The 129968-nt window shown below is 46.8% G+C and overlaps 3 protein-coding genes across 5 annotated transcripts; 1 reads left to right on the top strand and 2 right to left on the bottom strand.

The window, feature by feature from the left end:
* Positions 1-37825: 37825 nt before the first annotated feature.
* On the bottom strand, positions 37826-77101 carry NUP160 (nucleoporin 160). Its single transcript, XM_077286676.1, has 36 exons — positions 76913-77101; positions 65778-65886; positions 63458-63668; positions 62427-62649; positions 62275-62350; positions 55627-55741; positions 55390-55548; positions 55202-55279; positions 54842-54945; positions 54419-54503; positions 53629-53697; positions 52284-52370; positions 51582-51752; positions 51062-51161; positions 50464-50629; positions 50142-50269; positions 49548-49708; positions 48791-48924; positions 48045-48118; positions 47809-47965; positions 47177-47246; positions 46944-47042; positions 46569-46688; positions 46149-46244; positions 45969-46063; positions 45295-45391; positions 45116-45221; positions 44516-44676; positions 43134-43194; positions 42945-43055; positions 41837-41960; positions 41658-41759; positions 39662-39803; positions 39439-39564; positions 38692-38793; positions 37826-38000 (listed from the first exon to the last, which is right to left on the bottom strand). Exons 1-36 carry the CDS (start codon positions 77007-77009, stop codon positions 37911-37913), a joined length of 4206 nt encoding a protein of 1401 aa, XP_077142791.1. The 5' UTR covers positions 77010-77101; the 3' UTR covers positions 37826-37910.
* A 3524-nt stretch (positions 77102-80625) lies between these two features.
* Positions 80626-105476, bottom strand: LOC143806358 (uncharacterized). Of its 3 annotated transcripts, none has more exons than XM_077286672.1 (13): positions 105228-105476; positions 100372-100571; positions 94960-95097; positions 94694-94823; positions 91789-93229; positions 90630-90771; positions 89931-90089; positions 89499-89551; positions 88710-88885; positions 83111-83505; positions 82463-82559; positions 81250-81436; positions 80626-80955 (listed from the first exon to the last, which is right to left on the bottom strand). In XM_077286672.1, exons 1-13 carry the CDS (start codon positions 105459-105461, stop codon positions 80804-80806), a joined length of 3504 nt encoding a protein of 1167 aa, XP_077142787.1. In that variant the 5' UTR covers positions 105462-105476; the 3' UTR covers positions 80626-80803. The 3 variants fall into 3 exon arrangements, with proteins under 3 accessions (XP_077142787.1, XP_077142788.1, XP_077142786.1); XM_077286673.1 differs by having other exon boundaries at positions 105311-105376; XM_077286671.1 differs by lacking the exon at positions 105228-105476 and adding an exon at positions 104236-104476.
* A 244-nt stretch (positions 105477-105720) lies between these two features.
* Positions 105721-128129, top strand: LOC143806359 (uncharacterized). The gene is made up of 5 exons (XM_077286675.1): positions 105721-105865; positions 119852-119953; positions 122826-122863; positions 126488-126597; positions 127848-128129. The coding sequence occupies exons 1-5, from the start codon at positions 105751-105753 to the stop codon at positions 127966-127968; spliced, it is 486 nt and encodes a 161-aa protein (XP_077142790.1). The 5' UTR covers positions 105721-105750; the 3' UTR covers positions 127969-128129.
* Positions 128130-129968: the final 1839 nt, after the last annotated feature.

Below are 129968 nucleotides of genomic sequence, written 5' to 3'. Positions count from 1 at the left end.
GTGTATTTTGTGGACCCCGATTCCCCACCTATGCTGCTGAAATACCTTACCAAAGTCGCCGTTTTCGCCTGTCAATCAGGCTGGTCTGGTCAGATGGGCGTGGTGACATTGCTGTTTCTTCCCCCAGATCTTGCTTATTTTTCCGTTGGTGGCGTAGTGGTTTGCGCATGCCCAACTGCCGAATCCACTGCGCAGCTGAAGAAAAAGAGCGCGATCTGCGCTATTCCCCTGGTGATCGGTGGGGGCGGCCATCTTCCTGAGGCCGCGCGTGCGCAGATGGAGCGCCCTGCTGCCCGGGGCTTCAGGAAAATGGCCGCCACGATCTCCATCTGCGCACGCGCGGCATCCCGCGGCCATTTTCCTGAAGCCCCGGGCAGCAGAGCGCTCCATCTGTGCACGCGTGGCCTCAGGAAGATGGCCGCCCCCACCGATCACCAGGGGAATAGCGCAGATCGCGCTCTTTTCCCTCCCCTGTGCAGTGGATTCTGGACTTGGGCATGCGCAAACCACTACGCCACCAACTGAAAAATAAGCAAGATCTGGGGGAAGACACCACGCCCATCTGACCAGACCAGCCTGATTGACAGGCGAAAACAGCGACTTTGGTAAGGTATTTCGGCAGCATAGGTGGGGAATCAGGGTACACAAAATACACTATTGTAATGCACAGCTCAGGCCCTATTTAACAGTATTTTTATCTCATACGGAAAAAACGGGGTGATAGGTTCCCTTTAAATAGAGATACATTTTCCACAGCCATGGCTCCAGGTGTTTCCCTGTACAGTGAGATCCTCATGATACCCCTGTATACGGATCTAGTGCGCAGCACACACTGGTTTCCGCATTGCTGTCTCCCCAGATTGTTTGCTCTTGTGCACAGCGCCCTCTGCTGCTCGGTGGTAGTAACATGTTATTTTCTAGTATGTGGCGGTTTTTCTACATTGCTGCAGTCATTCCCTCTTGGAGGAGATTTATCTGCAGCCGTATATTTTCTGCAAACAGATGGAACTGGCTCCTGATCGGGATTTGGTTGGAAATGTGAAATTCTGACTTCTGGGAGAGAGGAGAGATTAGTGTGGAGAGACTGGAGAAAGTGGAAGGAAATAACTGGTTCTCCGCTCCTGCGCAGTGCGACATCCACATACAGATTGGACGCAGCAGCCTGATTCGGGGGCGTCTACATGGACAATCATGTTTTTTGGACGCGCTGTCACGTAGCAGGATGTCTGCAGATTTTTTTTTACACCCAAAATTCGCAACAAGCTGCGTTTTGGGAGCACATGAAAAATCCTGATGCAAACGCAGCTCCATGCGTCCCTATGTTAAGTGTAGGGATGTAATCTGGATCGGGATGCATCAGGATTGCTACACATCACAACGCACCGTACCAAAGCGCTAGTGTGAAGGCAGCCCCTAACCAGGAGCCCCCATGTTATATACAGGCTCCCAATACATTTCATTAGCACGCTATAACATAGGGCACAGCCCTTCACTGTATGACGGCACAGCACGCAGAGACTACATTATGTCTGCATCCTGTTCCCATACACTTTCATCACTTTCAGCACATCCCTTACTTCTGAGCATGCTCAGTTCCGCATAACAGATCCCTGCACACGGATCCGTGTTGTCCTGGATCCGTGCTCCATGGTAATTCCAGACGTGTAGCCCCGGATCCGTGTGTGCCCCTGTGCCTGCGTGTTTTTCAGATGACACAAAACGGCAACAGGCTGCGTTTTTGTGTGTCTGGTAAAATATGCAAACACACGGATCAGAGGGAAAATGGTGACAACTGGATGCACATCTGTCACTACTGAATGTCAATGGAGACGAAAACGGATCTGTGTGCAGCCATTGTCACACAGATTGCAAAATATGCAAGTGTGAAACCAGCGTAACTATATAATGATTGGAGCTGTACTAGAGCTCTCCACAGGTTCTGCCTAAAATCACTTTATATTACTTATTACCCTCAGCAGGAACAACTGATCCATCCTCCTCCATGTGTGTTCCTTTCCTGAATCCTCCTCAGTCCTGACTAATGCTATGATACCAAACACTCTGCTGAGTCCCTCCTCCTATACACACCATATATGTGTATGTGAGTCGCCCGCCAGGGCCGTGGGGTACTCGGTACCGGGTCCTTCGTTCACAGGGGATGTCACGGTGGCGACCCGGTCCATGGCCCTGGGCGCCCATGTAAATGGGGAAAGGTCTTTAAAGGGAATAAAGTTTATGTTCGTGACGCCACCTGTGGTATTCGGTCAGTGGGGACCGATGCTGCTTTAAGGGGTCTGCTGGGGTGATGTTATGGCAGCTAGATGGTATACCTTCCCACAGGTGAAGTATATCCCCATGACTTCCCAGTGTGTAGATGGAAGATGGTGGAAGGTGCAGTAAAGAACGAGGACACAGGTTTGCAGTCTCTTTACCTTTACTGAAGACTTCAGCATCCACAGTCCAGAGCACCAGATCACGGGGCAGGCAGGGTCCGGCTGGTTTGGAAGCAAGTTAGGAGTCCCCTTATCCAGGTGGAAATCAAAGCCTTCCTCTAGCGCCATGGTGTTATAGTCCTTTACTGCCTAAGGCTTCACATAAGGTCCTCACAGATGTTCTCTCTCTCTGTCCCCCGTACAGGATAGGACACGACCCGTATGACTGGTGACTTGAGGCACATGTTTTCAGTTCATTTCAGGCAACCAGGCTAGTGGGCGGAGTTCCCAAATGTCCCAATTCATCAGGGTTCTGGAGTAAGATCAGGCTCACACAGACTCCAGCAGACAGACAGACTCCCAGCTGGGGTGAGGGTAGAAACTTATAAAGTGTAGCTCGGTGACATCACAAAAAGGGTTGGTTTTCCCAGACCCTCCTATCTCTTCAGTTTAACTAAATTCAACCTAAATTTGTCTAATGCCTATAACTCCGCTACTAAACATGTCATAGTCCTAACAAACCCAGCATTCATCTCGTATTAACATTGGCATTCTAATGAGATCAAATATGTCCTATTTGTGATGCATAAATAAGGAGAAACCCCTATTTATTTATTTTTTGATGGAGTTAGAAGCACTTGTTTAGAGTGGCTGATAGGTCCGCCGAAAGACATTAACAATATGTATTTATTATTTTCTTAGCCTAAATGGTTGGCCCAATATCTTACTAAAACAGAACAAAGAGCCTCATGTTGTAAAAGCGAGATCAGACCAGTTTCTGCTAGCACAACTTTCGACTGCAGTATGCCAGTCGTAAATACCTTTCTTCAATAAAACTCCCCCACATACATTGACAAGGCAAGCTCTTGCCTGAGTGAAAGGGAAGGGGGGGGGGGGTTTAGCCCACAGCCTGGGCTAACAAGAGAAACTAAACTTATATGATATTTCATATGATATCGTGACATCCCTCTTTCCCATATTCAAAAGTTGGGAGGTATGTTAAAAGTAGTAGGGGCGCAACAAAATAGTTTCGCCTAGGGCGCCGTAATCTCTCGGGCCGGCCCTGAGCGACAGAAGATGAGTTTCGGCTATCTGAAAGACACGACCCGACACTTCCATTAAAGATCTGGATCGGGTTCCCCCCCTGATGATTAATATAAGCTACGGTTACCTGGTTGTCTGAAAATAGCCTGACGTGTCGGCCCTGTAAGGACATAAGGAAATAACATAGGGCTCGTTCTACTGCCAATATCTCTTTAAGGTTGGAGGATAAGATTTGTTCGGAATGTGACCAAACTCCCTGGACCCAAAATCACCCATATGTGCACCCCATCCACTGGGGCTAGCATCTGTGGTCACCACACGAGATACATGGTTTATCCAGGGAACACTAGTACGCAGGTTTGGTGTGTGTAACCACCAACGTAAGGATTGTATAGAAGCATCAGTCAAGGAAAAAGTACTATCAAGGTGGACTTCTAACTGACGAGTATTGCACAGTATATCCCACTGTAGGACTCTGGTGTGGTACTGGGCCCAAAGAACCGCCGGGATACAAGACGTGAGTGAGCCTAATAGTGACATTGCCCCTCTTAATGTGACTGATGGATTGTTAACGACCTTGAGAGTTTGCTGTCAAATTTTGTCTACCTTTGAGTCTGGTAGGCGGCATTCTTGCAACCAGGAGTACCAAGATGAGACCCAGGAATTCTTGTACTCTTAAGGGCTGTAAATGTGATTTTTTAAAATTAATAATCCATCCCAACCTCTGTAAGGCTGAAATTACTTTTGCTAGTTGGGCCGAGCAGTGTGATTCTGAGTGTCCTATGATCAACAGGTCATCCAGATATGGAACCACTAGAATATCCTGTTCATGAAGATGTGCAATGACCTCCACCATTATCTTTGTGAAAACACGAGGGGCAACTGCATCTCCAAAGGGGAATGCCCTGTATTGGAAGTGTTTTACTGTCCCGCCTAGTGAGACTGCCACTCTTAAAAACTGTTGGTGGTCTGCGTGTATAGGGACATGATAATAGGCGTCTTTAAGATCTAAGACGACCATGAAACACTTGTCAAACAATAGCTTTATTGCTGTTTTTACAGACTCCATTTTAAACGATTGGACCCATAAGAATTTATTCAGGCCTTTAAGATTGATGATAGTACGAAAATAATTGTCTGGCTTTTTAATCAAGAAGAGGGGAATAAAACCCTTTACCTCTTTGTGCTTCAGGAACTTCCACCAATACACCCTTTTGTTGAAGTTCCTGGACCTCAGACTCTAATGCCAGCTGTTCTGCAGGTGAAGAACAAATGGGTGTTAACAGAAATTTATCCTGAGGAATTTTTTGAAAATCAAACTTTAGTCCTGATTAAATAATGTTTAGGACCCATGGGCTATTGGAAATATTTAACCAAGCCGGATAGAAGGCCGAAAGGCTGCCTCCCACCCGGTCTGGCAGTCATTGTGGTTTTCTGTTGTCCCGAAAGGAGTTGAACATGTAACCTCTACCTTTCTTCCTATTGGTGTCATATCTGGATCTTTTTCTATTAGTTCTTGTACGGTCAAACCATTTTCTATTAGTACCCCGTCTGTAGGAGGGTCTTCCTAAGTAAGGGAAACGTTTTTTACCATCTCCTGCTTTCTCCAATAGTTCATCTAGAACTGACCCGAACAAATGCGCCCCCTCACACGGAATACTGCACAGCTTTGATTTGGCCTGCATGTCCCCTGGCCAACATTTTAGCCAAATGCCTCTACGGGCAGCATTAGAAAGGGCCGCTGATCTGGCTGCCAGCTTCACAGAATCTGCAGATGCATCCGAAAGGTAAGCTGCTGCTCCTTGAATCATAGGAAGAGAGGATAAAATCTCATTTCTCTGAGTCTTGTTTTTAAGTTGATCCTCTAAGCTGTCTAGTCATACCATCATAGAACGTGCTGTACAGGTGGCTGCAATTGATGGCCTGAGAGCTCCTGCAGATGTTTCCCAAGCTCCTTTAAGGAACACATCAGCTCTCCTTTCCAGTGGGTCCTTTAAAGTCCCCAAGTCCTCAAATGGTAGAGAGGATTTTTTGGAAGCTTTGGCTATGGCAGCATCGAGTTTTGGGGCTTTATCCCATGCTGAAGATGCCACCTCCTCAAAAGGATATTTTCTTTTAAACGACGGTGGAAGATAACCTTTCCTCTCAGGTTTCTTCCACTCTCATAAAATAAGGGATTTCACTTTGTCAACCACAGGAAAACATCTACGAGATTTCCGGTCTAGTCCTTTAAACATGACATCTTGCATAGATTTCTCTGACGGGTTTCTTCAATTCCCATAGTATTATTTACCGACTTGACCAGCCGGCCTATCCGGTCAAAAGAAAAACATGAATGACCGGACTCGGTCTCTGAAGAAGGTGATGAAGAATGAGGAGAATCTGATCTTAGCTCCCCTGAGTCACTGTCTTCAATTGAAACTGGGGATCTGGGCTCTCTTCCTCTAATCTCTCTATCCTGAGAAACGGATTTGACCAAACCTCTGACCTCCTGCCTGACCATCTGTCTCAGGCTGGTAACAGTCTGGTGTCTCCTCCGCTATCAAACGCTGAATACAAGGTCCACATAGCTTCTTTATGTGGCTGTCTGGTAAAGGAACTCCACATTCAGCACATTCTCTATGTTTAGTTTTAGTGGACCGTTTCTTTCCCTGATAAACAAGGAGAGAGGGAACATAAGGGGAGACACACATCTCCAAGTGAACTTTCTCGGAGATCACTTACCCCTACATAGTAACTGAGTGGTACCGTAGGTTGCGGGGGGTCCTTCACAGCCGGTGCATCATCTTTACGGCTTGAGGATCTACCAGGCTTAAGTTTCTGACCGGTCCTTTCTCTTTCAGGGTGACTACTGTCACTGGACTGTCGCTTGATAGTTGATACTTGGGGCTCCTCCAAGGGCTGACACTGCTGCTCTGGAGAGTGCTGCAGTGCTCTTTGCTCCTGAGACTCCATTTTCCAATATGGACAAGAAGCATGTAGTAGCCCATAAGGATCTCTTAAATAGCCGGGTCCCCCTCAGGTACCTCCCCCGGATGGGGTCAGCAGGCCAATCCGAGTGAACTGCCTGGTACGTAGTATATGGGAGGCCCCTCCCCCACGAGACCGCACCCCCATTGGTACTATCTCCCGCTTGCTGTGCCGCGTGTCGCTCCCTTAATCTATCCATTAGCTCCATCTGCCCCAAGGGCCGCCAAGCGCCCGCGTTCCCCCGTGGTACTCTACAGGGCGCCACCATATTTACCGCCGCAGCCTCAACTGCACATGCGCCACGCGTCATCGATCCGCGCCAGCAGACGCTTACTAGGGCCCGCCCCATCCTGTGCGTCAATGACGTCGCGCCCCGCCGAGCCCGGAACGCCGACCGCGCCACTACACCCGCGATACACACCCGGTTCCGGCCAGAACGGAACGCTAGCCTCATCGCATAGTCCTGGAGAACAGGGCCTCTCATGTTATACGCACTTGTACCTGCGCCGATGGGACACCTTAAGTCAGCACTCCCCCTGAAGGCTGCTTTTTCCTGCCATTGCCTACCCCCACAGCCCTCTGTGGTGTGGCACTTCCAGGACTCCGATCAACACCGAGGAAGGGGAGCTCCCGCCTCCTGAACCGGTTTGCTGGGTCCGGGCACAGTCTTCTATCTTCACCTCCTACAGGGTCCCCTGTCAGGGACAGGAAACCAACTGATGCGGGAGAGAGGTACCGCCCTTTTATGTCTGCAGGTTTCCTGTCCCTGAAGGGTGGATCCCCTCTCTCGTTGGTGCTGTCATGGCTACTGAATAAAACTCCAATTTCCCATTCATTTCTCTCTCCTCAGATATGATCCAGCAAACCAGAGAGAAATGGGTTAATAAACCTCTTGAGCACCTTGAGGGGGGCAGTGTTTAGAATGGGGTCACTTTTAGATATTTTCTGTTATATTGACCCCCCCAAAACTCACTTAAAATGTGAGGTGGTCCCTAAAAAAATAGTTTTGTAAATTTTGTTGAAAAATGAGAAATCGCTGGTCAACATTTAACCCTTCTAACAAAAAAAAAGAGCTGATGTAACGTAGACATGTGGGAAATGTTATTTACTATTTTGTGTGACATTTCTCCCCGATTTAACCCCTTCCCGACCTGTGACAGCGTATGCGTCATGAAAGTCGGTGCCAATCCGACCTGTGACGCATATGCTGTGTCACAGAATGATCGCGTCCCTGCAGATCGGGTGAAAGGGTTAACTCCAATTTCACCCGACCTACAGGGACAGGGGAGTGGTACTTCAGCCCGGGGGGGTGGCTTCGCCCCCCCCCCCTTGGCTACGATCGCTCTGATTGGCTGTTGAAAGTGAAACAGCCAATCAGAGCAATTTGTAATATTTCACCTATGAAAAGTGGTGAAATATTACTATCCAGCCATGGCCGATGCTGCAATATCATTGGCCATGGCTGGAAACCCTGATGTGCCCCCCGCAACCGATCTCCTCCCCAGTCCTCCGTTCTGTCCCGTACTCCCCTCCGTCCTCTTGTCCGCTCCTGTGCTCCGATCCACCCCCCGTGCTCCGATCCCACTCCCTCATACATACCGAGCCTCCCGGTGTCCGTCCGTCTTCTCCATGGGCGCCGCCATCTTCCAAAGAGGCGGGCGCATGCGCAGTGCGCCCGCCGAATCTGCCTGCCGGCAGATTCGTTCCAGGTACATTTTGATCACTGTGATAAAACCTATCACAGTGATCAAAATGAAAATAGTAAATGAACCCCCCCCCTTTATCACCCCCATAGGTAGGGACAATAATAAAATAAAGAAAATATATATAGATTTTTTTCCCACTAGGGTGAGGGTTAGGTGTCATGATCTCTGCAGGCAGAGATCATAGCAAGCCTATAGAGGGACAAGCTCTCGGAAGATGGAACTATACTGACCATGAACTAAGCCTGCCGCGCAACTAGAAATAGCCAGGTAGCATTTCCTATTTATCGCTAGATGCCCAGCTCTGGCCTAAGACCTAAATAGCTAGCAGAGGGAAATATAAGACCTGGCTCACCTCTAGAGAAATATTCCAAAGAAGACAGTAGCCCCCCACATATAATGACGGTGAGTTCAGATGAAACAACAAACGCAGCAGGAAAATAGTCTTAGCAAATTTGAGGTCCGCTTACTAGATAGCAGAAGACAGATAGTATACTTTCATGGTCAGCAGAAAAACACTAACAAAACACCATCCAGAGATTACCTTAAACTCTGGCATTAACTCATAACGCCAGAGTAGCAATCCCTGATCAACGAGAGCTTTCCAGACACAGTAACAAAACTTCAGCTGTGAACTGGAACAAATAGGCAAAACAAAACATGGACAAAAGTCCAACTTATCTAGTAGTAGTCTAGAAGCAGGAACAAGCACTGAGAGGCATCAGATAACATTGTTGACCGGCAAGAAACCACCAGAGAAATGAGCTTAAATAGCGACACCCACTACTGATGGAATCAGGTGAAACAGGAAAGAGGATGACAAGTCCAATTCCACAAGCGGCCACCGGGGGAGCCCAGAATCCAAATTCACAACAGTACCCCCCCCTCAAGGAGGGGGCACCGAACCCTCACCAGATCCACCAGGGCGACCAGGATGAGCCCTATGGAAGGCACGAACAAGATCAGAAGCATGAACATCAGATGCATTGACCCAAGAATTATCCTCCTGGCCGTAACCCTTCCAGTTGACCAGATACTGGAGTTTCCGTCTGGAAACACGAGAGTCCAAAATTTTCTCCACAACGTACTCCAACTCACCCTCAACCAACACCGGAGCAGGAGGCTCAACTGAAGGCACAACAGGTACCTCATACCTGCGCAATAACGACCGATGAAAAACGTTATGAATGGAAAAGGACGCAGGGAGGTCCAAACGGAAAGAAACAGGATTAAGAATCTCCAATATTCTATAAGGGCCGATGAACCGAGGTTTAAACTTAGGAGAAGAGACCCTCATAGGGACAAAACGAGAAGACAACCACACCAAATCTCCAACACAAAGCCGAGAACCAACACGACGATGACGGTTGGCAAAACGCTGAGTCTTCTCCTGGGACAACTTCAAATTGTCCATAACCTGCCCCCAAATGTGATGCAATCTCTCTACCACCGCATCCACTCCAGGACAATCCGAGGATTCCACCTGACCGGAGGAAAATCGAGGGTGAAACCCCGAATTACAGAAAAACGGGGACACCAAGGTGGAAGAACTGGCCCGATTATTGAGGGCGAACTCTGCCAATGGCAAAAAAGCAACCCAATCATCCTGGTCAGCAGAGACAAAACACCTCAGATATGTCTCAAGGGTCTGATTAGTCCGCTCGGTCTGGCCATTAGTCTGAGGGTGAAAAGCAGACGAAAAAGACAAATCTATGCCCATCCTAGCACAGAATGCCCGCCAAAATCTAGACACAAATTGGGTACCTCTGTCAGAAACAATATTCTCAGGAATACCGTGCAATCGGACAACATTCTGAAAAAACAGAGGAACCAACTCAGAAGAAGAAGGCAACTTGGGCAGAGGAACCAAATGGACCATTTTAGAGAAACGGTCACAGACCACCCAGATGACAGACATCTTCTGGGAAACAGGCAGATCTGAAATAAAATCCATCGAGATGTGTGTCCAAGGCCTCTTAGGAATAGGCAAGGGCAACAGCAGTCCGCTAGCCCGAGAACTACAAGACTTGGCCCGAGCACAAACGTCACATGACTGCACAAAGACTCGCACATCTCGTGACAGAGAAGGCCACCAGAAGGATCTTGCCACCAAATCCCTGGTACCAAAAATTCCGGGATGACCTGCCAATGCAGAAGAATGTACCTCAGAGATGACTCTGCTGGTCCAATCATCCGGAACAAACAGTCTATCAGGCGGACAACGATCCGGTCTATCCGCCTGAAACTCTTGCAAGGACCGCCGCAGATCAGGAGAAACGGCCGACAAAATTACTCCCTCCCTAAGGATACCTGTGGGTTCAGAATTACCAGGAGAGTCCGGGTCAAAACTCCTAGAAAGGGCATCTGCCTTAACATTCTTAGAACCCGGTAGGTATGACACCACAAAATTAAAGCGAGAAAAAAATAAAGACCAGCGCGCCTGTCTAGGATTCAGGCGTCTGGCAGTCTCAAGATAAATCAAATTTTTGTGGTCAGTCAATACCACCACCTGATGTCTAGCCCCCTCGAGCCAATGGCGCCACTCCTCAAACGCCCACTTCATGGCCAAAAGCTCCCGATTCCCAACATCATAATTCCGCTCTGCGGGCGAAAATTTGCGAGAAAAGAAGGCACAAGGCCTAATGACGGAGCAGTCGGAACCTTTCTGCGACAACACTGCCCCAGCTCCGATCTCCGAAGCGTCAACCTCAACCTGAAAAGGCAGATTCACATCAGGCTGACGCAACACAGGGGCAGAGGCAAAACGGCGCTTAAGCTCCTGAAAGGCCTCTACAGCATGAGGGGACCAATTAGCAACATCAGCGCCTTGTCTGGTCAAATCAGTCAGTGGTTTAACGACATCCGAAAAACCAGCAATAAATCGGCGGTAAAAGTTGGCAAAGCCCAAAAATCTCTGAAGACCCTTAAGAGAGGAGGGCTGAGTCCAGTCACAAATAGCTTGCACCTTGACGGGATCCATCTCAATGGAAGAGGGAGAAAAAATATACCCCAAAAAGGAAATTTTCTGGACCCCAAAAACGCACTTAGACCCCTTCACACATAAAGAATTAGACCGCAGAACCTGAAAAACTCTCCTGACCTGCTGGACATGAGAGTCCCAGTCATCAGAAAAAATCAGAATATCATCCAGATATATTATCATAAATTTATCCAGAAAATCGCGGAAAATATCATGCATAAAAGACTGGAAAACTGAAGGGGCATTAGAAAGACCAAAAGGCATGACCAAATACTCAAAGTGGCCCTCGGGCGTATTAAATGCGGTCTTCCACTCATCCCCCTGCCTGATCCGCACCAAATTATACGCCCCACGAAGATCAATTTTAGAGAACCACTTAGCACCCTCTATACGAGCAAACAAATCAGTAAGCAATGGCAATGGGTATTGATACTTAACAGTGATCTTATTCAGAAGCCGATAATCAATACATGGTCTCAAAGAGCCGTCTTTTTTTTGAGACAAAGAAAAACCCAGCTCCCAAGGGAGAAGAAGATGGACGAATATGTCCCTTTTCCAAAGACTCCTTTATATATTCCCGCATAGCAGCATGTTCCGGCACAGACAAATTAAACAAACGACCCTTTGGATATTTACAACCCGGTATCAAATCTATGGCACAATCGCACTCACGGTGCGGAGGTAACGACCCAAGCTTGGGTTCGTCAAAGACGTCTTGATAATCAGAGAGGAACTCAGGGACTTCAGAGGGAATGGACGACGAAATAGAAACCAAAGGTACGTCCCCATGAATACCCTTACATCCCCAGCTCAACACAGACATTGCTCTCCAGTCCAAGACTGGGTTGTGAGACTGCAACCATGGCAATCCCAGTACCAAATCGTCATGTAAATTATACAGCACCAGGAAACGAATAATCTCCTGGTGATCCGGATTGATACGCATGGTTACTTGTGTCCAGTATTGTGGTTTATTATTAGCCAATGGGGTGGAGTCAATCCCCTTCAGAGGAATAAGAGTCTCCAAAGGCTCTAAATCAAAACCACAACGATTGGCAAAGGACCAATCCATAAGACTCAGAGCGGCGCCAGAGTCAACATAGGCGTCCGTGGCAATGGATGACAAAGAGCAAATCAGGGTTACAGACAAAATAAACTTAGACTGAATGGTGCTAATGGAAACAGACTTATCAAGCTTCTTTGTACGCCTAGAGCATGCTGATATAACATGAGTAGAATCCCCACAATAGAAACACAATCCATTCTTCCGTCTAAAATTCTGTCGCTCGCTCCTGGACAGAATTCTATCACACTGCATACTTTCTGGCGTCTTTTCCATAGACACCGCCAGATGGTGCACCGGTTTGCGCTCCCGCAGACGCCTATCAATCTGAATAGCCATTGTCATGGACTCATTCAGACCTGCAGGCAAAGGGAACCCCACCATAACATCCTTAACGGCATCAGAGAGACCTTCTCTGAAAGTTGCCGCCAAGGCGCACTCATTCCACTGAGTAAGCACAGACCATTTACGGAATTTTTGGCAGAAAACTTCAGCTTCGTCTTGCCCCTGAGATAGTGCCATCAAAGTTTTTTCTGCCTGAAGTTCCAAATGAGGTTCCTCATAAAGCAAGCCCAAGGCCAGAAAAAACGCATCCACATCGCGTAACGCAGGATCCCCTGCTGGCAATGAGAAGGCCCAATCTTGAGGGTCACCCCTGAGCAAGGAAATCACAATCCTAACCTGCTGAGCAGGGTCTCCAGCTGAACGAGACTTCAGGGACAAATAAAGCTTACAATTATTTCGGAAATTCTGGAAGCTAGCTCTATTCCCTGTGAAGAACTCCGGCAAAGGAATTCTCGGCTCAGATACCGGAGCATGTACCACAAAATCTTGTAAATTTTGTACTTTCGTGATGAGATTATTCAAACCCGCAGTTACACTCTGGAGATCCATTATTGTCAGGTGCACACAGAGCATACAGAGATTAGGAGGAGAGAGAGAGAAAAGACTGCAGCAAGGCAGACTGGAGGAAAAAAAAAAAAAAAAAAAAATATTTCAGCAGACTTCTTATAACTCTCCTTTCTCAACCTGGGTCTTTAACACTTTATGGGCCGGTCAAACTGTCATGATCTCTGCAGGCAGAGATCATAGCAAGCCTATAGAGGGACAAGCTCTCGGAAGATGGAACTATACTGACCATGAACTAAGCCTGCCGCGCAACTAGAAATAGCCAGGTAGCATTTCCTATTTATCGCTAGATGCCCAGCTCTGGCCTAAGACCTAAATAGCTAGCAGAGGGAAATATAAGACCTGGCTCACCTCTAGAGAAATATTCCAAAGAAGACAGTAGCCCCCCACATATAATGACGGTGAGTTCAGATGAAACAACAAACGCAGCAGGAAAATAGTCTTAGCAAATTTGAGGTCCGCTTACTAGATAGCAGAAGACAGATAGTATACTTTCATGGTCAGCAGAAAAACACTAACAAAACACCATCCAGAGATTACCTTAAACTCTGGCATTAACTCATAACGCCAGAGTAGCAATCCCTGATCAACGAGAGCTTTCCAGACACAGTAACAAAACTTCAGCTGTGAACTGGAACAAATAGGCAAAACAAAACATGGACAAAAGTCCAACTTATCTAGTAGTAGTCTAGAAGCAGGAACAAGCACTGAGAGGCATCAGATAACATTGTTGACCGGCAAGAAACCACCAGAGAAATGAGCTTAAATAGCGACACCCACTACTGATGGAATCAGGTGAAACAGGAAAGAGGATGACAAGTCCAATTCCACAAGCGGCCACCGGGGGAGCCCAGAATCCAAATTCACAACAGTTAGGGCTAGGGTTAGAATTAGGGTTAGAACTAGGGTTAGAATTAGGCTATGTACACACGGTGCGGATTTGGCTGCGGATCTGCAGCGGATTGGCCGCTGCGGATTCGTAGTGTGAAGGGACAAATTAAGAAAGATTCTCCATTTTGTGCTTTTCGACTCCATTTTGTTGTTTTGATATAAATTTTGTTAGTAGTCTAAAGTTTACAGCTGTTATGAGACCTTGATGAGACCTTGATTGTTGCAACCTGGGCAGAACATGAGACTGAGGGTGCATTGTTCTACGAGACTTTGACGTCCAGACCGTTCCTGTATTCTTATAGGTTAAGAACTGTGAACGTGTTCTTATGCTGATTGGTTGAAGTATAATTTCTATGACTATGAAAAGTCATACACAATAAACGGGGGCCAGAGAGATCAGCTTGATCCCCCCCAAACAGAGACACACGTCTCCGTCTGGTCATTTTCAGTTGCCGGCAACGCCTTGTAGATTAATTTGAAAATCACTGAGTTAACCGTGAAGGATCACTTTAGATCCTCCCTCAACAGTTGGCGCCCGAAACGTGGGGCCCCAAGCAGGAATGCCTCTGCCCCCCGGAGGACAACAAGACAAAGGACCCTCGGACCGGATACAGGCACTGGAAAATTGGGACTGATCATCCCCCACAACAACCACGGTAAGTTGGCAGTTATACTGTCCAGACTGACCATTTGGTGTGGTTTTCCTGTGTTTGTTGCTGCAAAGAGGATCTGAGGTTTGTCCCCGATGGTGGGGTGATTCTTGGGTGGAATCATATAGAGGTGTAGTTCCGTTGGGAGCCCAGTGCTCGAACCGTACCTCATAAGGGACGGACACCCCGGATTGACCTGTGATGTAATTCTCTTTATAGTCAAAATATCCTGAATTCCTGATCACTGTTAGAATCAGGCGCGGTGAGGTGATCGAAGATGGGTAGGATGCGTAACTCAGGAATATATAGATATATATGTATACTTCCAGAGGTGTCCGGAGGGAAAGTCTGAGACGCCCTCCTCCTTTCGCTGAGTACCGCGATTTTGAGTTGTCCCAGCCGGGGACAGGTAAACCTAGTGGAATAGACTATACGGCCGTTCTAGTACTATGCACGACTAAGTAAGGATATTTAGCTCTAAAGGAGAATCAGTTTCCGTGGAAGAAGAAGAAGACTTTGAATTTGTGTGATGAATCTGATATTGTTAGCCCAAAGACGGGGAAAGAAATCTGTCAGGAATGCAGGGAAAATATTCTCAATCTGGCATGTGAATTGTGTGATGAAGGTTTTGTAGAAATTAATTAAGTCTGAGAACTGCTGTATTCCGTTTCTGTGTGAAATTTCTAAGATACTAGATGGGAGGGGTCAAACAGCTGCGCTATTGCTTTCTTCTTTCTGTGCTGAGGAATGCTGCGATTTTCTTATCTCTGTGTCTCTGGTAAGGAGGGGGCACATAGCTGCGTTCTAAGTTTCTCTGTATTTTCTTGGTGTAGTACGTGCTGGAAGATCTGTGTTTTGTTTAAAGCACCTGCTTCAAGTTGAGTGGTTGATATATAGCAAATTGAGGATCAACAGAGGATGTGAATTCTGATTGTTTTGCTACGTTGAAAAAGGAAAGTTGTCTATTACTATGACAAAAAACTGGATGTTTTGTGGTACTAGAAGGAACTGAGAAAGTGACTGAGATTAATGTGTCAGGAAAGCAAACAATCAAAAATTTTGGACAGGGGTCTCCCTGCTTGATAATATGGTCCCTCCCCAGGAAATTAAGCCTCTACTACCGACTGTAAGCCTTATGCCCCTTAACCCCAAGGCACCAATATATCCTGGACTGCCGAGAAGTTCTATGGGCGTCTTATTGTAGTATTTAAAGATCTGGGATTCTCATTGTAAAATAAAGCCCATTCACACATTTTTGTGGCAGCTTTAATGTCCGGCCTTAAATCTGAATTGAAAGAGGCAATAATGTCAGTCAGACCCGATATCGAGACTTCCATTCCAGATGATGCATTAAAAGTAGTAAAAAAGGTTTTAAGAACTTACCCCGCTCTGCATCAGCAGGGAAATTAAAGGTTAAATCAGTAGCCGCAGCGAATCCTGCTCTAATTCCAGCCCCCACCGCAGCTACAAGCTGCAAGGAAGCAGCTCTGTTCCTTATCAGTGGCCCACACAACAGACTTCAGCTCCAGCCCTCCCACCCTACACAAATTCAGTTCTCCATTATCCCTTTTAACCCTGTCTGGGAATCTCACTCCCAAGCCCCGCCATGTCAATTTTCAGACCAAGAGTTTGTTTTAATTAGAGTAGATGGCAGACCTAATAAATATACTCTCACAAAACCCATCCCTGTGGGACCTTTCCCAGAAGTTACTGCTCAGTTCGTAATCTTTCCCACATGTCCGGTTCATTTACTGGGGGCAGATTTATTATCACAGCCGCTCCAGAATACAATTCCAAGATGATGGTCAGATGGTCCTTACGTTATATAACCCCTATGCAGATGAATATAATGTGGATGATCTTTTGTTATGTGCACGAACAGAGCAGGAAGCCATTGCTGCCACTGTTAGCCTCCTCAAGTATCTGGCAGATCTGAACTGTCGGGTTTCGGCCTCGAAACTTCCGTTCTGCCTTGGTCAAGTGATATTTTTGGGTCACTGTCTCCTTCAGGGTGTCAGACACCTCACAAAAGAAAGAAAAATAGCCGTCAGCTCCCTTCCTTTTCCGAAAGATGAGACTGAACTCCAGCATTTTCTTGGACTATGTACTTATTGTCGTCAGTGGATACCGGACGCATCCCGCATAATGCAACCTCTCTACAATGCCCTCAAAGACGGTTCAAGATATGCTGATGATTTTGGCAGATTCCACACCGGGTACGCTGTTACTACGGAAGACACTGTAGTGCACGCAGCTGCACTCCCTCCCTCCCTCACTGTCAGCACAAGAAGCAGAACTTCAGGCTCTGTCTACTGCATGTATTCTGGCCAAAGACAGGAGGGCTAATATATACACGGACTCACAGTATGCATTTGGTATTGCTCATGATTTCGGAGCCCTATGGGCCAATCGAGGGTTTATTATCACCGCCAGGACTCCAGTGAAGAATGCTGAAGCTGTTAAAACCCTTATGGACTCAATCAAATTACCTACCCAGGTGGCCATTATCAAGGTCAAGGAGCACGGTTCTAGGAACAGTCCACAGACTGTTGGTAACGCCTTTGCAGATATGCAAGCAAAAGCTGCTGCTCTCCTACCCATTGAAATGATCATACCAGCTATGGTGACCTCATGCTCTCAGCGTAAACAGTTACAAGAAACACTGACTCTACAGGAACCTGATGATCCACGTCAGACTGAGGTTTTCTCTGTCGGACCCCACGAGACCGCTTAATGACGATGCAGAGAATGCCCACAAAGGAAGAGGTGAAGCAGTGGAAGGCTGATGGAGCATGTATGGACAATGGTCTCTGGAAAAAGGTACAACTTGTGTGTCTCCCTAAGCGGATGTACCCTGCTATTGCCATGTGGGCACATGGGCCCATACATCGAGGTAAAAAAAAAACAAAAAACCAGGCCCTAGCCCTGGTACAAAAATTCTACTGGGCTCCAGGTATTTCTACAGTCCTGACAGCACTCAACCGTGCATGTAATATGTGTCAGACCTGCAATCCCAGTCTACTTCAATGTGTACCCCCGAAGCACCTTGCTAAGCCCGACTATCTGTTCCAAAGGCTCCAAGTGGACCATATCACGTTGCCTAAGTCTGGAAGGTATGAATGTTGTCTGGTGGTTGTCGACATGTTCTCCAGTTGCCCAGAAGCATTTTCCGTTACCAACATGACTGCAAAGACTACAGCGAAGAAACTGGTGATGGAAGTCATATGCAGATATGGTGTTCCAGAAGTCGTTGAAAGTGACCAAGGCCCGGCCTTTTCTTCTTATGTGTATCAGGAGGTTCTGACAATGCTTGGATCCACTGTAGCCCTCCATACTCTGTACTATCCACAATCCAGTGGGAAAGTGGAGAGGCTGAATGGCACACTGAAGGGACAATTGACCAAAATGATGCAGGAGACTACGGCTCCATGGCCAGAGCTCCTACCCATTGTACTGTACCATATTTTCACTACCCCTAAGGCAAAACATGGCCTGTCCCCATATGAGATACTGTTTGGTGCTAGGCCCCCAGTTGCAAATTTCCAGTCTCAGTAGTTGTCAGAAGAAACTGACCGTGCTGTTCAATATGTTATTCAGCTTAGTAAAAATCTTACTAACACCCATGTTTTAGTTTTTTCTTCCCTTCCAGATTCAGCAGAAACCGACACTTGTCACAACTTAAAGTCTGGTGGTTTTGTGGTCGTGAAAAGCCATGTTGGAAAACACGGACTAGAACCCTTGTATGACGGTCCCTACCAAGTCCTCATCACTCTTATGTCAGTAAAGCTGGAAGGAAGGTCGACATGGATCCACGCATCGCACTGCCAGCTGGTCAAACAGACTAGTAGCAAATAAGGGGACATGTTTTGGTTTTTCGTATTTTTATATAATAATATTGGTAACTGTATGGGATAGCCTAAATTCCCCAATTTTCTTGAATAATAAGTTTGTATAATATCATGAAAGATTAGTAGTACAGATGGGTGTAGCCAATAAAATTGTCAGTTCTATTTTTATTTATTCTATGATTACACATATGTGGGATAAATTGCTTAGGGCCACAGATTATTTAGATGATCAAATTTGGGATATATTGGATATACTTAATACTACTGTTGCTGTCCAAAACCAACTTATCATAGTCACTCAGAGATTAATATAATAAAGACACTGACCATAATAAGGACAGTTGGTGGGCAGACACCTTCTCCTTTTTTTAATCCAGCCAATTGGTTTGAGGGACTTGGGGGCTGGATAGCTGGAATCTTGCAAAGTTTGTTACACATCGCTGCCTTTATCCTTGTCATGTATGTAATACTAAAACTTGTTCTTTGGTGTATTTCTGTATGTATTAGGAAATTCTGCACTAAGACAACTAATGATGAAACCAAAAGCGTTGCCACCCCTGCTCTTCTCTACATCGATTTCACAAAGTTATCTGAGGAAGATGTTGAAGCCAAGCGCATGGCTATCTTCAAAAGATCCCCACCACTGTTATCAATAATTGTTATTCGTAAATTCCAGTATACAGGGGGGACGGGTATGCCGCAACAGCCATGGCTGGTAACATGGCACCAGCCATGTGAAGACCAGTACCCCTCAAGCTTATAGCTTGGGATAGTACCTCTGATGCTGGACATTAGTTAACAAAATTTATCTAGGGGGGAATGTGAAGGGACAAATTAAGAAAGATTCTCCATTTTGTGCTTTTCGACTCCATTTTGTTGTTTCGATATAAATTTTGTTAGTAGGCTAAAGTTTACAGCTGTTATGAGACCTTGATGAGACCTTGTTTGTTGCAACCTGGGCAGAACATGAGACTGAGGGTGCATTGTTCTACGAGACTTTGACGTCCTGACCGTTCCTGTATTCTTATAGGTTAAGAACTGTGAACGTGTTCTTATGCTGATTGGTTGAAGTATAATTTCTATGACTATGAAAAGTCATACACAATAATCGGGGGCCAGAGAGATCAGCTTGATCCCCCCCAAACAGAGACACACGTCTCCGTCTGGTCATTTTCAGTTGCCGGCAACGTCTTGTAGATTAATTTGGAAATCACCGAGTTAACCGTGAAGGATCACTTTAGATCCTCCCTCAACAGTAGCAGTTTTCCATCAGGTTTTCAGTACCATGTAAACCTATGGAAAACCAAATCTGCTGTGCCCATGGTGCGGAAAATACCACTCGGAAATGCTGTGTGTGTTGTATTTTCCGCAGCATGTCAATTCTTTGTGCGGATTCCGCAACGTTTCACACCTGTTCCTCAATAGGAATCCGCAGGTGAAATCCACACAAAAAACACTGGAAATCCGTGGTTATTCCGCAGGTAAAACAGTGCCTTTTACTTGTGGATTTTTCAAAAATGGTGCGGAAAAATCTCAACGAATCTGCAACGTGGGCACATAGCCTTAAGGTTGGAATTAGAATTAGGGTTGGAATTAGGGCTAGAGTTGGAAATAGGGTTAAGATTAGGCTTGTGGTTAGGGTTATGGTTAGGGGTGTGTTGTGGTTGGGATTAGGGTTAGGGGTGTGTTGGGGTTAGGGTTGTGGTTAGGGGTGTGTTGGGGTTAGGGTTGTAATTAGGGTTATGGCTAGAGTTGAGATTAGGGTTAGGGGTGTGTTGGGGTTAGTGTTGGAGTTAGAATTGAGGGGTTTCCACTTTTTAGGCACATCAGGGGTCTCCAAACGCAACATGGCACCACCATTGATTCCAGCCAATCTTGCATTCAAAAAGTCAAATGGTGCTCCCCTCCCTTCCGAGCCCTGACGTGCGCCCAAACAGTGGTTTACCCCCACATATGGGGTACCAGCATACTCAGGACAAACTGGGCAACAATTATTGGGGTCCAATTTTTCCTGTTACCCTTACGAAAATAAAAAAATTGCTTGCTAAAACAATTTTTCATTCCTCAAAAATTATTTATTTTCATGGCTCTGCGTTATAAACTTCTGTGAAGCACTTGGGGGTTCAAAGTGCTCACCACACATCTAGAGGAGTTCCATGGGGGGTCTAGTTTCCAAAATGGGGTCACTTGTGGGGGGTTTCTAATGTTTAGGCACATCAGGGGCTCTGCAAACGCAACATGACGCCAGCAGACCATTCCATCAAAGTCTGCATTTCAAAAGTCACTACTTCCCTTCCGAGCCCCGACGTGGTTTACCCCCCACATATGGGGTATCAGTGTACTCAGGACAAACTGGACAACAACTTTGGGGGTCCAATTTCTCCTGTTACTCTTGTGAAAATAAATTGCGGGCTAAAAAATAATTTTTGAGGAAAGAAAAAAATATAGTTCTTACCGATAACGGTATTTCTCTGAGCCCATGACGGCACCACGGAGAGAGGGGATCCGCCCACCAAGGACAGGAAACCTACAGATAAAAAGGGCGGTACCACTCTCCCGCATCAGTTGTTTACTAGAGAACAATGGGAGACTATGGAACAGCTTATTAGTTTCAATATTACTTAACTTAATTGAGATACCGCGTGACCTATCATAAAATAAACTATGGCACTATATTAACGTGCACACCCATGAGTGAAGGGAGGGAATGTACGGGTGCCGTCATGGGCTCAGAGAAATACCGTTATCGGTAAGAACTATATTTTTCTCTGTCGCCCATGACAGCACCACGGAGAGATTTCATAGATTTGTACATTCAGGGAGGGACCACCGCTTCCAGAACCCTTTACCAAAAGTAAGGTAAGAAGAGGCAATAAGGTCCAATCTATAGTGCCTATAGAATGTGGAAGGTGATGACCAAGTAGCAGCTCTACATATCTGGTCAATCGAATCTCCGGCCTTCTCGCCCAAGAAGCTGCCACTGCTCTCGTTGAGTGAGCCTTGACCTCCCCGGAAATAGACATTTCACTTGATGAGTATGATAGGCTGATAGCATCTGTGATCCATCTCGCCAGAGTAGCTTTGGAGGCTTTTTTCCCCTTCCAGGGATCCTGAAAGCACACAAAAAGAGAGGCATCCTCCCTACTCTCTCTGGTGGCTTCTAAGTACTACGAGAAGCATCTCCTGACATCTAGTGTATGCAATGATTCCTCCTCCCTATTTTTAGGGTTAAGACAAAAGGAGGGAAGAGATATCTCTTGAGTTCGGTGGAACCGGGATGCCACCTTCGGGAGGTATGCAGGATCTATTTTGAGAGTAACACTATCCTCTAAAAACAGTGTATGAGGAGGGTTAGAAGATAGTGCCTGTATGTCGCTTATTCTACGAGCAGATGAGAGGGCGACGAGCAGGGATGTTTTGAGGGATAGGAGTTTTAATGGGATATCCTCTAAGGGTTTGAAGGGCGGTTTAGACAGGGTTTTAAAGGACCAAAAATAAATCCCATTGAAGGGAACTTTTACTGGAAATGGCCTCGAACTACCTGCTGCCCTGATGAACCTGGGAACCCACCGATTCATAAAGTGATGTTTTAAGGGACAGATTCCCAGAGAAGCCTCTGACCGGGATTCAAAAGGAGGTTTGGATAGGGATATAAGATCCAAGTTTAAATTCCAAGGAGGAGTAAACCGAGAGGGGATGGGTCTAGACCTGGCCAACGCTTTGATGAACCTGGATATCCCTGATACCCAGCCGGGTCGTAATTGTACAGGGCCCTTAAAGCCAAGACTTGAACTTTTAAAGTATTTGTGGCTAGCCCCTGTTCCAATTCCTTGCAGAAACTCTAAGACAGCTGTTATTGGAAACTCCCTCTTCTAACTTGGATCCTGAAAGGAAGTTCCTCCAGGTTCCCCCCCCCCCCCCCCAGCAGTTTGGTGGTTCCTATATGGTCTACTCCACTCCTGGAAACATTCACAATCAATATTATGGCTAATATTCTGAGGAGATGCACCAGAGAAGTCTGGGTGACCAGCCTTTTGACCATTTCCACATATTAGGGCTCAGAGTACCGGCCCCCGACCACCTGCTCTATATTTCCACGAGGAGGGGACTTGGAGAAACAACATGTGCCTGTTCAGACTGGATTACCCAGTCATGCACCGCGGCGTCTGCTTGCGTCATAAGGGCGCGCTCTCACCCCACGCGTGCCACTAGCCTCCGGTCCTGGACTGCGGGAAGATCAAACCAATAACCGTTAATACATGGATAATGGCAGAGCATTAGGATGTACACACATTACTCATCCAGGAGATCACGTCTACTCCGAATCCTTAGGTGTCTAAACCCCAAACAAGGGTTGGATATTATTGCAACTAAGGAATACACAATCCGGCAGGTAATATTTCCTAACATTACCAGAGTTGGCCTCTCATTAGAAACGCTGAAAGGGAAACGTGGATCATCACTCCTATTTTACTGACATTACACACATATACATATCCTAAAAGGCAAGCTTGTCAGTGTTATCAGCCATGGAGGGAGTAGCCATACTCTGTGGCTAGAGAAAAACAGGATTCTTCCCACCAGAGAGGTGCTGATTCGCCACAAGGTGCCAAAGGCAGACATGCCGTCCCTGGTAACCATAGTACAACAGACTTATGGGACGAGAATCTGTCTACTGGATGTTAATCAAGGAAACCAGCCTGATTGTCACATGTGGAATTGGTAAGGATTTTTTCCTTCCACCTCTTGGTATTTTCTGCTCCCAGGATAGTAGTATGTCCCTTTATAGGTTGAGAAAAACTGTTCCATACGGAAGAACTGCTAATTTACTCAGCCAATTCAAGCAAAGCTCAGCTAAGCCCTGTTGTAAAGAATGAATCAACAGAAGTTGGAACTGGGTACAAAACCACTAGGACTTATAAGCCAGAGTTGGGGCCCAAGACAAAAATGTGAAATGGTAGACCCACGATATACCTTGTGCGTGGCTGCATAACCTAAATCAGAAGGTCTAACCCAGACCCAAAAAAGAAAACACCAAGCCCGAAGTACTAGGAAGCACAGAGGTACTATGATACTAATGATACCCCCTGAGGCACAGGAGCACTGAAGCAATAAGATGCCCGTAAGCACACATTTTGATGCATGGAGGGGCTATTGATGCAATGTGAAGCAAAAAAGCACAATGAAGCACCACGATGCAATATAATGCAATACAATGCATAAAGGCAATATGAAGCACTGAGATGCGACATGATGCAATACGATGCAACATTATGCACAGAGGCACTGTGAACTATGATGCACAGAGGCAATATGAAACACTATAATACAACATGAAGCACAGAGGCACTATGATGCAATATGATACACAGAGGCACTCGATATGATGCATAGAGGCACTAAGATGCAACATGATGCAGAGGCACTCAATATGATGCATGAAAGCACAATGATGCAATATGAAGCAGAGGTACTCAATATGATGCATAAAGGCACTATAATGAAACATTCTGCACAGCGGCACTCAATATGATGCATAGAGGCACTGATGCAATATGAAGCACAGATGCACTCAATATGATGCATAAAGGCACTATGATGCAACATGATGCACAGAGGCTCTCAATATGATATGTAGAGGCACAATAATGCAATATGAAGCACAGAGGCACTCAGTATGATGCATAGATGCACTATGATACAATATGACACCCAGAGGCACTCAGTAAGATGCATAGAGGCACCATGATGCAATACAACGCGCAGAGGCACTCAATACGATGCCTAGAGGTACTATGATGCAACATGATACATAGAGGCATGCAATATAATGCATAAAAGCACTATGATGCAATATGATACACAGAGACATGCCATATAATGCATAGAGGCACCATTATGCAATATGATGCACAGAGGCACTTAGTATGATGCATAGAGGCACCATGATGCCATATGACGCACAGAGGCACTCAGTAAGATGCATAGAGGCACCATGCCGCAATATGATGCACAGAGGCACGCAATATAAGGCATAGAGGCACCATGATGTAATATGATACGTAGAGGCATGTAATATAATGCATAGAAGCACTATGATGCGACATGATACAGGGACACACGACATAATGCATAGAAGCAATATGATACACAGACACGCAATATAATGCAAAGAGGCACCATGACACGCAGGGGCACTCGGTAAGATGCATAGAGGCTCTAAGATGTAATATGACACACGGAGGCACTCAATACGATGTATAGAGGAAACATGATGCAACGTGTTGCACTCAATATAATGCATAAAAGTATCATGATGCCGTATGATATGGGGCAGCACGGTGGCTTAGTGGCCAGCACTGCAGCCCTGCAGCACTGGAGTCCCGGGTTCAAATCCCACCCAGGACAACATCTGCAAAGAGCCCGCATGCTCTCTCCGTGTTTGCGTGGGTCTCCTCCGGGCACTCCGGCCTCCTCCCACACCCCAAAGACACACCGATAGGGAATTCAGACTGTGAGCCCCACTGGGGACAGCGATGACAATGTCTGCAAAGCTCTGCGTAATATGTTAGCGCTATACAAAAATAAAGACCATTATTATTATTATTATATGATGTTCAGCCACACACAATATAAAGCATAGAGCTACAGTCATGCTTGAAAACCGGCCCATAGTTACAAGCAAAAGAGCAATCTCTCAGAGATACGGATAAGCCTCCACTTTGAATAGTGTATCTCGTTTGTCAGACTGACCCCACCCGAAGGAGCTAACTAATGAGCCGCAGCTGAAGGGCAGTCTTCATGGAGACAAAGTGCTCCATTAACACTATATGTCCTCCCAAGGCAGAGAGTAGTTAAGTTGCAAAGAAAAATGAGACACCTGTTTATCAGACCCCAAAAAAACCCAAACAAAAAAAAAACCATGCTTCCAAAGGTCACTTTGAAGTCTAATCATAAGGCTCTGCGCAGACAAGACATGCAACTAACTTAAGGCAAATCATGAGATGTAGCCTGGACATATGGCCTTATTATAGCCTAGAGGTCCAAGGTCTGGCTGTGTATATGTGAAAACATACCTCGCATATGAAGCTCTAGCACAGCTTTGCACAAAGGCATGAGCTATCAACAGGACATTCCACCATGCACTTACTTGTGCTGGCTCCATACCTGCTAAAAAAACAGGGGGAGCTGGTGACGCCGAGAGCCCATCATGAGGGGAAGCGGCGTCCCATCAGGAGTGCTGCATTGCTGTCAATGATTTTCTCTCCCCCATGAGGTCCAGGCCTGGCAACCGAAGTAGGCTCAGCTCCGGTGTTTCCCTGGAGAAGATTCTGGGAGAGGCAGCATGCGGCTTTTTTCTTTTTTTTTTTCCCCCTTGCACACCGGGGGCCCCGGCTTTTGCAGATTGCAGGCTTACGCTTCAGGGGGGAGAGCGCCACTCTCCACGTAACCACAGAGGGACCCCCCTGTATGTTTATCGCTGCTGCGGCATTTTTTTTTTTTTTTTTTGTGGCTAGTGCTGCAATTTGCGCTGCTGCCTGTGCCGTGGCTCGTGCTGCGGTTCCTTTACCGACGGATTACTGAAGCAGCCTCTTTTTATGCGGCGGCGATTCCCGCCGCTTGATTCAATTATGCGCCTGCGCAGAAGCGCCTCTTCCGGCGCCTGCGTAGGAACGCTGTCTGCCGGCGCCTGCGGAGTGTGCCATTATCACTCTTTCCAACGTGCAGTTTCAAGATGGTGCCGCACATGACCCGCTGCCCACCGGAGCTCCCGGTCTCTTTGCAGCCTGCCCCAACGCGCGGTCCCTGCACGCCGGTCGGCTATGCAGTGTGCAGGCTGACGCTTCCAAAGGGAGAGCCGCGCCGCTCCTCCCGCAACCACAGAGGGACCCCCCTGGATGTTGCCGCTGCTGCATCTTACCTAGGGAGGTGACCGCGTCTCCATGTCACCTCCCCCGCACACCCTAGAGGCCCACTAGCCCCAGCGGTGGCGCTTCGGGTGACCACACCAGCCGAGGCAGAGGGACCCCAGCTGCCTGAGTCGGACTGATTGGCCCCGGAATCCCACGACGATCTTCCTTCTGGTAAGTCTGTAGGTCTCCCATCAAGGACAGGAAACCAACTGATGCGGGAGAGTGGTACCGCCCTTTTTATCTGTAGGTTTCCTGTCCTTGGTGGGCGGATCCCCTCTCTCCGTGGTGCCGTCATGGGCGACAGAGAAAATTTTTATTTTCACGGCTCTGCGTTATAAACTTCTGTGAAGCACTTGGGGGTTTAAAGTGGTCACCGCATATCTAGATTAGTTCCATGGGAGGTCTAGTTTCCAAAATGGGGTCACATGTGGGGGAGCTCCAATGTTTAGGCACACAGGGGCTCTCCAAACGCGACATGTGTCCGCTAACGATTAGAGCTAATTTTTCATTCAAAAGGTCAAATGGCGCTCCTTCCCTTCCGAGCCCTGCCATGTTCCCAAACAGTGGTTTACCCCCACATATGAGATATCCGTGTACTCAGGAGAAATTTCCCAATAAATTTTAGGATCCATTTTATCTTGTTGCCCATGTGAAAATGAAAAAATTGAGGATAAAAATTTTTGTGTGAAAAAAAAGTACTTTTTCATTTTTACGGATCAATTTGTGAAGCACCTGGGGGTTCAAAGTGCTCACTATGCATCTAGATAAGCTCCTTTGGGGGTCCAGTTTCCAAAATGGGGTCACTTGTGGGGGAGGTCCAATGTTTAGGCACACAGGGGCTCCCTAAACGCGCATGGTGTCCGCTAAAGATTGGAGCCAATTTTTAATTGAAAAAGTCAAATGGCGCTCCTTCCCTTCCGAGCCCTGTCGTGCGCCCAAACAGTGGTCCCCCCCCCACATATGGGGTATCGGCGTACTCAAGACAAATTGTACAATAACTTTTGGGGTCGAGTTTCTCTTTTTACCCTTAGGAAAATAAATAAATTGTTGCTAAAGGATCATTTTTGTGACTAAAAAGTTAAATGTTCATTTTTTCCTTCCATGTTGCTTCTGCTGCTGTGAAGCACCTGAAGGGTTAATAATCTTCTTGAATGTGGTTTTGAGTACCTTGAGGGGTGCAGTTTTTAGAATGGTGTCACTTTTGGGTATTTTCAGCCATATAGAACCCTCAAACTGACTTCAAATGTGAGGTGGTCCCTAAAAAAATGGTTTTGTAAATTTTGTTGTAAAAATGAGAAATCGCTAGTCAAATTTTAACCCGTATAACTTCCTAGCAAAAAAAAATTTTGTTTCAAAAATTGTGCTGATGTAAAGTAAACATGTGGGTAATGTTATTTATTAACTATTGTTGAGGGAGGATTTAAAGTGATCCTTCACGGTTAACCCAGTGATTTCCAAATTAATATATAAGGTGTTGCCGGCAACTGAAAATGACCAGACGGAGACGTGTGTCTCTGTATGGGGGATCGAGCTGATCTCTGGCCCCCGTTTATTCTGCATGACTTTATTATAGTCATAGAAATTACACTTCAACCAATCAGCATAAGAACACGCTCACGGTTCTTAGCCTATAAGAATGCAGAACTTCAACCAATCAGCATAAGAACATGCTCACAGTTCTTAGCCTATAACAATGCAGGAACAATCTGTGCGTCAAAGTTTTGTAGAACAATACACCCTCAGTCTCATGTTCTACCGAGGTTGCAACAATCAAGGTCTCATCAAAATCTCATAACAGCTGTAACCTTTAGCCTACTAACAAAATTTATCAAAACAACAAAATGGAGTCGAAAAGCACAAAATGGAGATTCTTTCTTAATTTCTTCCTTCACATTCCCCCCTAGATAAATTTTGTTAATTAATGTCCAGCATCAGAGGTACTATCCCAAGCTATAAGCTCGAGGGGTACTGGTCTTCACATGACTGGTGCCATGTTACCAGCCATGTCTGTTGCGGCGTACCCGTCCCCCCTGTATACTAGAATTTACGAATAACAATTATTGATAACAGTAGTGGGGATCTTTTGAAGACAGCCATGCTCTTGGCTTCAACATCTTCATCAGGTAACTTTGTGAAATCAGTGTAGAGAAGAGCAGGGGTGGCAACGCTTTTGGTTTCATCACTAGTTATCCTAGTGCAGAATTTCCTAATACACACAAATACACCAAAAAACAAGTTTTAGTATTACATACATGACAAGGATAAAGGTGAATACTGGCAGCCATTTTAAATACAGTTATATCTGCAAACATAGGAAAAAGTTATTGTTTCACAGTATGAGTATAGCAGTACAAAAAAGGTATAAAGATATATATTTTCACCTTGACAATCCCCCCTAAACACTAAGTTTTTCCCCTAAAGAAAGATCCTTCGAGACTGTCCATGTGATGGGAAAAGGGGAGGTGGATTTCTTCATCCAGACACCTCAGAAACTCTCCCCTAGCGAGAGGCCTCCAGGCAGCTGAACCCTTCACTAACCTCACATGGAGTTCTCCCACTGTCCCTAAACTAAATCTCTTAGTATCATCTGAGAATGGGGGGTTTTGTCTACTCTCTTGAGGGGGATATACTTAGGGATCTCCCCTGGATCAGTACCATCGTACTCTGGTGGGTCTACTTCTTGATTGAGGAAGGTGCCAGTCGGAGTTGCTTTCACTAACTACCTAGGCCTGCCTAGGTGCACTTATACGTCCATCATATTATCATTATTTGTTTGTAAAATGAGAAAGGTTGGTTCTCAGGGTCAGCCAATTGTTTTTGCATAGCTAGTCAGAGGGCCTCCAGGGATAATACTCCTGTATCTGTCTTACCCTACCTGATGTGGTTGGTTCTCTGGTGGTGGGGGCATCATGACATGCTGGTCTACAGCTCCTTCCCAAAAGGATTACTGTCAGCCTACTCCCAAAAGTTAATGTCTCCAGTATCCACCAACCACAATCCTGTGTCAGCTTCTTATGTCACTGCATGTGATCTTGTCTGGACAGGATTCAGTGTAATTCTCTTAGGTCGGGTTGCAGCACGAGTCATACAAGTGTTAGGGCCCAAATCCTCAACTATACCCTAAAAGGCATCACAGCTATAATTAACAAATCTTTGTTCACTGTAATATATATATTTGATCCATTCAACATTTTTATTAATCTGCATCTGTGGGATTATAGAAGCAAAGCCAGCATAGATCTGGTTCTGGGCTTTAAACTGGTCAGGCACCCCCCTTGGCACTCCAATGGCATCAATATATACTAGTGGATCTTCTTCATAACTCATGTGGAGCTGATCGAGACTTCTCCTCTTTCTGGTAGGTTCATCAGGTATCTTTGGATCCCAAAAATAAAATCTTGAACTGCATGGCTAGTTTAACAGGGGTGCATTGACCTATCCAGGCATTAGGCAACCTAGGACGGGGCTTACCATCTCCACATAACCAATAAATGTCGTACATATATTGTGTATGTTTGATTAGCAAATCAGTATCTAGAGAACTGTTCCCTTTGCAGAAACCTGTCTCAAAGATCCCTACTAGTGTACCTGTGGTGTCGTGGGAATTATAGCAGGTGTAATTGTCAGCTAATACGGTTACTTCTCCTGGAACCTTTAGTTTAGGTTCCTCATGAATTAGTGGGACATAATCTGGGCAATCAGTGGACTTCAAACCTTTCAACAGATTCATGACACAGGCAGTGGTGTTGTCATCAGGAAAAAACAATACATGTGTGTATAGATGCGAATTTGCAGCAGCATAAGCAATACATCCTACAGAGATATTTTGGACTCTTACATTGTATCTCACCCATTCTAACCATAGGTTTTTCCTTGGGGTTGTTTGTGTTTCTATGGAGAAAACTTCTTGCCAACTGAGACCTGGAATGGGGATCACTTCATTGACTACATTTTGCAAACGCTCACCTGGGCTTGTTTTAGGTGTACTGGTAACAGGGGCTTTGGTTGGTCTGAAACTAATATCCTGGAGCTGTATATGGCCTAAATTCCCATAGTATCCACTACTAAATACATAATTATAATGCCTTCCCAGTACAAATGTCTGCAGGTCAGCAGATTGGGGACTTTCGAGATTTAGGAGGAGGGGGTGACAACTTTTACCCCATTTACAGCCCCTAAGTGGTTGCAGAAGGGCTGTTAGATGCATTCTTTCACGAAGACTCCTACCCGTCCCATCCTTAGGGAACATGGCTTCGCTAGGTTTATATCCCCAATCATCTCCCGTATTCCAGGCAGCATCTGTCCAATAATAACAATTATCGTTGTCATTTCTGGTAATACATATATAAAACTGGATGATCCCCTCTACAACCCGTTCAGTCTCGGGGCACTTGACTACATCACAAAAATCAAATCGCCAGATATTCGCCGGGGCTGTCAGGTTTACCCAGAGAATAGTGGGACCAGAATTCTTATTTTTACAATAGGGACCAAAGAGGTAGGGGCGAGGATAGCCCTCAGTTCCAGGATCAAAAACAACAGTCTCTTTTACTGTGTGAGGCATGGATCCAGGTGCTCTTTCCTTCGAGTTTTACTGCAGTGGGGGTAACCAGGATCACCGTATGGGGTCTTTCAAATCTTGTCTGGAGACAATCTCTGCCCACAAACTTTTTCACATACACCAGGTCTCCTGGCACAAAGGGATGGTGTCCAGGAACCTTGTCTGAGTCTGGAAGAGAACTGAAGACAGTTAAATGCACTTTGGCAAGGTGTCCATGTAAGGCCTGCACATAGCTAGTCAAGTCCTGGTACTTGAGCTGCAACTGTTGTGGAAAGAAACATTCAAGATTGGGGCTCCTGCCAAACAGAATCTCATACGGTGACAGTCCTGTCTTCCTGTTTGGGGTATAGCTTACTGAAAACAAAGCTAGAGGGAGACATTCTGTCCACGGTTTACCAGTCTCTGCCATTGCCTTCTGGATTTTAAGCTTAAGAGTTCCATTTAGTCTCCACTTTTCCACTACTCTGTGGATGGAGTATGCAATGCTTGACTTACCCCCAGTGCTGCCATTACCTCTGACATGATCTCTCCAGTAAAATGGGAGTCCCGATCGCTTTCAATGACTTCAAGAACTCCATACCTGCATATGATCTCAGCCATCAGTTTCTTCACCGTTGTCTTAGCCGTAGCTTTGGCAACTGGGTAGGCTTCTGGCCAACCTGAAAATAAATCAATGCAGACCAACACATACTCATACGTCCCTACCCTGGGTAACTGAATATAATCATTCTGCAGTCTCTGGAATTGGTTAAAGGGCCGGGGAGTGTGTTTGGATGGGGTTTTCACTGTCCTACTCTGATTATGTGTGGCACATATCATGCAGCTCTGTACCTGCCTTTCTGCGCAGGTGGAAAACCCGGGGGCAATCCATTGTTTCTGTAGGGTGTCACACATGGCCGTCTTCGAGTGTTGCACATTCCCGTGCAGAACCTGTGCCATCATTGGGTACAGTACCTGTGGTAGGCAGACCTTTTCACCCCTCCCCCATAGTCCAGTGACGGTATCAGAGCAAGCCCCTATCTTTTGCCACCTATTTTTCTCCTCCTTACTTGCCTGTTCTTGTAACCGGGCTAAGATGTCTTTCAACACAAATGGAGATGGTGGGGTGTCTAGGTGATGTACTTGAGAGGCTACAGGAGTGCTTGCTGCTTTTTGGCAGCCTGGTCTGCCAGTGCGTTACCCTTTGTCCGTCCATCAGTGCCTTTGGTACGTGCCTTTACCTTTATGATGCCTGCTTGGGTGGGAAGCTGTAGTGCATTCATAAGTTGCTGGACTGCCTCAGCATGTTTAAAGGGGTGGCCATTTGCTGTCAGGAAAGCCTTGGCTCTCCAGATAGGCCCATAACCGTGTGTAATGCCAAAAGCATACCTGGAATCAGTGTAGATATTTACAGTCTTACCTTCTGCTAGTTTGCACGCTCTGCTTCTTGTGCAGACATATGAGCTGGCATTGACTCTGCCTTGATTACCTCATGTTCTGAGACCACAGCATATCTGGTACAGAAGCGTCCTTGGTCATCTTGGTGACGGGATCCATCTACAAAAAGCTCAAAATCAGCATTAGAATAGGCACACTAGAGACCAGCCGTTTCCTGAGACATCAATTCTAGACAATCATGTGGTTTGGAAACCTAATCTTGTTCCTCTGGATCCATTCTAGAAAGAAAGAGTGTCCTTTTTCATGTCACCTACTCCCCCCCCCCACTTTGGATCCATAGGAACTAGGAGAAGAGCAGCGGGGTTTAGGACAGTGCACCTTTTTTTAAAATCACATTAGTAGGCATAAGAATAGCACACTGAAGTCGCAGCTGTCCAGCCATGGACATGTGGCTAGGTTGTAACTGGAAAGGGGAACTTGAGGGTAGCATCTGTCAGCAGGGGTATGACAATTTCTCTGAAAGTGACCGGGCCGGCCACAGCGCCAACACTGCAAATGAGAACTGGTGCGGCGGGGCTGGGGAGCGATATCTCCAGACATAGGGTTAAAAGAAATATTTGAGTAGGGGACTGAATTCGTATAAGGTGGGAGGGCTGGAGTTAGAGTTTGCTGCTGGGCAGGCGCCAGCTGCATTCTTGTATCTGGGGTGGGGGCTGGAATTGGAGCAGAGACTGCTGCAGCTACGGTTTTTAACCCTTGATCTTCCTGTTGATGCAGAACGTGCTAAATTCTTTAAAAAAAAAACAAACTTCTGATATTACTGACTCGGGGGCGGTAGGAGGTGGCATACAGAATTGCGCTCTGGACAGCCTCAGTAAGTAACTGTTTGGACCTGGGAATGTTGGTAGGATTATACCGTGGCCCCACTGCATATATTACATATTGACACGGCAGCGGTCCTGCTCTGGTTGCTGCGACCTGTCCTGTTTCTACCTGGCCATAAGTTTGTATATATGAATTAGATTCTTCCTGTATCATGGGTCCACCTTTCTGTGAAATCACTGCAGCCAGTCCTCCAGCATGGGGGAGCTGGTTATCTGCGGCATTTACTATGGCCCCAACATATTGTTTTGTGAGATCCCCTGTCCTTATCCTAAAAAGCACATCATTACGGTGGGGTCCAGGAATAACATTAGAATACATTTCCTGAAAATCTATCTCCTCTGTATATCCCGTCTCTGACCGAGTGACTAAGATAAGTGGGGGCAGATACTCATAATCACTAGCAATACTAGGCATAACAGGCGCTTGTGCTGGCGGTGGCTGATAATAGATGCCGTCAGCGTTTAGCAAGGGAAAGGTGGGGGCTACAACTCCGGGTCTTCTTGCTTCACAATTGTAACAGACCTCTCTACACTGAGAATTAGTAACTCCGCATACATCACAGATCCACGCAGCCGGATCATAGGGTGGAAGCACACTAAGTTTTGGCAACCCAGTATATATTGGTGCTTTGGGATTGAGGGGCACGGAGCTTACAGTCGGGAGTAGAGGCTTAATTTCCTGGGGAGGGACCATATCATCTAACAAGGACTTTCTCAATTCCTTCCGGTACCACAAAACATCCAGACTTTATCATAGGAGTAGACAGCTTTCATTTTTCAACGTAGCAAAAAAACAATCAGAATTCATTTTCTCTGTTGATCCTCAATTTGCTATATATCAACCGCTCAACTTACTTTTACCAATCTTTCAATCACTTACAAATTTCCTTCTAAAACTAGACACTAGATTTCACTTTCAATTTTCCAGATTATATTTCTTTGTACTTCAAAACAATATTGTCGCTTTAAACAAAACACAGATCTATCAGCGTGTACTACACTGAGAAAATAGAGACTCAAGAGCGCAGACACATGCTGCTGCCCCTCCCTACCAGAACAGAGATAGGAAGAATCACAACATTCCTCAGCACAGAAGAAAGCCATAACGCAGCTGTTCAACCCCTCCCATCGGATATTCCAAAGACACAAAAAATACAGCAGTTCTTAGACTTAATTAATTTCTACAAAATCTTCATCGCACAATTCAAAGTCGTCTTCTTCCACGGACTGATTCTCCTTTAAAGGGAAATACCCCTACTTAGTCGTGTATAGTTACCAGAGCGGCCGCTTAGTCTATTCCACTGGGGTTTTTACCTGTCCCCCGCTGAGACAACCCAAAATCGCGGTACTCAGTGAAAGGAGGGCGTCTTAGACTTAACCCTCCGGACACCCCTGTACATACACATATATATCTATGTATTCCTGAGTTACGCATCCTACCCAATCTTCGATCACCTCACCGCTCCTGATTCTAACAGTGATCAGGAATTCAGGGTATTTTGACTGTAAAGAGAATTACATCACTGGTTAATCCGGGGTGTCCGTCCCTTATGAGGTACGGTTCGAGCACTGGGCTTCCAACGGAACTACACCTCTATATGATTCCACCCAAGAATCATCCCACTCCGGGGACAAACCTCAGATCCTCTTTGCAGCAACAAACACAGGAAAACCACACCAAACGGTCAGTCTGGACAGTATAACTGCCAACTTACCGTGGTTGTTGTGGGGGATGATCAGTCCCAATTTTCCAGTGCCTGCGTCCGGTCCGAGGGTCCTTTGTCTTGTTGTCCTCCGGGCGGCAGAAGCGTTCCTGCTTGGAGCCCCACGTTGAAGGGCGCCAACTGTTGAGGGAGGATTTAAAGTGATCCTTCACGGTTAACCCAGTGATTTCCAAATTAATATATAAGGTGTTGCCGGCAACTGAAAATGACCAGACGGAGACGTGTGTCTCTGTATGGGGGATCGAGCTGATCTCTGGCCCCCGTTTATTCTGCATGACTTTATTATAGTCATAGAAATTACACTTCAACCAATCAGCATAAGAACACGCTCACGGTTCTTAGCCTATAAGAATGCAGAACTTCAACCAATCAGCATAAGAACATGCTCACAGTTCTTAGCCTATAAGAATGCAGGAACAATCTGTGCGTCAAGGTTTTGTAGAACAATACACCCTCAGTCTCATGTTCTACCGAGGTTGCAACAATCAAGGTCTCATCAAAATCTCATAACAGCTGTAACCTTTAGCCTACTAACAAAATTTATCAAAACAACAAAATGGAGTCGAAAAGCACAAAATGGAGATTCTTTCATATGATGGACGTATAAGTGCACCTAGGCAGGCCTAGGTAGTTAGTGAAAGCAACTCCGACTGGCACCTTCCTCAATCAAGAAGTAGACCCACCAGAGTACGATGGTACTGATCCAGGGGAGATCCCTAAGTATATCCCCCTCAAGAGAGTAGACAAAACCCCCCATTCTCAGATGATACTAAGAGATTTAGTTTAGGGACAGTGGGAGAACTCCATGTGAGGTTAGTGAAGGGTTCAGCTGCCTGGAGGCCTCTCGCTAGGGGAGAGTTTCTGAGGTGTCTGGATGAAGAAATCCACCTCCCCTTTTCCCATCACATGGACAGTCTCGAAGGATCTTTCTTTAGGGGAAAAACTTAGTGTTTAGGGGGGATTGTCAAGGTGAAAATATATATCTTTATACCTTTTTTGTACTGCTATACTCATACTGTGAAACAATAACTTTTTCCTATGTTTGCAGATATAACTGTATTTAAAATGGCTGCCAGTATTCACCATTATCCTTGTCATGTATGTAATACTAAAACTTGTTTTTTGGTGTATTTGTGTGTATTAGGAAATTCTGCACTAGGATAACTAGTGATGAAACCAAAAGCGTTGCCACCCCTGCTCTTCTCTACACTGATTTCACAAAGTTACCTGATGAAGATGTTGAAGCCAAGCGCATGGCTGTCTTCAAAAGATCCCCACTACTGTTATCAATAATTGTTATTCGTAAATTCTAGTATACAGGGGGGACGGGTACGCCGCAACAGACATGGCTGGTAACATGGCACCAGTCATGTGAAGACCAGTACCCCTCGAGCTTATAGCTTGGGATAGTACCTCTGATGCTGGATATTAATTAACAAAATTTATCTAGGGGGGAATGTGAAGGAAGAAATTAAGAAAGAATCTCCATTTTGTGCTTTTCGACTCCATTTTGTTGTTTTGATAAATTTTGTTAGTAGGCTAAAGGTTACAGCTGTTATGAGATTTTGATGAGACCTTGATTGTTGCAACCTCGGTAGAACATGAGACTGAGGGTGTATTGTTCTACAAAACTTTGACGCACAGATTGTTCCTGCATTCTTATAGGCTAAGAACTGTGAGCATGTTCTTATGCTGATTGGTTGAAGTTCTGCATTCTTATAGGCTAAGAACCGTGAGCATGTTCTTATGCTGATTGGTTGAAGTTCTGCATTCTTATAGGCTAAGAACCGTGAGCGTGTTCTTATGCTGATTGGTTGAAGTGTAATTTCTATGACTATAATAAAGTCATGCAGAATAAACGGGGGCCAGAGATCAGCTCGATCCCCCATACAGAGACACACGTCTCCGTCTGGTCATTTTCAGTTGCCGGCAACACCTTATATATTAATTTGGAAATCACTGGGTTAACCGTGAAGGATCACTTTAAATCCTCCCTCAACACTATTTTGTGTCACATAACTCTCTCGTTTAACAGAAAAATTAAAAATTTGAAAATTGCAAAATTTTCACCAAATTTCCATTTTTTTCACAAATAAACGCAAAACTTATCGACCTAAATTTACCACTTACATGAAGCCCAATATGTCACGAAAAAACAGTCTCAGAACCGCTACGATCCGTTGAAGCGTTCCTGAGTTATTACCTCATAAAGGGACACTGGTCAGAATTGCAAAAACCGGCCAGGTCATTACGGTCAAAATAGGCTGGGTCATGAAGGGGTTAAGGGCACATAAATTAAAAGTTTGAAAATTGCAAACATTTTTGCCAAATTTGTTTTTTTTTTTCATAAATAAACGCAAGTCAAAACGAAGAAATGTTACCACTAACATGACGTACAATACGTCACGAGAAAATGTCAGAATCACCGGAATCCGATGAAGCGTTCCAGAGTTATAACCTCATAAAGGGATAGTGGTCAGAATTGTAAGAATTGGCCCGGTCACTAAGGGGTCAACATTCGTAGCCGGTCTTTAGCACTGGTTACACCCATCTTGGCTGATCATTCACAAGGACCACGAGTCGCTCCTGTTTATATCGTCCCAGTTCTGTTCATGCAAAAATGAGGATGTTTCCATTCACTGCCTGCAATCAGCTACAAGGAGCCGCTATTCCTGATGCTGCGACGGTTGGACCCATCTGTATAACACAATTATATAAAGTGGGCGGGGCTTAGTGGGAGGGGTGGAGTCTGCAGCAGTTTAATTAATGTAATATAATTGACGCCAGGAACTTGACAAATTATCCGACGCTGAGGCGCAGCGCCGAACAGTCCGGCTGACCACACAGCACATCTACAGAGAAATCGGCCACTCCGATTGTGAGAACATAGAAAATATTACACTTTATTTTACAAAAATGACTAAATACAGATATAAAGAGGAAGCGTGGAGCAGAGCGGCGCTAGCTTCTCCGGAGGCCGAGCAGATGCGATGTGGAGTCTCCCAGCTTCTGAAAGTAGAAGTCGAGTTTGTCACGGAGCTTGTCCCGTAGCTGTGGTGGAAACGGAGGAAGACATTATTGGTGCACACATAGAGCCATGGTGGCTGGGCTCAGACTAATCCCTCACAGTCCATATCATATCCCCCTTCCATCCCTCGGGCCCCGGCAGCTCCAGGGTTTATACCCCCATATGACCACGGTGTGAAGCCCGGATTACATCACCATGAATGGCACCACTATTGGTCACCACGGTCATCTGATGTGAAACCTCACCATAAAGGAGTCCAGGAGCGTGTGGAGGACAAGCTGTCGTATTACCGGTTCTCGTCCTTACATGTCAATCATCCCAGTATCACCAGGCGGCACAGACTTAGAATGGGGCCTATCGGGGCATCCGCCAACAACGGGGCCTATCGGGGCATCCGCCAACAACGGGGCCTATCGGGGCATCCGCCAACAACGGGGCCTATCGGGGCATCCGCCAACAACGGGGCCTATCGGGGCATCCGCCAACAACGGGGCCTATCGGGTCATCCGCCAACAACGGGGCCTATCGGGGCATCCGCCAACAACGGGGCCTATCGGGGCATCCGCCAACAACGGGGCCTATCGGGGCATCCGGTAAGAATGGAGGCAGAATGTGCAGGGACTAATGGGGACAAGTCGTATACTCTGAGGATATACTGCCCCCCCCCCCCCCCCGAGCACCACACTCCCGTGTGACGGTGACTGCGGCTCTTACCTCGCTGTTTAGCCGACTGTTATTCTCTTCCAGTGCTTGCAGTAGGTGATCGATGGAGGAATACGGAAGCCAAACCAAAGGAGACAAGGCGGACAGAGGAGACTATTGAGAAGTATACGAGATGGAAAACATTAAAAATCATGGCAGCTTTCCTCCGAAAACAGCGCCATCTTAGTCTACAGGTTGTGTCAGGTATTACAGCTCATCTACAAGGGAATGTTTTCCTAATTCTGGACGATCCCTTTAACAAATTGTGCCTCATGTAGATAATGTACGGGTTACATGGGATTATCTACCACAAGAGTTTTTCCGCTGTGTGATACGATTCAACAATCTGAAGTCTCCGTCCTGAGTCTGACGCCGGCTCCAGAGCTCGGGCCTTCATCCTCCAAGTACGGCCCACGAGGTTTTTACCAGCTACGGGTGACCCGAACACCACACCCTCGTATGTACTGTATATACTAGACTGTGGAGTTTGGACCTAAGTGACTATTGGGGCAGCAAAGTGGCTCAGTGGTTAGCATGCAGCGGTCAGTGGTTAGCATTGTAGCTTTGCAGAACTGGGTTCCTGGATTTAAATCCCACCAAGGACAACATGTACAAGCAGTTTGTATGCTCTCCCCATGTTCTGTTTTCTCTCGCACTCCACAGACATAGGGAATGTAGCTTGTGAGCCCCGATGGGGACTGTGATGTCGTCTGTACAGCGGTGGAATTCATGGTGCCATATAGATGAATCCACACGCACCTCTATTCCAAAATCCTTGTGTCCTTTCCCTAGGATGGCATCTACGTATTCCAGCACGAGCTCGGCCGCCTCTTCCAGGAGATCGTACTTCAGGTAAAGTCGCAGTAATTCTGCCGCGTCCACCTCCTGTAATAGAGAAACCCCCGAATAGTGCCATGGTGTCTGGGGGAGCGGGGCCCACACACCGTTCCTGGGGCCACAGTCACGTCCCACCAGTACAAACCTTATAACTGATTGTTAACCAGCTGGGCAGCGGGATCCTGTGAGAAAGCAGCTTGTCAATCACGCAGCGATGGTAGCGGCGGTTCTGCGACGGGTGTTTCTCCAGGTAGGAGATCAGTAACCTCCATGCTTCATCTGTGGCGCTGGAAGAAAGGGAGAAACAAGAAGATCAGTATCCGAGATCTAAACTATGGCTTAAAGGGAATGTGTCAGCAGATTTCACCCCCAAACGCTATGTCCATGAAGCTTTAAAAAAACAAATCCAGCGAAACCTTCACATGCAACCATCCGTTACCGAGAAAACAGCATTGAACTGACATGCAAATGAGTCTGAAGTGCTTCCGATGCATGGAAGCACTTAAGCTTCATTCCCCGCCCGGCTCCGCCTCCTGCTGCCTGACTGACAGCTCCATTACTGTGTGACCTCAAAGGATGTCAGATGCAACGGCGCTGGGAAGTGCTCCTGTGCACCAAAAGCACCTCGGCCTCATTTGCATATTTATTCACCTGTTGACAGACCGTCTTGGGAAAGATGTGGCTGGATTTTTCTATGAAAGAGCTACATGTGGATAGAAGTTGTCCGTGGGGTAAAATTATGCCAATAGATTCCCTGTAAATGGATAAAGGTCTGTCCACACGGGGAATATTCTGCCGATTTTCCAGGGTATTAAGGAACAGTGACAATTTTATTAAAGGGAACCTGTCACCCCCCCCCCCCCCAGGCGTTTGAAACTAAAAGAGCCACCTTGTGCAGCAGTAATGCTGCATTCTGACAAGGTGGCTCTTTTAGTTCTGGGTGCTGTAACTGCCGAAATAATCAGTTTTGTAATTTGTCCTAAATACCTTTTTCAGGCCTGGAGGCAGGTCTTTCCCCCCTGCTACAGACGCCACATAGCCGTCACTCAAATCTTCTTGGCACCGGGCACCGCCTCCTCAGCGCGGTTTTGAAATGAGCCGGCGCCTGCGCTCTTTTCCCCTGCCTGGTGCAGGCACAGTGAGCGCTGCCCGTCTGTCCTCATATGCAGTCTAGCTGACTGAGCCTGTGCGGCCGCCCTGCCTGTGAATAAATCAGAAGACACTGTGGGGCTGGGATTCACAGGCAGGGCGGCCGCACAGGCGCAGTCAGCTAGACTGCATATTAGGAAAGACTGGCAGCGCTCACTGTGCCTGCACCAGGCATGACAAAAGAGCGCAGGCACCGGCTCATTTCAAAACAGCGCTGAGGAGGCGGTGCCCGGTGCCAAGAAGATGTGAGTGACGGCTGTGTGGCGTCTGCAGCAGGGGGGAAAGGCCTGCCTCCAGGACTGAAGAAAGGTATTTAGGACAAATTACAAATGGATTATTTCTGCAGTTACAGCACCCAGAACTAAAAGAGCCACCTTGTCAGAATGCAGCATTACTGCTGCACAAGGTGGCTCTTTTAGTTTCAAACGCCTGGGGGGGGGGGGGGGTGGTGGTGACAGGTTCCCTTTAAACTTGTTCCCGTTGCTGAGTAATAAAAATAAAAAAAAGTCAGTAGATGTGCGGCGTGACATTTTATCCGCAGATTTCGCTCATTGCACAGGACGCACTCGGCACAGGAATCCGGGGTATTTCTTGACACTACAGGTTTTCTTTGGAAAGTTTGCGGCCTTTCAGTCCTGTGTGGACGTCCCCTTCAGTCCATGAACTGGGGGCTTTCATCTGTAATAAGAAGGTCCCTGAAGTTCTGTTTTCAGGAGTTTCTACCTTCCAGGGATCGTTCACAATATAATGTGCCGATTCTGCAGATTTGCCGCAGACTTCGCTCTGTGCACCGTGGGAATATTTCACAGGACGGGGTGTAAAATCCGCTCAGTTTACGCAGCAAGTGGATAAGATCTCATAATATCACCGCAGTGGAAACATTACATGTGACCGTACCCTACAAGTATTGAGCAATGGCTCTGCCAAGACAAATTACGGAGATTCATTTTCCCTTTTGCGACTAGGACAGACCCCTAGGACAGACCCTTTACCTCGATTCTTTGGTGGTCACCAATGACAAGATCTGATTTTCTGCCAACCATTGCCAAGCTTCCGCCTGCGCAGCCTGTCCGCCATTCTGTAACCTGATGCATCTGACAGTAAGAGACAAACGTCACCAACACACTGCGTGCCTGACACACTGAAACACATCAACAGCTCTCTGTCTTACTTGTAGGTCAGTCCATCAAATACGGGTATGAGCGGGAGTCCGAAGGTTTGGCAGAGTGAGATCGCAGTATCAAACAAGCCGACTTGCACCAGCAGAGACACCATCTCTTCAGCAGACGCGCTTCCTGCAATCAAGACAAAGGAAATCACGTTTCTGCCAAAATCTTACACTGGAGACATTACGGACGGCGAGAAATGGGACGTAACACATGGAAGGGGTCAGGGTCATAGAGCGGAGGCTGCTGGAGGAAATGTGCAGCGTAATGGACGGACGGGGTCGGTCCTATATAGTGGAGGCTGCTGGAGGAAATGTGCCGCGTAATGGACGGACGGGGTCATAGAGCGGAGGCTACTGGAGGAAATGTGCCGTGTAATGGACGGATGGGGTCGGTCCTATATAGCGGAGACTGCTGGAAGAAATGTGCTGCGTAATGGACGGACGGGGTCGGTCCTATATAGCGGAGGCTGCTGGAGGAAATGTGCCGTGTAATGGACGAACGGGTCGGTCCTATATAGCGGAGGCTGCTGGAGGAAATGTGATGCGTAATGGACGGACGGGGTCGGGGTCATAGAGCGCAGTCTGCTGGAAGAAATATGCCGCATAATGGACGGACGGGGTCGGTCCTATATAGCGGAGGCTGCTGGAAAAAATTTGACGTGTAATGGACAGACAGGGTCGGGGTCATAGAGCGGAGGCTGATGGAGGAAATGTGCCGTGTAATGGAGGGACGAGGTCGGGGTCATAGAGCGGAGGCTGCTGGAGGAAATGTGCCGTGTAATGGACGGACGGGGTCGGTCCTGTATAGCGGAGGCTGCTGGAAGAAATGTGCCGCGTAATGGACGGACGGGGTCGGACCTATATAGCGGAGGCTGCTGGAGGAAATGTGACGTGTAATGGAGGGTCGGGGTCATAGAGCGGAGGACTCTGTTGTAGCTAATACAGGACGGATCTCTATAATATAACCCTATGAAATGATGGGGACTGTAGTCCAGGAGCCGATGTTAGTCCTCCCGAATCTGCACTTTTATTCCTGCCCTTCAGTTTCACAAAGGCCGATTATGTCTCCGAGTCCTCGGCCTTCCTCTGCACATTTATTATGGAGACTTACCGGCTACTGCGGCCACATTATTATCTTGCCGAGCCAAGGTTAGCCGTGCCCGGGACAGGACGTATTCCTTCTCCAAATCCCGCAGCTCCAGAATCTCCACCCGACTTCCAGCTGGTGAATGCAGGACGGCCATGAGCGATGTTCCAGGGAACGACCAGAGCATTTGTGATAACTGGAGAACACACTTACCGGGAACGGACAAGGACTCGCCTTCGTGGTTGCGTTTCGGAGACGCTCCCGGACGCTCATACTAGAAATAAAGGAAAATGCATCATGTCGTCAAGAGTGAAATCACGGGAAGAGTCGGCCATTTACAAAGACATACTGATAGGGAATTTAGATTGTGAGCCCCAACGGGGACAGCGACGATAATGTGTGCAACCTGTAAAGCGCTGCGGAATATGTTAGCGCTATATAAAAATAAAGATTATTATTATTATTTACTGCAGCAGTGATGCTGAAAGATCCTTGAAGGCGTCTATAGAAAACACTGGTAGAAGAAATCCAGGACTTAAAGGGATTTTCTGCAATTAAACCTTTTTTTTGTTAATTAACCCCAAGTGATACGTGAGTCCCATTTTTTCTCTCCTTGAAGTGACCAGTTACATCTGGATGCATGGCTGCTTCTTACTACATTGCGGCTTCACTCACACAACGACCCCCCGAGACCATAGGTTGTGTCTTGTACTGCAATACCACAGACAGACAACGGACAAGGGTGGAGCTATTTCTGAACACAGCAGCCATATTTTCTAATCCTGGACGTAAATTACTTTTATTTTCTCTTTTCTTCTTTATTTATCGGTGGCTAGAAGTTGCGCTTGTTACGCCCCCTTGTGTTCTGTTCCTATGCCTATCAGAACGTCCACCTTTTTGCAGTGTCCCTGTCTGTAGGAATCGCTCCTACAGCCATGTGCACACTATGATCGATTACTGGGCACGTGCGACCACCGGCGCAGAGCGCTCGGCATATAGACCCACACAACACCAGGGGGCGCCAGTGCAAGTTTATAAAAGATGTTTCTAGATGTAGAAGTTTATCAATCTGGATCATGCAAAATAAATTTCTCTGGTTATGCGGGGTCTCAATGTAAATTAAAGGGGCTTTCTTATCTCAGTCACCGATGGGAATATGTCAAGTGTTCAGAGTTACAGACACATCGGCTGGAGCCCATCTACTTACAGAAATAGCATTGCACGACCAGCTCAGCCATTTCTACAGCTCTGACCCCTGCGGCAGCTGCATCCAGACAGATCGTTCATGGCTTGGACCCCTAATATCTGTCTAAGGGTTGAGGCTGCAGACACGGCTGAGCCGGCTATGCTGCGCTGGATCTGTGACTCTTAATGAAGAGTATGGTAAATGGCATATTATAGCATCCTGCAATAAACGGTGTTCTAATTAATGGCACTATAATAAATGGCAAAATAATAAATGGCGCTATAATAAATGGTGTTATAATAAATGGCGATATAATAATAAATGGCATACACTTGTGCTTACTGATATTCCTGTGAGACAAGAACCCACCCACAGACAGGAAAACCCCTGTAAGTACAAGTTTCTTTACCACTGCCCCCGACGCCGGCTGCACAATCCAGGCGTACTCGGGCCGTATAAGCTGCAGACAGTTCAGACACGCCAGGTACGCATTCACTTGCTTCTGAAGACCTTTAAGGGTCCGGACCTCTCTGCCAAGACGCATGCCGTACTCGAACATCACGGTGCCGGCTGAGGAAGGAGACAACGACATTCAGCAGAGAAGGAAATCATCACAGGAGGAACGGAGATCACTAGAGGGGACAATCCCAAATACGAGTGTGCCTCCCCCGTGTGCAAAGACAAACTAAATACTGCTCTACTAAATGGCGACAGTGTGGAGCCAATCATTAGTACAGAGGCTCAGAGTGGCTCATGCCGGCAACTTAGCACCTGGATAGTCTGCAGCGGTGGCAACATGTCAGTGCAGCAGACAATACACCGGGGGCAGCAGTGGAGATTCAGCGCTGGACCAGGGGAGAGGGAGTATAGCGGAGGGGCTTCACGACACGCACACATTTCCAGGAGGAATAACAGGAGTTGCACACTGTACGGTCCTAAAATCAGCAGCTCCAGAGTTTCTAATACAATCTTACTAAAACTAAGATCAGAAGGGTAAGACCCCAGATACCTTTCCGGTAGTTGTGCCGATGAATATGGAAAGCATACAGGAGCTCGTAGTAATTATGGGTCAGCAGATCCACGGCTCGAGCCCGAGCTTCAATGATGCTCACAACCTGAGGGAGACACAGCAATGATAGACCAGCCGGCTCAGTAAGACGACGATGGCTCTGGCCGGGCGACGCTCACCTCACTCTGTAAATTCACGTAAGGGAATTCCACAAGTTCCTGGAGCTGAGAACGTTCACACAGGACTATGACCAGCTGCCGAAGGCAATCCAACTGTCTGCAAAACGGGAGGACGGGGGTGAGGAACCAAGCAGCCCCCAATAATCCGGCGCTCCAGACCGCAAGTAAACGGGCACCTACTCTGGCTAAGTGAGGGTTAACAAGTGGGCTCACTGTGATGTTTCTGCCCATTGCCATTTCCTGCCGTGCCTTTAATCCATTCCCAACCATTGAAATGCATGTACGTTACAGGCCAGGAGCGGGTGTACGGAGCGGCTTATGAGCAGGGCCTGACACAAAAAGGAGACGCTTCCATCCTCCATTTGGCCCTGTATGGAGCATACGCTGGGGTCTAAGGCTCAGAGTGTACACTGAGCGTCATGAGTATTTTTCCCAGGAACATATCTATGAGCTGCCGGCCCTCCGCCCCACGCCGCGGGCTGCCGGCCCTCTGCCCCACGCCGCGGGCTGCCGGCCCTCCGCCCCACGCCACCAACCCTTCGCCTCGAGCCGCCGGCCCTCCGCCCCACGCCACGAGCTGCCAGCCTTCCGCCCCGAGTTGCCGGCCTTCCGCCCCACGCCACGAGCCGCCGGCCCTCCGCCCCACGCCACGAGCCGCCGTCCCTCCGTCCCACCTGCTGTGATCGGGAATAAGCGTGAGAGCGTCATACGCCCGGCTGTTGTGTCCCAAATCCAAGTAATACTTGAAGATGCGAGTCCTCAAAGTCGCCTACAATCAGAAGACATCTAGTCACTCACCAAAAAAAAATCATGGAAATATAAAGGAGGACACGAGAGCTTGTACATGGTATTACCTGACTTTTCAGGTCATCCGCCGTCTCTGAAATGGCCAATGTGGCTAATTGAATCACCAGCTCCGGCAAACCCGCACCTTCGAGGAGACGCAGCACCTGGGAATAAAGGCAACAGCTCACTACAGGCAGAATACGGATCATCATACAGCGGACACAAATGGCGGAGGGGAAGGAATCGCTCATGTTACTGTGGACTCTACAAAGTTGGGTTTTATTTCCACACAATTCACAGAATCGTCAGCCATCCTGGATTGTAAATCATGGCAAATCCCAGGACAAGCTATGGCACGCTCACCGCCCTGCCAGCATCGGCACAGCCGGGTGATATGTGGTCATGTAATACATGGAAATACACCATTAATAGCTGCCGATGGTTCGCTGGGTTGAATCCTCAGCCCTCGGGATGAATAATCCTCTCACCCGGTTGTAATACTGAAGACGGGCAGAAGATGGAAGGTCTTCCTCATCCACATGAATCAACTTCTCCAGAAAATCCTCCCGCTCCACCTCGGACGCAGCTTTACAGAAGCACTCGAGAGCCTGGAGGGATTGCAGGGTAGAGACATAAGTGCGGAGAATTCAGGGAAGGAAAACATTGCAAAAAGTGTCCCGGTTCCTATCTAAACTTATGATATGAAAAAAAAAATTTATGTCATAAGGTGTTTAAGTGTCATCACTCCTGTCACCCCTGGTCTACAGAGTGGCGCCATTATTCTTCTAGCTTGTACAAGATGCAACCAATAGAGCCCCCAACATGACCACGATGACCGCGCCCCAGCCGTCGCACGTCCTTACCTTGTGTCCTTCACCGGTGACCAGATAGCACTGCCCCATCATAAACAGACAGGAGCCGGCATTGACCTGACACCACGGCTGCAGGAGACACACGTACTCCTGTGGATAGAAGGAGAGACAGGACGAGAGGACAAGAGTGCACATGGCTGCACACGACCCTGTATAACCGCTGACACTGGGAACACTCACTCCAAGGTTCCCGGCAACGGCCATAACGGTGTATTGTACGGTACCTGCAGCTGTGTGTACTGACAGCTCCTCATCAAACACTCGGGGAACAGGAAGCCAGGATTACCGGGCCAGCTAGGAGAGCGACAGGGTTAAGGAGCAGGGAGACAAATCAATGATTGCAGATTTTCCTGCTTTATCGCTGCTGCCTTTCAGATACTGCGCCCCCACGACTATGGGTGGTATCTGGTATTGCAAATCAGCCCTACTGAAGTGAATGGAGCGAAGCTACAAATACCAATCGCATCCCATGGTCAGGGGTTGTGCGGTTTCTGAAAGGAAGTCGCCATGCTTTCTCCAATCCTGGAGAACCACTTTAAAGACACTTGTCTGCTGACCAGGTACTTACAGGGATAGTGCACAGGTGATACATGTCTGATCTATGGGGACGCCACCACCAAACCCTTCACCAAATCCACCGATTCTCCTCATTGCACGACCGTTCAGGAGTCTGAACAGAGCGGAGGCCGAGTGTGAACAGGGACGACTGCATTCACAGTGTGCAGAACTGAGGCGGACAGCAAGTGCAGCTGAAGAGCGGTGGACTCATGGACCGCCGCTTTATTCAGCCTCCGTAGCGGCGTAGTGAGGAGGTGCACTACATATACAAGCATTACATAAGAAGTGCAGGGGATACAGGTGCTGGAGAAGGTACGTGGTGATGTCGGTGATCAGCTGCGCCCAGCTCAGAGGACTGTGCATCTGGGCAGCTCCGTAGCGAGCAAAGATCTGGGACAAGCGTTTTCTCGCCACGTCCTGGAAGAACAACTCCACTATGGTCTGAGGTCCGGAGGCTGCAGAAAACACATATCTCAATGAGAGAGAGAAAAATGATGAGAAAAGCGACTGTCGGGGGGGGGGGGGGAAACTTACTGTACTTGCTCACGGGGGTGCAGGTCTGAGAATCGGAAAGCTCCAGGACCGACAGATGCTGCAGGTTGGAATCCCTGAAAAGGGGGAAAAAGATAAATAAAGCCGGCGACCGCGTGATATGAGGACACAACCATGAATTTATAGCGTAGCGGACACCGGGGCCATCCAGACATCACTGCTGCGACATGTGTAATAAGTGGCTCCAATTATAACATTCACGCAGTTCTATGGCAGAAATCTGGAGATTCAGGACTCGGGGTCTCCGTTTTTACACGTCCGAGGAGCTGCTTGGATCACACTTAGCCACATACAATTTTAAGCATTTTTGCATTAAACTTTATGCTTGGATGAAAACTTTGTAATCTGTTTATACTTTGACAATGTTTAGTTATTGGGGCGGAACGTGACACTTATTTTATAATTCAGGTTTTGGTTTTGTTTGTAAATCGTCCTGCAGTAAAACGGATAATGCGGATGTTTTCCTCAGATTTCCCTGGATTATCATCGATCTAATAAGTATAAGGAAGCCCCCCGACGGGGCGCCAATGGCAGATAAGGTGAAACCGTGGTCAATCGTGTTCAATTAGTGGTGGTGGATCTATCACAGCAGCGAAACACGGCGGATCACCTTTCATGGGGGTCTCACTGATCCTCCCAAGGACCAAGGAAACAGTCGTGGTGATGGAAATGGCTGTGTAATAAATATTTACAATATATACTGCAAAAATGTGATGTGGAGAACTTACAGCGCATCCAGGGGGACCGCGGACGCCACGCACTGACTGCTCCAGCGGATCACGTAGTAGGACAGCAGCATGTTGGCGGTGCGGGGGATATGTTCCTGCTGAGCTTGGAGGAGCTGACCTTCCCCAGCAAACGCCTGTGAGGGGGAGTCAAGTATGAGGATTCATATCAGCACATTTCCCAAAACTTCTGACCAAAATTATCTGAAAAAACGGCAATGATTGTGCACCCTGCAACACCGCGGTATTTTATGGATTTCCCGCATTGGACACTTATCCGTGCACTGGATAGTGGATTTATGGTGGATCAGGGGAGACCCCCAACTGATCATCAGGCTGGGGGTCCACTTTCTGATCACAGAGGAGAGATTGAGCAGCGACCCTGTTGCTCCGGACCCCCTCTCTTCAGTCCCATAGAAGTTGTCTTGAGCAGCCCGGAGAGACCCCCATTCAGTGCTGATCTCAGGGGTCATACAGTAAGAGGGGCTCAGGCGCACTGATCTGACTGTAAATATCATTATTATAAAAACTACATTTTAATCCCATGTATGACATATTTTACAAATATACAAAAAGTGACTCAAAGTTCTGCATCCGACCTCTAGAACCGCAAAAAAACTACAAGTGGGGTCTTTTGCTTCCACATGCACCTAATGATGTTAACAGTGAAAAGCTGCCAATATTTCATTTACAACATGTCTTTTCTATTTCCCATGAAAGCCCTATATGAGAAGACCCCTTTAATAAGAGCACGTCTTACCATATCGCCCATCCTCAACAGCAGGTGCTGCAGGATGAGCAAATCACGGCAAATCAAGAACCGTGTAAGAGAGATCTTGCAGACCGCCTGGCACACGATGCCCGCAGCCGTGGTGCTGCCGTAGAGAGTGGAGAGGTTCATCCGCACATTAAAAGGTTGACCTACAGTGAGAAGACAAAAAATAAATTACTGGACTCCTAGACTTAGGCTGGGGCAACATGGCGACTTTGGCCATGACAAGATGGCTCTGCGTGGCTGTTACATTGCAGCACAGTACAGGTGAATGGGGTCAATTGAGACCTCCTAGGACACTGCGATAAGTCACAAACAATTCAACTGCTTCCGATATATTTGTGCCTTTCTTTTCGTAGTACCCAAGGGGCGCAGAGCGACTCGACCTGTCCTGTATCATTCTGTGCTGCAGCAGCTGCAGAGTGGTCTTCGGGGGCATCACCTGGGCTGTTATTAAGGACACCTTTTCCGAAAATAATTAGTCAAAGGGCTAAACCTTGTAGCGCAAGACTAGTCCCAGTGCCCAGAACTGCCATCATCTAGGACTACGCACCACACTGTGCAGTCACATTAGAACCTCACCAAGGTCCATGGTCTGGTCTATATCCAGAGACGTCTCATAATCCATCTCTCGGAGCAGGTTCCCGATGGCCTGGGTGGGATTTCTGATGTCTTGTAGTTTGTTGTTAATGTCATCCATGATGTTATCACTGAGGAGCAGAAGAGAGGAAACGCTTTTACTTCATGCAGAACCGACCTCCCTCGTTCCTTGCACTAAGATCTGATGGCCGTTCACTGACGTGATAGTAGTCAGTCTGAGTAAACGATCCTGCAGTGTAAAGCATGGAGGCGAGACATCTGGTGTGTCTCAGGCTACCTCAGACGCCAACAGACAAGCACTTACACATCATTTGCAATTAGCTCTTCCAACATTTGCTCTGCAACTCTCTCCGGGGCTTCTTGATGGCAGCATGCCCACTCCATCATATACGCCATGTCCACAGTAATGCTGTCCCCAATCATACGCAGACACTGCATCAAGAAGATTGTGTCACTGGCGAGACCCACATCTGCCAAAAAACAAACAAACAGGTGAAATACAAAATAAAGCATAAAAAAAAAAAAGTCTCTGCATTCAGCTGAATGGCAGCCGGCTTGCTGCACGCTCCGCATAGATGAATGGGACAAGTGCAGCTTGTAAACATCTTAAAGGGGTAACATGTCTGCAGATATCGGCTGCGTCTCGTGTGCAAGCGCCAGGTATTGTGCAAGTGACCGATTCTAGGGTCTAGGACGGGTACATGACACTCAGAAGATATCTGCAGATGTGACGACCACAGTCCCGCTCATCTCACCAAGTGAATGGGGCCGGAGGACCCCCTTTAGCTTTGCTGTAGAGACAACATTCGGTAAGAAGCACTAGTAGGCCATTCAGTCTATGAGGTGCCCACGGGGCTTTTCCACAGACTCTGTACTGGGATGACGTCCATCAATGCCCTCACCATCGGAGATCACGCTTTCGTCCTCTGTCTGTAAATGTTCTGCCGGGAGAAGATACAGATGATCCACTAACGAACAAGGCGCCAAAAACGACAAGAAACCCTGCAAGAGAAAAAGCAAGGAAAAAAAGGCTACAACCTGCAGCAATAACTGGCAGCGCCCCCCGCAGATCGGATTCTGGCAGCTGTACGGATGCTGACCATAGAGAGGTCTGGCAAAGTGTAAAAAAGTAAGAGCGATACCCCGGCGCCTCCTCAGCCCCCGATACCGCGTCCCGTCCTGATTGCTTCTTGTGATCAGGGCAGTGTCGACTGACTGCTTACAGTGGTATCAATGTCAGCCCCCAATACTTCACAGCCAATGTATAGACTGCGATGGGGAAAAAGTCGAGGTCTCCATCCTGCAGTCAGAAAGCCACAATGTCGGAGACCACTTAACTTTGAGAGGCTTCTTAGGAGCTGGTGTTGGGGTAATGACCCACCCTAATCAATGCTTTACGCAGTGCTGGTACCTGAGACTCACCTTTCTGAGCAGACAGACCATGCTGGAGTACGGGTGCACCATGAGGGCGAGCGGGCGAGACAGCTCCTCCTGGTACTGCGAGCAGCAGGTGTAGAATTTAGCCCAGGACTCGGCTTGTAACTGGCGAAACTCATCCTGGTCCATCTCATAATCGGTCACCTGACTGCGCAGCTACGAGGTGTAAAGACAAGATGGCTGCTGTAACCAGAATTACTGCTAGGGGCCGTCACCGCAATCACAACATGTCTGCACAGGTCAGGGATTCAGCTACTTATGGGAGTCCCACAAGTCAGACTTTGAGGACAGGGGGGCAGCGATTGTGCAAATCTATGGGACTGAGCGAGATCAGCAGGCGCCGGACGCTGCTATCACAATCCGTCCTGTACACACACGTGCGACACACTCCTACAGGAGGTCTCACGATCAGCGCGATACACGTTGTAGGACCCCCAGCGATCAGTCACTTAGCACCTTTTTCTAAGGATTACTTAAGGACAAGTAGAATTGAGCCAATGTCTTGAAATTTGTTTTAGGAAGATTCGTTCTAAATTCAATTTGGACAAAGAAAAGTGTCCAGAGGAGAATCTGCCCCAAAAGATGTGAATCATACACCAAGACCTCACCGGACGCCAAAGAGACACAGGGGCAGGAAGGGGTGAAATAATAACTATAGTCACCAGTCCCCAATATGGGGGCCCTCACCTCATCTTCTACCACCTTGGTGACCTCCTCCTTCAGACCCTCCCAGGACAGATCTTGCAGCTTCTCCCTGGAGCCTCGATGATAAATCTGTCAGGAAAAGAACAGTAGATGATATAATCTTAGGGACACGAACTCACGATCCACACATAATCCAGACATCCGTGGGCAAAAACACTCGGGATAACGACTAATAGTGGGAGGACAGGAAGTGATGGCTGCGGAGAATGGAGGGTGCACGTCACGGAGTCCGCGGAAAGGGTGGGAACCACGGGGAGCCACCATACTTCACAGACTTTCACGTGTCCCCCATGTCCAGCGTCATTAGGAATCAGATCTACACCAACCTTTCTTGTCAATAAAAAGGAGCAATGCATCGGGGGCAAATCTGGCGCCTCTATGGGGTTAGTGACTTATGTCATTACATCTAGAGGTGGGTGACTGTGAATTATCAGGGGGAGCCTATGAGGCTGGATGCCAAAATGGACGACCTGCCTCAATATCCGAAATCTTCACATGCCGTGCCCCCCAAGACCAGGCTGGTACCCCACAAAGTGGCCATATCCATAGGACACCAGGAGTCTGGTGTGTTCCATGGAAACAGTGTGATTTCTGTGTAAACTGTATGTTGTAACATATTGTGAGACCTGCTGACCGGCAGCACTAAATGGGTTAATCTTGATCATGTGACCTGCTGGAAAGAGGAAGGCGGCAGATTGCAGGAGATGTTCTCCACCCGACTGCTGGTCTACAAGGGGCCAATAAAGGAGGGTGCGCCAACAGTCTCCATATTGGTAAGGTTCCTACTGCACCTCCAGGAGGAAATGCCGCATCAGGAAGGACACACAGACGACATGTGTCCTACAGAGGTCTGCCCATACGAACCATGAGTGTGAACCTGACCCCCAATTACCGGCATCATTAGTAACGAGACGGATCTTCTCAGGTTATCACTTCTTCATGATTGGGGATTAGTTGCACAAACAACAACCACCATCATCCTCTACATCACCCGTCCTGATGTGGCTGATCTGGGATTCACCATCAGCTTTATGTCCAGGAGTCTCACCGGGTCCGATACGCATCTGGTGCAGCCACAAACTGTGTCCCACTCTTAAAAAATGTGGGACATTGGGCGGCTCCTCGGGACGGAGCTGGACCACCGTGAGGCACATGATAGACCGCCAGGAGCACAAGCTCTGCAGTCCACCACGTGAGGTCACACGGGAGCAATCAATACTGACCCATTCCGTCTAGCAGTGGAGCGCTACCACGCTCTAATCCATACATGACACACGTGGCAGAGGTCATTAGGAGCCATTGTGACCTATAACAGAGGACGACTTGCCTGCAAAGCTTTCAGTAGAGCAGCGATGGTGAATCTTCCAGGGGAGAACAAACATTCCCGATACGTCTCCTAATAGCATGACAAAGAAAAAAAGGAAGAGAGCAAGTCTCTAAACAGCTGATAAATACATGGAGCATCACAAGATCATACAACCTCGGCCCGGTTTCTCCCCTTCTTGGGACCCACACCCGGGGCAGGTCCGCCCCCTCTCAGGACCTCTGCCCCAAAACCCACCTGCTCTACTACAACCCACCCCCTTGGAACCTACGCCCCAGAGCCAGACCACCCAACACTGGAACTGCACCCCAAACATGGCCCACAGCCTTAGGAACTACGCCACGGCACCAGCCCACCCCACCTTGGGTCCTGCACCCCAAACCAGCCCACTCTATCCCCTCCCTCTCAGGACCTGCGCCCCCAAACCCACGCGCTCTACTTCAACACACCCCCAGGGACATGCACCCCACACCTGGCCCACCCCCTTGAGACCTATGCCCTGAAACAAGTTCACCCCCCCCCGGGACCTGCACCCCAACATCTGGCCCACCCCCCTTGGGACCTACGCTCCAGAACCAGTTTGCCCCCTTCGGGACCTTCGACCTACCCCTCCATATCCATTTGCTACCAGGAAGGTCAGTGTGAAGTTGACTTTTAGCACCCTGTCCAGCAAGGTCATTAGATTGGGGACCCCAAGTCTCCTGCCAGGTTCCCTTCAAACATTCCTGACATATCGAAAACCAAACAATCATAACAAATCCTGATTTTAGGTGCTAACAGATCTACAACTAACCCGGGGGTCTTGCTCATCCACAATGTTCAGTTCTTCATCTGGTAACGGGTTGATGAAAACTTGGTTCCACTGCCCAGCCTGATTACTGGAAAACAGAGATTGAGGTCTTATAATAGAAAATAGCAAAACCAGAGAAACTGAAAACTTTTCTGACACCAAAAAGGCTACATAAACCAGCCCCAACTCGAAACCCTCCATTAAAGGGGTGGCTCCATGTGGACATCTCCTTTTAAAACAAGGACCCACAGAATGGTTAGTGGAGCGGCAGCACTAAAAAATGTCACTAATATTGTGTAGCGTCCTCCGCAGCCCCGGGGGCCGCCAGCCTCCGCAGCCTCCCGGGCCCAGTCTTGGCTAATGAAGGATGGCTTTCAGGTGGGTCATAGGATAGTTATAAAAATATTAACCCCCCGTGATACTCACTGCTCAAAATTGATATGTTTGACAACAGTTTGATTTTCATCATCAAGCCACAAAGCCCAAATGTCCGTGGTTGTCAAAGTAAACATGAAATCCACCAGGGGCTCCTAAATGAAAGAGAAGCTCAGAATAGGTTTGTACCCAAAGATGGAGATAAATTTGCAGAAGACCACGGCTTACACTAAGGACACACTGCCAAAAGTAGACAACGGCGCACTGCCCGGCGTGGACTTTGCTTTACCATAGACCCCATTTACTAAATGGCTGCCAACACGGTCTTCTGTTGGCCGTTATCTGGACAGGTGTCTAGGCAACTATCCAGACTGTGGCCATAAACCTCCATATGCACTCAGCCTTACTAACCTGGTTTGAGAATAACGAGGAGACATGATCCAGACAATAGCGATTGCTGTCAGCAGTCACCAACTGGAAGACGCAGAACTGGAAGACAAAGTATTAATTCAGCCTGTAGATAAAAACTTACCACTGGCACTAAAATAAAAACAAAAAAAACCCACTATTAAAGGAACACTGCAAGGAAGTGCAAGTACCTGTCCTTGTCCGGGTGAGTGCAAGTACACGCCAAGATAAAGTCCTATAGACGTTGAATGTGCCAGTCTTAGCTTGTGCCCGACTCCTGGGACATGACGCATTTCTTTGCTGACCGGCACAAATTCCAGCATATCAGATTCCATGAGACAAGACTGGTCCTAGAAAGAGATGACAATGATATCAGCCTTCCTCCATCCCTTCACACCAGCAATGTGACCGGCGCGGACATCACTTACCTTATAAGACCACATGCGCAGTTTATGATCCTGACACAGAGCAAAGATGAACGCATCGTTTTCAAGGCAGTGAACAGCGAGACTCACGGGAAGATGAGCGGGGTCCTGCTCCCCTCTATAGCCACAAAAATAAAAATAAGTGGCTTTATCGATCGTGATACAAATCACTTAACAAATCCTGCACAACGAGCGGCACTAGGATCCAGGGACTGTCACATCTGTCCTCATTTTTCAGGACATATTGTTTTACCTTGACATTAATGTTAGACTGGAAAACCCCTTGAAGGTGGACGCATCAAATAGTCTTACACAGTTTAAAAAAAGTTATGCCCTTATAAGAAAAACATTTTAGCAAGTAGAATTATGCCGCACTACCAAAGAGGCGAAACTTGTACCTAGAACATCATAAAAAAGGACTAAGATGAGGATGCCCCACCATTACCGGTCATTAATGACCCCACGAACCTAGCACATCATAAAAAAGGACTTAGATGAGGATGCCCCACCATTACCGGTCATTGATGACCCCACATACTTAGCACATCATAAAAAAGGACTTAGATGAGGATGTCCCACCATTAATCGGTCATTGATGACCCCACCCTGAGAATGAAGAGGTCGCAGTGTTGTGTCCCCCTCACAGTAACGTCTCTTGGGAACATTCCCGACTTCCTGCTGCAAGCAGCTTAATGTTTTAGCAAAAGTGCAAATGCAATTCTCCTAAAAGAAACGCCCTGGGTTGCTGGGAGCCACCATGAAGGAAAAGCTGTGAAGGGATGTAGTGCTGCATCCCCAGAGAACTTCCTCTGTGCAGTGGCGTTACCCTTTATTGAAAACTCAGATTACCGGGGACCACTGAGAAGGGAGACCCCAGAGAGGAGGCAGCGTCGTGGCCCCTTTCAGCGTCAGTGTGGGTACAGAAGCTGGGACCCCACTGTGTCATCTCATAAATAATAAGAAAAAAAAAAGAAAAGAAAGAAAAAAAAAAGAAAAAAAAAAAGAAAAGAAAAAGAGCATGAACCGCACATCCCAAAATCATACGTTGATCTAAAGCCGCTAGGCAAAAATTTAAATACTGAACATGAGGTTTTCAGTTTAACATTCTGATCAGACTGTATGAAGCCCACTGCCCCTTCACGGCAAACCTCGTAGTGGGTCCTAACGCCCTAACGGAGCGGAGCCGTGCGGCGACCACCGCCGCAGCGGCCACGCACCAGCAGGGCGGACGGCCTGTTGCCCCACAGCACCCATGCTGCGAGACTGAGTCCCCAAGACTCCAGACCGCGCCGCCCCACCAGCACAAAGCCACAGCAACAATGGCCGCCACACAGCACCAGCACCAAAATGAAGGGAGCATTTCAACTCACCTTCCTCCAGCTCTTCAGTGAGAGCCAAAATGGGCTAGACCCCTTACTTTGCAGTCTCCTGCTAATTAAAATCACCTGAGCCAAATGGGAGGAGTGCTGGTCCAAAAAAAGAGACAAGTACATGCTATGTGCAAAAAGAAAAAAAAAAGAGCATGAACCGCACATCCCAAAATCATACGTTGATCTAAAGCCGCTAGGCAAAAATTTAAATACTGAACATGAGGTTTTCAGTTTAACATTCTGATCAGACTGTATGAAGCCCACTGCCCCTTCACGGCAAACCTCGTAGTGGGTCCTAACGCCCTAACGGAGCGGAGCCGTGCGGCGACCACCGCCGCAGCGGCCACGCACCAGCAGGGCGGACGGCCTGTTGCCCCACAGCACCCATGCTGCGAGACTGAGTCCCCAAGACTCCAGACCGCGCCGCCCCACCAGCACAAAGCCACAGCAACAATGGCCGCCACACAGCACCAGCACCAAAATGAAGGGAGCATTTCAACTCACCTTCCTCCAGCTCTTCAGTGAGAGCCAAAATGGGCTAGACCCCTTACTTTGCAGTCTCCTGCTAATTAAAATCACCTGAGCCAAATGGGAGGAGTGCTGGTCCAAAAAAAGAGACAAGTACATGCTATGTGCAAAAAGAAAAAAAAAAGAGCATGAACCGCACATCCCAAAATCATACGTTGATCTAAAGCCGCTAGGCAAAAATTTAAATACTGAACATGAGGTTTTCAGTTTAACATTCTGATCAGACTGTATGAAGCCCACTGCCCCTTCACGGCAAACCTCGTAGTGGGTCCTAACGCCCTAACGGAGCGGAGCCGTGCGGCGACCACCGCCGCAGCGGCCACGCACCAGCAGGGCGGACGGCCTGTTGCCCCACAGCACCCATGCTGCGAGACTGAGTCCCCAAGACTCCAGACCGCGCCGCCCCACCAGCACAAAGCCACAGCAACAATGGCCGCCACACAGCACCAGCACCAAAATGAAGGGAGCATTTCAACTCACCTTCCTCCAGCTCTTCAGTGAGAGCCAAAATGGGCTAGACCCCTTACTTTGCAGTCTCCTGCTAATTAAAATCACCTGAGCCAAATGGGAGGAGTGCTGGTCCAAAAAAAAGAGACAAGTACATGCTATGTGCAAAAAGAAAAAAAAAAGAGCATGAACCGCACATCCCAAAATCATACGTTGATCTAAAGCCGCTAGGCAAAAATTTAAATACTGAACATGAGGTTTTCAGTTTAACATTCTGATCAGACTGTATGAAGCCCACTGCCCCTTCACGGCAAACCTCGTAGTGGGTCCTAACGCCCTAACGGAGCGGAGCCGTGCGGCGACCACCGCCGCAGCGGCCACGCACCAGCAGGGCGGACGGCCTGTTGCCCCACAGCACCCATGCTGCGAGACTGAGTCCCCAAGACTCCAGACCGCGCCGCCCCACCAGCACAAAGCCACAGCAACAATGGCCGCCACACAGCACCAGCACCAAAATGAAGGGAGCATTTCAACTCACCTTCCTCCAGCTCTTCAGTGAGAGCCAAAATGGGCTAGACCCCTTACTTTGCAGTCTCCTGCTAATTAAAATCACCTGAGCCAAATGGGAGGAGTGCTGGTCCAAAAAAAGAGACAAGTACATGCTATGTGCAAAAAGAAAAAAAAAAAGAGCATGAACCGCACATCCCAGGAGACTGCAAAGTAAGGGGTCTAGCCCATTTTGGCTCTCACTGAAGAGCTGGAGGAAGGTGAGTTGAAATGCTCCCTTCATTTTGGTGCTGGTGCTGTGTGGCGGCCATTGTTGCTGTGGCTTTGTGCTGGTGGGGCGGCGCGGTCTGGAGTCTTGGGGACTCAGTCTCGCAGCATGGGTGCTGTGGGGCAACAGGCCGTCCGCCCTGCTGGTGCATGGCCGCTGCGGCGGTGGTCGCCGCACGGCTCCGCTCCGTTAGGGCGTTAGGACCCACTACGAGGTTTGCCGTGAAGGGGCAGTGGGCTTCATACAGTCTGATCAGAATGTTAAACTGAAAACCTCATGTTCAGTATTTAAATTTTTGCCTAGCGGCTTTAGATCAACGTATGATTTTGGGATGTGCGGTTCATGCTCTTTTTTTTCTTTTTGCACATAGCATGTACTTGTCTCTTTTTTTGGACCAGCACTCCTCCCATTTGGCTCAGGTGATTTTAATTAGCAGGAGACTGCAAAGTAAGGGGTCTAGCCCATTTTGGCTCTCACTGAAGAGCTGGAGGAAGGTGAGTTGAAATGCTCCCTTCATTTTGGTGCTGGTGCTGTGTGGCGGCCATTGTTGCTGTGGCTTTGTGCTGGTGGGGCGGCGCGGTCTGGAGTCTTGGGGACTCAGTCTCGCAGCATGGGTGCTGTGGGGCAACAGGCCGTCCGCCCTGCTGGTGCATGGCCGCTGCGGCGGTGGTCGCCGCACGGCTCCGCTCCGTTAGGGCGTTAGGACCCACTACGAGGTTTGCCGTGAAGGGGCAGTGGGCTTCATACAGTCTGATCAGAATGTTAAACTGAAAACCTCATGTTCAGTATTTAAATTTTTGCCTAGCGGCTTTAGATCAACGTATGATTTTGGGATGTGCGGTTCATGCTCTTTTTTTTCTTTTTGCACATAGCATGTACTTGTCTCTTTTTTTGGACCAGCACTCCTCCCATTTGGCTCAGGTGATTTTAATTAGCAGGAGACTGCAAAGTAAGGGGTCTAGCCCATTTTGGCTCTCACTGAAGAGCTGGAGGAAGGTGAGTTGAAATGCTCCCTTCATTTTGGTGCTGGTGCTGTGTGGCGGCCATTGTTGCTGTGGCTTTGTGCTGGTGGGGCGGCGCGGTCTGGAGTCTTGGGGACTCAGTCTCGCAGCATGGGTGCTGTGGGGCAACAGGCCGTCCGCCCTGCTGGTGCATGGCCGCTGCGGCGGTGGTCGCCGCACGGCTCCGCTCCGTTAGGGCGTTAGGACCCACTACGAGGTTTGCCGTGAAGGGGCAGTGGGCTTCATACAGTCTGATCAGAATGTTAAACTGAAAACCTCATGTTCAGTATTTAAATTTTTGCCTAGCGGCTTTAGATCAACGTATGATTTTGGGATGTGCGGTTCATGCTCTTTTTTTTCTTTTTGCACATAGCATGTACTTGTCTCTTTTTTTGGACCAGCACTCCTCCCATTTGGCTCAGGTGATTTTAATTAGCAGGAGACTGCAAAGTAAGGGGTCTAGCCCATTTTGGCTCTCACTGAAGAGCTGGAGGAAGGTGAGTTGAAATGCTCCCTTCATTTTGGTGCTGGTGCTGTGTGGCGGCCATTGTTGCTGTGGCTTTGTGCTGGTGGGGCGGCGCGGTCTGGAGTCTTGGGGACTCAGTCTCGCAGCATGGGTGCTGTGGGGCAACAGGCCGTCCGCCCTGCTGGTGCATGGCCGCTGCGGCGGTGGTCGCCGCACGGCTCCGCTCCGTTAGGGCGTTAGGACCCACTACGAGGTTTGCCGTGAAGGGGCAGTGGGCTTCATACAGTCTGATCAGAATGTTAAACTGAAAACCTCATGTTCAGTATTTAAATTTTTGCCTAGCGGCTTTAGATCAACGTATGATTTTGGGATGTGCGGTTCATGCTCTTTTTTTTCTTTTTGCACATAGCATGTACTTGTCTCTTTTTTTGGACCAGCACTCCTCCCATTTGGCTCAGGTGATTTTAATTAGCAGGAGACTGCAAAGTAAGGGGTCTAGCCCATTTTGGCTCTCACTGAAGAGCTGGAGGAAGGTGAGTTGAAATGCTCCCTTCATTTTGGTGCTGGTGCTGTGTGGCGGCCATTGTTGCTGTGGCTTTGTGCTGGTGGGGCGGCGCGGTCTGGAGTCTTGGGGACTCAGTCTCGCAGCATGGGTGCTGTGGGGCAACAGGCCGTCCGCCCTGCTGGTGCATGGCCGCTGCGGCGGTGGTCGCCGCACGGCTCCGCTCCGTTAGGGCGTTAGGACCCACTACGAGGTTTGCCGTGAAGGGGCAGTGGGCTTCATACAGTCTGATCAGAATGTTAAACTGAAAACCTCATGTTCAGTATTTAAATTTTTGCCTAGCGGCTTTAGATCAACGTATGATTTTGGGATGTGCGGTTCATGCTCTTTTTTTTCTTTTTGCACATAGCATGTACTTGTCTCTTTTTTTGGACCAGCACTCCTCCCATTTGGCTCAGGTGATTTTAATTAGCAGGAGACTGCAAAGTAAGGGGTCTAGCCCATTTTGGCTCTCACTGAAGAGCTGGAGGAAGGTGAGTTGAAATGCTCCCTTCATTTTGGTGCTGGTGCTGTGTGGCGGCCATTGTTGCTGTGGCTTTGTGCTGGTGGGGCGGCGCGGTCTGGAGTCTTGGGGACTCAGTCTCGCAGCATGGGTGCTGTGGGGCAACAGGCCGTCCGCCCTGCTGGTGCATGGCCGCTGCGGCGGTGGTCGCCGCACGGCTCCGCTCCGTTAGGGCGTTAGGACCCACTACGAGGTTTGCCGTGAAGGGGCAGTGGGCTTCATACAGTCTGATCAGAATGTTAAACTGAAAACCTCATGTTCAGTATTTAAATTTTTGCCTAGCGGCTTTAGATCAACGTATGATTTTGGGATGTGCGGTTCATGCTCTTTTTTTTCTTTTTGCACATAGCATGTACTTGTCTCTTTTTTTGGACCAGCACTCCTCCCATTTGGCTCAGGTGATTTTAATTAGCAGGAGACTGCAAAGTAAGGGGTCTAGCCCATTTTGGCTCTCACTGAAGAGCTGGAGGAAGGTGAGTTGAAATGCTCCCTTCATTTTGGTGCTGGTGCTGTGTGGCGGCCATTGTTGCTGTGGCTTTGTGCTGGTGGGGCGGCGCGGTCTGGAGTCTTGGGGACTCAGTCTCGCAGCATGGGTGCTGTGGGGCAACAGGCCGTCCGCCCTGCTGGTGCATGGCCGCTGCGGCGGTGGTCGCCGCACGGCTCCGCTCCGTTAGGGCGTTAGGACCCACTACGAGGTTTGCCGTGAAGGGGCAGTGGGCTTCATACAGTCTGATCAGAATGTTAAACTGAAAACCTCATGTTCAGTATTTAAATTTTTGCCTAGCGGCTTTAGATCAACGTATGATTTTGGGATGTGCGGTTCATGCTCTTTTTTTTCTTTTTGCACATATCATAAATAATAAGCATTGTGCTGGCTATTTCTTTCGAGCAGCCGGCTGCTGTTGGAGCCATATTTTTAGTATCACGCTCCGCAGTGCCGCCATGACATGAGGTATGTGACAATGGCTGCTGCTATGTCAGAGATGGGGATGACACGGACCTTATAGCTGTAGGTATGAACCCAGTTAACAGTCTCCTGACCGACATTTGCTTCAGCTCCACCACAGTCACCGATCCTAAAGAAAAAGCTGTTAGGTCAGAAATAAAGAAACTCATTAATGCCCTAAAACAGACGTCAGCAGACCGACATACCAGCAACATCACAAGGGGGCATCTTCACAACAAGGATCCCACCCGAACTGGATGGAAAGGCAAATAGCGTCTCCCCCTCACTGCTTAGCCAGGCAGCGGAGGCGGCCGAGCTCTGCGAGCGTCCGGGTAGCGGAGGGATCACGTAGCTGTTCGCCGAATCACTGTAGTTCATCTTCCCAAAGTCCGCAAATATCGACTGCATCTGACTTTCTGTAATAATCTCCTGTAAAAGAAAGCAACCACATTAACATCTAAGCAAAAACTGTGCACATGAAAGGCAAAAATCTGCATAACGATCAGATGAGGGACGTGGTCTGTCCACCAAAACCAAGCCCACCCATCATACAGAAATCGCAGGCGATGAGGAGTCTGGTGGATGGGATGGAGAGATCGCACACGTCTGGCTCAGCAAACCCTCACCTACTGCCGATAATCCTGATCAACCAGCAAGCAACAAAACAGAACCTCAAACACCGATGGAGGAGATGAGCCATCGATAGAAGAACCTCGGTCCAGCGGCCCCATCAGTAGTTTGTGGCCACTGGTCAGGAATCAATCAGAAAACGAGCCAGGGACGCTGGCAGGTAGATGGTTCATAGGGCTCCCAACTAGCGGGCTCGGACTACTGACATGTCCACTGGACTGGGGTCCCACAAATCGATGCACGGACTACTGACATGGCCATTAAACTGGGGTCCCACAAATCGTCTAGCTCATCTCTAATAAGCACGCCTGCTTTTTTCTTTTGTAACATTGACTAACATAGTAAAGCCATTCAGTAAGTGGCCCCGATGGCAATGTGGTCAAGAAACCAACCAAGATGTCAGCTCTGGAGTCTGAATACGACACCAGTGAAAGAACTCGACCGCCGCTCCATTCAAGCCCTTCCTCTCCGCTCTGGTAGGAGCAGATCATGTCATGAACGATCAGCAGAGCTTCATTATACAGTACTGGGTCTCAGCTGCTGCAGAACCTCTCAGCTGCTGCAGAACCTCTCAGCAGATAGTCTCATGAGGCCAGATCCTACTTACACTTCTATAGAGGTGTGATGGATGAGGGAGGACCAGTCGGTGGACGGTCTGATTTGTGAGGATCAGGATGATCACGTTGCTCTGCGTCTCGCACACGTGGACGCCGCAGGGCAGGATGGCGCAGTTATAGATTTTGAGGCGGACGGCATTATTCAGGAGGTTCACGTCCAGAGACTCCTCCACCAGCTCTAAGGTGTCCGCGTACGACGTCCTGAAGGAACAGAAGAAGTTAGGAACAGTGAACGTGTCCATAATGAAACAGAAAGGGACAAAGCACCGGCAAGAGCGCAGCTGAGGGGCGCAATCTGGTGACTCGCAGTGATGGTAAAATAACCGCATTTTAGTGACTTGCAAACAACTTCAGTAACTGGTGACAGAAGACGTCTGGAGGTTAATGGGGTCTTCCAGCCTGACTCCGGAGGGGAGCAGGTCTGCTGCCATGGCGCTTACAGCTGGAGCCGCCCTATAAATACATACAGTCATGGCCAAAAGTATTCACACCCCTGCAATTCTGTCAGATAATACTCAGTTTCTTCCTGAAAATGATTGCAAACACAAATTCTTTGGTATTATTATCTTCATTTAATTTGTCTTAAATGAAAAAACACAAAAAGAATTGTCCCAAAGCCAAATTGGATATAATTCCACACCAAACATAAAAAAGGGGGTGGACAAAAGTATTGGCACTGTTCTAAAAATCATGTGATGCTTCTCTAATTTGTGTAATTAACAGCACCTGTAACTTACCTGTGGCACCTAACAGGTGTTGGCAATAACAATCACACTTGCAGCCAGTTGACATGGATTAAAGTTGACTCAACCTCTGTCCTGTACCACATTGAGCATGGAGAAAAGAAAGAAGACCAAAGAACTGTCTGAGGACTTGAGAAAACAAATTGTGAGGAAGCATGAGCAATCTCAAGGCTACAAGTCCATCTCCAAAGACCTGAATGTTCCTGTGTCTACCGTGCGCAGTGTCATCAAGAAGTGTAAAGCCCATGGCACTGTGGCTAACCTCCCTAGATGTGGACGGAAAAGAAAAATTGACAAGAGATTTCAATGTAAGATTGTGCGGATGTTGGATAAAGAACCTCGACTAACATCCAAACAAGTTCAAGCTGCCCTGCAGTCCGAGGGTACAACAGTGTCAACCCGTACTATCCGTCAGCGTCTGAATGAAAAGGGACTGTATGGTAGGAGACCCAGGAAGACCCCACTTCTTACCCCGAGACATAAAAAAGCCAGGCTGGAGTTTGCCAAAACTTACCTGAAAAAGCCTAAAACGTTTTGGAAGCATGTTCTCTGGTCAAATGAGACAAAAGTAGAGCTTTTTGGGCAAAGGCATCAACAGAGTTTACAGGAGAAAAAAAGGCATTCAAAGAAAAGAACACGGGTCCCTACAGTCAAACATGGTGGAGGTTCCCTGATGTTTTGGGGTTGCTTTGCTGCCTCTGGCACTGGACTGCTTGACCGTGTGCATGGCATTATGAAGTCTGAAGACTACCAATAAATTTTGCAGCATAATGTAGGGCCCAGTGTGAGAAAGCTGGGTCTCCCTCAGAGATCATGGGTCTTCCAGCAGGACAATGACCCAAAACACACTTCAAAAAGCACTAGAAAATGGTTTGAGAGACAGCACTGGAGACTTCTAAGGTGGCCAGCAATGAGTCCAGACCAGAATCCCATAGAACACCTGTGGAGAGATCTAAAAATGGCAGTTTGGAGAAGGCACCCTTCAAATATCAGGGACCTGGAGCAGTTTGCCAAAGAAGAATGGTCTAAAATTCCAGCAGAGCATTGTAAGAAACTCATTGATGGTTACCGGAAGCGGTTGATCACAGTTATTTTGGCTAAAGGTTGTGCAACCAGGTATTAGGCTGAGGGTGCCAATACTTTTGTCTGGACCATTTTTGGAGTTGTGTGTGAAATGATCAATGATTTGCTTTTTGCTTCATTCTCTTTCGTGTTTTTTCATTTAAGACAAATTAAATGAAGATAATAATACCAAAGAATTTGTGTTTGCAATCATTTTCAGGAAGAAACTGAGTATTATCTGACAGAATTGCAGGGGTGTCAATACTTTTGGCCATGACTGTATGTCACAAGTGTAGAAGGATCAGGTCAACGCAGAAGACCAGCGCCCGATCAGCAGAGCGACCAGCAGCATGATGAGGCGGCAGGGACAGGAACGGGAACATCTGGGGACTTTATGTCTACAGAGCAGCGATCATTGCTTTCTGCTGGGTCCGGACCCCACAGCTCATATAACAGCCCACCCTAGAAAACGGCATCTATGAGGCCATAATAACAACGCACTCACCAGTACAAGAAGCGATTCCGGGTGACGGCCAGGAGACTGCTGCTTTCCTTGTAGTAGTAGCCCCCGCCACTCTCACTGTACTTGGGACCCCCAAAGATAGGAGTGACCTCTACAATGGAAAGAGACAATCAATTCTCAGCAAATGAAGCAGGAAAGAACCAGAACATACGAGAAAAAGAAAAAGGCCCAATATCAATGGATAATAGAAAAGGTGTAGATATGGAAAATATGGCTCTTCCCAAGAAGAAAAACCACCGGTGTGCCGGGAAGTAGTGTACAGTCATACAGAAAAGTGTTACACTCCAGAGCTGCACTCACTATTCTGCTGGTGCAGTCACTGTGTACATACATTACTGATCCTGTGTTACATCCTGTATTATACTCCAGAGCTGCACGCGCTATTCTGCTGGTGCAGTCACTGTGTACATACATTACTGATCCTGAGTTACTTCCTGTATTATACTCCAGAGCTGCACTCACTATTCTGCTGGTGCAGTCACTGTGTACATACATTACTGATCCTGAGTTACATCCTGTATTATACTCCAGAGCTGCATTCACTATTCTGCTGGTGCAGTCACTGTGTACATGCATTACATTACTGATCCTAAGTTACATCCTGTATTATACTCCAGAGCTGCACTCACTATTCTGCTGGTGCACTCACCGTGTACATACATTACTGATCCTGAGTTACATCCTGTATTATATTCCAGAGCTGCACTCACCATTCTGCTGGTACAGTCACTGTGTACATACATTACTGATCCTGAGTTACATCTTGTATTATACTCCAGAGCTGTCGCTCACTATTCTGCTGGTGCAGTCACTGTGTACATACATTACATTACTGATCCTGAGTTACATCCTGTATTATACTCGAGAGCTGCACTCACTATTATGCTGGTGCAGTCACTGTGTACATACATTACTGATCCTGAGTTACATCCTGTATTATACTCCAGAGATGCACTCACTATTCTGCTGGTGCAGTCACTATGTACATACATAACATTACTGATCCTGAGTTACATCCTGTATTATACTCCAGAGCTGCACTTACTATTCTGCTGGAGCAGTCATTGTGTACATACATTACATTACTGATCCTGAGTTACCTCCTGTATTAGGCCATGTGCACACGTTCAGGATTTTTAGCGTTTTTTTCGCGTTTTTTCGCTATAAAAACGTGATAAAAACGCGAAAAAAACGCTAACATATGCCTCCTATTATTTACAGTGTATTCCGCATTTTTTGTGCAAATGTTGCGATTTTTTCCGCGAAAAAATCGCATCGCGGAAAAAAAAGCAACAGGTTCATTAAAAATGCGGAATTGCGAGGATTCCGCACACCTAGGAGTCCATTGATCTGCTTACTTCCCGCACGGGGCTGTGCATACCATGCGGGAAGTAAGCAGATTATGTGCGGTTGGTACCCAGGGTGGAGGAGAGGAGACTCTCCTCCACGCACTGGGCACCATATAAGTGGTAAAAAAAAAAAAGAATTAAAATAAAAAATAGTCCTATACTCACCCTCGATGTCTTCCCGCCTCACCGCTGCATGCTGCCGCTTCGGTTCCTATAGCTGCTTTGCGGTGAAGGACCTGCCGATGACGTCACTGTCTTGTGATTGGTCGTGAGCGGTCATGTGACCGCTCACGTGACCGCTCACATGACCGCGACGTCATGGAAGGTCCTGCGCGCACACACCAGCTATAGGAAGAGGAACGGACGCCGCTGATGAGATGTCTGGGTGAGTATAACCATTTTTTTTATTATTTTTAAACATTCTATCTTTTACTATAGATGCTGCATCTATAGTAAAAAGTTGGTCACACTTGTCAAACAGTATGTTTGACAAATGTGACCAACCTGTCAGTCAGTTTTCCAAGCGATGCTACAGATCGCTTGGAAAACTTTAGCATTCTGCAAGCTAATTACGCTTTGCAGAATGCTAAAAAAAACGGAAAAAAAAACGGAAAAAAAACGCAAAAAAAAAAATGCGGATTTCTTGCAGAAAATTTCTGCAAGAAATCCGGACGTGTGCACATACCCTTAGGCTATGTGCACACGTCAGGATTTTGTCAGGATTTTGTCAGGATTTGTAGCCAAAAACCTGAGGAAAAATCCTGACAAAATCCTGACGTGTGCACATAGCCTAAGGCCCCATACACACGTTCAGGAATTGATGCAGAAAATTCCTGGGAAAATCCTGACATTTCTGCCGGTTTTCTGCATGAAAACCGCATGCGTTTTTTAATGCGTTTTTTTGCGCGGTTTTGACGCGTTTTTGTTGCGGTTTTTCCCAAACATTTCCCAATGCATTAGACAGTGGAAAAACCGCGAAAAAACGGCAAAATTAATGAGCATGTCCGGATTTTTACCGCAACGCGTTTTTCATGCGGAAAAACACACATCATGTGCACAGAAATTGCGGATTTCATTAAAAATGATAGGATGCTTAATGTATGCAGATTATTTGCGGTTTTATAGCGTTTTTATAGCGCAAAAACCGCAAATAATCTGCACTGTGTGAACATAGCCTAAGGGTATGTGCACACGTCCGGATTTCTTGCAGAAATTTCCTGAAGAAAACCGGAAATTTTCTGCAAGAAATCCGCATTTTTTTTTTTGCATTTTTTTCGCGGTTTTTTTAGCATTCTGCAAGCGTAATTAGCTTGCAGAATGCTAAAGTTTTCCAAGCGATCTGTAGCATCACTTGGAAAACTGACTGACAGGTTGGTCACACTTGTCAAACATACTGTTTGACAAGTGTGACCAACTTTTTACTATAGATGCAGCTTATGCAGCATCTATAGTAAAAGATAGAATGTTTAAAAATAATAAAAAAAATAAAAAAAATGGTTATACTCACCCAGACATCTCATCAGCGGCGTCCGTTCCTCTTCCTATAGCTGGTGTGTGCGCGCAGGACCTTCCATGACGTCGCGGTCATGTGAGCGGTCACGTGAGCGGTCACATGACCGCTCACGACCAATCACAAGACAGTGACGTCATCGGCATGTCCTTCACCGCAAAGCAGCTATAGGAACCGAAGCGGCAGCATGCAGCGGTGAGGCGGGAAGACATCGAGGGTGAGTATAGGACTATTTTTTATTTTAATTCTTTTTTTTTTTTACCAATTATATGGTGACCAGTGCGTGGAGGAGAGTCTCCTCTCCTCCACCCTGGGTACCAACCGCACTTGATCTGCTTACTTCCCGCATGGTGTGCACAGCCCCGTGCGGGAAGTAAGCAGATCAATGCACTCCTAGGTGTGCGGAATCCTCGCAATTCCGCATTTTTAATGAACATGTTGCTTTTTTTTCCGCGATGCGATTTTTTCGCGGAAAAAATCGCAACATTTGCACAAAAAATGCGGAATACACTGTAAATAATAGGAGGCATATGTTAGCATTTTTTTCGCGTTTTTATCACGTTTTTATAGCGAAAAAACGCGAAAAAAACGCTAAAAATCCTCAACGTGTGCACATGGCCTTATACTCCAGAGCTGCACTCACTATTCTGCTGGTACAGTCACTGTGTACATACATTACATTACTGATCCTGAGTTACATCCTGTATTATACTCCAGAGCTGAATTCACTATTCTGCTGGTGCAGTCACTGTGTACATACATTACATTACTGATCCTGAGTTACATCCTGTATTATACTCCAGAGCTGAATTCACTATTCTGCTGGTGCAGTCACTGTGTACATACATTACATTACTGATCCTGAGTTACATTCTGTATTATACTCCAGAGCTGCACTCACTATTCTGCTGGTGCAGTCACTGTGTACATACATTACTGATCCTGAGTTACCTCCTGTATTATACCCCAGAGCTGCACTCACTATTCTGCTGGAGCAGTCACTGTGCACATACATTACTGATCCTGAGTTACATCCTGTATTATACTTCAGAGCTGCACTCACTATTCTACTGGAGCAGTCACTGTGTACATACATTACATTACTGAACCTGAGTTACATCCTGTATTATACTCCAGAGCTGCACTCACTATTCTACTGGTGCAGTCACTGTGTACATACATTACTGATCCTGAGTTACATCCTGTATTATACTCCAGAGCTGCACTCACTATTCTGCTGGTGCAGTCACTGTGTACATACATTACTGATCCTGAGTTACATCCTGTATTATACCCCAGAGCTGCACACACTATTCTGCTGGTGCAGTCACTGTGTACATACATTACTGATCCTGAGTTACATCCTGTATTATACTCCAGAGCTGCACTCACTATTCTGCTGGTGCAGTCACTGTGTACATACATTACTGATCCTGAGTTACATCCTGTATTATACTCCAGAGCTGCACTCACTATTCTGCTGGTGCAGTCACTGTGTACATACATTACTGATCCTGAGTTACCTCCTGTATTATACCCCAGACCTGCACTCACTATTCTGCTGGAGCAGTCACTGCGTACATACATTACTGATCCTGAGTTACCTCCTGTATTATACCCCAGAGCTGCACTCACTATTCTGCTGGAGCAGTCACTGTGTACATACATTACTGATCCTGAGTTACCTCTTGTATTATACCCCAGAGCTGCACTCACTATTCTGCTGGTGCAGTCACTGTGTACATACATTACTGATCCTGAGTTACATCCTGTATTATACTCCAGAGCTGCACTCACTATTCTTCTGGTGCAGTCACTGTGTACATACATTACTGATCCTGAGTTACCTCCTGTATTATACCCCAGAGCTGCACTCACTATTCTACTGGAGCAGTCACTATGTACATACATTACATTACTGATCCTGAGTTACATCCTGTATTATACTCAAGAGCTGCACTCACTATTCTGCTGGTGCAGTCACTGTGTACATACATTACTGATCCTGAGTTACATCCTGTATTATACCCCAGAGCTGCACTCACTATTCTACTGGTGCAGTCACTGTGTACATACATTACATTACTGATCCTGAGTTACATCCTGTATTATACTCGAGAGCTGCACTCACTATTATGCTGGTGCAGTCACTGTGTACATACATTACTGATCCTGAGTTACATCCTGTATTATACTCCAGAGATGCACTCACTATTCTGCTGGTGCAGTCACTATGTACATACATAACATTACTGATCCTGAGTTACATCCTGTATTATACTCCAGAGCTGCACTTACTATTCTGCTGGAGCAGTCATTGTGTACATACATTACATTACTGATCCTGAGTTACCTCCTGTATTAGGCCATGTGCACACGTTCAGGATTTTTAGCGTTTTTTTCGCGTTTTTTCGCTATAAAAACGTGATAAAAACGCGAAAAAAACGCTAACATATGCCTCCTATTATTTACAGTGTATTCCGCATTTTTTGTGCAAATGTTGCGATTTTTTCCGCGAAAAAATCGCATCGCGGAAAAAAAAGCAACAGGTTCATTAAAAATGCGGAATTGCGAGGATTCCGCACACCTAGGAGTCCATTGATCTGCTTACTTCCCGCACGGGGCTGTGCATACCATGCGGGAAGTAAGCAGATTATGTGCGGTTGGTACCCAGGGTGGAGGAGAGGAGACTCTCCTCCACGCACTGGGCACCATATAAGTGGTAAAAAAAAAAAAGAATTAAAATAAAAAATAGTCCTATACTCACCCTCGATGTCTTCCCGCCTCACCGCTGCATGCTGCCGCTTCGGTTCCTATAGCTGCTTTGCGGTGAAGGACCTGCCGATGACGTCACTGTCTTGTGATTGGTCGTGAGCGGTCATGTGACCGCTCACGTGACCGCTCACATGACCGCGACGTCATGGAAGGTCCTGCGCGCACACACCAGCTATAGGAAGAGGAACGGACGCCGCTGATGAGATGTCTGGGTGAGTATAACCATTTTTTTTATTATTTTTAAACATTCTATCTTTTACTATAGATGCTGCATCTATAGTAAAAAGTTGGTCACACTTGTCAAACAGTATGTTTGACAAATGTGACCAACCTGTCAGTCAGTTTTCCAAGCGATGCTACAGATCGCTTGGAAAACTTTAGCATTCTGCAAGCTAATTACGCTTTGCAGAATGCTAAAAAAAACGGAAAAAAAAACGGAAAAAAAACGCAAAAAAAAAAATGCGGATTTCTTGCAGAAAATTTCTGCAAGAAATCCGGACGTGTGCACATACCCTTAGGCTATGTGCACACGTCAGGATTTTGTCAGGATTTTGTCAGGATTTGTAGCCAAAAACCTGAGGAAAAATCCTGACAAAATCCTGACGTGTGCACATAGCCTAAGGCCCCATACACACGTTCAGGAATTGATGCAGAAAATTCCTGGGAAAATCCTGACATTTCTGCCGGTTTTCTGCATGAAAACCGCATGCGTTTTTTAATGCGTTTTTTTGCGCGGTTTTGACGCGTTTTTGTTGCGGTTTTTCCCAAACATTTCCCAATGCATTAGACAGTGGAAAAACCGCGAAAAAACGGCAAAATTAATGAGCATGTCCGGATTTTTACCGCAACGCGTTTTTCATGCGGAAAAACACACATCATGTGCACAGAAATTGCGGATTTCATTAAAAATGATAGGATGCTTAATGTATGCAGATTATTTGCGGTTTTATAGCGTTTTTATAGCGCAAAAACCGCAAATAATCTGCACTGTGTGAACATAGCCTAAGGGTATGTGCACACGTCCGGATTTCTTGCAGAAATTTCCTGAAGAAAACCGGAAATTTTCTGCAAGAAATCCGCATTTTTTTTTTTGCATTTTTTTCGCGGTTTTTTTAGCATTCTGCAAGCGTAATTAGCTTGCAGAATGCTAAAGTTTTCCAAGCGATCTGTAGCATCACTTGGAAAACTGACTGACAGGTTGGTCACACTTGTCAAACATACTGTTTGACAAGTGTGACCAACTTTTTACTATAGATGCAGCTTATGCAGCATCTATAGTAAAAGATAGAATGTTTAAAAATAATAAAAAAAATAAAAAAAATGGTTATACTCACCCAGACATCTCATCAGCGGCGTCCGTTCCTCTTCCTATAGCTGGTGTGTGCGCGCAGGACCTTCCATGACGTCGCGGTCATGTGAGCGGTCACGTGAGCGGTCACATGACCGCTCACGACCAATCACAAGACAGTGACGTCATCGGCATGTCCTTCACCGCAAAGCAGCTATAGGAACCGAAGCGGCAGCATGCAGCGGTGAGGCGGGAAGACATCGAGGGTGAGTATAGGACTATTTTTTATTTTAATTCTTTTTTTTTTTTACCAATTATATGGTGACCAGTGCGTGGAGGAGAGTCTCCTCTCCTCCACCCTGGGTACCAACCGCACTTGATCTGCTTACTTCCCGCATGGTGTGCACAGCCCCGTGCGGGAAGTAAGCAGATCAATGCACTCCTAGGTGTGCGGAATCCTCGCAATTCCGCATTTTTAATGAACATGTTGCTTTTTTTTCCGCGATGCGATTTTTTCGCGGAAAAAATCGCAACATTTGCACAAAAAATGCGGAATACACTGTAAATAATAGGAGGCATATGTTAGCATTTTTTTCGCGTTTTTATCACGTTTTTATAGCGAAAAAACGCGAAAAAAACGCTAAAAATCCTCAACGTGTGCACATGGCCTTATACTCCAGAGCTGCACTCACTATTCTGCTGGTACAGTCACTGTGTACATACATTACATTACTGATCCTGAGTTACATCCTGTATTATACTCCAGAGCTGAATTCACTATTCTGCTGGTGCAGTCACTGTGTACATACATTACATTACTGATCCTGAGTTACATCCTGTATTATACTCCAGAGCTGAATTCACTATTCTGCTGGTGCAGTCACTGTGTACATACATTACATTACTGATCCTGAGTTACATTCTGTATTATACTCCAGAGCTGCACTCACTATTCTGCTGGTGCAGTCACTGTGTACATACATTACTGATCCTGAGTTACCTCCTGTATTATACCCCAGAGCTGCACTCACTATTCTGCTGGAGCAGTCACTGTGCACATACATTACTGATCCTGAGTTACATCCTGTATTATACTTCAGAGCTGCACTCACTATTCTACTGGAGCAGTCACTGTGTACATACATTACATTACTGAACCTGAGTTACATCCTGTATTATACTCCAGAGCTGCACTCACTATTCTACTGGTGCAGTCACTGTGTACATACATTACTGATCCTGAGTTACATCCTGTATTATACTCCAGAGCTGCACTCACTATTCTGCTGGTGCAGTCACTGTGTACATACATTACTGATCCTGAGTTACATCCTGTATTATACCCCAGAGCTGCACACACTATTCTGCTGGTGCAGTCACTGTGTACATACATTACTGATCCTGAGTTACATCCTGTATTATACTCCAGAGCTGCACTCACTATTCTGCTGGTGCAGTCACTGTGTACATACATTACTGATCCTGAGTTACATCCTGTATTATACTCCAGAGCTGCACTCACTATTCTGCTGGTGCAGTCACTGTGTACATACATTACTGATCCTGAGTTACCTCCTGTATTATACCCCAGACCTGCACTCACTATTCTGCTGGAGCAGTCACTGCGTACATACATTACTGATCCTGAGTTACCTCCTGTATTATACCCCAGAGCTGCACTCACTATTCTGCTGGAGCAGTCACTGTGTACATACATTACTGATCCTGAGTTACCTCTTGTATTATACCCCAGAGCTGCACTCACTATTCTGCTGGTGCAGTCACTGTGTACATACATTACTGATCCTGAGTTACATCCTGTATTATACTCCAGAGCTGCACTCACTATTCTTCTGGTGCAGTCACTGTGTACATACATTACTGATCCTGAGTTACCTCCTGTATTATACCCCAGAGCTGCACTCACTATTCTACTGGAGCAGTCACTATGTACATACATTACATTACTGATCCTGAGTTACATCCTGTATTATACTCAAGAGCTGCACTCACTATTCTGCTGGTGCAGTCACTGTGTACATACATTACTGATCCTGAGTTACATCCTGTATTATACCCCAGAGCTGCACTCACTATTCTACTGGTGCAGTCACTGTGTACATACATTACATTACTGATCCTGAGTTACATCCTGTATTATACTCAAGAGCTGCACTCACTATTCTGCTGGTGCAGTCACTGTGTACATACATTACTGATCCTGAGTTACATCCTGTATTATACTCCAGAGCTGCACTCACTATTCTGCTGGTGCAGTCACTGTGTACATGCATTACATTACTGGTCCTGAGTTACATCCTGTATTATACCCCAGAGCTGCACTCACTATTCTGCTGGTGCAGTCACTGTGTACATACATTACATTACTGATCCTGAGTTACATCCTGTATTATACCCCAGAGCTGCACTCACTATTCTGCTGGTGCAGTCACTGTGTACATACATTACATTACTGATCCTGAGTTACATCCTGTATTATACTCCAGAGCTGCACTCACTATTCTGCTGGTGCAGTCACTGTGTACATGCATTACATTACTGGTCCTGAGTTACATCCTGTATTATACCCCAGAGCTGCACTCACTATTCTGCTGGTGCAGTCACTGTGTACATACATTACATTACTGATCCTGAGTTACATCCTGTATTATACCCCAGAGCTGCACTCACTATTCTGCTGGTGCAGTCACTGTGTACATACATTACATTACTGATCCTGAGTTACATCCTGTATTATACCCCAGAGCTGCACTCACTATTCTACTGGTGCAGTCACTGTGTACATACATTACTGATCCTGAGTTACATCCTGTATTATACTCCAGAGCTGCACTCACTATTCTGCTGGTGCAGTCACTGTGTACATACATTACTGATCCTGAGTTACATCCTGTATTATACCCCAGAGCTGCACACACTATTCTGCTGGTGCAGTCACTGTGTACATACATTACTGATCCTGAGTTACATCCTGTATTATACTCCAGAGCTGCACTCACTATTCTGCTGGAGCAGTCACTGTGTACATACATTCCATTACTGATCCTGAGTTACATCCTGTATTATACTCGGGAGCTGCACTCACTGTTCTGCTGGTGCAGTCACTGTGTACATGCATTACATTACTGGTCCTGAGTTACATCCTGTATTATACCCCAGAGCTGCACTCACTATTCTGCTGGAGCAGTCACTGTGTACATACATTCCATTACTGATCCTGAGTTACATCCTGTATTATACCCCAGAGCTGCACTCACTATTCTGCTGGTGCAGTCACTGTGTACATACATTACATTACTGATCCTGAGCTACATCCTGTATTATACCCCAGAGCTGCACTCACTATTCTGCTGGTGCAGTCACTGTGTACATACATTACATTACTGATCCTGAGTTACATCCTGTATTATACCCCAGAGCTGCACTCACTATTCTACTGGTGCAGTCACTGTGTACATACATTACATTACTGATCCTGAGTTACCTCCTGTATTATACCTCAGAGCTGCACTCACTATTCTGCTGGTGCAGTCACTGTGTACATACATTCCATTACTGATCCTGAGTTACATCCTGTATTATACTCGGGAGCTGCACTCACTGTTCTGCTGGTGCAGTCACTGTGTACATACATTACATTACTGGTCCTGAGTTACATCCTGTATTATACTCTAGAGCTGCACTCACTATTCTGCTGGTGCAGTCACTGTGTACATACATTACATTACTGGTCCTGAGTTACCTCCTGTATTATACCCCAGAGCTGCACTCACTATTCTGCTGGTGCAGTCACTGTGTACATACATTACATTACTGATCCTGAGTTACGTCCTGTATTATACCCCAGAGCTGCACTCACTATTCTGCTGGTGCAGTCACTGTGTACATACATTACATTACTGATCCTGAGTTACATCCTGTATTATACCCCAGAGCTGCACTCACATTACAGGTGCATAGATGACATTATGCGACTTTTGGAACAGGTTGTCGCAGTGACACTTTCTCTGTACGCAATACGCGACATTTCCCAGCACGTGACGTGGAGCTGACACTACTCTGCGCCTTTCCCCTCACCCTGGGTGATATTACTGCGTGTATGTGTATATATATAGACACATAACGAGTGTCCGGCAGGGTTTCCCCCTGTAGTCCGGCCCCGGGCACTCATTACCGGGCCGCAGGCTGACATCCCGGTAGTTCCTCCTGCTCTCCCGCTCGGCCGCGCTCAGCTCGGTGAAACTCCGCTCCAGCACCACAGACGCCGCCATGTTTCCTGAGAGGGAGCCGCGCGCTGCTTGAAAGGGGGCGGGACCTGCCGCGCAAAGGTTTCCCCGGTGCAGAGCATGCTGGGTAGTGAGGGCGGGAGGAAGCAGCGGCCATGTTTACTGCTGGCAGAGCGCTTTATGGCCTCCTGCAGTTTCCGACGAGGCTCTCAAGGACAGTTGAGTTCTAGTAGACGTTTGTGACTGAAAATTTCATTGCAAAATAAAAAAAGATATTTTTTTTTAGTGATTTTTTTCATTTCTTTTTTGTTTCTGAGACCTCTTCTGCTTGTAATCAGTTGTTGCATTTACAGTTAAAAAGTGAGCGGAAGAGATAGAATTTGCGGTGCGGGATCGCACGTGGCTCATGGGCTGTGTTCACACCGCACTGTTATCGCAGAAGCTCCGCCACTAAACACCAGAAAAAGCGCAGAGAAAACGCAGAAAAGCCGCTTCTCAGTTATTTCTCCTGGTCCTGTTCGGGGCTTTGGATGTTTTTTCCGCTCCTGGTGGGAGAAGAGCGGCTGCTGATGAAAAACGCGCCAGAGTAAGCGCCGTCCAATCAGAAGGCTGCAAATAACGCGCCAAAATATTCCACAAACCCCCCCAATAGAAGCCATGCCTGGCTCTGGACCCCTCGTCCTCTGGGGCCGCCTGAGGCCGTGATCACACAGTGGCTGTAGACCCCGGCGCGGCCGCCGAGCCCTGACACAGGACGACACTGATGAGATCTCATCCTGTACATGGAGGACAGGCTCAGGCTTTGCAGTTCCTCACAGATCGGTGACTTCCGACCATCTTTGCTTTGGAGAGACCCTGCCTTCCTCACATGTCCGATCTACAGTCTGTGACTTCGTTGCCTCTGTCCCTCCGGAGGTTTTTTATTATTACCACTTACTGTTCCAGCCTTTTATTAACCCTGTTCCATCTTTTTTTGACCTTGTGGTCGCACCATGAGGTAATATTTACCCGTGTTTTGTATCCAGACAAACAGGATATTGAATCCTCGTCTAGGATCTCCTCCCAAACAACCATCTTTGACTGAAGATTGCATAAATCTCGCGTCTTTTTTAGCCTGTGGTCGCAGGACAGTCCCTGAAAAATCAGCTGGTTGGTGGTAATTTTTAGCAAAGTCATTTCTTTTTGTATATTTTACCCACATTTTCAGAAATGATCCAAGCAACTCTTGGTACAGAAAGCTCACGAGGTGAATGTCGAGGGGTGTAGCTTCCAAAATTAGGTCACTTCTTGGGGACTTTTATTATTTTGACACTTCTGATAATCCTGAAACAATAGAAGCTTTAAATGTTGGTTGGTGCGCCCTTCTATTCTGAGTCCTGACATGTTCCCGGAAAGCAGAAAACCGCAGCTGAGCTTTGGGATTCTGTTCTGTGGAGCGATAAGACAAAACCGGGGGCTCGGTGATGTCTACAGTGAAGCACAGTGGGGGCTCGGTGATGTCTACAGTGAAGCATGGTGGGGGCTCAATGATGAGTAGAGTGAAGCATGGTGGTGGCTTGGTGATGTTTACAGTGAAGCACAGTGGGGGCTCGGTGATGTCTACAGTGAAGCATGGTGGGGGCTCGGTGATGTCTACAGTGAAGTACAGTGGGGGCTCGTGATGTCGACAGTGAAGCACAGCGGGGGCTCAGTGATGTCTATAGTGAAGCACGGCGGGGGCTCGGTAATGTCTACAGTGATGCATGGTGAGGGCTCAGTGATGTCTACAGTGAAGCACAGTGGGGGCTCGTGATGTCTACAGTGAAGCACAGTGGGGGCTCGTGATGTCTACAGTGAAGCACAGTGGGGGCTCGTGATGTCTACAGTGAAGCACAGTGGGGGCCCGGTGATGTTTACAGTGAAGCACGGCAGGGGCTCGGTAATGTCTACAGTGATGCATGGTGGGGGCTCAGTGATGTCTACAGTAAAGCACAGTGGGGGCTCGTGATGTCTTCAGTGAAGCATAGTGGGGGCTCGTGATGTCTACAGTGAAGCACAGTGGGGGCTCGGTGATGTCTACTGTGAAGCATGGTGGGAGCTCGGTGATGACTACAGTGAAGCACAGTGGGGGCTCATGATGTCTACAGTGAAGCACAGCGGGGGCTTGGTGATGTCTACAGTGAAGCACAGCGGGGGCTCGGTGATGTCTAAGGTGAATCACAGAGGGGCTCGTGATGTCTACAGTGAGGCACAGTGGGGGCTCGGTGATGTCTACAGTGAAGCATGGTGGGAGCTCGGTAATGTCTACATTGAAGCATGGCGGGGGCTCAGTGATGTCTACAGTGAAGCACAGTGGGATCTCGGTGATGTCTACAGTGAAGCATGGCGGGGGCTCGGTGATGTCTACAGTGAAGCACGGTGGGGCTCAGTGATGTCTACAGTGAAGCACAGCGGGGGCTCGGTGATGTCTACAGTGAGGCACAGTGGGGGCTTGGTGATGTCTACAGTGAAGCACAGTGGGGGCTCGGTGATGTCTACAGTGAAGCATGGTGGGGGCTCAATGATGAGTACAGTGAAGCATGGTGGTGGCTTGGTGATGTTTACAGTGAAGCACAGTGGGGGCTCGGTGATGTCTACAGTGAAGCATGGTGGGGGCTCGGTGATGTCTACAGTGAAGTACAGTGGGGGCTCGTGATGTCGACAGTGAAGCACAGCGGGGGCTCAGTGATGTCTATAGTGAAGCACGGCGGGGGCTCGGTAATGTCTACAGTGATGCATGGTGAGGGCTCAGTGATGTCTACAGTGAAGCACAGTGGGGGCTCGTGATGTCTACAGTGAAGCACAGTGGGGGCTCGTGATGTCTACAGTGAAGCACAGTGGGGGCCCGGTGATGTTTACAGTGAAGCACGGCAGGGGCTTGGTAATGTCTACAGTGATGCATGGTGGGGGCTCAGTGATGTCTACAGTAAAGCACAGTGGGGGCTCGTGATGTCTTCAGTGAAGCATAGTGGGGGCTCGTGATGTCTACAGTGAAGCACAGTGGGGGCTCGGTGATGTCTACTGTGAAGCATGGTGGGAGCTCGGTGATGACTACAGTGAAGCACAGTGGGGGCTCATGATGTCTACAGTGAAGCACAGCGGGGGCTTGGTGATGTCTACAGTGAAGCACAGCGGGGGCTCGGTGATGTCTAAGGTGAAGCACAGAGGGGCTCGTGATGTCTACAGTGAGGCACAGTGGGGGCTCGGTGATGTCTACAGTGAAGCATGGTGGGAGCTCGGTAATGTCTACATTGAAGCATGGCGGGGGCTCAGTGATGTCTACAGTGAAGCACAGTGGGATCTCGGTGATGTCTACAGTGAAGCATGGCGGGGGCTCAGTGATGTCTACAGTGAAGCACGGTGGGGCTCAGTGATGTCTACAGTGAAGCACAGCGGGGGCTCGTGATGTCTACAGTGAAGCATGGTGGGGGCTCAGTGATATCTACAGTGAAGCACGGTGGGGCTCAGTGATGTCTACAGTGAAGCACAATGGGGGCTCGTGATGTCTACAGTGAAGCATGGTGGGGGCTCGGTGATATCTACAGTGAAGCACGGTGGGGGCTCGGTGATGTCTACAGTGATGTAACCTCTAGAACATTTATATAACAAGTGGATATAATCGTTAGGACACCAAGATGGAGACTTTATAGCAGAAATAGGCTTTATTTTAACGCTAGCCTCCTTACATTTACCATTGTGCCACAGATATAGACAATTTCCTCCAGATTTGGCCGGTGTTCGCCTGTGAATATTCAGAATTATTTGACATTTATTTGTTTTACATTCAAGTTTTAAAATTACATTTTCTCGCACAATTTGTCTCAGAAGTCTTGAGTCTTTAGCAAGTTGTAACCGGAGAATCGGACTCTTTTTATATAGATGTAAACAATGAATCCGAGTGATGTGACCACGGCTGCACCGGATACCGAGATCACCAGGGTGTTCACATTCAGAGACGCCGATGTATCGTGATCTGCGGGGAAAATTACAAATCAGTATTGGGTCCAATGGGCCACGAACGTGGATGCACGGCTGTAAGCATTGCTGCCACCCTACCCGTCATCGGGGGGGTACAGGCGCACCCCGACTGCTCTCATTCCCTGCGTCTCCGTTCCCTGGGAATAGCAGAGGCACCCCTGGCCCCTAGTGCTAACCTGTAAGAGGGTCCTCACCTAGAATGTGTAATTTATCAGAGTGCCCATTAGCCCCCTCATTCTGCAGGGCCTCAGCTGCTACCTCCGCACCCCTTCATGTTTGTGGTTCTCACCTCCATCACTCGGCGATTGTCTCTTCATCCGGACGGGACCCTGCGAGATGAAGTGCTGCTGAGACTCTGAGGTCACTGATCTCCGGTGTCTCTGCCTGTTAGCGCCCCCCTTAGGGATGCAGCCGTGGCTGCAGCGAGTACCTGTCTCTCCGAGTTTACATAATATAACTGTGCAACTCATGTAAACCTAAGGATTCAATAACAGAAGACAATTAATACTGACATATCTGCAGGCACCTTGCACCGTGCAGACGGAGTGTCGTCATGTGTGTAAATCACCAGAATAAGTCGCTGCCAACAGTCCTGAATTTGCCCAAACTCTCCTTCTTTCCTGGATATATTCCTGACAAATTCAAGGCTGGGGAAATCCAGCCCAAAAACAGTTGTTCCTGGATTCTGGAGGTGTCGGGGGCATTCCCAGGCAGGAGGGCGGTCTGGGCACCATCACCTTGGGCGCTATGGCATTTTGTGTATACTCGGTACCCATGGCCGGAGGGGGGATACGGCGAGAAGCAATGAGCTGGTGACAGTTCACACTGTAAGCAGAGGATAGCCCCGGTAATTGCTCGGCTACAACTAGCGGTATGGAGGCTGTTCTTCAGAGCAGGGAGCTTCGCTCGGAGCCGCACGGCCTCCGTCTGACTCCAGTTTATGACATTTTTTTAACTTGCAATAATAAAATATTTGCCATTTTTATTATCAGTCTCCAAATTTCAAAAGTAACGCGATCTCCAAGGAGAAATGTGGTTTATTATTAAGAAGGAAAGCTGCAATGGCACCAAGTCTATACAGAGTCCATTCACTTTGTTGGGTGGTCTGTAGAGAAGAGCGAATGGCTTCACAAGACCCTGCTCCAGCGGCCATGTCAGTAGTCCGAGGGTGACAGACAGGAGCTCTGCAAAACACCTCCTACCTGCCGGCATCTGCAGCGCCTCTTCTGATTAGGAGGCTGGGTGCTGTGTCACTCCGAGCACACATATAAGAGGCGCCGCGGCTGATGGCAGGACGAGACGCGCAGAGCTCCCCTCCGGCCGACACAACTATGACGTGACCGGTGGACCAGGGTCCTGTGATCCGATCTGCTCATCTCTAGTAATGCCAGACAGGACGGGTCGTCCAGGGAAAGAGACGCTCAACGAGACCACCTCCATTCAGGGCTGTATGGAAAAGAGCTTTATGCCCCCGACTTCCCCTTTAATTTACATGAACTTACTTCACTATAGTCTCCAATAAACGCGAAGGCTTCGACAGCGAATCTGTACACCGTGCTGTTTGCAGAATAGACCACCAGAGTTTCATCCTTTATGCATCTGCAATATGGAGGATTAGGGTTAGCGAGCACAACGGTTAATTTTGGTGACTTGTAGGGGTCTTCTGGGCCCCCTTAGTCAGCCGATCGGGAGTCAGAGCCCCCCAATCTGTTACTGATGACCCTTTCTATGGATAGGTGATCAATACTACAGTAGTTAGGTTCCACAGAGCCCCTTCATCAGGATAGGCCATAACTTATAGATCACTGGGGGTCCGACCGCTTAGATCTGCACCGATCGGCAGAATGGAGCCCATTTATCCCAGTCTGGGGTCCCTGCCGTGACAGATAAGCTTCATGGACCCCTAGTCCTGTGGCATTAACCCCTCGGGGGTACCATAAAATGAGTAGCTACATCTTAGAGGGGTATTGATGACCTATCCTTGTGTGATTGATTCCCAAAACCCCACAATCAGCAGAATGAGGAGACGGCGGACCCCTAGGCATGAGCAGCTCTGGTCAGCGAAGACGGGAAAACAGCCCAAAGGGTAGAAAAAAATCCCAAAACATGAAAACCAGTTAAATCTGGTGTGAGTAAATGAATGCATGTACCCGTTCTGTATGAGGTCGTAGGAGGTGGGGTCGCTGGGGTTGTCGTGCGGCGTGGCTTTACACGACTCCACGAAGAGCTGGACGTTGGGGACGGAAGCGGAGACCTGAATCTCCATGTAGAGCAGTTCTCGCAGCGTCGCCTCCAGCGGAAACTGCGTCTCCACCTCCACAAAGCGGTCGTCGGTGTAGAACTGGAACTTGTAGGTGAACTTCCCGAATCCGGCCTCCGTGAACACGTAATCCGACTTGTGGGCGCGGAATGAGGCAGACACTCGACTCTTTTTGGGGAAGGAGCAGTTAAAGGGAATGGACACGCCATGCAACCTGGTGATGACGCTGAGCATGTCGCTGAAGGACGTGGCCTGGTTCTTAAAGACAATGGCGTCCTCTGTTTCCTGGATGAGAAGATAAAACATGTCACACTCTGGGGGTAACCGCACGTGCCAACCTGAGGTGGTCGACTCGTAGATGACAGGTGGCCGGACCATGGTGCTACAGATTCTAACGTGTATCCACCTCGATCCCACCTCCCGAGATGCCAAGGCACAAATCACAAGATTCTGGGAGGTCTCAGGGGCTTTCAGCAGATCCGACAACTCCTCCCGCAGCTCGCACCATTTTTTGGGGCCACCTGGTACCTCTCACATTTGGATGGGGGGTTACTTAAATCCCACCCTTTTTGGCCTGAATTTGCTAGAACTGTATCTGAAACGTTTGGACAGTTCTTGCAAATTAATGATGGCTGCCAGGTATGACATTGCCGAAAATGTGCTCTGTCTGTGAACAAACCCTGGCAGGGAAGAAGAAAAGAAGACACTCACCTCCTGGTCCGACCCCGCTCCTGAGTAATCAGCGCATGGTCCTCTGAGCTAAGGAAGCAGTATCTCTTCTGGCTCTTGAACACTGCAGACAATCAGAAGCCGCTGATTGGTTGCAGCGGTCACACACTCGCCATATGTTCATCTCAACAGACCAGTGGGGACACGGCACTGACTACGGGGGAGCAGGACGGGTTCGGGGGGCAACTATTCAGCTTTTTTTATTTTTCTCTCCTCCCTGAACAATAAATAAAGCGAAAATCCCTTTATGGCTCCGCTGTCTGCAAATTAATAGCAGTTAATAGCAGTTACTGCTGCAGATTTATCTCGAGTGTCCGAGCCGTGAAATCTGCCGATGATCAGTGCGATCTGCTGGTAAGAGGTTTATGGGAAGGTGCGATGGGCGCAGGACAGGCGCAGATTACGGGACATGTGACCCTCAGGTTCCCACAGCCAGGCGGCCATTACTATCACTTGTTATATCCAGATTTAGTTTCTTTTGTGGAGATTAACAAATTTAGGGGAAAAAAAACATAAATTCCAGGGACTGGTCCTCAGAGAATGATTTATTGGATGGACTGGTCCTCAGGGAATAATTTAGTGGACGGACTGGTCCTCAGGGAATGATTTAATGGGTGGACTGGTCCTTGGGGAATGATTTAATGGATGGACTGGTCCTCAGAGAATGATTTAATAGATGGACTAGTCCATGGGGAATGATTTAATGGATGGCCTGGTCCTCGGGGAATGATTTAATGGACGGACTGGTCCTTGGGGAATGATTTAATGGACGGACTGGTCCTCAGGGAATGATTTAATGGACGGACTGGTCCTCAGAGAATTGAATGGATGGACTGGTCTTCAGGGAATGATTTAATGGATGGACTGATCCTCAGGGAATGATTAAATGGATAGACCGGTCCTCAGGGAATGATTTAATGGATGGACTGGTCCTCAGGGAATAATTGAATGGATGGACTGGTCTTCAGGGAATGATTTAATGGATGGACTGGTCTTCAGGGAATGATTTAATGGACGGACTGGTCCTCAGGAAATGATTTAATGGATGGACCGGTCCTCAGGGAATAATTTAATGGACGGACTGGTCCTCAGAGAATGATTTATTGGATGGACTGGTCCTCAGAGAATAGTTTAATGGATGGACTGTTCCTTGGGGAATGATTTAATGGATGGACTGGTCCTCAGGGAATAATTGAATGGACGGCCTGGCCCTTGGGGAATGATTTTATGGACGGACTGGTCCTCAGAGAATAATTGAATGGACGGCCTGGTCCTTGGGGAATGATTTAATGGACGGACTGGTCCTTGGGGAATGATTTTAGGGACGGACTGGTCCTCAGGGAATAATTGAATGGACGGCCTGGTCCTTGGGGAATGATTTAATGGACGGCCTGGTTCTTGGGGAATGATTTAATGGACGGACTGGTCCTTGGGGAATGATTTAATGGATGGACTGGTCCTCAGAGAATAATTGAATGGACGGACTGGTCTTCAGGGAATGATTTAATAGATGGACTGGTCCTCAGGGAATGATTTAATGGATGGACCGGTCCTCAGGGAATGATTTAATGGATGGACAGGTTCTCAGGGAATGATTTAATGGATGGACTGGTCCTCAGGAATGATTTAGTGGATGGACTGGTCCTCAGGAATGATTTAATGGATGGAGTGGTCCTCGGGGAGTGATTTAATGGATGGACTGGTCCTCAGGGAATGATTTAATAGATGGACTAGTCCATGGGGAATGATTTAATGGATGGCCTGGTCCTCGGGGAATGATTTAATGGACGGACTGGTCCTTGGGGAATGATTTAATGGACGGACTGGTCCTCAGGGAATGATTTAATAGATGGACTAGTCCATGGGGAATGATTTAATGGATGGCCCGGTCCTCGGGGAATGATTTAATGGACGGACTGGTCCTTGGGGAATGATTTAATGGACGGACTGGTCCTCAGGGAATGATTTAATGGATGGACTGGTCCTCAGAGAATAATTGAATGGATGAACTGGTCTTCAGGGAATGATTTAATAGATGGACTGGTCTTCAGGGAATGATTTAATGGATGGACTGATCCTCAGGGAATGATTAAATGGATAGACCGGTCCTCAGGGAATGATTTAATGGATGGACTGGTCCTCAGAGAATAATTGAATGGATGGACTGGTCTTCAGGGAATGATTTAATAGATGGACTGGTCTTCAGGGAATGATTTAATGGATGGACTGATCCTCAGGGAATGATTAAATGGATAGACCAGTCCTCAGGGAATGATTTAATGGATGGACTGGTCCTCAGAGAATAATTGAATGGATGGACTGGTCTTCAGGGAATGATTTAATAGATGGACTGGTCCTCAGGGAATGATTTAATAGATGGACAGGTTCTCAGGGAATGATTTAATGGATGGACTGGTCCTCAGGAATGATTTAGTGGATGGACTGGTCCTCAGGAATGATTTAATGGATGGAGTGGTCCTCGGGGAGTGATTTAATGGATGGACTGGTCCTCAGGGAATGATTTAATAGATGGACTAGTCCATGGGGAATGATTTAATGGATGGCCTGGTCCTCGGGGAATGATTTAATGGACGGACTGGTCCTTGGGGAATGATTTAATGGACGGACTGGTCCTCAGGGAATGATTTAATAGATGGACTAGTCCATGGGGAATGATTTAATGGATGGCCCGGTCCTCGGGGAATGATTTAATGGACGGACTGGTCCTTGGGGAATGATTTAATGGACGGACTGGTCCTCAGGGAATGATTTAATGGATGGACCGGTCCTCAGGGAATGATTTAATGGATGGACCAGTCCTCAGGGAATGATTTAATGGATGGACTGGTCCTCAGGGAATGATTTAATGGATGGACTAGTCCTCAGGGACTGATTTAATGGACACAGGTTCTCAGGGAATGATTTAATGGACTGACAGGTTCTCAGGGAAAGATTTAATGGATGGACTGGTCCTCAGGGAATGATTTAATGGATGGAGTGGTCCTCGAGGAGGGATTTAATGGATGGACTGGTCCTCAGGGAATAGTTTAATGGATGGACTGGTCCTTGGGGAATGATTTAATGGATGGACTGGTCCTCAGGGAATAATTGAATGGATGGACTGGTCCTCAGGGAATAATTGAATGGACGGCCTGGCCCTTGGGGAATGATTTTATGGACGGACTGGTCCTCAGAGAATAATTGAATGGACGGCCTGGTCCTTGGGGAATGATTTAATGGACGGACTGGTCCTTGGGGAATGATTTTAGGGACGGACTGGTCCTCAGGGAATAATTGAATGGACGGCCTGGTCCTTGGGGAATGATTTAATGGACGGCCTGGTTCTTGGGGAATGATTTAATGGACGGACTGGTCCTTGGGGAATGATTTAATGGATGGACTGGTCCTCAGAGAATAATTGAATGGACGGACTGGTCTTCAGGGAATGATTTAATAGATGGACTGGTCCTCAGGGAATGATTTAATGGATGGACCGGTCCTCAGGGAATGATTTAATGGATGGACAGGTTCTCAGGGAATGATTTAATGGATGGACTGGTCCTCAGGAATGATTTAGTGGATGGACTGGTCCTCAGGAATGATTTAATGGATGGACTAGTCCATGGGGAATGATTTAATGGATGGCCCGGTCCTCGGGGAATGATTTAATGGACGGACTGGTCCTTGGGGAATGATTTAATGGACGGACTGGTCCTCAGGGAATGATTTAATGGATGGACTGGTCCTCAGAGAATAATTGAATGGATGAACTGGTCTTCAGGGAATGATTTAATAGATGGACTGGTCTTCAGGGAATGATTTAATGGATGGACTGATCCTCAGGGAATGATTAAATGGATAGACCGGTCCTCAGGGAATGATTTAATGGATGGACTGGTCCTCAGAGAATAATTGAATGGATGGACTGGTCTTCAGGGAATGATTTAATAGATGGACTGGTCTTCAGGGAATGATTTAATGGATGGACTGATCCTCAGGGAATGATTAAATGGATAGACCAGTCCTCAGGGAATGATTTAATGGATGGACTGGTCCTCAGAGAATAATTGAATGGATGGACTGGTCTTCAGGGAATGATTTAATAGATGGACTGGTCTTCAGGGAATGATTTAATGGATGGACTGATCCTCAGGGAATGATTAAATGGATAGACCGGTCCTCAGAGAATGATTTAATGGATGGACTGGTCCTCAGGGAATAATTGAATGGATGGACTGGTCTTCAGGGAACGATTTAATGGATGGACTGGTCTTCAGGGAATGATATAATGGACGGACTGGTCCTCAGGGAATGATTTAATGGATGGACCGGTCCTCAGGGAATGATTTAATGGATGGACCAGTCCTCAGGGAATGATTTAATGGATGGACTGGTCCTCAGGGAATTATTTAATGGATAGACTAGTCCTCAGGGACTGATTTAATGGACTGACAGGTTCTCAGGGAATGATTTAATGGACTGACAGGTTCTCAGGGAAAGATTTAATGGATGGACTGGTCCTCAGGGAATGATTTAATGGATGGAGTGGTCCTCGAGGAGGGATTTAATGGATGGACTGGTCCTCAGGGAATAATTTAATGGATGGACTAGTCCATGGGGAATGATTTAATGGACGGACTGGTCTTCGGGGAATGATTTCATGGCCGCCCTGGTGCAGTAATGTGATGCCATGGCTTCTTATGTTTGCAGGGTGCCCCGCTATAATAAGAGCGTTCGTACGGACATTCATCCGTCATTACCTCGGTTTCCGTCCCGCAGGAGTTGTAGGCGACACTGGCGATCAGGTGCGTGCTGTTGGAGCTCACCAAACACTGCGGATCATTCAGGCGGAACTGGTTCTCATAAAGTTCGTGATCGGACGACTTCCCCACAATTAGGGTCATGGTGTTCTCATGGCAGGTCAGCTCCATGTTATCTAGAAGGGAGGATCAGAAACATGAAATAATGCATCTGCGCGTCCTGATACCGAAGACCATGCACATGGCGGGTATGACCAAACAATGGCCCCCGTTATAAAATGAGGTTCTGGAAGCATTTGTGGATTCTCCCCGCGCTGCCGATTAATGAAAATGTCAATTCACGGGATAATATTAAAGTCGTGATTTTTATTCAACGCGTTTTGAAGTGTCAAGCGCTTCTTCTTCAGGAGACGACCACTCGTAGATGTGAGCACAAGGCAGTTATTAAAGGTTGAAACCTCAAATAAAGACGCCAAACCAACACATGAGCGCGTGTCCTGTGCCAAAGATCATTGGATCTAGAACGGTACAAGGACACACACCTATGACCAACATGGAGGTGGGGGCCCAGGTCCAAAATTTCCACTGGGGCCCAACAGACGCTAGTTATGCCACTGGATGTGAAATTTGCGTCATAAAATTGAGACAATAAATTTGTTGAGTCAGAACCTAAATCCTCGGTGTGGAGCGTTCGTCCTCATGTGCCGACCATAGCACCCAAAAGCTGGGACCTCCCCGAGTTTATACCCCCGACTATGTTGTTATACCATTGTCTGTAGCAGAGCGTACCTAAGTGGTTGGGTCCCACCACGGCAATGACACAGCGCATCTCGGACTGATACCTGGTGGAAAGATGTCAGCAATATCAGACATTATGCAGGACAATGTATGTCTACACATGCTACATTACAGGGGTTGTCTAGGATAGGAAAAACATGGCTGCGTATTGCCCAAAGCAGCGCCATCCCGCACTTCAGGAGGTCTGTGGTATTGCAGCTCTGCAACATTTTAATAAAGCTGAGCTGCAATACCAGACACAAAGAGTAGACAGGGGTGAATGGTCCATGCTTTATAAACGGAACTAGACATATTTGCAAGTAAAACGTTTGCACTATTAGGTCCGTGGTGGAGCACCATTAGGACTCCCGGTGATCACACATTGTCTACTGGAGGCCGCCCAGGCAACCTGCTGCACCCAGAAATGTCACAGAAGTCACTGACCCGCCGTATGTCTCTGCTACAAAGCAGAATGGAATATGGTCTCCCACGTCGTTTTCTGACGGAGTCCATTCTGCCACCATGCTCCGCGTAGTAGACCTGGACGAGCCGGTAAATGATTTGGTTAATCCCGATGGACCGCTGACCAGGAAATCTGAGATACTGCAAAAAAAAAGGAACACAAAATAAAGCAAACAAAGCGATGCTGCGGGTCGTGAGCGCGGAGTCCATCACTTCTATGGGAATGTGCTGCAATACCACACATATCCCATAGACAGGCGTGGCGCTGTTTCTGGGAAAATAAAAGTCCGGTCTGTTAAAAGAAAAATTGAATTAACCCGATCAGTAAACGTAGAGATGAGAGAAAAACTGAAATTGCATTTTTTGATCATCATGAAAAAGTACAATAAATAGTGATCAAAATGCCATATCTACCCCCACAATGGTGTCAATAGACTTGTCAGTTCACCCCACAAGACCCCACACGGCTGCATCGACTAAAAAATAAAAAGGTTACGGATCCTGGAAAATGTCGACACAAGAAAAACTTTTTTTTTTTCAAAAATTTCTCATTTATTTTCACCACTTAAAAAAGGGACGGAAAAAAACAAAAGCACAAAAATGAAAGCTCGCCCCGCACAGGAAGGGGTTCATGGTGTTGTGTTGTCGGGGCAGTGGTCGGCCCGCCGACACGCGTCTTACCTTTCGTACGCGGCTTGTGCCGACAGGTGGAGCCGGACTGCGCTCCCTGCATTCGTCAGCAGCTTCTCCCCGTGATGTGGAGTCGGGGAGACAAATTTTGGTCTGTAATCCCCGAGTGTACAGGAGGGAGCCGAGCTGGTGACTGGGAAGAAAGCAGGTGGTGAAGGCTAAAGTCTGGCTGCAAGTTTACAAAATTATGGATGTTTTCCTTCAGATCCGTCCAAAAATTACCAAGTATTCATTATAATTTTTGTTTTTCAAAATGGGTAAAATGTGCATCCGTGTGCTTTATCTAGTCCTGGTATTCGGTTCCATCGTATCCCCATGCTTACCCATGAAGACCGCCCCTCTTTAAGACCACTTTTCAGATTGGGGTGGTCTTGTCAATACGGTTGCTTCAAGGTTGGAGTAAAATCGTGGCATCACCATGACTTAAAGGAGTTTTGCCAAGTTTGAAGCTATCTCCATCCATTGGATAGTGGAAAAGCTCCTGATCACTGGGGGTCTGATCGCTGGAACCCCCACTGATCCTGATAACGGGGCTTGGAAAAGCACTGTCTGAATGGAGCACACGACGATCGTGCGCCCTCCGCTCATTCGTTCTTACTTGGAGTGCTGAAGCCCAGCCAAGCGCGGTGCTCCGCTGTCTGCGGTGACGCCACCAAGAATGAACGGAGCCTAGTGCACGTGTTTGGCCTCCGTCCCATTCAGATGGGGCTCCTCAGACCACCGTTCTCAGGATTGGTGCGGATCCAAGTGGTCGGAGCCCCAGCGACCAGGATGTCATCCCCGATGGATATGGGAGAACATACCCTTTAAGTGTGACAAAGACGGAAAGGTATCCAGCAACAGATCCATTAGTGAATAATTTAAAACCAAATTTTTTTTATATATAACATGGTATAAAACCATTAGTTTAGAAAAAAGGCAAGTAACTGGGAAAACTCAAGGTCATGAGTACAGCCAAGAATAGTTATTCACCGATGGGTCTGTTGCTGGATAGCTTTCCATCTTTGATATTGCTCCTTTGCTGCTAACACAAACCTCTACTGCGGTGAGCTGGATTTTTTCTACAAAGTTTTTTTTGTTTTCCTTTAAATATGACGTCTGTGATGTATGAAGATCTTGTGCGATGTAAGATATGAGACATTATTCTTACCTTCCACTAAAAACTGCAGAGAAATCTTGCTCAGGGAATTCATAGAAGGCGGCTGGTAAGATGGATAATACATGTCTGTTGTAACGTCTGGTGCCATAGACTCAGTCATGAAGTCGATTGCACTCGAGGTCGAAGTCTCAGTCACAGTGTCAGTCACAATGTCTGCAGAAGTCTCGGCCATAGCCTCAGTCACAATCTCGGTTATAGTCTCAGTTACAGCCGAGGTCACAGTCTCATGCACAGCCTCGGATACAGCAGAAGTCACAGTCTCATACACAGCCTCAGACACAGTCTCATACACAGTACCGGACACAGCCGAGGTCACAGTCTCATGCACAGCCTCGGATACAGCAGAAGTCACAGTCTCATACACAGCCTCAGACACAGTCTCATACACAGTACCGGACACAGCCGAGGTCACAGTCTCATGCACAGCCTCGGATACAGCAGAAGTCACAGTCTCATACATAGCCTCGGACACAGTCTCATACACAGTACCGGACACAGCCGAGGTCACAGTCTCATGCACAGCCTCAGATACAGCTGAAGTCACAGTCTCATACACAGTCTCGGATACAGCAGAAGTCACAGTCTCATACACAGCCTCGGACACAGTCTCATACACAGTACCGGTCACAGCTGAGGTCACAGTCTCATGCACAGCCTCAGATACAGCAGAAGTCACGGTCTCATACACAGCCTCGGATACAGCAGAAGTCACAGTCTCATACACAGCCTCAGACACAGTCTCATACACAGTACCGGACACAGCCGAGGTCACAGTCTCATGCACAGCCTCGGATACAGCAGAAGTCACAGTCTCATACACAGCCGTGGACACAGCTGAGGTCACAGTCTCATGCACAGCCTCAGATACAGTCTCATGCACAGCCTCGGACACAGCCGAAGTCAAAGTCTCATACACAGCCTCGGACACAGTCTCATACGCAGTACCGTACACAGCCGAGGTCACAGTCTCATGCACAGCCTCAGATACAGCCGAAGTCACAGTCTCATACACAGCTGTAGATACAGTCTCATACACAGCCGAAGTCACAGGCTCATACACAGTCCCGGACAAGGTTTGCAAAGTGAACTCTTCAAGAGTTGAGACTTCTGTAATGGAATGATCAGTAGTAGAATATTCTGGGACACTGCTCATATCCGTAGTTGTTTCCAAGATTACAGATGTTTCGGTGTCTGTGACAGATTCTGTTGTCCAATAATCTCCATAATATGGGGTGCTACTCCAGTACCAGTAATATTTCTGGGAATCCTTGGGTAGTTCTCGTCTTTTACGATTGAAGTTGGGGTATTTGTAAACCATCGTTCCATCTTTGTAGGTGAGGTAGATGTTGTTTTTTGGAAAGTCTTCAAGAATTAATTCCACCACGTAGGATCCTGAGCTCATCGATGATGGAACAAACAAGGTGCAGCGACTCTGGAGGAAAGATCAAGTACAGGTTATACCAGAGATCCGATATTAACCTTTTGAATCACCGGGGAATCTTCCATTTTCGCACTTTTGTTTTCTCTCCCCCTTCTTCCAAGACTAATAATTTTTTATATTTCTGTCCATGTAGCTGTGTGATGACTGTTTTATTTGTGTGGTGAGCTGATACCATGTTTTTGTACATGTTCTGTGTTCTTTTAGGGAGGTGAGGTGACCAAAGTGTTGATGTTTAGATGTTTGTTTCTTTACATTGTTTACCTCGTCTGTTAATTAATTTATTTTTTGATAGATCAGACTTTTCCAAATGTGGTAATGTCAAATAAGTTTATTCTTTCCCTTTATTTTATTTTACTTAAAAAGGGGTGTGAATTAAATTTTTATACATTTTTTTTCAATATATTTAAAACCTTATTGTTTTTTTCCATTCCGTTTTAGTCTCCCTAGGGGTCTTTAAACCAAAGATCGCTTGATTGCTTGTACTATATACTGTAAATCCACAGTAATGCGGTATATGAAAAATCATCATTCACTGTGGACTTCAGCAGGTCCCTGGCTGTGACAGTAAGTCATCAGTACCTCATGATTATGTTGCAGGGGCCGATTGGAGCCGCTGCGCACATTCACCAGCAATCTCTCCATTTGAATGCCACTGTAAGAAATTGACTGGAGCATGTAAATGGTTAACAGCTGCGGCCAGAGCTCAGCTCCTGAGCCTCCTACCACTTGCAGACCCCTGCCCAGGAGGACATTTATTCATATCTTAATGTGGGTAATGGTTAAAATCATGTGTGTGTATATAGTGTTTTGGTTACTTCATTTATAGAACTGTATATAGATACAAGTATTAGGGCACACGCTAATGCTCTGAGCAGCTTCCCTGCCCCCCGTGCAGTAAAGCATGACAGTGCCACCACCATGTGTGACGGTGGGGATGGTGTTTTCAGGATGATGGGCAGAGTTAGTTTTCCATCACACGGCGGGTTTTGTATTTAGCCTAAAATGTTCTCCTTTAGTCTCATCTGACCAGAGCCCCTTCTTTCACATGCCATATAGGGGACATAGCAACCTTGTGGAACAAGTTGCTCTGGTCAGATGTGACCAAACTAGACTTGAGATTGGGGCGTGGGTTCACCTTCCAACATGACATTGACTGGGCTCCACAGGACGATTAGGTGGCAGTGACAGGGGCAGGACAACTATCTCCTGATAGAGCGAGGCACTATCACAAGGCTTGCTGTGGTGCCACACAGCTTGTTACACCCCTCTTCGTCAAAACCTAAAATACCCTGAATCTAAATCTTCTTTAAACTCCAGATGACTTAGTAATAACATAGTAATAATTTTTTTGAGGGTCCCATAAAGTTAGGATTTCATCAGAGCTCTGGCCGGGGCAGTTATTTGTTATGTGGCCGAGCTTCAGACCTTTGATGTTCACCCAACGTATTGTCTTACATTATCTACGTAAAAACTCGAGGAACACGAACTGCACTCTCCATAGTAATATCCATATCGGCACGACACAGGGTCTCCATCAGGGTCGTGTCCTAATAAATTAATGGTGGTTGCACAATTCCGAGGAATCCTAAAAAAAAAGAAAAACAAAACATAAAAACAAAGATGGGAAAAAAATTCAACATAGCACATAAATAAAAAGTATAAAATGAATATTAGAGTGGATTCATCATTCTGGTTATGGCGGCGGTAGAACAAGGCCGTACCTTAGGATGGGTATGATGGTGGTCACAGGTGAGGAGTTAGGCGTCAGAGTATCAGATCTGATTCCTAAATCCACAGAGGCTGTCAGCTGCCACCCGTTTGCATTATACATATTGTAGACCCAACAGCAGCTGCTTTCCCTGTGGAGACAAAGACAAAACATCGTATCGTATATATCCAGTGTAAGAAATAGAATAATACAGGGGAGCATCATCTATTAGTGGGGCATCATACAGCCTGATAGTCTTTAAGATAAGTGCAGTTCCTAGCCTGCGTCTAGAAATCGGGAACCAGATAGGGAAATGGCCTACTGCCCCTCAGACTTGTATGCAGCCATAACAACCTCCGTTCTGAGCAATGGAATCCTACCTATCTATCCCCCCGCAGCACAGCAGAGCTGGTGTCCAGTCCTTACATTACTCATTAGGGATGCAGGGAATAGATGATTGTTCTGACTGCTATAGTCAGTGGTATAGTCCTGCCTATCTAGCCCCCCGCAGAACAGCAGAGCTGGAATCCAGTCCTTACATTACTCATTAGGGATGCAGGGAATAGCTGCTTATTCTGACTGCTATAGTCAGTGGTATAGTCCTGCCTATCTAGCCCCCAGCAGCACAGCAGAGCTGGGGTCCAGTCCTTGCATTACTCATTAGGGATGCAAGGAATAGCTGCTTGTTCTGACTGCTATAGTCAGTAGTATAGACCTGCCTATCTAGCCCCCCGCAGCACAGTAGAGCTGGGGTCCAGTCCTTACATTACTCATTAGGGATGCAAGGAATAGCTGCTTGTTCTGACTGCTAAAGTCAGTGGTATAGTCCTGCCTATCTAGCCCCCCGCAGCACAGCAGAGGTGGGATCAAGTCCTTACATTACTCATTAGGGATGCAGGGAATACCTGCTTGTTCTGACTGCTATAGTCAGTGGTATAGTCCTGTCTATCTAGCCCCCCGCAGCACAGCAGAGCTGGGGTCCAGTCCTTACATTACTCATTAGGGATGTGTAGCGCCCCCACTGCCGCAGGGCCGAGGGGTACCCGGTACCGGGCCTCTGGGTCTCTGCTCTGGGGTTGTCACGGTGGCTAGACCCGGTCCGTGACCCTGCTGAGGGGCGCCCAATGAAAGGTGTGGATGGTGGTGGTAGTGCGGTGCAGTGCTGGTCACAGTAAATAACGAGGACACCAGGTTGCAGTCTCTTTGCCTCTTTACTGAAGGCTTCAGGATCCTCAGTCCGGAATACGGTTAACCAGGCTGCGCAAGTCCGGCCGATCCGATGGCACCTCCAGAGTTCCCTTTGCAGGTGGAAATCTGTGCCTACCTTCTAGCGCTTGTGTGTTGTGGTCCTCCCCTGCTGTGCTTACGGGATAGTCCCCACAACTGTTGTGTCTGTTTCTCGTGTTCCCTCACAACTCGATTCTGATGTTCTTCTTCGTCCCCCAGATGATATGGCTAGGACGCACCCGTATGACGGGTAGGCTCGGAGCTCTTCCTGGACCCTAGTGTCGCCCTTCTCCTGTTGTTGCCCCCTGTGTCTTCGTAGGTGATTTGTGTGAGACAGCCCGCCTATAGCTGACTGTCCTGCCGTAGGTTTGAAGTATTGCTTGGAGCCTAGTACTTCCTCGGCGTTCCGGCCACCGGCTACGCGCCTCAGTAGGATGTTGCCTCGTCTTACAGCACGACTCCTACTGGTATTCTCCTTGTTGCGTTGATCTCGTTTCTCACTCAGCACAATAAACCTCGCTTCTTGTCCTTTCTTAGGGCACCGCCGCTATCTAGTGCAGGCGCGGTCCCGTAACGTTCTCTCTGTTCGCTAGGCCTCTGTCAGGATCCCACCCCTGACAGGGACCCCCCTGAGTCTCTCCCCGCAACACCCTCTGCCACAGGATGTTGCCTGTTCGATTCCCAGTCAGCTTCTCTCTAACTTCCTCTCTAACCCCCAGTTTTACCAGATTGTGAGGAGTGGCCTAATACATAGTACGCTTAGCTCCCCCTGGAGGCCAAACTGTGAAATGTATTGGTGTCTGTGATACCTGGTCAGGTGAACTCCTTCAGTGCCATCAGACGTACCATAGCCCCCCTTAGCGGCGGAGCATCAGTACTGCAACGACCAGGACTCTGGGGCGCTGCAGATGCAGAGAATAGCTGTTTGTTCTGACTGCTATAGTCAGTGGTATAGTCCTGCCTAACTAGCCCCCCGCAGCACAGCAGAGGTGGGATCAAGTCCTTACATTATTCATTAGGGATGCAGGGAATAGCTGCTTGTTCTGACTGTATAGTCAGTGGTATAGTCCTGCCTATCTAGCCCCCCGCAGCACAGCAGAGCTGGGGTCCAGTCCTTACATTACTCATTAGGGATGCAAGGAATAGCTGCTTGTTCTGACTGCTATAGTCAGTGGTATAGTCCTGCCTATCTAGCCCCCCCCCCCCCAGCACAGCAGAGCTGGGGTCCAGTCTTTACATTACTCATTAGGAATGCAGGGAATAGCTGCTTGTTCTGACTGCTATAGTCAGTGGTATAGTCCTATCTATCTAGCCCCCCGCAGCACAGTAGAGCTGGGGTCCAGTCCTTACATTACTCATTAGGGATGCAGGGAATAGCTGCTTGTTCTGACTGCTATAGTCAGTGGTATAATCCTGCCTATCTAGCCCCCCGCAGCACAGCAGAGCTGGGGTCCAGTCCCTCCATTACTATTAGGGATGCAGGGAACAGCTGCTTGTTCTGACTGCTATAGTCAGTGGTATAGTCCTGCCTATCTAGCCCCCGCAGCACAGCAGAGCTGAGGTCCAGTTCTTACATTACTCATTAGGGATGCAGGGAATAGCTGCTTGTTCTGACTGCTATAGTCAGTGGTATAGTCCTGCCTAGCTAGCCCCCCGCAGCACAGCATAGCTGGGGTCCAGTCCTTACATTACTCATTAGGGATGCAGTGAATAGCTGCTTGTTCTGACTGCTATAGTCAGTGGTATAGTCCTGCCTATCTAGCCCCCCGCAGCACAGCAGAGCTGGAATCCAGTCCTTACATTACTCATTAGGGATGCAGGGAATAGCTGCTTATTCTGACTGCTATAGTCAGTGGTATAGTCCTGCCTATCTAGCCCCCCGCAGCACAGCATAGCTGGGGTCCAGTCCTTACATTACTCATTAGGGATGCAGTGAATAGCTGCTTGTTCTGACTGCTATAGTCAGTGGTATAGTCCTGCCTATCTAGCCCCCCGCAGCACAGCAGAGCTGGAATCCAGTCCTTACATTACTCATTAGGGATGCAGGGAATAGCTGCTTATTCTGACTGCTATAGTCAGTGGTATAGTCCTGCCTATCTAGCCCCCAGCAGCACAGCAGAGCTGGGATCCAGTCCCTACATTACTCATTAGGGATGCAGGGAATAGCTGCTTGTTCTGACTGTATAGTCAGTGGTATAGTCCTGCCTATCTAGCCCCCCGCAGCACAGCAGAGCTGGGGTCCAGTCCTTACATTACTCATTAGGGATGCAGGGAATAGCTGCTTGTTCTGACTGCTATAGTCAGTGGTATAGTCCTGTCTATCTAGCCCCCCGCAGCACAGTAGACCTGGGGTCCAGTCCTTACATTACTCATTAGGGATGCAGGGAATAGCTGCTTGTTCTGACTGCTATAGTCAGTGGTATAATCCTGCCTATCTAGCCCCCCGCAGCACAACAGAGCTGGGGTCCAGTCCCTCCATTACTCATTAGGGATGCAGGGAATAGCTGCTTGTTCTGACTGCTATAGTCAGTGGTATAGTCCTGCCTATCTAGCCCCCCCCCCCCCCCCCCCCCGCAGCATAGCGGGGGTCTAGTCTTTACATTACTCATTAGGGATGCAAGGAATAGCTGCTTGTTCTGACTGCTATAGTCAGTGGTATAGTCCTGCCTATCTAGCCCCCCGCAGCACAGCAGAGGTGGGATCAAGTCCTTACATTACTCATTAGGGATGCAGGGAATAGCTGCTTGTTCTGACTGCTATAGTCAGTGGTATAGTCCTGCCTATCTAGCTCCCAGCAGCACAGCAGAGCTGGGGTCCAGTCCTTACATTGCTCATTAGGGGTGCAAGGAATAGCTGCTTGTTCTGACTGCTATAGTCAGTGGTATAGTCCTGCCTATCTAGCCCCCCGCAGCACAGCAGAGGTGGGATCAAGTCCTTACATTACTCATTAGGGATGCAGGGAATAGATGCTTGTTCTGACTGCTATAGTCAGTGGTATAGTCCTGCCTATCTAGCCCCCAGCAGCACAGCAGAGGTGGGATCAAGTCCTTACATTACTCATTAGGGGTGCAGGGAATAGCTGCTTGTTCTGACTGCTATAGTCAGTGGTATAGTCCTGCCTATCTAGCCCCCAGCAGCACAGCAGAGGTGGGATCCAGTCCTTACATTACTCATTAGGGATGCAGGGAATAGCTGCTTGTTCTAACTGTATAGTCAGTGGTATAGTCCTGCCTATATAGCCCCCGCAGCACAGCAGAGCTGGGGTCCAGTCCTTACATTGCTCATTAGGGGTGCAAGGAATAGCTGCTTGTTCTGACTGCTATAGTCAGTGGTATAGTCCTGCCTATCTAGCCCCCCGCAGCACAGCAGAGGTGGGATCAAGTCCTTACATTACTCATTAGGGATGCAGGGAATAGATGCTTGTTCTGACTGCTATAGTCAGTGGTATAGTCCTGCCTATCTAGCCCCCAGCAGCACAGCAGAGGTGGGATCAAGTCCTTACATTACTCATTAGGGGTGCAGGGAATAGCTGCTTGTTCTGACTGCTATAGTCAGTGGTATAGTCCTGTCTATATAGCCCCCAGCAGCACACAGTAGGATTTAGTCTTCACTCTGTAGACAGCTAGGAATCATCACCTTGTATTTCCTACTGTCAATAGAATAACCCTGCCTATCTAGTCTCCAGTATTGCAGTCCAGTCATTATAACTTCTTGTAGAGAGGCAATAAACATCAGCTTATCATGGCTGCTATTGCCAGTGGTGTAATCCTGGCTATTTAGTCTCCAACAGCATCAATTTATCCTGTCTGCTAATGTTAATAATGCAATCCTGTTTATCTAGTCTCCAGCATTACAGTCAAGCTGTTTGGTAAGTTATTAGAAGTTCACGATATGGAAAGGCAGTATACGTCAGGTTATTATGGCTGCTACTGTCAGTGGTGTAATCCTGCCTATCTAGTCTCCAGCAGCACAGTGATTCTGTCGTTATACACTCACTTTGTAGAGAGACAGAAAACATCTATTTATTATGACTGTTGCTGAAAATAATGTAATCCTGCCTATCAAGTCTCCAACAGAAAAGAAGAGCTATGATTTAGCCATCATATCTTCACCATTGCAGTCAGTGAGTGTACATGGCATTGGGATCAAATGGCAGCCAGATAAGAAATCTACCCCAACTCCCGACCAAGGATCTTACCAGAGTTGGAAGGGTTTATCATTGTCCACACGTCTCCTTATATATCCTTCATACTGGAACCAACGGCTCGGGGACAAGGTCCTGTTCTCCACAGGTTCCAGCCAATGATGAATCTCATGACCGCAGTCACCAGAAAAGCAATTCCAGTAAAAATACTCTCCGTAATTATCAATGAAAGATGATTTATATGTAAAATCAACCTGCAAGAATCAATCAGCAAGAACAAAAATGTTAATAGCTTCCTCATAATTTGTGATGATTAGAGTTAGTGCACATTTATTTGCACGTTGCTTCCCATCGGTTACTGCAGTGGTCTCCGGCCTCAGCACAGGAGTGGTAGAACGGCCTCATACCTGCCGCCATCTCCGGCTCTTATTTTGATTATTCCTCCTGCTGTCACATATGCGTCACACCGCAACGATGACATCAACCTAATCAAAAGAAGAACGGCAGGTATGAGGACTTCCTACCACTCCTGTGCTGAGGCCGGAGACCACTGCAGTAACCGAATGGATACAACATGCAAATAAATTCGACATCAACTCAGGTGATAATCAATGCGATGTCCTCATTAGTTTCCTAGAAAATATTCCAGTGTTATCAGGACATAATATTTCACTGTAATAAGATGGTTGCAGCCAGTTGAGATTGCATCCAATGGCCTCCTGCACATCACAGTATTATAGCGGAATTATGTTCAAAGCTGTTACATGGATCTAGTAAAAGTACATGGGTCCGCTAGTGTATAGAGCCGTCATCCCCTGGAGAGTCATCCCCTGGATAGTTCTCGATTATCCACCAATATCTGCCCACCCTTTAAGAAACCACAAGTGCACCGAATTGTGCCTTGTGTGATGGGGCACAGGATCCCCCAAGAACAAACTTCTTCCAGACCCTTCTGCCAACTTCAGCCTCCTCCAGACATCTGTTCTCTCCAAGCCTACACAGACCTCTCATCTATATACTTCTATTGACCTTTATTCCCTCCAACTCTTCTTTCTACTCCAGACCCATCTGTCCACTACAAACATAAAAGACATCTCTGTCATCTCCTAGACTTCTCTGTCCTCTCTGACTCATCCAGATCTTTGTCTTCCAGACCCTTCTGCCAACTCCACACTCCTGTAGAACAATATGTCCTCCTCCAGACCCATCTCCGATTCAAACCTCCCTAAGGGTACTGTCACACAGTGCAATTTTCATCGCTACGACGGTACGATTCGTGACGTTCTAGCGATATCGTTACGATATCGCAGTGTCTGACACGCAGCAGCGATCAGGGACCCTGCTGAGAATCGTACGTCGTAGCAGATCGTTTGGAACTTTCTTTCGTCGCTTGATCACCCGCTGACATCGCTGGATCGTTGTGTGTGACAGCGATCCAGCGATGCGTTCGCTGGTAACCAGGGTAAACATCGGGTTACTAAGCGCAGGGCCGCGCTTAGTAACCCGATGTTTACCCTGGTTACCAGCGTAAACGTAAAAAAAAAAAAAACAGTACATACTTACATTCCGGTGTCTGTCCTCCGGCGTCTCAGCTTCTCTGCACTGTGAGCGCCTGCCGGCCGGAAAGCGAGCACAGCGGTGACGTCACCGCTGTGCTTTCCGGCTATGGTGCTTACACAGTGGAGAGAAGCAGAACGCCGGGGGACAGACACCGGAATGTAAGTATGTACTGTTTGTTTTTTTTACGTTTACGCTGGTAACCAGGGTAAACATCGGGTTACTAAGCGCGGCCCTGCGCTTAGTAACCCGATGTTTACCCTGGTTACCAGGGGACTTCGGCATCGCTCCAACGCCGTGATTGCAAAGTGTGACCGCAGTCTACGACGCTGGAGCGATAATCATACGACGCTGCGACGTCACGGATCGTGCCGTCGTAGCGATGAAAATGGCACTGTGTGACAGTACCCTAATCCAATCTAACAACTTGAGCATCTCTGTCCTTTTCCAGAAGTTTGTTTCATATATACTCTTCTGTCCTCTCCAGTTTTCTTTGCCCTCTGTTCCTTCCAGATCTTTCTGTCTTCTTCGAGGCCCCTCTGCCAACTCCAGCCTCCTCTGTTACCTCCAAACCTACACAGACCTCTCATCTTTATAATTCTTCTGACCTCTATCCCCTCCAACTCCTCTTTCTACTCCAGGCCCTTCTGTCCCCTACAAACATACGAGACATCTCTGTCCTCTCATAGACCTTTGTTTCTCCTGTAGAACTTTCTGCCCTCCTCCAGACCCATCTCCCCTTCAAACCTCCCTAGTTCTCTATAACTACCTGGACATCTCTGTCCTTTTCTAGAACTTTGCTTCATCCAGACTCTTCTGTCCCATCCAGACTTCTCTGTCCTCTCTGTATCTTCCAGATCTGTCTACTTCCAGGCCCTTCTCCCTTCTGCCAACTCCAGCCTCCTCCAGACATCACCGTTACCTCCAAATCTACACAAGCCTCTCATTTTTATGCTTTCTCCTTACCTCTATCCTCTCCAGCTCCTCTTTCTACTCCAGGCCCTTCTGTCCACTGCCAACATACTCAGACATCTCTGTCCTCTCTTAAACTTTTGTTTCCTACAGACTCTTCTGTCCACTCTAGACTGCTCTGCCCTCTTTGTCTCCTTCAGATCTTTGTCTTCTTCCAAGCCCTTCTGCCAACTCCAGACTCCTGTAAAACACTCTGTCCTCCCCCAGACACATCTCCCCTTCAAACCTCCCTAGTCCTCTCTGTCTGGACATCTCTGTCCTTTTCCAGAACTTTGTTTCATCCAGACTCTTCTGTCCCCTCCAGACTTCTATGCCCTCTCTGTCCCTTCCGGATCTTTCTGTCTTCTTCCAGACCCTTCTGCCAACTGCAGCCTCCTCTGTTACCTCCAAACCTACACAGACCTCTGTCATCTTTATACTTCTCCTGACTTCTATACCTTCCAATTTCTCTTTCTATTCCAGGCCCTTATGTCCCCTACAAACATACCCAGACATCTCTGCCCTCTCCTAGACCTTCATATTCTCCAGGCTCTTCTGTCCACTCTAGACTTCTCTGCCCTCTGTTTCCCTTCTAGACCCTCCTGCCAACTCCAGACTCCTCTACCTCATCTAGAACCCTCTGTCCTATCCCAGACCCCTTTCGTTTAGACTCCTTTGTTCCCATCAAGACTCCCCTGTCCCCTTCCAAACTTATCTCTCCTTCCAGACCTTTGTCATAGCATTGTAATTGTCAATGCCAGATCTTTCAATCATCTGACATTTTCTGTTGGGGTGAGAATTTGTAGGACCCATAAACTTTAGATGTACAGTATAGCCAATCTCACCTAAAACTGTGGTCTTGGTGAACTTTTTCCTGGTTTGTAGGGAAACTAAAACATTTTTTTATATTACATTTTAATTACCGGTAAATACTGAAATTATAACATTTTTAAATATTTTTTTGGCAGAATTAGCTTCATTTTTCAGGAAAGATATATATCTTGGTACGGTGTTAGCCAGTAGATAGAAAAATATTTAGAATTGAGAGTCCTCAGTGGTTGATACCTTTTAATGGCTAACTGAAAAGATGGTAACAAATTACAAGCTTTCGAGACTACACAGGTCTCTTCATCAGGCAAAGACTAAATTAAATTCTGAAGAATCATATTTATGCACAACATAACATTTTTTTCTGTGCTATGTTGTGCATAAATATGATTCTTCAGAATTTCTTTTAGTCTTTGCCTGATGAAGAGACCTGTGTAGTCTCGAAAGCTTGCAATTTGTTACCATCTTTTCAGTTAGCCATTAAAAGGTATCAACCACTGAGGACTCTCAATTCTAAATATTCTTCATTTTTCAGTAATTTCATCTCTAAATGCAGCATTTGCTATAAATAACTTGTCCTACCAGCCATCCAGTCTGTGTTTTCTCAGTTGCCTTGAAAGATATGGTTCCACCCTGCATGTGGGACCCGGACACGGCCGTGAAGACTGCAGCGCACAGGATGAAGACCTGAAGCCCGGCCATGGCTGCTCTTACCGTCAGTAACAAATACGTGCAAACTTTATATACGTGAATCGTAATGAAAGGGTGAACGATCTGCAGCAGGAAATCCCCACCATGAGATAACAGCCCTATCTTCACCTGTCCATTATCTGGAAGATTATTTATGTGTCCCATATATACCTCACATCAGCGACCAGAAAAGGGAAGTTATTAAACGATTTGTTATTGCAGTTGGATAAAGTATTCTCAGCTAGTTACCTACATATCATTGGAAAATCACCACATTCACAGGCCATGTCTTAAGAATACAAAAAGACAGCTCCATTCATCGGAGGAACCCGCATTTAGGCGTAGATTCCTTGTGCAAAAATGAAAAGCATGGACATATATAAGGTTGTTTGGGATAGAGCAAAGCTAATAATGGCAGGAATACAAGCTTATAACCATGATGTATGTTCTCGACAGACAAGCTTTACGGTTCTGCACACGTCCTATGAGACATTCCACTTTAACAGATCAGGTATAGTAGCAAGAACTGAACAATAACTCTCGGTATAGGGTCTGGCATGGTTCCCTTGCAGGGCAGTCCAAGGTGTTTGGGCATTTCGCATAACAGGGCAGCCACTTGCTAGTTCTTGGAACACTCTCACATTAGATCTTTGTGGAAGCCATACTTCTTCAAATCCCACTGTCTGGCCACATGCATCCCCATGTGGGGGAACGTGTCCACTCACCGGCACAGGCCACTTTTGCTTTGTATTTTTTTTTACATATACAGTACTTACTTATAAAAACTAATGTACTCTGCAAATATGGCCTGCAGTCTACAAAGAAGGCCCACAACTTTAGATGATGGGCACCATTAGGACATGGTTTGCACTGTGCACACTTACAAAATGGTCTTCAGCGTTCTCACTTTGAGAAGATAGTATGTACCCTGACAAGATGGTCTGCACCTTGAGAAGATGGTCTGTACCTTGAGAAGATGGTCTGTACCTTGAAAAACTAGTCTGAACGTTGAGAACATAGTCTGCACCCTGAGAAGATTGTCTGCACCTTGAAAAAATAGTCTGAACCCTTACATGATGGTTTGCACCTTGAGAAGATATTCTACACTCTAAGAACATTTTCAAAGATGGTCTGCACCATGAGAAGATGCACTGCATCAAGAAAACATTACCCTTTGTCTAAAACACAAGATTGGTGAAATAAACTTGGTGAAAAGTAGAGATGGATCACTGTAGCCCGTTACTCCTCACTACATAGGGTCAGCACTTGCCACCTTACTGCGGTCTGTTACATGGTGACTAGACAATGACTGATGAAGTCACAATCGTCTTGCTCTATGACATAAGCTCGGTCTATGAACTTTATGGCCCATAAGTTACCAACCTGAGAACTTCACCAGAAAGCATCATGTCATGGCAAACCATGTCTTATCGAAAATACCACAAGAGAAGAAGACACAAGCGGAAGAAGAGGTCACACACACTGTGCAGGCGATGTGGAAGAAGGCATGGTCTGAGAAGGGGTCAGTATATCACGATTCCATGTTGAATCTAGCCGACTTGTGACCTTTTCTATAACTCTGTGACCAGGGAACACATTACTTCCTACAGATACAAGACCTCGAACAGCGGTGAACGCTGCCATGACTGACTGCATTGATGCCATAACATATCATCTCAGGACACTACAACTCCCAACATAAAGACGGCCATAGCTGGTGATATGGGTGACCACATTTTCTTAATCCTCTCAAGAACACATTGACATCATAGAAGAGGAGGAACCACCATAAAATAAAGATGGCATTGAAAAAAGTGTCCGTCTAAATATGTCCTACTGGTAAACAGTGAGACCTCATTGGACAGTACTATATGGCTCCCGCCGCTCCCCTAGGTGGAGGTCCTAATTGGGTGACCTTTTGTACTACCATAAAATGCCCTACGAGGGGTCGTGTCATCTTGCGAGCAGTCATCCAGGTCGGTCTTGTTTGAATGTCCATTGTTTATAGGTTGGTCAGTTACAGAGGACTATACACAATATCTTCCTGCTGACGTTTTATTTTAAAGCCTTAATTCATCAGTTGCTTATAGTTTTAACTCATTTTTCTGTCTTTTCGCTTGTGGACATTGCACAAAATTTATAAAAATGACTCATGATGTTTAATTAATTTGAAACAATTCAAGATGAGTTTTAATTGCTCTTTTGCACTTATCAAGAATAAATTGTGGCACAATCCTTCCAATAAGTAATACAATGTCCCACATTAGACTTCAGCTGCGCAAAAAAACAATTGACAGATCTTGTGCTCCGCCAGGGTAGGGGGGACCATGTGCAAAAATGCTGTGACATTTCGCAAAAACGTCACAAATAATACAGTACAGCTGCAGTAAAGATAGCGCAGAAGCCATAAAGAATTTGGAGCAAAAGTAAAATCAGAGAAATTTAAAACTTTTATACCTAATTTTTTGCATCCATAAATATAAAAATGATGTACAGAGTTGATTTTACACTTTTTACTCAACCCATCCTTCCCCTTTAATGGAGAGAGATGAGACCTCTTTGTTAGCACGTTCCTCTTAGGCTATGTGCACACTTAGGAAATGTGGTGCAGAATTTTCTGCACAAAATCCGCATCTCCTGGCAGAATCCGCAGCTGCGGATTTGCCGCGGATTTTGTGCGGATTTCATGCAGTTTTTACCACTGTGAATTTCTATAATGGAGGGGTGCAGAAACGCTGCAGATCCGCACAAAAGAAGTGACATGCGCTTCTTTTAAATCCGTAGCAATTCCGCACTGATTTTTCCGTACCATCTGCACAACTTTTTTTTTACCCATTGATTTACATTGTACTGTAAATCACAGTGCGGGTCTGCAGCAAATCCGCATCGTGTGCACATAGCCTTATAGCAGCAACCCGAACCCAGCTCTGATTGCTGCTGTTTAACCCTTTAGAGGGTGCTGTCATTCTCTGTCAGTGGCATTAAAGTGGTTGGTATTGGCCTAACGCTGCTCCCCCCACCTACAACGAGACTGTGGGATTCCAATAGACTACAACAGCAGACGGGGCCCACTAAAGGCCCCCATAGTCGCCATCTTGGTACTTCACAAGAAATAGTAATGATTGCTGTATACTGGAGTATATAATACATGCAATCAGATGATTGTCAGTTCAGGTCGCTTCATCGGACTAATAAAAAAAGTGATATCCTCTGTCCTCCTCCCTCCAGACTCCTCTGTCATCTTCCTCATCCAGACTCCTGTCCTTTTCCTCCTCCAAACTCCTCTGTCCTCCTCTTCCATACTCCTCTTTCCTCCTCCAGACCTGTCCCCCTCCCTCCAGACTACTGTTTTCCTTCTCCAGACTTCTCTCTCCTCCTGTTCCAATCTCCTCTCTCCTCTCCTTCCAGACACCTTTTACCCCTCCTCCAGTCAAAACTTGTCCCTCCTCCATACTCCTCTGTCCTTTTTCTACTCTTGACTTCTCTGTCCACTTCCATACTCCTCTGCCAGACCTGTTCCGCTCCCTCCAGACTACCGTTTTCCTCCTCCAGACTTCTCTCTCCTAATCTTCCAGATACCTCTGTACCCCTCCTCCAATCCCACTTGTTCCTCCTCCAGACTCCTCTGTCCTTTTCCTACTCTTGACTCCTATGTCCTACTCTTTCATAATCCTCCAGACTTGTCCACCTCCCTCCAGACTACTGTTTTCCTCCTCCAGACTTCTCTCTCCTAGTCTTCCAGGCACCTCTGTACCCCTCCTCCAGTCCCACTTGTCCACCCTCCAGACTCCTGTCCTTTTCCTACTCTTGACTCCTCTGTCCTCCTCTTCCATACTCCTCTGTCCTCCTCCAGACCTGTCCCCCTCCCTCCAGACTACAATTTTTCTCCTCCAGACTACTGTTTTCCTCCTCCAGACTTCTCTCTCCTAATCTTCCAGGCACCTCTGTACCCCTCCTCCAGTCCCACTTATCCACCCTGCAGACTCCTGTCCTTTTCCTGCTCTTGACTCCTCTGTCCTCCTCTTCCATACTCCTCTGTCCTCCTCCAGACCTGTCCACCTCCCTCCAGACTACTGTTTTCCTCCTCCAGACTCCTGTGTCCTCTAGACTCCTCCACTGCTCATCTCCAAGGAGCACAAAAGGATTTGCCATTGAAATTCTAATGGCCGCCTCCTTTTCTCCCCGGACATCATCTGTTGGGGGAAGTGTTGGGAGGCCACTATATACTGTGGATGGTTTGCCGATCCCACCAGTATTAGGTCAGGCCGACTTATCCATAGTTTATGGGGTCTTAAGTCCTGAAAAAAACACTTTAAATGCTGAACACAGAACACAATCTACACAAAAATACATGAGAAAAAAAAAAGATCGATTCCCTCCTGTCACTTTTGCAGATATCGTCACATATATTTATGTCTGGTTTTTGCTGCGTACAAGGAACAATGGTGAAAAGTGTCAAGAAAGGGGAAGGAGCGCGAGACGTTATCTGAACCTTTCACTAAGATGAATGATGTAGAATATCTACAGTGCCTACAAGTAGTATTCAACCCCCTGCAGATTTAGCAGGTTTACACATTTGGAATTAACTTGGCATTGTGACATTTGGACTGTAGATCAGCCTGGAAGTGTGAAATGCACTGCAGCAAAAAAGAATGTTATTTCTTTGTTTATTTTTTTTTTTAACCCCTTAGTGACAGAGCCAATTTGGTACTTAATGACCGAGCCAATTTTTACAATTCTGACCAGTGTCACTTTATGAGGTTATAACTCTGGAACGCTTTATCGGATCCCGCTGATTCTGAGATTGTTTTTTCGTGACATGTTGTACTTCAAGTTAGTGGTAACATTTCTTCGATATTACTTGCGATTATTTATGAAAAAAATGGAAATATGGCGAAAATTTTTAAAATTTTGCAATTTTCAAACTTTGTATTTTTATGCCCTTAAATCAGAGAGATATGTCACAAAAAATAGTTAATAAATAACATTTCTCACATGTCTACTTTACATCAGCACAATTTTGGAAACAATTTTTTTTTTTGTTAGGGAGTTATAAGGGTTAAAAGTTGACCAGCAATTTCTCATTTTTACAACACCATGTTTTTTTTTTTAGGGACCACATCACCTTTGAAGTGATTTTGAGGGGTCTATATGATAGAAAATAACCAAGTGTGACACCATTCTAAAAACTGCACCCCTCAAGCTGCTCAAAACCACATTCAAGAAGTTTATTAACCCTTTACGTACTTCACAGGAACTAAAACAATGTGGAAGAAAAAAATTAACATTTTACTTTTTTTTGCAAACATTTTACTTCAGAACCATTTTTTTTAATTTTCACAAGTGTAAAAACAGAAATTTAACCACAAATTTTGTTGTGCAATTTTTCCTGAGTACGCCGATACCCCATATGTGGAGGTAAACCACTGTTTGGGCGCACCGCAGAGCTTGGAAGTGAAGGAGCACCGTTTGACTGTTTCAATGCAGAATTGGCTGGAATTGAGATCGGACGCCATGTCGCGTTTGGAGAGCCCCTAATGTGCCTAAACAGTGGAAACCCCCCACAAGTGACACCATTTTGGAAACTAGACCCCCCAAGGAACTTATCTAGATGTGTGGTGAGCACTTTGAACCCCCAAGTGCTTCACAGAAGTTTATAACGTAGAGCCGTGAAAATAAAAAATCGCATTTGTTTTCACAAAAATGATTTTTTCGCCCACAAATTCTTATTTTCACAAGGGTAACAGGAGAAATTAGACCACAAAAGTTGTTGTGCAATTTCTCCTGAGTACGTCGATACCCCATATGTGGAGGTAAACCACTGTTTGGGCGCACCGCAGAGCTTGGAAGTGAAGGAGCACCGTTTGACTTTTTCAATGCAGAATTGGCTGGAATTGAGATCGGATGCCATGTCGCGTTTGGAGAGTCCCTGATGTGCCTAAACAGTGGAAACCCCCCACAAGTGATACCATTTTGGAAACTAGACCCCCCAAGGAACTTATCTAGATGTGTGGTGAGCACTTTGAACCCCCAAGTGCTTCACAGAAGTTTATAACGTAGAGCCGTGAAAATAAAAAATCTCATTTTTTCTACAAAAATGATCTTTTTGCCCCCAAATTTTTATTTTCACAAGGGTAACAGGAGAAATTAGACCGCAAAAGTTGTTGTGCAATTTCTCCTGAGTACGTCGATACCCCATATATGGGGGTAAACCACTGTTTGGGCGCACCGCAGAGCTTGGAAGAGAAGGAGTGTCGTTTTACTTTTTCAATGTAGAATTGGCTAGAATTGAGATCGGACGCCATGTCACGTTTGGAGAGCCGCTGATGTGCCTAAACAGTAGAGACCCCCACATATGACACCATTTTGGAAACTAGACCCCTTAAGGAACTTATCTAGATGTGTGGTGAGCACTTTAAACCCCCAGGTGCTTCACAGAAGTTTATAACGTAGAGCCGTGAAAATAAAAAAATCGCATTTTTTCTACAAAAATGATCTTTTTGCCTCCAAATTTTTATTTTACCAAGGGTAACAGGAGAAAATGGACCCCAGAAGCTGTTGTACAATTTGTCTTGAGTACGCCGACACCCCATATGTGGGGGTAAACCACTGTTTGGGCGCATGGCTGAGCTCGGAAGCAAAGGAGCGCCATTTGACTTTTCAATGCAAAATTGACTGGAATTGAGATCGGACGCCATGTCGCGTTTGGAGAGCCCCTGATGTGCCTAAACAGCAGAAACCCCCCAAAAGTGACCCCATTTTGGAAACTAGACCCCCCATGGAACTTATCTAGATGTGTAGTGAGAACTTTGAATGCCCAAGTGCATCACAGAAGTTTATAATGCAGAGTCGTGAAAATAAAAAATATATATTTTTTAACAATAAAGATTTTTTAGCCCCCAAGTTTTTATTTTCACAAGGGTAACAAGAGAAATTGGACCCCAAAAGTTGTTGTCCAATTTGTCCTGAGTATGCTGGTACCCCATATGTGGGGGTAAACCACTGTTTGGGCGCATGGCAGAGCTCGGAAGGGAAGGAGTGCCATTTTGGAATGCAGACTTTGATAGAATTGTCTGCGGGCGTTATGTTGCCTTTGCAGACCCCTAATGTACCTAAACAGTAGAAACCCCCAACAAGTGACCCCATTTTGGAAAATAGACCCCCCAAGGAACTTATCTAGATATGTGGTGAGAACTTTGAATGCCCAAGTGCTTCACAGAAGTTTATAATGCAGAGTAGTGAAAATAAAAAATATTTTTTTTTCCACAAAAAAGATTTTTTTAGCCCCCAAATTTTTATTTTCACAAGGGTAACAAGAAAAATTGGACCCCAAAAGTTGTTGTCCAATTTGTCCTGAGTATGCTGGTACCCCATATGTGGGGGTAAACCACTGTTTGGGCGCACGGCAGAGCTCGGAAGGGAAGGAGCGCCATTTTGCAATGCAGACTTTGATAGAATTGTCTGCGGGCGTTATGTTGCGTTTGCAGACCCCTAATGTACCTAAACAGTAGAAACCCCCACAAGTGACCAAATTTTGGAAACTAGACCCCCTAAGGAACTTATCTAGATATGTGGTGAGAACTTTGAAAGCTCAAGTGCTTCACAGAAATTTATAATGCAGAGTAGTGAAAATAAAAAAATATATTTTTTTCCAACAAAAAAGATTTTTAGCCCCCAAGTTTTTATTTTCACAAGGGTAACAGGAGAAATTGGACCCCAAAAGTTGTTGTCCAATTTATCCCGAGTACGCTGATGCCCCATATGTGGGGGTAAACCACTGTTTGGGCGCACGGCAGAGCTCAGAAGGGAGGGAGTACCATTTGACTTTTTTAGCGCAAAATTGGCTGTCGTGTTTGGAGACCCCCTGATGTACCTAAACAGTGGAAACCCCCCAATTCTAACTCCAACCCTAACCCCAACACAGCCCTAACCCTAATCTCAACCCGATCCATAATCCTAATCACAACCCTAACGATAATCACAACCCTAACCCCAAAACAGCCCTAATCTCAACCCTAACCATAACCCTAATCAAAACCCTAAATCCAACACACCCCTAACCCTAATCCCAACCCTAACCCTAATCCCAACCCTAATCCCAAACGTAACACTAATCCCAACCCTAATCCAAACCCTAACCCTAATCCCAACTCTAACCCTAACTTTAGCCCCAACCCTAACTTTAGCCCCAACCCTAACCATAACTTTAGCCCCCGTCGTCACAAAAAAAGTTCAATGTAACCTTTTTTTTGTACGTCGCGTCCGCCATTTCCGCGGATGCGTGGCCGTAACTCTGCCCCCTCCTCCCCAGGACATAGACTGGGCAGCGGATGCGTTGAAAAACTGCATCCGCTGCCCACGTTGTGCACAATTTTCACAACGTGCGTCGGTACATCGGGCCGACGCATTGCGACCGCCCCGTACCGACGCAAGTGTGAAAGAAGCCTTAGGCTACTTTCAGACATAGCGCATTTTTGAGCGCTATTTTGCGGGCGCTTTTCAAAAATGCGCAATGTCATTTTCGTCTGCCGGCAAAGTGAATGAGAAATTCACTTTGCCGTTCAGACACACCGCAAAAAAACGCGGCGCTTTTGTCTGCAAACACGCCGGCGTAAAAAGAATTGACATGTCAATTCTTTACGCAGCGGCGTGTCTGCGTATCCCCCTAGGGCCCCATATTACCTTCCACACACAGCGCCTTTGTCCTGGGTGTCGGCGTCTTTGTACGGAGGGGTTGACACCCAGGACCGGACGTGACGTCGGACAGGAAGAGGGAAGCCCCCGCCCCCCAGTGAAGCAGCATGGAGTCCTTCTGTGTGTGTGTGTGTGTGCGTGTGTGTGCGTGTGTGTGCGTGTGTGTGTCCCCATGCGACGCTAGTGCCACCATTGTGCTAAGTCGCCGTATGGGACTACTACTCCCATCCGGTATTAGGATGGGAGAGTTGTCCCTGTGTCCGGCGACTTAGCACAATTGTAAAGTTACACAAAACACCTACACACAATACACATACATGACACACAGTACATACAACATATAACACAGAGTATATACTCACCAACAGCACACTTGTAGGCGAAGCCCTCGATCCTCCAGGAAAAAATCCAAAAATAATAAACCAAATTCATACTCCCTGTCCGCAGAATCCATAAAACGAGTGTCCCACGCCGATCGGCTGCTCTCCGGCGATACACTGCCAGGAGCGAAGCTCCTAGCAGTGTATCGCGTACTGTTCCGGAGTTCAATGACTCCGGCGTCTCGGTTAACAGCAGTACAGCTGCGTTGAACTTTCCCACGCAGCACTGCCGTTAAGCGAGAGTGCCGGGGTCAATGACCGCCGGTAAACTCGCTCGCGCATGCGCAGTGACACACCGACAGGAACTATGGCTCCTGTCAGTGTGTTGCTGCAGCCGTGGAGAGCAGACATATCTCTGGATGTGTCTGTTCTCCATGGAAAATCTTGATACGTGGCACTTAAATATGTGGCAGTTAAATACGTGACACGTGGCACTTATACGTGATACGTGTCACTTAAATACGTGGCACTGAAATACGTGATACGTGGCACTTTGATACGTGGCACGTGTCACTTAAATACGTGGCACGTGGCACTGAAATATGTGGCACGTGTCTCTTAAATACGTGGCACGTGGCACGGAAAGATGTGGCACGTGGCACTTTGATACGTGGCACTTTGATACGTGGCACGTGGCACTGAAATATGTGGCACGTGGCACTTTGATACGTGGCACGTGGCACTTTGATACGTGGCACGTGGCACTTTGATACGTGGCACGTGGCACTTTGATACGTGGCACTGAAATATGTGGCACGTGGCACTTTGATACGTGGCACGTGTCACTTAAATACGTGGCACGTGGCACTGAAAGATGTGGCACGTGGCACTTTGATACGTGGCACGTGGCACTTTGATACGTGGCACGTGGCACTGAAATATGTGGCACGTGGCACTTTGATACGTGGCACCTTGATACGTGGCACGTGGCACTTTGATACGTGGCACGTGGCACTTTGATACGTGGCACTGAAATATGTGGCACGTGGCACTTTGATACGTGGCACGTGTCACTTAAATACGTGGCACGTGGCACTGAAATATGTGGGACACGTCGCACAAAAAAGTTACATGTAGTTTTTTTTGTGTCGACGGTCCGCCGAAGCACGACGCATCCGTCGCACGACGGATGCGACATGTGGCAATCCGTCGCAATGCGTCGCTAATGCAAGCCAATGGAGAAAAAACGCATCCTGCAAGCACTTTTGCAGGATGCGTTTTTTCTCCAACGACGCATTGCGACGGAAGCCAAAAAACGCTAGTGTGAAAGTAGCCTAACCCTAACCCTAGCCCTAACCCTAACCCTAAATTTAGCCCCAACCCTAACCCTAACTCTAACCCTAACCCTAACTCTAACCCTAACCCTAACCCTAACCCTAATTTTAGCCCCAACTTGTCTTCTCCTGCCGGCCGGCAGATGGTAGCAGATGGCGGGCGCACTGCGCATGCGCCCGCCATGATGAAAAAGCCGGCTGGCAGGAGAAGACAGAAGAGGACCCAGGGACCCCGGGTGAGTATGATAGGGTCCCCGAATCCCCCTATTTCTCTGTCCTCTGATGTGCGATCACATCAGAGGACAGAGAAATAACTGATCGCTTTTTTTTTTTTTTTTTGCGGTCGCCGGTAAACTGTTAATTACCGGCGATCGCAAAGCAGGGGTCGGTGCAAATCGACCCCGATCATGTTCTTTGGGGTCTCGGCTACCCCCGGCAGCCGAGACCCCAAAGAACATCCGGGTGCCGGGCGGCGGGCGCACTGCGCGTGCGCCCGCCATTTTTTCCCGGAAAAAAGATGGCGGCGCCCATGGGGAGACACGAGGAGCACCGGGGGAGGTAGGTAAGTATTGGGGGGCTATTGGGGGCCATCGGGGACCACATTTCTCTGTCCTCCGATGTGCGATCACATCGGAGGACAGAGAAATTAAACGGCAAATCGCGTTTTTTTTTTTTTTGTTGCGACCGCCGGTAAACGGTTAATTACCGGCGATCGCAACTCGGGGGTCGGTAAAAACCCCCCGAATCATGTTCTCTGGGGTCTCGGCTACCCTCGGCAACCGAGACCCCAGAGAAAATCCGACTCTGGGGGGCGCTATTCACTTTTTCCACAGCGCCGTTAATTAACGGCGCTGTGGTTTAAGTACCCTTAGCGGCCGCCGTTAAAAGGCGTATCGGCGGTCGTTAAGGGGTTAAATTGGGAAAAGTTTTTTCAGAGGGTCATTTATTATTCAACCCCTCAACCCACCAGAATTCTGTTTGGTTCCCCTAAAGTATTAAGAAGTAGTTCAGGCACAAAGAACAATGAACTTCACATGTTTGGATTAATTATCTCTTTTTCCAGCCTTTTCTGACTATTTAAGACCCTCCCCAAACTTGTGAACAGCACTCAAACATGGTCAACATGGGAAAGACAAAGGAGCATTCCAATGCCATCAGAGACAAGATCGTGGAGGGTCACAAGGCTGGCAAGGGGTACAAAACCCTTTCCAAGGAGTTGGGCCTACCTGTCTCCACTGTTGGGAGCATCATCCAGAAGTGGAAGGCTTATGGAACTACTGTTAGCCTTCCACGGCCTGGACAGCCTTTGAAAGTTTCCTCCCGTGCCGAGGCCAGGCTTGTCCGAAGAGTCAAGGCTAACCCAAGGACAACAAGGAAGGAGCTCCGGGAAGATCTCATGGCAGTGGGGACATTGGTTTCAGTCAATACCATAAGTAACGTACTCCACCGCAATGGTCTCCGTTCCAGACGAGCCCGTAAGGTACCTTTACTTTCAAAGAGTCATGTCAAGGCTCGTCTACAATTTGCTCATGATCACTTGGAGGACTCTGAGACTGACTGGTTCAAGGTTCTCTGGTCTGATGAGACCAAGATCGAGATCTTTGGTGCCAACCACACACGTGACGTTTGGAGACTGGATGGCACTGCATACGACCCCAAGAATACCATCCCTACAGTCAAGCATGGTGGTGGCAGCATCATGCTGTGGGGCTGTTTCTCAGCCAAGGGGCCTGGCCATCTGGTCCGCATCCATGGGAAGATGGATAGCACGGCCTACCTGGAGATTTTGGCCAAGAACCTCCGCTCCTCCATCAAGGATCTTAAGATGGGTCGTCATTTCATCTTCCAACAAGACAACGACCCAAAGCACACAGCCAAGAAAACCAAGGCCTGGTTCAAGAGGCAAAAAATCAAGGTGTTGCAGTGGCCTAGTCAGTCTCCTGACCTTAACCCAATTGAAAACTTGTGGAAGGAGCTCAAGATTAAAGTCCACATGAGACACCCAAAGAACCTAGATAACTTGGAGAAGATCTGCATGGAGGAGTGGGCCAAGATAACTCCAGAGACCTGTGCCGGCCTGATCAGGTCTTATAAAAGACAATTATTAGCTGTAATTGCAAACAAAGGTTATTCCACAAAATATTAAACCTAGGGGTTGAATAATAATTGACCCACACTTTTATGTTTAAAATTTATAAAAATTTAACTGAGCAACAAAACTTTTTGGTTTGTAAGATTTATGCATCTGTTAATAAATCCTGCTTTTGTTTGAAGTTTGAAGGCTCTAACTTATTTTCATCTTATTAAACCTGCTAAATCTGCAGGGGGTTGAATACTACTTGTAGGCACTGTATATACGAGACCCTGGGGAGAACGTGAAGGAGAACACGATCTGGGTCCCCCATGAGTTCTGCAGAACTAAGGATAAAGGGCACGGTGCCTGGTGCAGGATGACGGGGTCCGCGCCTGTGCCCACGCCACCACCACAGTCAATTCACAATTAAACCTCTTAGGTCCCCATTCAGACTCTGTTTTCACCTATGTTTTCTGTATTTTTCATGTATAGACCTTATGTCCATTATAGTTTATGTGGTTGTTTTTGCTAAAATGGCGACATTTCCTACAGTTTTTTTTGCAAAAACAGTTGTATGAAGTGGTGGCTTGTGGCAGGGGCGTACATAGAAATCATGGGGCTCCACAGCAGAAGTTTTAATAAGGTCCCTTCATCCAAAAAAATAATTAATATTCAGCGGGTCACAGAGGGGCATAGCTCACTAATTTGCAGTCCTTACAAAGTAATTCTCCTCCTACTGGAGCCCTAGATCCTCCTTTCATTGCACTCATAACGTATGAAGTCAACAAAAGTGCCCCCCAAGCACTGTACCCCCACAGTGAATTCTTCCACAGTACCCTCCACATGCACAATATGATGATCCTACTGTGCTCCCAACAGTATAATGGACCCCACACAGCATGATGGACCCCACACAAACCTACACACTGTATAATTTATTGCATACATTATAATGCCCCACATAGCCCTCCACAGCGTATAAAGGCTTCCACATAGCTCTCCAAATAATGGGCCCCACATAGCCCTCCAAGTATTATAATGGTCCCCACATAGCGCATAGTCCACCATATAGTATAATGCAATAATCTTCCATATAGTATAATAATAATCTTTATTTTTATATAGCGCTAACATATTCCGCAGCGCTTTACAGGTTGCACACATTATCATCGCTGTCCCCGTTGGGGCTCACAATCTAAATTCCCTATCAGTATGTCTTTGGAATGTGGGAGGAAACCGGAGTACCCGGAGGAAACCCACGCAAACATGGAGAGAACATACAAACTCTTTGCAGATGTTGTCCTTGGTGGGGTTTGAACCCAGGACTCCAGCGCTGCAAGGCTGCTGTGCTAACCACTGCGCCACTGTGCTGCCCAATAATACATCCCATAGTTCTCCACTGTATAGCGCACTCCTCATAGTCCTAGATATAGTATAATGCACTCCATAGTCCTCCATATAGTATAATGCTCTCCCCATAGTCCTCCATATAGTATAATGCTCTCCACATAGTCCTCCATATAGTATAATGAACTCCCCATAGTTCTCCATACAGTATAATGTACTCCCCATAGCCCTCCATATAGGGTAATGCACCCCATAGTCCTCCTTACAGAATAATGGACCCTCATAGTCCTCCTTATAGAATAATGCACCTCCATAGTCCTCCATATAGTATAATACACTTTCCATAGTCCTCCATATAGTAATGCACCACATAGTCCTCCATACAGTATAATGCATCCATTACAAACAAGATCCAGGCACCAATACTATAGCTTTGCAATGTCTATTAGACCAACACCTCGCTTGCCTCCTTAGGATCTCTTCAGGGTGGTGCAATCACTTAAAATATTTTTGAAAGTGAATACAAAAGTTATTAAAGAATTAGAGCACTCACCCGATCCTTGTTGATGCGTTACTTTATTCTGTAGTTAGGATAACATTAAACAACATTAAAGTACAGTGTGCAGGTGTCAGGCGAGTTATGCAAGTGAAAGAGCAAGACAGACAGTATAATGCATCCCCATAGTCTTCCATATAGTATAATACACTCTCCATAGTCCTTCATATAGTACAATGCACCACATAGTCCTTTATACAGTATAATGCACTCTCCATAGTCTTCGATATAGTATAATGCACTCCCCATAGTCCTGCATACAGTATAACGAACCCCCTAGTCCTCCATACAGTATAATGCACTCCCTATAGTCCTCCATACAGTATAATGCACTCCCTATAGTCCTCCATACAGTATAATGCACTCCCTATAGTCCTCCATACAGTATGATACACTTTATAGTCATCCATACAGTATAATGCACACCATTGTCCTTCAAATAGTATGATGCACCCCATAGTTCTCCACATAGTAGTATTGACCTCTCCTCCTCATTCCTGCACTGCTCTATTCTCTGCAGCAACTGCTCTGATGCTCCGAACAACTCAGGGCAGCAGGCGCCATTTAGTGACGCCATCGCGCCCACTACGCTGAGATATCAGGCGCTGAGGGGGTAGCATGGGAGGATGGGAGAGGGAGCATCAGCTGACATCCAGGATGCCGATACAGTTGGACGTATGATGACAGTAGAGGAGTGCTGGCGCTTGTGGTACACCACTGCCTTGGGGGTTGTGCAATTTCATTCATTCTCATGAACTTATTAATTAATTAACTTATTAACTCTGCTGATAATGTAAAATGCAGTGTTTTATACCCTTGAAAAACGTATGACAAAAATGCAGCGTGTGAACAAGCGCTTTGACCATGGCGACTTTTGACTCCTCTGGTTGGGAGGCCCCATACACATTAGATGCCCAGTCCGTCCAACAGGGTTGGATGATAATAATCCAATGTGTACAGCACCATCAGGACCATGCTGCCGGTGATCGGGGCATGGATCCTGGCTCTGATATTCCCATGTCATTTACTGATATGATAAGGGCTCGTGGACCCGGGATGTGGTTACAGTAACAGCACAGATCCACTGACGTAACAACTGCCATTTATCAGACAATAAAAGTGCATAGGGTTAATGTTACTGACTGGGTAATAAATCTGAGATCTGCTCTCACTTCTGCTACAGATAAGGGAGAGCTGTACATATACAAGGGATGCCATACTGCTGCAGAGCAGAGCACAATGTATACTGTCCTGCTGAGAACTCTGATCCTCGGCCTGGTGGCAGGTAAGAGATGGTGAACATGGAAGAATCTGCATGTGATATATTAACCGGAGGTGACACTATAGAAATATACAGAGTGAGATATACAGGCTGCTATACACAGAGTGCGATTTACAGACTGCAGAATACACGCTGCAATATACAGGCTACGATATACAGGCTGCAAAATACAGACTGCTATACACAGAGTGCGATATACAGATTGCGATATACGTACTGGGATATACAGACTGGGATATACAGAGTGCGATATACAGACTACGATATACAGACTACGATATACAGAGTGGGATATACAGAGTGCGATATACAGACTACGATATACAGAATGTGATATACAGACTGCTATACACAGAGTGCGATATACAGAGTGCGATATACAGACTGGGATATACAGAGTGCTATATACAGACTACAATATACAGACTGCTATACACAGAGTGCGATATACGGACTGGGATATACAGACTGGGATATACAGAGTGCGATATACAGACTACGATATACAGACTACGATATACAGAGTGGGATATACAGAGTTCGATATACAGACTGCGATATACAGAATGTGATATACAGACTGCTATACACAGAGAGCGATATACAGAGTGCGATATACAGACTGGGATATACAGAGTGCTATATACAGACTACAATATACAGACTGCTATACACAGAGTGCGATATATAGATTGCGATATACAGATTGTGATATACAGATTGCGAGATACGGCCTGGGATATATAGACTGGGATATACAGATTGCGATATACAGACTACGAAATACAGAGTGTGATATACAGACTACAATATACAGATTGCGATATACAAGCTGCAGTATACAGAGTGTGATATACACACTGCGATATACAGACTGCAATATACAGACTGCTATACAAAGAGTGCGATATACAGACTACGGTATACAGACTGCAATATACAGACTGCGATATACAGATTGCGATATACAGATTGTGATATACGGACTGGAATATACAGAGTGCGATATACAGAGTGCGATATACAGACTATGATATACAGACTGCAATATACAGAGTGTGATAAACAGAGTGTGATAAACAGATTGTGATATACAGACTGATATACAAACTGTGATATAAGGCTGCGATAAACAGGCTGTGATATACAGACTGTGATACTCAGACTGATATACAGACTGCGATATACAGACTGGGATATACAGAGTGCGATATACAGAATACGATATACAGACTGATATACAGACTGCAATATACAGACTGCGATATACAGAATGCGATATACAGACTGTGATATACAGAGTGTGATATACAGACTGCCATATACAAGCTGCAGTATACAGAGTGTGACATACAGAGTGCGATATACTGTACAGACTGTGATATACAGACTGCAATATACAGAGAGTTACATACAGAGTGCGATATACAGACTGTGATATACAGACTGCGAGATACAGAGTGTGATATACAGACTGTGATATTGAGAGCGATATACAGACTGTGATATACCGACTCCGATATAAGGCTGCGATATACAGGATGTGATATACATACTGTGATATACAGACTATGATATATTGACTGCTATATACAGGATGCGATATACAGGCTGCGATATACAGAGTGTGATATACAGACTGTGATATTGAGTGCGATATATAGACTGCAATATACAGGCTGCGATATATTGACTGCGATATACAGGCTGCGATATGCAGACTGCGACATACAGAGTGTGATATACAGACTGTGATATTGAGTGCGATATACAGACTGCGATATACAGGCTGCGATATACAGACTGTGACATAGACTGCCACATAGAGTGTGATATACAGACTGTGATATGCAGACTGCGACATATAGAGTGTGACATACAGACTGTCATATTGAGTGCGATATACAGATTGTGATTTACCAACTGAAATATACAGACTGCGATATACAGACTGCGGTAAACAGACTGCGATATACAGACTGCGATATAAAGACTGTGATATACAGACTATGGTATAGAGACTGAGATATAAAGATTCTGAAATACAGACTGTTATATAGACTGCAAAATACAAACTACGATATACAGACTGCGATACACAGGCAGCAATATACAGACTGTGATATAGAGACTGCGATATACAGACTGTAGTATACAGATTGCGATATACAGACTGTGATATACAGACTGTGATATAGAGTGCAATATACAGACAGCAGTATACAGACTGTGATATACAGACTTTGATATACAAATTGCGGTAAACAGACTGCGATATACAGACTGCGATATACAGGCAGCAATATACAGACTGTGATATAGAGACTGCGATATACAGACTGTAGTATACAGAATGTGATATACAGACTGTGATATAGAGTGCGATATACAGACAGCAGTATACAGACTGTGATATACAGACTGCGATATACAGGCTGTGATATACAGACTGTGATATAGAGTGCGATATACAGACAGCAGTATACAGACTGTGATTTACAGACTTTGATATACAGACTGCGGTAAACAAACTGTGATATACAGACTGCGGTATAGAGTGCGATATACAGACTGCGATATACAGACTGTGATATCCAAACTGGGATATACAGAGTGCAATATACAGACCGTGATATACAGATTGCGATATACAGACTGCGATACACAGAGTGCGATATACAGACTGTGATATACAAACTGCGATATACAGGCTGTGATATACAGAGTGAGATATATAGAGCGCAATATACAGACTGTGATATACAGACTGCGATATACAAGCTGCTATATACAGGCTGCGATATACAGACTGTAATACACAGACTGCGATATACAGAGTGCGGTATACTGACTGTAATTAATTTTCTGCTTGCAGGCATGGTGTTAGCAGCACCAAGCATGAAGACATGGGAGGTGAGATGAAGCCCTGCAGGGTCTCTGATATGTGTCCTTAGTAGAACACGAGGCAGGCAGCACTGATCACAATTCTAGCTTGTGTATATGTCAAGGAGGGAACACAGGAGGGGTCGCTCAGAATCCCACCGCTGCCACCAATTTGTCAAAGATCGCAGCCAGGGAAGGCCTTATCTCATATCCACCCACTGTTATCTTTGGAGCGAACAGCTCTCTGCTGCCCCCTATCGTCCGGACAATTACACGATTGACGATCAACGGAGGAGGCCGCAGGCTGTTTCCACTAATAGGCTGGTGATCGGGAAACTAACAGTGAGCATCTGGTATATACTGTACACCTCTGATTCCAAAGCATGGAATGTATATACAGTGGGGCAAAAAAGTATTTAGTCAGTCAGCAATAGTGCAAGTTCCACCACCTAAAAAGATTAGAGGCGTCTGTAATTTACATCATAGGTAGACCTCAACTATGGGAGACAAACTGAGAAAAAAAAATCCAGAAAATCACATTGTCTGTTTTTTTATCATTTTATTTGCATATTATGGTGGCAAATAAGTATTTGGTCAGAAACAAAATTTCATCTCAATACTTTGTAATATATCCTTTGTTGGCAATGACAGAGGTCAAACGTTTTCTGTAAGTCTTCACAAGGTTGCCACACACTGTTGTTGGTATGTTGGCCCATTCCTCCATGCAGATCTCCTCTAGAGCAGTGATGTTTTTGGCTTTTCGCTTGGCAACACGGACTTTCAACTCCCTCCAAAGGTTTTCTATAGGGTTGAGATCTGGAGACTGGCTAGGCCACTCCAGGACCTTGAAATGCTTCTTACGAAGCCACTCCTTCGTTGCCCTGGCGGTGTGCTTTGGATCATTGTCATGTTGAAAGACCCAGCCACGTTTCATCTTCAATGCCCTTGCTGATGGAAGGAGGTTTGCACTCAAAATCTCACGATACATGGCCCCATTCATTCTTTCATGTACCTGGATCAGTCGTCCTGGCCCCTTTGCAGAGAAACAGCCCCAAAGCATGATGTTTCCACCACCATGCTTTACAGTAGGTATGGTGTTGGATGGATGCAACTCAGTATTCTTTTTCCTCCAAACACGACAAGTTGTGTTTCTACCAAACAGTTCCAGTTTGGTTTCATCAGACCATAGGACATTCTCCCAAAACTCCTCTGGATCATCCAAATGCTCTCTAGCAAACTTCAGACGGGCCCGGACATGTACTGGCTTAAGCAGTGGGACGCGTCTGGCACTGCAGGATCTGAGTCCATGGTGGCGTAGTGTGTTACTTATGGTAGGCCTTGTTACATTGGTCCCAGCTCTCTGCAGTTCATTCACTAGGTCCCCCTGCGTGGTTCTGGGATTTTTGCTCACCGTTCTTGTGATCATTCTGACCCCACGGGGTGGGATTTTGCGTGGAGCCCCAGATCGAGGGAGATTATCAGTGGTCTTGAATGTCTTCCATTTTCTAATTATTGCTCCCACTGTTGATTTCTTCACTCCAAGCTGGTTGGCTATTGCAGATTCAGTCTTTCCAGCCTGGTGCAGGGCTACAATTTTGTTTCTGGTGTCCTTTGACAGCTCTTTGGTCTTCACCATAGTGGAGTTTGGAGTCAGACTGTTTGAGGGTGTGCACAGGTGTCTTTTTATACTGATAACAAGTTTAAACAGGTGCCATTACTACAGGTAATGAGTGGAGGAAAGAGGAGACTCTTAAAGAAGAAGTTACAGGTCTGTGAGAGACAGAAATCTTGATTGTTTGTTTCTGACCAAATACTTATTTGCCACCATAATATGCTAATAAAATGATAAAAAAAACAGACAATGTGATTTTCTGGATTTTTTTTTCTCAGTTTGTCTCCCATAGTTGAGGTCTACCTATGATGTAAATTACAGACGCCTCTCATCTTTTTAAGTGGTGGAACTTGCACTATTGCTGACTGACTAAATACTTTTTTGCCCCACTGTATATACTCCCGATACAGTCACTGCGAACCACACGATAACCGCAGACTACTCGCTGTCACCAACAGTCATTTATACAGGCTGACTGGAAACATGGTTCTGTTAGCGTATGGCTTCGGGGTGCGGGTTACAGAACAAAAGGAACAGAACTATTGAATGTTATATTTAATACAAAACTATAGGCGGTCTTTATAAAAAAATATGCAAAAGATTTCACAAAGTAGACAACACAATACAGCATATACAGTTACAGAAAATAAAACAGATAAAACAAAATAAACTTACTACACTGATCACAGATATGATTCGGCCTAATGAAGGACAGTGCGTTGATCTGACAAACGTCTGGTTAATGGAATCATGCATACAATGATATGTATCTCTCTATATGAACACAGATCATAATTTGTCTTGGGCTTTTATCCGCACCTGAGTTACACCCACACAGCCCTCAGTGATGGCCTCACGTGAGCCGGCTTGTGGAATATCCTCAGCCCTTCAAAATTTTATGAAATTTCCAACTTATGCTATAACTTTACTTTTGAGGATTGCAGAAGTTTGGATTGCCAACATAGTTTTTATTGGGATTTTACCTTTCCCTCGAGACCAAACATGACATGGCTGTTGTCACCAGTCTGTCCACTATTGATTTGTGGCTTATAAGAAGGGCTTACAGTTATGAAAAAAACATGCATCTTCTTCCTCGATTCGTCTTGAAGCTGAAAATAATTGTCACATTATTATCCGATCTATGCCAGCCCCGATATTCATAATTTTGTTTCAGAGACACCAAGTCTGGGCTGGCTATAGTAGTTATAAAATTTCCCCTGGAGGGGGGTTACAAAGATTTTCAGGATGTATGTTCTGTAGGGACAATGCCTCTTCCACTTTGCTATTTATGTGTAAACACATGTAACTTTGTTATAAAACCCTCTGAAAACACGTTTTCTGTCTCAATTACCTGTCCAGTCTATAAACCATTGTCTCACGCACAAAAGACAACATTCTCCTTGACAATGCACCGGGCCTTTATTTCCAAAAGGGACTGCCTGCGTGTTTAAATTGGATGGTTCACTTCACACTGCACCCAACTTCCTACTCTTTTATGTCCATGTACTAGTCTGAGTCTAGGAGATTGAGAGTGTCAGCTGTTTGCTTCCTCACTGAAAATGTGTGTGGGAGGGAAGGAGGGAGGGGGGTGAGTGCCCCCTTTACTAGGGGCTTAGCGACCTTAATATTTTCTATCACAGTATACAGCAATTACGCAGACCTATGTGTCTCCATGGTTACAGTAAACAAACAAATCATGGTCATGTTTCTCCTTTACAGAAAACATAGGGGAAAGACATGACAGCAGAATTAGGCAGGGTTTCTTGTGGCTAGGGAGACACCCAGCTCTGCACAAGTGCTGCAGGCACAAAATGGTCAATTATAATTATTATAATTGATAAAAATTATGATTAATTATTAATCTAGATTGTGTGCTGCACTCTTTTAAATGCATTGAAAAAAAAAAAAAAAAAAAAAACAAAGTTACTAAATTGGACATTCCCTTTAAATGCAATCTCCTGCAGTGTCATATAATGAACTGCACACGTCAGAATACGGGGTGTCTGACCATAGAGAGCAGCCCTGTAATGACGCCGGAGCAGCCTTTGTGTTCCAGGTATGATGGCGACTTCTGTCCGTATGAGAATAAGCCGGTGTGCGGCACGGACGGATACACGTACGGGAATGAATGTCAGCTCTGCCTGGAGAACAGGTACAATATCTCACAGTGTAATAACAGGGAAAGCCATGGTTTGAGTCTATGTCTGCGCTGCCCCCTGCTGCCACCCTGCCCTATACACTGGTATACATAGTGTATAGCGCCATACTGTGCAGGTTAATGTGCACACATTGCGCAGAGGCTATATGGAGAAAGCTCAGAGTTTCATGCTTTGCTCAGATGTTGCATATAATGCCCCCATAAAGCCGAACAATATATCCTTATAGAATCAAACATTACCCATTGTTGTTCTCTGCATGCATGATACCAGGGTGCCCACACAGCGCCAAGCAACAGTGCCTCCTACAGAGAATCTCTGCGCCTATATTACCAGATGGCACCCCATATAGAGCCCATACAGTGCCAGACAACACCCAGAGAGCACACTGTGCCCCACTATAATACTGTTCACACCTAGTGTCCAGAATGTACCCTACTCAGTGAAATAACACCGTCCCTTGTGCTGCCGCCCCCTAACACACAGCAGTTATCACTGACCCCTTTTGTTCTTCTGTTGTCTTTCCTGCACCATGTTATGTGGCCCTATAACTGGGTTCTTATACCCGAGGTCCTATAGCTGCGGCCCTATACCTAGGGTCCTATACCTGCAGTCCTATACTTGTGGCTCTATACCTGAGGACCTATAGCTGTGGCCCTATACCTGGGGTTCTATACCTGAGGACCTATAGCTGTGGCCCTATACCTGAGGACTTATAGCTGCTGTCCTACACCTGAGATCCTATAGCTGCGGCCCTATACCTGAGGACTTATAGCTGCTGTCCTATACCTGAGATCCTATAGCTGTGGCCCTATACCTGAGGACTTATAGCTGCAGTCCTATACTTGTGGCTCTATACCTGCAGTCCTATACCTGTGGTTTTATACCTGAGATCCTATAGCTGTGGCCCAATACCTAGGGTCCTATACCTGCAGTCCTATACATGGGGTCTTATATCTGCTGTTCTATACCCAAGATTCTATAGCTGCGGCCCTATACCTGAGGCTCTATACCTGCAGTCCTATACATGCAGTACTATACCCGAGATCCTACAGCTGCGGCCCTATACCTAGGATCCTATACCTGCAGTCCTATACCTGAGGACCTATAGCTGCATTCCTATAGCTGCAGTCGTATACCTGCAGCCCCTGGTAAGGCCGGTAATATCTCATTGGCATCACTAGTTGTGTCACCAGGAGGTCGCCACACTCACATCTATGTCACGTGTTATTTCTTTGTATTTTAGGGAGCGCACAAACAAGGTCCAAATCAAAGCTGAAGGTTCTTGCCCCCCATCTGCCCAGCACAGGGGGCTGAGGATGAATCCGCAGCCAATGATGCAAGGAGCTGTCCACGCCGGCCCATGAACCACGGTTATAGATGACGGCTTCTAGGGCACGGTGCAGGGAGGAAAACCCAGGAACGTAACGAGACCGAATGTTTCCATAAACTTCACCATTAATAACATAATTCACTGATGACGAAATATGACAATTCTAAGAGATCAGCATTAAATCTGTAAAACAAAGAGATTTTCCAATTGTCCGCCTGTGTTATGAACTATGCAGGGACCTACAGAGGGCACAAGACAGGACAAGATACTTGTGCACAGGACACCCGAAATACTCCCAAGTAGTGTACATGAACGGGGCGACAGGTGGGGTGGTCACTTCAGCACCATCCAGACACCCAACATCCATGACAATATCAGCAACCAGCGGTGCGGCCATTCCTCCTGTCCTGGAGACAAATTTTCTACCCCAGGCCGCATGTTCCTGGTATTACTGTGAGCCGCCTGCGAGGCCTACACCTGCTTCTATAACTGCAGTGTCTCCAGGCTTGTCTCCGTTGTGCTCATGGGGGGTGTAATTGTTCGGTGATTGCACAAGAGCTGCGGGCAGCATCTCCATAGGGCACATTGGGGACATCATTGGTCGGTTATTACACATTAGCTCGGGGCAACATCTCCAGACTTGTCTCCATCGAGCACCTGGGGGACATCATTGGTGGGTGATTACCCAGGAGCTGCCGGCAGTGTCTCCAGACTTGTCTCCATCGAGCACATCTAAGACGTCATTGGTCAGCGATTACACAGGAGCTGCCTGCAGCATCTCCGGACTTGTCTCCATCGAGCACATGGGGGACATAATTGGTGGGTGATTACACAGGAGCTGCCTGCAATGTCTCCAGACTTGTCTCCATCGGGCGCATGGGGGACATAATTGGTGGGTGATTACACATGAGCTGCGGGCAGCATCTCCATATTTGTCTCCATCGAGCACATGGGGGACATCATTGGTGGGTGATTACACAGGAGCTGCCTGCAGCATCTCCGGACTTGTCTCCATCGAGCACATGGGGGACATAATTGGTGGGTGATTACACAGGAGCTGCCTGCAATGTCTCCAGACTTGTCTCCATCGGGCACATGGGGGACGGTGGGTGATTACACATGAGCTGCGGGCAGCATCTCCAGACTTGTCTCCATCGAGCACATGGGGGACGTCATTGTTCGGTGATTACAAAGGAGCTGCCGGCAGCGTCTCCAGACTTGTCTCCATCGGGCACATGGGGACGTCATTGGTCAGTGATTACACAGGAGCTGCCGGGTTGTGGATCCTAATGATTATTTTTTTACATTAAACAGCAGAAATTTCCTCAGATGACCATTAATAACCTCAGTGTTAGCAGCAGAGACTGGAGGTGCCGGGATTTCTGCTCATGATCAAGGCTGGATACATCTAGAGGTTGTGATGATCTCGTTTACAATTTTTCATCACTTACAGATCAGTGACATTTCTGTCCTATGATTTCCAGAATTACACAACTTTTCCTTCTTGGTGTTGCAATGACATTGTGGAGGAGCGTATATACTCCCACACTGTATACCAGTGTACAGGAAAAGCTGCCATTACTGGTGTGCATGGTCTCCATGCTATCTATTCCTCTATCCTCAGGTAGGGGGCGCACTGAGCCTGCTGATATGAAGTAAGAGCACATAAGTGGTTGCCTATCTCTGGGATATGTCCTGGGCTTCTATGGAGGTCGTGAAGGCATATCCTTGAGATAAGCAGCACTTCCGGAAGGATTCGTGTGCCTGACGCTGCAACACTTCAGACTAGACCCATCATCCAGATGCATTTTCAGGGGACAGGGAACTTGGTGTATGAAAAGCCAGTGACCAGTAAAACAATGTGCACATTTTTTGGTGGCGTGATTAGTAGGCAGCGCTACAGAATCTTTTATAAAGTAAGTTCCAAAAGTTTGCAATGGCGCCATTAGTGAGACAAAAAAGGCAGCGGCTCGCTGGAAACAAGGAGATGCTTTGTGACCTGTGTCGTCTCTGCTCGGCATTCTCCAGGGGCCA

The sequence above is a fragment of the Ranitomeya variabilis genome, chromosome 2, assembly GCF_051348905.1.
Source record: "Ranitomeya variabilis isolate aRanVar5 chromosome 2, aRanVar5.hap1, whole genome shotgun sequence".
Classification (NCBI taxonomy): domain Eukaryota; kingdom Metazoa; phylum Chordata; class Amphibia; order Anura; family Dendrobatidae; genus Ranitomeya; species Ranitomeya variabilis.
The sequence above is the reverse complement of the archived record's forward strand: the minus strand, read 5'-3'. Positions and strand labels throughout refer to the sequence as shown.

Excerpts from the sequence above, each read along its gene's own strand:
- NUP160 (XM_077286676.1), bottom strand. The coding sequence starts at position 77,009 with ATGGCGGCGTCTGTGGTGCTGGAGCGGAGTTTCACCGAGCTGAGCGCG. Across the intron at positions 45,392-45,968 it reads CTTATTCCCGATCACAGCAG|ACAGTTGGATTGCCTTCGGC; the intron begins GTGGGACGGAGG and ends CCCGTTTTGCAG. Across the intron at positions 44,677-45,115 it reads TCGGCACAACTACCGGAAAG|CCGGCACCGTGATGTTCGAG; the intron begins GTATCTGGGGTC and ends CTCCTTCCTCAG.
- LOC143806358 (XM_077286672.1), bottom strand. The coding sequence starts at position 105,461 with ATGTTCTTAGAGTGTAGAATATCTTCTCAAGGTGCAAACCATCATGTA. Across the intron at positions 95,098-100,371 it reads GATAAACCCTTCCAACTCTG|GGAAAGCAGCTGCTGTTGGG; the intron begins GTAAGATCCTTG and ends TTGTCTCCACAG. Across the intron at positions 90,772-91,788 it reads TCTGCAGTTTTTAGTGGAAG|TCACCAGCTCGGCTCCCTCC; the intron begins GTAAGAATAATG and ends CTTTCTTCCCAG.
- LOC143806359 (XM_077286675.1), top strand. The coding sequence starts at position 105,751 with ATGTCATGGCAAACCATGTCTTATCGAAAATACCACAAGAGAAGAAGA. Across the intron at positions 119,954-122,825 it reads GATCCTCGGCCTGGTGGCAG|GCATGGTGTTAGCAGCACCA; the intron begins GTAAGAGATGGT and ends TTCTGCTTGCAG. Across the intron at positions 122,864-126,487 it reads CAAGCATGAAGACATGGGAG|CCTTTGTGTTCCAGGTATGA; the intron begins GTGAGATGAAGC and ends ACGCCGGAGCAG.